The sequence below is a fragment of the Microtus pennsylvanicus genome, chromosome X, assembly GCF_037038515.1.
Source record: "Microtus pennsylvanicus isolate mMicPen1 chromosome X, mMicPen1.hap1, whole genome shotgun sequence".
NCBI classification, from domain to species: domain Eukaryota; kingdom Metazoa; phylum Chordata; class Mammalia; order Rodentia; family Cricetidae; genus Microtus; species Microtus pennsylvanicus.
Window position 1 is genome coordinate 107,849,319 of NC_134601.1, and position 144,179 is coordinate 107,993,497.

The 144,179-nt window shown below is 37.1% G+C and overlaps 1 protein-coding gene and 1 pseudogene across 2 annotated transcripts; one reads left to right on the top strand and one right to left on the bottom strand.

Annotated features, from left to right (window-relative positions):
* Positions 1-961: 961 nt before the first annotated feature.
* Prrg1 (proline rich and Gla domain 1) lies at positions 962-121,470 on the top strand. 2 transcript variants are annotated; one of them, XM_075957862.1, is made up of 4 exons: positions 962-1,124; positions 50,419-50,469; positions 80,812-80,972; positions 117,864-121,470. In XM_075957862.1, exons 2-4 carry the CDS (start codon positions 50,460-50,462, stop codon positions 118,347-118,349), a joined length of 657 nt encoding a protein of 218 aa, XP_075813977.1. In that variant the 5' UTR covers positions 962-1,124; positions 50,419-50,459; the 3' UTR covers positions 118,350-121,470. The 2 variants fall into 2 exon arrangements, with proteins under 2 accessions (XP_075813977.1, XP_075813978.1); XM_075957863.1 differs by lacking the exon at positions 962-1,124 and adding an exon at positions 1,139-1,318.
* LOC142841266 (proteasome subunit beta type-3 pseudogene) lies at positions 6,610-7,236 on the bottom strand (annotated as a pseudogene).
* Positions 121,471-144,179: the final 22,709 nt, after the last annotated feature.

Consider the following 144,179-nt stretch of genomic DNA (forward strand, 5'->3'; position numbering starts at 1 on the left):
TTTTTGGGTTCACTGAGGTGTGTTTATTTTAATAGCTGATCTGAAAGCATGTGAAATGCCATGCCACAGCTGACCAGAGTCTAAACAGAAAAGCTCAGAACTTAAAACTAAGCATGCATGCAGCATAGAATAATAATCACTTTAGGCTCCTTTAATTGCTAACAATCAGAAAGCTTTTAATCTTAGATGGAAGTCTACACAACAGAATGGTCTTGCATCCCATATCTAAGAGTGGCTCTTAGAAGCCTAGTGTTCAAATTATAAAACAAACACCTAAAACATTTTAAAAATAGGCCTTATTAGACAAATTGTGTTCTCATTTCCTGAGGCATTTGAATGGATTTTAACAATGTAAATTATTCAGAGCACGGTGAGACAGCCAGGGCCACAAAGCAAGACTTTGTCTCAAATACATACATACATACATGCATGCATGCATGCATACATAATATTAAAGATAATGCAGATTGTTGGCCTCAAGAAGTAACTCAAGTTTGTTGGTTCAGAAGTAGCTCAAGTTTTTGACCCCAGGGAAACGGCCATACCCTGAACTGTAACAATATCTAAAGTCTGGTTGGCTAGTCACTAGTTCCGGACATATCTTCTTAGGAGGCATGCAGATGAGAAATTTGCATTCCACTATCTTGAAGAGGGCCGAGGAAAATGTGGAATGAGAATTAACAAAGAAAAAGAAGTAATAGCGTGGTGAGATTGACAATGCGGTTTTGAGAAAGAGACCCGCTGCTCTGACAACTGGTCCTGCTCCAAGCAATGTTTGCTCGCGGGTAGATACAGGAACACACGGAGGGGCCAATGGCAGTTTTTCTGTGCTGGTTATGGGCACTTAGAGTGAATGTCTCCAGCTCAAACGCCTACAGCGCAGGGTTGTAAGAAGCTACCCAAGCACCACTCTTCCCTTTCCCGCCCTGCCTGGCCCCGCCCCTTGCTTCCCACCCCTCGTGGCCCCTCCTTTCCTCCCTTTACCGGGTTGGAGCCCTCCCCACCGCTGCCACCGGACGGCGATTAGCAGCTGCTGCTGGCTCCTTACTCCGGTCCTGGCCCTGCGACCAACGGAGCAGCGGCTTGCGGCTCTCCCAGCGCTTAGGAGCGGAGCGGGACTCTTGGTGAGTGCGGCTGCAGTGCGGATCTCTTCCAAGAAAACGTGGCTGCTGCCCGAGAGGGGCCGGGGTGTGGATGGAAGACTTTGACCCGGTTGAGGGAAACTCGTGCAGCTGTGTCGGTAGCGGCGCTGCCCGAGGTTTCTTGGCTCTGGCCGCGTGGGCAGAGGAGTGAACTGTGGCGGGACGCGCGTGGCAAGGTGTGTAGGGAGCGGCTGAATTAGAAGAAGGAAGAAGGGAGTGGACAAGCTGGAAATCCACACTTGGGCTTGGCCAGGCCGGGAGGGGGAGGTTTGCTTGTGGGCCCTGGAGGGTGGCCCAGCTTCAAGTTCAGTCGCCCCAGCTTGGTGCTCCTGAGCGATGTTCCAACTCACTCTCTACCCTTGCTCTGTTTTCTCCGGGTACAGAGTTGCCAGGAATGTTTCCTATCGCTGGGGAGAGGGTTTGGGAGAAGTGGGCAGTCCGGCCTAGGCTGTTGCAATAGAGGGTGTGGCGTTCCTCTGACTTTCCTTTGCTCGGGAATGTGACCCTTTTCTGATGCATTGTGCCTGGACATTTTTAACAAAGGCTATAACTGTTTTGTTGGCAGTGGCGGGTGACAGAGGGTCGCGCGCGCGCGCAAGCACACACACACGCACACACGTGTGTGTGTGCGTGCGTGTGTGTGTGTGTGTGTGTGTGTGTGTGTGTTTGCGCGTCCGTGCTTGAGAAGTCAGTCACGTTGCCGCCCTAGGGGGTGGGGAATCTTGAGGGCTTGGAGTTGGAGGAAAGGAGAGACTTTGGAACTTTCCTGCTGAGGTTTTTTTTTTCTTTTTCACGGTCTGTTGATTTTGAGTAAGAATATCCCCCATAGGAATGTGACTGGATATTGGTGTGTGTGTTCGTGCTCTGACTGCAGCCATTTTGTGTGTGTGTGTGTGTGTGTGTGTGTGTGTGTGTGTGTGTGTCATATACATTTTTAAGAGTTCCATCGGGAGAAAAACAACTAGTGGAATTTGAAAAGAAATAAGTGAATGTGACTGAAGAGGTGGAGTGGCAAAGTTTTGAGCTAGACGAATCCCTTTCAATAGTTACAGTATAAGGCCAGACTTTGAAAAACTTGAGGTTGTACAAATCAGTAACTGAAATTTTTTAGCTAAACTAGTGCTCATTGTTTCAAGGAAGAGTGTATTCTAAGGGTATGGTGCGGCCAGATACATGGCAGTCTGACTTTAGAAACTTTAACAATGATGCTAAGAATATAAAACATTAGGAAAAGTATTCTGACATTCGATAAAGGCCTGTATGCTTTCGTTTTAATTTTTATGAACTTTTATAAAAGACGGAATATGTGGTCCCAAGCGCAGATGTTTATATTTTAACTCTTTCGTTTTAACTTAATACAACATAATAAATCTCCTACTCCACCCCTTTTTCTTGATTGTGAATTCTGTTTTATAAACATTTACTCCCAGATCTGAAATATGTTTAAATAGAATTTCCTCATGTTTTCTTATTATTTTATTTATTCACTTCTTTACTCCACTTATTCAAAGGGCTTTGGTGATAGTATTATCAAACTAGTGAGGGGGGTGCTAGGGATGCCTTTCGCCTTTTCCAAGAGCCCAGTGAACTCCTATTCATGCTTCCAGACTCATTCTTATTAACTTACTGCAAAAATTAGAATGTAATCATGCTTTATCTGTTTGATAGCTCTACCCTTATTTTTCTCTCTTGCTACCCAAATAACAACCTTGCACGTGGGGAGTACCCAATAAACTTATTAGTTGCAAGCTATTAAATGTTACTAGAAAGATAAGTCATCCTGAATGGAGTTCATGGAGTAAGAGAAAAATTTTGAACTTTTATTTGATGTTTAAGCAACGTTTTTTTGAGTGAGAACAAAGATACACTCTCATGTGTTAGTGACAGTTTATCCTCATAAAAGAAGTGTAAAAAAATCTGTAGATAAAAGGATAATGAGTATAAAAATGCATTCTTTAAAAGAGACCTAAGCTAGTGAATAGTCAGTGTGTATACTGGAATGTGTAATTTGTCATTTGCAGAATAAGGTGCTGTTTGAATTTAGGAAATACTAAAAATTAACAGAGCTCACTAGTTATTATTTGTAAAGGATAACACATTAATAAAGAAAGCTGCAACCTACATTATATTGTACTTCTGAGTCTTAAGGTGGTTTGAGCCTTTAGCTAATGAAACTTTTTTGAACTATATTCTTAATCAGCTTGGTCTGACTATGCTATTTTGTCTCTGACAGCTCTCTTAACTACAACAATATTACTGACCTTCCAGTTACCTCTGCTCAGTCTCATCAGTCCTGTCCCCAACGTTCATCTCCTGAATGGATTTACCATTGCTAAGAGGATCCTTAGCAAATATTGACTTTATTAAAGAATGAATTTATTCTATTGTTTAAAACTGACTCAAGATTTGGCAACTTGATTGATCCAGAGTCTATGCCTGAAAAGCAGAGAACCTGTTTTAGTCATTAGTAACCCCTGTTTTTCTTCCCTTACTTAACTTCTCCTCTGTCCACTTAAATGTAAAGTTTTTTTTTTCAATGTAACTTTAAAAATGATCACCCTGCCAAAAACAATGCTTCAAGAGTTTGGTACTTATGAATAAAGTTTGAGATGCAGAAAGGCTGAGTACTCCATGAATTCTACGTATTTTCTGATTCGTGCACACATTTATTGAAGAAAGTGATACCAAGCCATTTTGATTATTTTACACTTTTCTCCTTTGGATTTTTCTCATTCAGATTTCCTCCTTGTGTTTCTGGTGTTTCCCTGTCTTTAGATAAACAACAGAGTGTGCTTAAAGCTAGGGTTGTCATATCACATGAGGGTGGAAAGGACACAAGCAAGGAAAGATACTTGTATTTAATAGCCAAAGAAACTTTCCTTTTTTAGTTGGGGATGGTTATGTCAGGTGCAGAGGATTGACTTAATTATATTCTTCAGTTGGTGAAATATTATTATTCTTAGGATTAGAACGGCATTGCAGGTATTTGGAATAAAGGTTTCTTAATTTGGCTTATGCATTGGACTCTGCCTTTAGGAAGCACTTTCACCTAACATGCTTATATTAATTCCTTTCCTTCGTATAAACCCATCAAATTAGAAATTGAGGGTGTAGAGGGGCTGGAGAGATGGCTCAGTGGATAAAAGCAGTGGCTGCTCTTCCAGAGGTCCTGAGTTCAATTCCCAGCAACCACATGGTGGCTTACAACCATTTATAGTGTCCTCTTTTGATGAGCAGTCATACTTGCAGGTAGAAAACTGTATACATAGTAAATATAATCTTTAAAACAAGAATTTGGGATGTAGAAGCAAAAACAAAACAAAACAAAAAAAATCACCCTGGGAATATTTTGAGGTCCACTCTGTTTATGAAGTACTTTGAGTGGTAGAAGTAAGTATGTAGAGACAGTGAAAATAAACTTCTTTGTGTGTGTGTGTGTGTGTGTGTGTGTGTGTGTATGTGTGTGTAAATTGTTGGCAAAAGAAGTTGAGACAAAAATTGCAGCTTGAAGATTTTAAAGGTTCAGTACAATGGGAACACCAAAGAGAGTTGAAAAGCCTGTTAGAGAACAGGTGTGACTGAAGGTGTAATGCTTGAAGATATTAATGGAGCAGGGAACAGAAGACAGTGGGGTTAGGGACACAGAGAAGAGAAAAGAATGAATTAAAACGTAAGTCTAAAGGCAGAAAGGGTGAAACTGATGGTATTCTCTTTGCATGTTTTATTAAGTGATGAATACTATTTCTCAGTGAATCTATTTAAGATTCTTATTTAGTATCCAGCTAGAATTTGTAGGTGTATCTTAGTAGAAAACTCAAGGAATAAGTCACATCATTGTAAGTGTAGAGGTTATTAATTTTTTAATCAAGAAGTACTATTTTTAGAGAAGTTTTATGTTAACAGGGAAATTAGTAGGAAATAGAGTTCTCATATGCCTCCCGTATTTCCTGCACCATAGGATAAACTGTACCATAGTGGTACCATTGTTTCAACTGATAAACTTGATACTGACACATCATTATCACCTAAGATGTATTGATTACATAGACCCTTCTCTTTGGGTTAAACATTTCTATAGGTTTGGACAAAAGTGTAATGATTGCATTCCCGTTTGTCATATCACACAGATAGTTTGACTGACCTACAAATCTTCTTTGCTTCATCTGTGTAGCAGGCTTTCTTGGACTGCCAGCCCCCAAATCATGACACAGACACTTAGTACTAATTATGAATGCTTGGCTTTAGCTTAGGCTTGTTTCTAGCTAGCTTTTTTTCCTTTAACTTAGATTAACCCATTTCTATTAATCTATGTGCTTTCCCGAGTCTCATTTACCTCATCTACATACTTTCCATCTTGCTTTCCTGATTTCTCCATGTCTAGCTAGCCCTGCTTGTTGGCTGCCCCCTAATTGGCAGTTTTCTAGTGGGCTGACTGGCTCCCCTTTTCTCTCTGCCCACCAGCCACACCATTCCTCCTCTGCCAAGCTATTGGCCATTCAGCTTTTTATTAGACCAGTCAGGTGCCTTAGGCAGGCAAGGTGAAATAGCTACACACCTTTACATAATTAAACAAATGCAGCACATCTTTACATAGTTAAACAAATCTCTCCCACAACACATATGTTTATCACTTACTCTCTCTAACCTCTAGTAATTATTGATCCTTCTACTACTTCCATATTTTCAACTTGTGCAAAACACTGTCTACTTGGGATCATACATTATGTGGGTTCCCCCATTCTTTTCATTTAGTAATGCACATTTCAACTTCCCGCATGTCTTCCCATGGTTTGATAACTTATTTCTCTTAGGTGCTGGGTAATAACACCTCACCTGGCTATGTCACAGTTTATCTATTTACCTCCTGAAATCTTTGTTACTTCTAAGTTTTAGCAATAGTAAATAAAGCTAGTGTAAATATCAATATTCTATAAACTTTTGCCTCTTCCCACACCATAACTTCACAACTCCTTTGAGTAAATACCAAGGAATGTGAGTGCTATATTCTATGTTAAGAATAAGTTTGGTTTTGCTAGAAACTGACAACATACACAGTGACTGTACTATATTTTCAGTGCACTGGTAGCAAACGAGAGGTCCATTCTGCATCAACAGCATTAACAGTAGTGTCAGTGTTCTCTATTTTGGTTATTTTACTATATGTATAGTGCTATTCCATTGTTGCTTTAAATTGAGCTTCCCTAAAAACATGTAATGCTGAGCATCTTTTTATATGTTTATTTTCCATCTATGTTTCTTCTTTTACTGAGGGACTGAAGGGTTGTCTCTATAGATCCTTTAGATTTTTTTGTTTTGTTTTTCGTGACAGGGTTTCTCTGTAGCTTTGGAGCCTATTCTGGAACTAGTTTTTTTTTTTTTTTTTTTTTTTAAGAAAAGCAATTTTATTAAGAAGAAAAATAACAAAAGGAAACCGGAACCAGAGTGCAGGGTTAGTCCATCCGGGCCTTCAGTGTCCTGGTGCTGATCTTGTCCTTTTCAATGTGTGGACAATGACATCCATGCCTGAGACAGCATCCCGGTCCACAGCATTCAGCGTGGCTTGGGAAATGGTCTCAAACAGGTGTTCTGGATACATGTTGGACTCCCAGAGAGACTTGCACATCCCACACATTTGTTTGGAGCAGGTACCACTGACCACAAAGTCGTCAGTTACCATGGGGCAGCCAATGAGGTCTAGAGAGCAAATGAAGGGCTTAAAGGTCTTCTGGTCCAACCCGGCAATGACAGGCTCTGTGTAGTAGAGACCAAACCGTTTCTCATACAAGAGATTGGCCACCATGCTCATGAGGGTGTAGGGCTTGATCTGCCGACCTTCCTTCAGCTCATACAGGTTCACCCGGAACTTGAGGCGCTGGGCAACTGTCTGGACTTCGGTGGCCAGCCCAGCCAAGCCTATGTACAGTCTGTCATCCATGGGAAAGATCTTCTGGAAGTCTGTTGTCACCATTTGGGCCTGGATCCCGAAACGCCTGTCCACAGCGATGGCCACACAGTTCTTTCCCTTCATGGCCATGACGGCCCCTCCGTTATAGGACATAATAGACATGATTGCGCTTTAGTAAGACTCCGATCGCCACTGTTATTCCAGTAACTGGAACTAGCTTTTGTAGACCAGGTTGGCCTCGAACTCACAGAGATCCGCCTCCCTCTGCCTCCTGAATACTGGGATTAAAGATGTGCTCCCCTACCTCCCACTCCTTTAGCCATTTTTAAATCAAGTACTTCTATATTTGGCCTGATAATCTTTTATCTAATAATTTGCAAGTATATTTTCTTTTTATTTTTCCTGACAGTGTCTTTTGTAGAGCATAAGGTTCATGTTTTAATGAAGCCCAGTTTACTAATTGTTCCTTTTATAGATCATCATCATACCTGAAGTCATCTAGGTTACCTTTTGCTATCTTCTAGGAGTTTTAACGTTTTATATTTTATACATAACACGGTGGCCCATTTTAAGTTAGCAATGCATTTAAAAATTAATTGCTCTGTGTGTGAAGTCTGCATATAGCCTTTTTTATATATTCCTCAATTTGACCCCAGGGCTTCATGTATGTTAGGCAAACACTCTTAAGAACTGAACTACATATATCAACTCTATATTTATTTTATTTGAGACAGGATCTCATTGTAAAAACCTGAGTGTCCTGGAACATTTTTGCAGACTAAGCTGGCCTCAAACTCACAGAGATCTGCCTGCCTTTGCCTCCTGATTTCTGAAACTTAAGAGGTCTAACCACATGCATATCCTGGATTTCTATATTAATTTTTGATTTTGCATGCTGATATCCATTTCTGTCAGCATTAAATGAAAGACTTATGTTTTCTTTTTTCCTTTTTCAAAGACAAGTTAGCTGCATTAATATGTATCCCTTTATGGGAACTTATTCTATTACATTGACTAATCTATTATTTTGTAAATATCACATTTTTTTATTACTTTAGTCTTATAGTAAGTCTTTGTGGGGGGTTAATTTTATTTTACTGAAATTTCATACAATATATTCTGGTCATGGTTTCCCTTTCCCCATCTCCTTCCATTTGATGATATTTAGAATCACCATGTAAACAATCTCTGGGCCCATGTGTGACGTATTGCCCTGATTAAGTTAACTGACATAGGAACAATCAACATAAATGTGGGTCATACCATTTCATGGCCTGTGGTCCTTGACTGAATAAATAAAAAGAAAGTGAGCTGAGCACAGGAATTCATCACTGTCTTTTCTTTCTGCTGTGGACACAATTTGAACAGCTGTTTCCCGCTGTTGCCCATTGTTCCTTCCTGCTATGCTGAATAATATCCCCTGGAATTGTAATAAGAAATAAATTCTTCCTTAAGTTGCTCTTGTCAGGTATTTTGTTACAGCAATGAGACAAGTAATTAATACAGTCTTGAAATTGATAGTAATGTTCCACTGCCTTTATTTTATAGTATTGAATTGGCTATTCCATAACTTTTGCCTTTCAATATAAATTTCAGAACCAATTTTTATAGGCATAAAATAAGTTGTTTAATGTTTCTTTGGAGAAAAGGGATACCTTGAAACTATTGGGTCTCTGTATCCTTGATTCAAGAAGTACTTTAATTTTGTTGGTCCTTTTATTTATTTCATCAGGGTTTTCATAATAGACATCTTATATCAATGTTATTAGATTGTTAACTAATTAATATCAAACGTAAGCCAAGATAAATTGTGATGAGTTTTAAGTTTCAATTTGTAATTGTTCATTGCTGATAATATAGAAAGAACATTGAATTTTGTTTCTTAACCTTATATCATGAAATCTAGCTGTACTAATTCTAGGAACTGTTTTGTCAATTCTTTGATATTTTCTCCTGTGACACCCATGTTATATGCAAACAAAAGCAGTTTTGGTTCTTGGTTCTAACAGTATTTAACAGTTATTTCCTTTCCTTCAGTAAATCTACTTGGTAGAATTTCCAGTATGATATAAAAAGGAGTGGTAAAAGGAGACATATTTGCCTTGTTTCTGAATTAGAGGGAGTGCTTCCTGTTTCAAACCATTAAATATGATGTTATTAGTAATTTTTAAGGAACAGATTGTTTTTGTGAAGTTACGGAATTCCCCTTCTGCACTGATTAATCTTGACTTTTAACTTGATTGGATTGAAAGATGTCCAGAAGATAAAACACATTTCTGGGTGTGACCTTGGGGAAATTTCAGAGAGAAGTAATTGAGGAAATTAAAACTCACCTCAAATATGAGGAACATCAGCATAAACAAGACTCAGATGGAATAAATTAAAAGGAGAGAGTTGTTAGAACAAGCACATATTCTCTATTTACTGGCTCATATGCATTGAAGGGCTTTCTTCTACTGTGCCTTCCTGCCATGATATTTCATCTCATTACAGATCCAGAAATATGAACATAGCCAATTCCCAACTGAAATTTCTGAAAATGTGAGCTTTGACTTTATTCCTTCAGGTATTTGTCACAGTGATGGAAAAGAAAACATCTAGCACAAAAACTAAGTGCCAGAGAGGTGAAATTGTTGCTGTGATGGCTGACATGACTGTTGTTAAGATGGTTTTAGAACATGTGTGTCGTAAAAATTTGGGGAGAAATAGAAATGAGGGTTAAGAAAAGCCCCAGAATTTTATAACCAGAGCCAAATGGGTGATTTGGCTAGAACCTTAACTCAGAATACTCACAGAGATGTGGACAGGAAAAATAGATGGAAATGAGGATTCCATTGGTAATTGGACTAGAGATTATTCATGTTTCATATGTGTCAAATAATTTTTCTACATTTTGCTTCTGCCTTAAGACTTCATGAGAGGTTAAATTTGAAAGTGATAGACTAATTAGCCTGGTAGAAGGTATTTCTACACAGTGAATGAAGCCCACATTCATTGTGCAATGTGGGCTTTCCTTGCTGCTTTTAGAGAGATTTATGTTGAGAACTGAAAACAATGTTAAGAAAAAATAATTGAAAGCTTGAAGTTTTCGCAAAAGTTTCAGCGTGTAGCTTTCATAAAACTGTAGCCAAGAACTGTTAAAGAGACTATGCTTAATAAAAACAAGTCAACTAGGGGTCAGAGAGATGGCTCAGTGCTGATTTTTCTGAAGTCACATATCCAGCTCTAAGAAAGAAGAAATAAGGGGATTGCTTAGGCTTCCACTCTTCAACAGGAAAACAGCCTCAGTTCAAGAAGAGACCCCTGCCTTAAAAGAAAAGTGTAGAGAGTTATAGAGGAGAACACCAGTTACCTTCTGACTAGCACACATACAAGGACAATCAAACATGCAAACACATATGCAGACACAGTCAGACAGACTCCCCTAACACATAAACAAACAATTCTAAAAACAAGCCAACTGCTTGGAACAAGACAATAGGAAACATGTTTTAAGTGTGTCTCAGGCACTTCCCTCCTCACTTATCATAGGGTCAAGGGTATAAAGAACTAACAGATTTTAAAGACTTTAAGAAGAGACCACTGGTTACTTTTCTTATTTGAGGCTGCAGAGATGGATTAGCAGTTAAGAGCACTTACTGCTCTTGAAAACAACCTGAGTTCAGTTCATTAAATAGAGGACATGGTGTTGAGAATATCAGATATCTAGTCACAGTTTGAAAAAAACAAATGAAATTTGTTTTCTCTATTCCTTTAATTTGTTGTGATATTTGTTTTCATTTTTAAATTTTTCCTTATTTTCCCCCAGCATAATATTCCTATTGATTATTTGAGGATTTCATACAATACACAACATCACACTGGCTCCCTATTCCTTCCAGGTTCACACTCTCATCTTTGTGCCCTACTTCCAAAAGCAAAAAATACACAAAGTCCAATTTGTGTTGTCCATATATTCATTGGAACATGCTCAGTCACCCAGTAGCTAGCCCCAAGTTATCAATTAAAGATAATTGAGTCCTTCCCTACCCCCTCCCCGCAAACCATCAACTGTGGTAAACCACACTTCAGCTTCTTTATTTATTATATAATTTTTAATTGATTCTTTGAGAATTTCATATCAGGCATCCCAGTCTCACCCATCTCCCAGTTCTTCTGTATCCACCCTTCTCCCTTGCAGCATCCTCCACCCCCAGGAAAACATAAAAAGAAATAATAAAAATAAAAATAGGAATATTAATTGAAAAACAAAAACAAATAATAAAAAAACCCCCACTTGCTATTCTATTTTTCCCACTTCTCTGTCACCTCTTCATTCATCTTAGTAATGTTGGGAGCTGCTGTGTATTGTGCAGCATACTCTTTTGACCAAACAACTTTACTTGCAAATTATGTAGTGTGTTGTTGATCAGGTTCAAGGCCTCTGGCTTCTGCTACACCATCAATGCTGGCCCCTCACCGAAATTCCTCTGGGATATTTTGCTGACAAACCACCATATTGATTTCCAAAGTGGCTGTACATGTTTGTCCTCCCACTAGCATGGAAGAGTTTTCCCTTGTCCCACATTCTTCGCAGCATAAGTTGTCATCGGTGGTTTTGATCTTAGCCATTGTGACAGGTGGAAGGTGGAATCTCAGAGTCATTTTGATGTGCATTTACCAGATGGTTAAGGATGATGTACATTTTTAAGTGTTTCTCAGCCATTTGAGGTTCTTCTTTTGAGAGTTTTCCGGTTAGGTCTGTACCCCATTTTTAAATTGGATTAGTTGATATTTTGATGTCTAGTTTCTTGAGTTCTTTATATATTCTTGTAATCAGCCCTCTGTCAGATGTGGGGTTGATGAAGATCTTTTCCCATTCTGTAGTCTGTGTTTTGTCCTAGTGACAATGCCTTTTGTCTTACAGAAGCTTTTTAGTTTCAGGATGTCCCATTTATTAATTGTTGATCTCAGTATCTGTGCTACTGGTGTTATATACAGGAAGTAGTTTCCTAAGCCAATCCATTCAAGACTACTTTCCAATTTTTCTTCTATCAGGTTCAGTCTAACTGGATTTACATTGAAGTCTTCCATCCACTTGTACTTGAATTTTGTGCAGGGTGATAGATATGGATTGATTTCTGTTCTTCTACATGCTGACATCAGTTATGGTAACACCATTTGTTGAAGATTCTTTCTTTTCTCCATTGTATAGTTTTGGCTTTTTGTCAAAGCTCTAATGTCCATAGGTGTGTGGATTTCTGTCTGGTCTTAGGTTTGATTCCATTGAACAATGCATCTATTTTATATGCCAATACCTAATGCTGTTTTAATTACTGTCATTCTGTAATAGAGCTTGATATCAGGCATGGTGATACCTCTGGCAGTTCTTTTATTGTACAGGATTGTGTAAGCTATCCTGGGTTTTTTGTTTTCCTATATGAAGTTGAATATTTTTCTTTCAAGATCTGCAAAGATTTGTACTGTAATTTTGATGGGTATTGCATGGAATCTGTAGATTGATTTTGGTAAAATGGCTTTTTTACTATGTTACTCCTACTGATCCATGAGCATGAGCATAGATCTTTCAATCTTCTGATATCTTTTCCTATTTTTTTCTTCAAATACTCGAAATTCTTGTCATACAGGTCACTTGCATGATTAGAGATACACCAAAATATCTTATATTGTTGTGGCTATTATCAAGGGTGTTGCTTCTCTGATTTCTTTTCTGCACATTTCTCAATCGCCTATGAGAGGGCTACTGGTTTTTGAAAATTAATCTTGTATCCAGCCATTTCACTAAAGGTGCTTTTCAGCTGTAGGAGTTCCCTGGTGTAATTTTTGGGGTCGCTTTTCTATATTAACATGTCATCTGTTAGTTTGGATCAGGGTTTGTCTGTCTTGCTGGGTTTCTCCAAGAACCAACTCTGTTTCATTGATTCTTTGCATTGTTTTGTTTGTTTCTATTTTATTGATTTCAGTACTCAGTTTGATTATTTCCTGTCTTCTATTGCACTTGAGTATATTTTCTTCTTTTTGTTCTAGAGCTTTCAGGTGTGATGTTAAGTCGCTAGTGTGAAAGTTTTCCAACTTTTTTATGTAGGCATTTAGTGCTTTCATTGTGTTCTATTAGTTTGGGTATGATGCATGGTCATTTTCATTGAAATCTAGGAAATTTTTATTGAAGTCTTTACGCTTTTATTTTTCTTTTTTAAATTTATTATGATTTATTTTAACTTCATGTGCATTGATGTAAAGTTGTCAGAGCCCCTGGAACAGGAGTTACAAACAGTTGTGAGCTGCCATGTGGGTGTTGGGAATTGAACCTGGGTCCTCTGGAAGAGCAGTCAGTGCTCTTAACTGGTGAGCCATCTCTCCAGCCCTTTATTTCTTTCTTGACCTAGTGGAAATTCAGTTGCAAGTTGTTCAGTTTCCATGAGTTTGTGGGCTTTTTGTTGTTTGTGTTGTTGTTGAACTCCATGATCATCTATGATGATCTCATAAGATACAGGCTGTTATTTCAATTTTTTTGTATGTCTTAATATTTGCTTTGTGATCAAGTTTGTGTTCCATGAGATGCTGAGAAGAAGGTATATTATTTGCTGTTTGGATGAAACATTCTGTAGATGTCTATTTGGTCCATTTGAGTCATAACATCTGTTAGTTCCATTCGTCTCTTTAGGTTCTGTTTGGGCAACCCGATCATTGGTAAGAGTGTGATGTTGAAGTCCTCCACTATTAATGTGTGGGGTTTGACATATTGATTCAAGCTTTAGTAATGTTTCTTTTACAAATGTGAGTGCCCTTCTATTTGCTGCATAGAGGTTCAGAATTGAGACATCATCTTGGTGGATTTTTCTTTTGATGAATATGAAATGTTCTTTTTCATCTTTTTTTTTAATTAATTTTGGTCTAACATCTATTTTCTCTGATGTTAGTATAGCTACACCAGTTTGATTCTTTGGTCCATTAGATTGAAAAATGGTTTTCTAACCATTTGCTCTGAGTTGATGTGTGTCTTTGATGTCAAGGTATGTTTTCTTGTATGCAGCAGATGGATGGATCCATTTTTTTTTATCCATTTCTGTTAGCTTGGGTTTTTTTTTTTTAATTGACGAATTGAGTCCATTGATATTGAGAAATAATGGCTGGTGATTGTAAATTTTCATTATTTTGTTGTTGTTGTTTTTGATGGTGGTAGTGGTGGTAGTGGTGTAAATGTATGTAGTTTCCTTTTGGTGTGAGATTATCTATTGCCTGTGTTTTTGTTGGTGTAGCTAACTTCCCTGGGTTGGAATCCTTTTAGTAGCTTTGGTATAGCTGGGTTTATGGATAGATAATGATTAAATTTGACTTTATCATGGAATATCTTGTTTTGTTCCCCTATGGTGATTGAAAGTTTTGCTGGTATAGCCTGACTGGCGTCTGTTGTCTCTTAATGTCTGTAGCATATTTGGCTTTTAGGGTCTCCAGTGAGATAGTAAGTATAATTCCAATAGGTCTACCTTTATATGTTACTTTCTCATTTTGCTTTGCAGCTTTTAATATGCTTTCTTTGTTCTGTATGTTTAATGTTTGATTATTATGTGCCAAGGGGACATTTTTCTATTGGTGTTCTGTAATTTTATTTGGTGTTCTATAATCTTGTACCTTTATAGGCATGTCCTTCTTAAACCTTGGGAAAATTATCTCCTGTAATTTTGTTGAATATATTTTCTGGGCCTTTGAGTTGGGATTCTTCTTCTATTCCTGTTATTCTTTTATTTGGTCTTTTCATAGTGTCACAGATTTCCTTGATGTTTTATTTTCAAGAATTTTTAGATGTAACATTTTCTTTGACTGATGAATCTATTCCTCTATCATATCTTCAGTTCCTGAAATTCTCTCTTCTATCTCTTGTATTCTGTTGTTGATGCTTGGATCTGTAGTTCCTGTTTGCTTACCCAGGTTTTCTATTTCCAAAATTTCTTTAGTTTGTGTTTTCTTTATTACTTCTATTTCCATTTTCAGGTATTGAACAAACAGCTTTATATTTTTTTGTCAACTGTTTGTTTTTTTCTTGGTTTTCTTGACATTCTTTAAGAGATTTATTGATTTCCTTCAATTTTTTGGCTGTCTTTTCTTCCATTTCTTTATTTTTTTTTAATTTCCTTTTAGGGACATCCATCATCTTCACAATGTTATTTTAATGACTTTTTCTTGTGGTTCAACTGTGGTGGAATGTTCAGGTCTTGCTGTCATAGGGTAGCTTGGTTCTGGTGGTGACATACTGCTCTTTTTGTTTTTGATTGTGTTCTTACAGTGCCATTTAGGCATTTTGGTTTGGGGTGATTATAGGTCTAGGTGTTGATTCCTGTGTTTGTCTTTGTTGAATGAGTATTTTGTTCCTTGGTTTCTGTTTCCTCTCAGATCTTCTGACCAGATTCTGGTGACTGATGAGTCTTCAGGTCCAGTAGGGGTTCTCTGCTGGGGTTTTGGGGGCCTCATGTCCCTTGATCTGTAAACTGTAAATGAACCATCCCAATTAAATTTTTGTTTTGTTTTGTTTTTGTTTTGTTTTTCTAAGAGCTGCTTGGCATGGTGGTGCACACCTTTAATCCCAGTACTTGGGAGGCAGAGGCAGATGGTTTTCTGTGAGTTCCAGTCTAGTCTGGTCTACAAAGCAAGTTCCCAGATAGGCAGGGCTGTTAGAGAAACCTTTTCTCAAAAAAACTGCAGACACACACAGACACAGACACAGACACAGACACACACACACACACACACACACACACACACAGAGAGAGAGAGAGAGAGAGAGAGAGAGAGAGAGAGAGAGAGAGAGAGGGAGAGAGAGAGAGAGAGAGAGACACCGTGGTTGTGGCATCTCTTCACAGCAATAAAAATTCTGATACAATACTATAGTCTCTTAAACTTTCAATGATGTTTTATGCCAACAGAAAACTCACACACATTATGTGGATTTTCATTTTCATTGCCAATTTCTTTTCTAGGTGGACAATAGCTAAAGGCTGTTTTATTTTGAATTATCTTTACTGTTACTTTCAGTTCTTAATAGAGGGCCTGCCCGGAACAACACTGTATAGTTAACTTTTACCAATTATCCTAGGACTCACCGAGGATTTTCTCTCTTGTGGTATAATTGTTTTTTTAAATTTATTTAATTATTAAAGATTTCTGTCTCTTCCCAGCCACCGCCTCCCATTTCCCTCCCCCTCCCCCAATAAGTCCCCCCCCCTCAGCCCGAAAAGCAATCAGGGTTCCCTGTCCTGTGGGAAGTCCAAGGAGCCCCCACCTCCATCCAGGTCTAGTAAGTTGAGCATCCAAACTGCTTAGGATCCCACAAAACCAGTGCGTGCAGTAGGATCTGAAACCCATTGCCATTGTTCTTGAGTTCTCAGTAGTCCTCATTGTCCGCTATGTTCAGAGAGTCCGGTTTCTGGAAAAGCCTGGGATAATTGTTGAACTTTAACTGATATTGTTTTTTTTTTTATCCTGTTAAATTACTACAAAGACATGTGGTTTTGCTTCTCTTCTTAAAATTTATCATATTGTGTGGTTGAGATGTATTCGTTTAAAGCAGTGTATGAATTTACTTCCCAAAAGCTTTAATTAAATCAGCTATCTCTGTATAATCTTGGCCATGGAGTCTTGAGTAGTCCCCTTTTGCATCTAGTCTGTTACATTGAATTTTGTAAGGGCACTACATTATTCTGGTTTCAAAAGCTGTTTAACATATCTCTATGTACACTACTATTGAAAGCTACGAATTATATTGATGGTCAAAAGTTAATTCACTTTTAGATTTCTTTTTTTAATTTTTATTGATTTTTATTGAGCTCTACATTTTTCTCTGCTCCTGTCCCTGCCTTTCCTCTCCCCCCTGCAGTCCTTCCCCAAGGTCCCCATGTTCCCAATGTTGAGGTCTTTGATTCATTTGGACTTGAGTTTTGTGCATGGTGATAGATATGAGTCTATTTTCATTCTTCTCCATGTTGATATCCAGTTATGCCAGCACCATTTGTTAAATATGCTTATTTCCATTTGATAATTTTTGCTTCTTTGTCAAAAATTAGGTGTTTAAAGGTGTGTGGATTAATATTCGGGTCTTCTACTTGGTTCCGTTGGTTCTCCTGTCTGTTCTTATGCCAATAGCAGGCTCTTTTCAGTACTGTTGCTCTGTAGTAGAGTTGAAAGCAAGGTATTTTTATCCTAGTGTTATCTCTAGGAAATAAGAAGATTCACAAAAATTATTTTCTAAATTTTACATTTAAAAATGTTTCTGTAATGGTTTGCATGTAAACAACTCCCGTAGGTTCATGTGTTTCAATATTTGGTCCCAAGTTGATGGAAATGTTTGGGAAGGATTAGGAGATGTTGCCTTGTTGGATGAAGTTTGTCAATAGGGGTGGTCTTTAATGTTTCAGTACTCCCCAGTCATTCCCAGTGTGCTCCTCTTTCTCTTCTTCCTGATGGTGGATCAGGATCTGAGCTCTTAGCTGATGCTCTAGTGCCATACCTGCCTGCCCACTGCCATATTATCTGCCATAATGGTAATGGACTCCTATCCCTCTAGAAATGTCAGCCCAGAATAAGCCTTTTCTTCTTTAAGTTGCCTTGGTCACGGTGTTTTTATTACAACAGAAAATGCAATCCACTGTTAATATTGCATTATGTTCTTTTAAAACATAGTCATTTGAGACTTTAAATTTTCTTCTAAGCACTATTAATTGCACGTTAAGATTCTGATGTAGTTTCATTACCATATAATTTCAAATTCTCATCTCATTTCTATTTTCTCTCAGAGAGAGAGACAGAGAAAGAGAGATGGAGATAATTACTACTACTTTTGAAATAGGTCCTATCTACAGTCTGGTCTATATAAATGAGATTCAGTGTTTAATCAGAGATATCAGTAGTTAGAGATTAAGGTTTTATCCTTTTATCTTTTGAATAACCATGGTTCTTTGAATCCCCTTTCTTTGTTTTTCTAAGGCCAGACTGCTGAGTCTTTTCTTTTGTGCTTGCTTCTGCTATGCTTATTTTGTCTGTTACAATTCCCATGTTAAAAGACATACCATCTCCCTTCCACCAAGCAAGTGTACACCATAAACCTGTGTCAACCTACTTCTCAGCACATACTGGTGAATTCACTATGGCAGTTCTAGCCTCAGTTTGCAGTTATTTTATTACACATCTGTTCTCTAGGAACTTAATCTAGGGTTCTATAGAGATCTTGGTAGACAAAATATTGCAGACTCTCCCTGACTCTTATTCCTTCTAGTCCCATACTTTTCAGTATTTTCCAACATGATTTTTATGATTCTGTGCACCCGAAAAATGAGAAGTTTGCCCCATGTGCCCTTGCTGCTTTCGTCATATGCACTATGCATGTGATGGTGAAAAGCCAAGGTTAAGAGCTCCATGAGTCTTCCATCCCTTCTAGAAATGATGAGTTCTATCTCAGATTCTGTATTCCTCTGTCCTCTACCTTAAGTTCATTTATATTTTTATTATATTTGGGTTATTTGGCTTTATAATTCCTTCTTGTTTGTATGTGGGGGTCCTATATATGTGGGTATCCTGAAGGGATTCACAAAGGAAAGATTTGAGGCCCATTTCCCCCTTAGGACGGAAAGGCAAACTAAACCAAAGGAAACACTTACCTCTGTTTTACTGAGTCATCTTTTTAAGTGTTCAAGCTTTTTGTTTTCATATAACAATGGGTGGAGTGTGACAGCTTTTTAGTGGTAAAAATAACCCTTTGGCGGCTAGGAGAACCCTATAGAATCCCACCTCTCTAAAATATAGTGGATTTGAAAATACTTTTCAGGCTCTGAAGATTTCTTTTTAAAATTAAAAGAAAACTGTTTACAGCTGTTTTGAGCCAAATGCTTGCTTTTTAGAAATTGTGTCTATTATAAGGCCTACTGAGTAATTGGTTATTCAGTGAACTTGCTGTAATAAATTGCTCATCATTAGTAAATTAGTTAAGGGTAAACATTATAGAAAAATATTTTTAAGTTTTCTTGTAGTCATGTATCTAAACAGACATGTTTAAAGCCATGTTAAGTAAACATTAGCCTCTCATGATGTGCTTATATATTGCTATGTAAATGAGCTGTTTTGGGAAAATTCCTGTAATGATGTTTTTGTACTTCTGCCTAACTCATTTATTGGAAGACTTTAGGGAATAGTAAGCTAGGTAATTAAATAAAGTTCATTTGGTAGTTTCTGCCTCATAGACTAAGGGCAAAGTAAGTGAGATTATTTACAGGAATACCTTAAAGATGCTTATAGAAATTAGGAGACTTGAGAAAATTATCACAGACTTAAAAGTGTAAAATAACAAACAAGGAAAGGCTTTTATTTATGAGTTGGTGGTTAACATATTCATTAAAATTTCTTAAGTTTCCACTTGAATTTGGGCTCATTACCTATCTCATTAATACACGTGTAAGAGATTATGAATTCTTGATATTCTGGTAAAATCAAGTCCTTAGTGTAGGTACTCTTTGGTATTGCATGGGAATGATGTCAAATTCCCCTGTTGACCTTTCATTAAAGTTAAGCATTTAACATTGCCTTGTTAGGGTGATTGTTTTAAGGGGATGCAAGTATAAGACTGTTTTCTGGTAGTCACTCAAGTATTTAGCCTCATAAATCAGTAAGTACCTTCAGTTCTTTGCCCTCAGTCTGCACTTAGTGACATAGGTGGACTGGGTAATTCTGAAAATATTTGGCCATTTCTTGGTTCCTTAAGTAATCATCTGGCAGTTGTCTCTTGTGATCCATAGCTACATATCAGCTTATAAGCAGCTTCCTTTTTCCTCAGGTATCATGAGTTGAAATCAAGCATTCTAAGCTACCCTCAGGCATTAATTGCATCAGTGAGCACTAAAAATGTGAAAAATAATATAATACTAGAATAACAAAGCATGTAAGGCTAAAGAATGTTTATAAGGAACATTCATGTATGTTGCCAATGGTATACTCAGTCCCCCATATGATTAAAAAAGATTCTTTTGTAAGTTAATGGAGTGTTTTGATTCTTCTGAGGATCCACTTGCATATCTGTTGATTCTCTATAAAAAAAACCCATTAATTACTATCATTTGCCTTACTCTCACAGCTTTATGATAGATGAATATCTCAATTAAAGTAGAAGTAAGAACCTATGCTTCAAGAGACTTGATTCCTATTTCAATATTTGTGTTTAGATAGAGAGAAAGTCTGTTCTAGAATTAACAATATAACATGTTAGGACCTCATTTTATGATGAAGTTTAGCAAATGTTTGGCCAAAGAGAAAATTCTCAAATTTTTTAGTAGAAATATTGGTATTTGTGAGAAGCATTTCCTAAGACTGACTTTTCTTGGTAGTAAATGTTGTAGCTAGACATTTTAGAGGCAGTTTCCAAGGAAGTGAACAGATGGTGAGGTAACTTTCTAAAGTTCTTGGATCCAGTTAGTCTCTAAAGACTCTGAACTTTGAAGCTGTGAATTACACAATAGTCTGATTTGGTCTCCTGGGATCTTTGCCAGAGATCATAATTGCATTGAGAATTTTTAATGATCATAAATGACATCATGATACTTTTCTCTTTATTCTGGAAGTGAGGTGATTACTACATGGAAAGGAATAAAATAGATTTTAGTCAGAAGGCTTGGAATATCAGACTTCAGGTCAGATGCAACAGCATGTCTGATACACTTATGTAGTCACTGAGTTTTGTCTGGTTGGTTTGGTGAAGTAACCTTGACTATGTCCATTAGCATATCCAGAACATGGAGCAAGTTTCATATTCGTTTTAGTAATAATTGAGCCCTGGTACAATAGTTGGCTGTGGTAAATTCTTTTTATTTTTTTTCATAAAGATAAGAAATTACCTTTTATTACAATATTCTAGGCTTCCAATCTTTTTTTAGCATGGGAATAGAGGTGGGAGTATTGGGCAGAAGACAGAATAATGTGTTCTTTCCCTTTTGCTCCTGGCAAATAAGTTTTTGTTTTTATAATCTTTTCGAGATGTAGATAATGTTCTTGTTCTTTTCATTGTCCTTTTGTAGAATATAAGATATGTTTGTTGTATCTTTAATGTGTATCTGTCTTTCTCATGCAAGTAGAGAGCTTAATCATTATTAATTTGTTCATTATTTTTGCAGTCACCTCTTTTGAAAACAGGAAATGCAATCAATAGAGCCTTAAGTAGGTATGTAACTATTTCATAGAGTAGGTTTGGAAATGCATAGTTCAGACTGAATATCTTCAAGGATGTACTTTTCTATTGTTCTAGTCTGCCAATCATAGCATAAGGCTTTCTCATTGCTGTAATTGTTCAAATGACTCTATTCCATGCAAGAAGAAAGGGAGCAAATAGAAGGAGGGTGTGCCAGAATAATATTATCTTAGAGAGAAGACTTTTTAAACATCACTTTTGGTCAAAATTGGGTTACATGAAACTCTGAAAAAAATTCCAGCCTTTATACTATAGAAAGGAAAGGGGAAAAGGAATTGTAAAGACCATGTGTTGAGCTGGCCTAAAGAAACAAGTGCAATGATTGCTCCTTACTACTTAAAATTCCATGACACATGTACAGTCAATTATGTTACACATATATTTTTAGAAGTAAACATACCATGTTAAATTTCAAGCACAACATCTTTTTATTATTCCTTGAAATTCTTTCCATTTATTATTTTGTTTTTATTATACAGAGATATGCAAAGCCATCCTCAGGCAAGTATATAATATACTTAGAGCATACCTCCGTACTTTATTACCATCCTTTTGACCCCTTATACCTACATTAGGCCCCATTCTCTAAGTTTCATTTTTATGCTCATGTCATTAATATACATATGATTTTATGTATCTGTAATCCATAAATAAAGGAAAATATGATATTTGTCTTTTTGAGACTGACTCAGTTGACTTAATATAATTATCTCTAGTTGTGTTTCTGTTAATTCTCTTTCAAATAGTATAACTTTTTTCTTCTTTATGGCTAAAAAATTCCATTGTGTGTATAAACTATAGTTTTAAGTCCAGTCCTCTGTTGTTGGTTACCTAACTTAGTTTCATGACTTAGTAGTTGGGGTGAATAGTGCTACAATAAACATTGATATGCAAGTGTCCCCATGATTTGTTGAATTAGGGTCTTTTTGAATAAATACTGAAAAACAGTACAAGTGAGTCATATTGTAAGTCTATTTTTAGTTTGTGAGGAACTTTTCATACATTTTTTTCTATACAGCTGAGCTGGTTTACCTTCCTTCAAACACTAACGTTTGTTATTATTTTTTTTTCTTGTTGGCTACTATTTGAACAGGAGTGGCATCTCAGTGTGGTTTTTATTACAGACATATGCTTTTTGATAGAGATGCCAAAAACATATTTTGGAAAAGACAGCTTATTCAATAAATGGTACTGGCAAACAGATTGTCCACATGTAGAATAATAAAAGTAGAATCCCTGTCTTACATTCTGTATGAAAACCATTTCCAAATGGATTGAAGACCTTAATGGAAGATGAGAACTCTTAAACTGATAGAGGAAAAATAGTTCAGTGTATTAGCATAGACAAGCAATTCTGAATGGAACTCTAGTCATTTATGAAATAGTGCCAATGATTGACATAAATGCGATTTAACAAAATTTTTAAAACTCCTTCATAGCAAGGAAATCAGTTAATTTATCAAGTGAAAAGACAGCCTACATAGAGAGAAAATTTTGCTAGATACATATCTGATGTAGGATTAATACATAGACTATATGGCTGAGAGGTTAAGAGCACTGGCTGTTCTTCCAGCATGGTTCTAAGTTTAGTTCCCAGCAACCTCATGGTGGCTTATAACCATCTGCAATGAGATCTCATGCCCTTTTCTGGCGTACAAGTACACATGCAGGCAGAACACTGTATGCATGAAAATAAAATCTTAAAAAAAACGCAAAAACTATCCAAGAAATTTAATATCCCAGTCAATAAATATGTTATTTAAATGAGAAGACAGTTCTCAAAAGATGAAGCATGAATGGCCAATAGACATATGAAATATACTCACCATCACTAGCCATCAGAGACATGTATTTATTTTAAAAGTGTTATCTGACTCGTGGCTTCAAATTAGAGTTACTTTGACCATTTCCAAGAAGGAAGAATATCATAAGAAATAAAAATATCGCCGGGCAGTGGTGGCGCACACCTTTAATCCCAGCACTCTGGAGGCAGAGGCAGGCGGATCTCTGGGAGTTCGAGGCCAGCCTGGTCTACAAGAGCTAGTTCCAGGACAGGCACCAAAGCTACAGAGAAACCCTGTCTCGAAAAACCAAAAAAAAAAAAGAAAGAAAGAAAGAAAGAAAGAAAGAAAGAAAGAAAGAAAGAAAGAAAAATATCAATAGTAGGAGGTAATATGCTTCCAAGAGCTTGGCCTCAGTGATACGCAAATTTTATAAGTATGTAAATGATCAATTCCATAAGAGTGACAGAAGTATGGAAAACATTAATCTGTAAGATTAAATCTGTAAATGTTAAAATAATCTGTGCTTCCTAGAATTCTAAATGCCCTGTTTTTTTTTTTTTTTGTTGTTGTTTTCTTTGTTTGTTTTTGTTTGTTTTGGTCTTGTGCAGTTTAGTCTGGCCTTAAACAGGTAGATTTTTTAATTAATTAATATATTATTTTTTTTAAATAAACGTTTTTCTTATTTTACATGCCAATCCCAGTTCTACTTCCTCCCCACCTCCTGTGAGTTTTTGAACAGTGAGGTTTTTAACTTACTGTGTATCTAGATTCTCCTGAATCGACTCTGTTGTCTTCTCTTCCTGGAGAGGAGCTGCAATAACAGGCATGTTCACATGTTTGGGTCATCCTAACAATCAAACTCAGATTTTTGTGCATACTAGGCAAATGCCTTTCCAGCTGAGTCATTATAGCAGTCTTACCTTTCCCCTGGTTATAAAACATGGTGACATGGTGATATTGTTTATAGTGAGTTTGTTTAATAGATGCACCCAACAGAATCTCTGGTTATCATTGTTTTTTTTTTTTTTTTAATCTGGTTGGAGTGAGGCTTTGGCCAGCTGGAAACCCTTGTTTTTTTTTAGTTTTTCTTTTTATTCTATACTTTTTTTTTTAGATTGTCTACTTAAGGACCTCCTTCCTGTAATTTTACATGTATTCTTTATACATTCTCCAGATACTTGTCAATTTTTTATATGTAATTGTTCTTTCTTCATATACAAAGCATTTGTTCACCCATAAATTCCTGTGTCCTTGCTACATTAATAGGAATATGCCATGTTGATATTGATACCTAATACACTAATTCCCTCAGAGTCTATGTGGTACCCTCTAAGGCTTTTGAAGGAATAAAGCTTTTAGGAATGTTTCCATATTTTTTATTTTCATAAAATTGTGTCCAGTTTGTTAATAGATTGTTTTTGCCCCTTGAGGAACATATTGAGGAAGAAAACATTGAACAAGATCCCATCTGTTAGGTTATTTCAGTGTTCAGGGTGATAATGGCCTTAGAAGATGTTATATCATTTTTAAGGTGGCCTTTTGAGCTGTGAAACTGAGAGCTTTGAACTCTGTGACCAAAAATCTCAGTTCTCCCCATTGAATGATATAGTCACTCAGTATGTTATAAAACTTGGGGATCAAAGCCTGTGGCCCAAGTCAGGTTTGATCATTTGTCTTCAACGAAAGGAGCTAACATAATAGTGGAAAACAGAAAAGGGAGATTTATTTAATGTGTTAACATTGAGAAGAGGAGAAAAAAGACCCAGTGAACTGGTTCAGAAGTAAGGATCCTGAAAGAAGATTGAAGTTTAAATAGAGGCCTAAGAACACTTGTATCTAAGTAATCCCCACCAACGTTTGGTTCTACACACCAGTGACCAGCATTGTTTAGGCTTCAATTTCATGTGTAAAGTGATCTCAGACATTAGAACTATTTGAAATCACTTTCCTAGAGAGAAGTTACCACTCTGGTACATTATCCTTCTAGCAACATAAGATTCCATTTCTTTGGGGTCCATTATTTCAATAATCTTAAAATTAAATTGAGAAACACAAAATATCTTCATTTCTTCCAGAACTATTAGAAGCCATGCTTTGTTTTTCTGGGAAGATGTAAAAACTAGGTGATGTAGGGAAATAAAAGTTTTTCATAGATTTATTCATTTTTTTGTTTTAATCACAGTTGCATACATTTATATAATGAATTTAGACACTTTCACCCCTCCACTCTTTTCTCTCTTTGTTTTAAGAATCTTTATTAAGAAGAAATTTCTCTTCTACATTCATGCCATCTTTTTTTGTCTTTCACACTGAGTTTAATAGGAGTGACTTACTCTGAGTGGTAGGAGGTTATTGAGGGCAAATTATCTGAGGCCATGCCACCAAAGAATAAAAAGATCATATATGCAAAAGATTCTAAGAGAGTAATTCTAAAGTTCATGTCTTTCGAAGATTTTTGTTTCTGAGAAGAAAATATCCTTGAATGCTTCGAAAATTTTTAACAGAATGTGCATATCAATGAAAACAGAAAACTGTCTTGTTTTATGTAAAATGGATCATGAGAGAAAATTTTATCTAGTCTATATGTGCATGTTCAATGAGTGAACAAATATTGTAAACTACAGGTTATTGTGAGCCACCGTATGGTTGCTGGGAACTGAGCTTCAATCTTCTGGATGAGCAGCCAATGCTCTTAACCACTGATCCATTCTCCAACATCCTTAGCAATTAGAGAAATGAAAATCAACACAACTCTGAGATTCCATCTTATACCTGTAAGAATGACCAAGATAAAAAACACTGATGACAGCTTATGCTGGAGAGGATGTGGGGTAAAAGGAACACTCCTCCATTGCTGGTGGGAGTGCAAACTGGTATAGCCCTTTGGATATTAGTATGGTGTTTCCTCAGAAAGTTAGGAAACAACCTACCTCAAGACCCAGCAATACCACTTTTGGGTATATATCCAAAGGATCTTTAGTTGTACCACAAGGACATGTGCTCAACTATATTCATAGCAGCATTGTTTGTCATAACCAGAACCTGGAAACAGCCTAAATGCTCCTTGACAGAAAACTGGATAAGGAAAATGTGGTACATTTACACAATGGAGTACTACACAGCAGAAAAAAACAATGACATCTTGAAATTTGCAGGCCAATGGATAGGTGTAGAAAACATCATATTGAATGAGGTAACCCAGACCCAGAATGACAAATATCATATGTACTCATTAAAAGTAGCTTTTAGACATAAAGCAAAGAAAGCCAGTCTACAATTTACAATCCCAAAGAACCTAGACAACTATGAGGACCCTAAGAGAGACATACATTGACCTAATGTATATGAGGAGTAGAAAAAGACAAGATCTTCTGAGTAAATTTAGAACATGGGGACTATGGGACAGGGTAGAAGGGGAATGTAAAGGAAGGGAGTGGAGTGGAGAAAAATATATAGCTCAATAAAAACAAAAAAATTGTAGACTAATGAGGTGCCATTTTTTTAACTTACTGAATCAGAGTTGAAAAACAAATACTCACATATGTTAAGTAGGTACTGTTTTAAGAAAGAATTTTGTTCTTGCTTATTTGTTTGAGACATAGTCTAGCTTTATAGCCCTCACTGGATTGGTATTCACTATGTGGCCTATCTAGACTCATCTTGAACTTGGAGCAGTCCTCCTGTTCCATGCTTCAAGTGCTAGGATGAAAGGTATGTTCAACCATGCCTGACAAAAAGTTCTTTCTTTTAAATATAAAAGATCATGGTACCCCAAATTAGAAAGGCCAGTATAGTAGAAAATTTTGCACTTGCCATTTTATTTCAAATATATTCTTTTAAGGGTTTATCTTCACTAATTTGCTGTGATTCCTTCTTCTGTTACTAATACCCTTACTGCCAATTGAGGCAACCATTCTGTAATGTAACATTCTTATCATACTGGTGGTAAAATGAAATTCATCACATCCTTCTGGATGGCAAGTTATCAAATAATGATTCATCCCCAAAACTTAATATTATAAAATAATAAGAAGTGTGTATGAAAATATAGAAGAGGGTGCTTTTTTCTTGTTTATAATGATATGAAACCATCCTAAGTGAACAAGCATTGAGGACTGCTTAAATAAATAACTGTGTGTACGTGGTTATAAAGCAGATAAAAATGTGTGCATTTTACAGGTTGATGCTCTTAAAGGCTGTAAATCAGTTTGCTGAACAGAAAAATTTTCAGACATACCTCAGAAGAGTCTATATTTCGTCTAGTGCTAACACATATAGCTTTGTTTTAGGGTTGATGTGAAAAAATAAAAGTAAAGAAAAATGGAAAATAAAAGTAAAATTTACATATATGAAAATGTCGTTAGAAAACCAATTATTTTATATGAAACTAGAAGAAAATTAAATAAGAAGCAAAACAACAAAAAAAGACAACCAATTAGGAGATATATTGCCCATATTTCATTGTTTACTGTTGATAAGGAAAGCAATAGTTTGTCAAGGGAATAAAAAAGATTAGTGGAATTTATAGTTAAAGTAAAGTAAGGAAGCAGACATTTGGTTTATTTAGACTGCTGAAGAGATTTGGTGTCTGAGCTCTCAGCTCCTAAGCATTTTCTGTGCCAGCTGTTGCTAAATGATAGATAGTATAGCAGAGGCCAAGTCATGCCCTCATCTCTTAAGTAGTTTGTGGTCTGAGGGAAATACTGTGCACAGAGAGTTTGCTAATAAGAATGAGTACATTTGATTTGAATCCTATTGAAACTCCTAGGGCAGAGATAATGTTCTGCTGGCTAATCGACATGCTTGTCTAAGGAGGAAGGGAATTGGACTGCTCTTAACAGGGACTTTCACAATCAATTAAATTTTAAAAAAGAACTAACATTTAAATAATGGCACATAAGTATGAACAAAGTCTTTGAATTGGAAAGTTATTCGGCATTTGTAGAGGACAGGGTTGAATCAATTGTAATTTTCTTATAATAGTCTTGGAAAAGCATCTCTGGCTCCATCTTTGAAAGTCTTGGATTAGGACCTGTGTTTCAGATTTGCAAAAATGGCCTTTTGAACAGCAGCATCTACTATAGACTAGAATCTTTTTTTTCATGCAAAACAATTATAATTTTTCCATTGTTAGCTTAACGTTTTAATAAAGATAGCATTTGAGTGTGAACCCGACCTGGGACACAGTAGTAGTTCTAATCATGGAGTGGTTGTATGATCAAGCCAACACTTGGTTGTCTAATTTGTGAACCAGTAATATGATGTATCATTCTGGGTCCATATAACTCTAATGCTATGCAAAAGCTGTTGTCAGGACAGGATAGACTCTAAAGAAAGGCACCCATCCTTCTTTTAACCCACTCGGTACCCATCTTTACTTGAAAAGTTCGTATGTAAAACAGGAATTAAGAAGTTTAGAACTTGAAGCTAGTCTCCAAAGGAAAGACAAAAACGTTACCAGTTTCCAGCTGCCAAAGTAACAGACTTGTGGACAAAGAGCTCTTACAAAGACTGCGTGCGTAGGACTCCTCTATTCCCCAAAACATCGTATCTTTTGAAATGAAGAACCATTAAAGATCTATTTTCTTCAACCTGGGAAGGAGATTTCTCATAATTCTCCCCTCCACAAAGAACTGTTTTTTAGTTACTTTTCTGTTGCTGTGAGAGACAGTTTATCCAAAAGAACATAAGAAAAAACATTTCATTGGTGACTTGCTTGCAGATTCTGAGGGTGCGTCCATAACCATGACAGGAATGAGCCCTAAGATGGATTTGGTGGTGTTGGTGGTGTCAGGGGGTATTCGGTGAATTTCTAGTTCCATTTTCCCAATGATGCCACATTGAGTAAATGTCTTTTTTTCTGCTTTCCACTGAAAAATTTAGGCATTCTAGCCTTTACCCCATGTGTGGATTTCTATAAATTGTAAATTAGTTATAGCCACAGTGGGAATGATATTAAACCTCCTCTTTGGCCAAATTGTACTTTAATTCATTTTCCTTTACCAATTTTTGCTTCCCAATTCCTTTGGAATATAGAAAATCTGAGGCAAGTAAATTTATGAGCTCAAATGTTTAGAACAAAAGAGTTACATACTCCCTGAGAGCTGGGATTATATGCATGTTCTGCCCTGTTGAGCATGTTGCATCTACAGAACTTTTGTTGTCATTTGTTTGTTTGTTTGTCTTTGAGACAGAGTCTCATGATATAGTTTGGGCAGGCCTTGAACTCAGAAATCTGTGTGCCTCTGCTTCTGGAGTGCTGGGATTAAAGGCATGTACCACCATGCCTGACTTTACAGGGATATTAATACATAGCTGAAGTGAAATAGTATAATGGTGTTAATGTTAATTTTGCTGAGACAGCAAAAAAAGACATTTTCAAATCAAATCTGCTTTGCATCTATTTCTTACTTCAATTCCAAAGAAAAGAAAAGTGTGCATCTAAAAGAAATAAAGGCTTAACAGAAATATTTTCACTCACCTGAAAGTGGAATACCAGTGATAAAAATCCAGGAAAAAAGGACCAAGACTTTAGTACATCATCTACAGATGGAACACTCCAACACAAGGTGTAGAGGTTTCTTTTTATCTGCAACTTTGTGATAACAGATATTCTGATTTGTTTTACTTGTTGGCTTCAACTTGGGGAATCAACTTGGCAAGCTTTCCACAATCTCCTGCTGTTGATTAGTAAATCTTAGGGACCCAAGGCTGCCCTCAAATGAACCATAAACTTTGCCCTTAATTTAGCATTGAATGGCTTTCTGAAGTCTCTTGGCCCCTGTGCTTGCTTATCCGCATTTCTGTCAGGACTGCTTGCTTCCCTTTTTGGAGAAGGGCCAGCAGAATGAGTCAGATCTTTCAGGTTTTGTTTATAGAATGGCCATCAGACATTGGTCTACATCAGGTTGGTCTGAAGTGTTGCCCTTGTCCTGGTTACTCCATTGCTCCATTGACTGCAGTTTCTTTTGTATGTCTAGGCAGTTTTAGGAAGCCATTTGTGTAGGCTAATTTATAAATACATAAATGTAGTATATTTTCTGTGCTGTATTGCTGTTGGCCTACTTCTAAAATTAAATCTATGAAATTTATTATTATAAATTTTTATTTTTATTATAAAATCTGCTTATGTGAATATTGAAGACTTTTCATTGCTTTTCTTTTAAGGACAGCAGAGTAAGTTTTTCCTTTAGTCTCAATTTGTAAGTGATAAAGCTTCTGTGCAATGAGTTCATTTTTATGTTGGTAATACAATGGTTCATGCAACTAATTATTATGTTCATTTGCACTATCTACTACTATATTTTATCAATGTTACAGAAATTTTCATCCAGTATTTTATACAAACTTGAATATTTTGTATTTTGTATTCTTATTTTTCTGTATCATATTTTCCTCAAATGCTTTATATTTATAAACTTTATATTCTATTATATCATTTCACCTACATCTTTAAATTTTCAGAAAACCAGGTGCACATAAAGTGAATTTCATACTGAAATACTAAGTTTTGTGTACAGTGTTTCCTTTTGTATTTGGTGATAGTCTATGGTACCAAATTGGGTGAGATCAAAAGTATATAATTGGATTTATAGTTTGAGAGTTATAGCAACAACTAATCATGTGTATAAAATAACTTCTACAGTGAACACTTGAAGTGTGTGCATGAAATTACTTCATGAGTCTGCCTTTTCAAGCTTCCCTGAGTTTCAGTACATTTAGCTAGGAAACCTTTCTATAAAATAGCAATCAGTGTCCTATAAATATTTCACAGCTGACTATGAAACAGAACACACTGACCTGGTAGGAGTTGCCTCATTTGGTGTCAATTACCTTGTACTTAAAATCTATGATCTAACTCTGCCACTGTCATATTATGTTCATTACTCATTAGTCCTAAAATTGGTGCAGTGAATTTACCAATATATAAAGAGCTAGTAGTCTTCTGTTTAATTATCCCAGAACCGTATATGTGCTTGCTTCAAAGATAGCTGGATCCATACCTGGTGGTCTCATTTATTCATCCCAAGGAAGTAGCGAAAAGAGAGAATTAACATTGTTACTTTAAAATACTGATACTACTACTACTACTATTTCAATGTCTCAGCATAGTTCCAATATGGTCTCATTCCTTGCTGGCCTAGAATTATGTAGACCAGACCAGCCTGGAACTCATAGAGATCTGCCTGCTTCTGCCTCACAAATACTGTGATTAAAGGTGTGCACCACTATGCCTAATCTGCTACATATTTATTTATTTGTTTGTTTGTTTGTTTATTGTAGAGGAGGTTCTTTAAAACATTAATTATCATTTTATATGTATGAGTGTTTTGCCTGTACATGTCTTTGTACCTGGTGTTCAAGGAGACTGTAAGAGTGTGTCAGATCCCCTAGAAGTAGAGTTACAGACAGTAGTAAGTCATGTGGATACTGGAAATTGAATCTAGATCCTTTTTTTTATTATTGAGAAAAAAAATTTCTGCCTCCTCCCAGCCTCCCACTCCTCCTCCCCTCCCCCCACTCCTCTCCCCGTCCTCCAACTCCTCTCCCCCTCCCCCCACTCCTCTCCCCCTCCCTCTCCAGTCCAACGAGCAGTCAGGTTTCCCTGCCCTGTGAAAAGTCCAAAGTCCTCCCCCCTCCATCCTGGTCTAGGAAGGTGAACATCCAAACTGGCTAGGCTCCCACAAAGCCAGAACATGAAGTAGGATCAAAACCCAGTGCCATTGTCCTTGGCTTCTCAGCAGCCCCCATTGTCCGCCATATTCAGAGAGTCCGGTTTTATCCCCTTCTTTTTCAGTCACAGTCCAGCTGGCCTTGGTGAGCTCCCAATAGATCAGCCCCACTGTCTCCGTGGGTGGGTGCACCCCTCTTGGTCCTGACTTCCTTGCTCATCTTCTCCCTCCTTTTGTTCCTCATTGGGACTTTGGGAGTTGCCAGTGCTGATAACTGCTGAGCCATCTCTCCAGCTTCCTGCTACATTTTGTTAACAGCAAACAATAGATCAGTCTCTAATGGCAGCTGTTTGAAATGATTAGATTTAGCCAACTTTATTTTCAGATAGAAAAATATTTAGGACATGGTTAAACTATTGTATGTGGATATATACTATAGCCATTAACAGTTGTTAAATTTTAATTTTATAGGAAAGTTCTTAAAGTGAGTGTTTCTAAAAAGGAGATCACAAAATAAAATATCATATAAGCCCAGCTTATTAAAATATATTAGTATATTTCAAGTATAGTGATAAACATGAGTCTATAACATCGAACAACACATTTGTGATTCTTGCCTCCATTAAACAATATAAGACTTTATGATAGTACATCTCCCCTTAGGGATGGTGATTCTTATTTAAATATGATTAAGCTTATTTTCTAGTTGGTAGAATTTTCTTTGACCTTCAATTTATAATTCTTCTGCTTTTTCTTTCCTGAGACTTTATAACTTCCCAGTTCAATTAGATTGAAAATAGTTTAAAAACAAAAGATAATTCAAACCTAGCATTACGCATCATCGTTAGATTCTCTTTGTCTTTGTGGTTAGTGTCACAATAATGATTTAATCTTCAAGGAATCCATCATGGATTTCTTTGGGCTGCTTTTGCAGGACAAGTTATTAGTTTGCAGAAGAAATAGCACTTCTTCAGTGTTTGTAAAAGTTGGTTTTATAAACAATCCTACTCTTGGTGCTTTATGGGTTGTAATTCTTATTGTTTGTGGGATATTATTAGTTTTTAGGAAGTAAATCTTTGATAAGAAAAAACTTTACACTATCCAATATATTTGAGGTGCTAGAGCCTGTGCATGTTAGGGGAACACTCTACAGTGAGCTATAGTTTCAACCCTCAAAATATTATTTTTTTTGTATGTGCTGAATTACTAACCCAACAGAAACAATTATTGAAGGAATTATAAATATTCTTTATTTAAGAATTTCATCATTCAGAGTAATCATTCTCTGAAGATATATTGATTTTTTTTTAAAGTTTTATGTGTGTGAGTGAGTAACTGTACATGTATACATATGAATGTGCATCATGTGCATGCCTGGTTACCACAGAAGCCAGATCTCACGGAACTGGAATTTTAGGTAACTATGAGCGATCTAATATGGGTGCTAGGAACCTGGCAGGAGACCAAATGCTCTTAACTGCTGAGCCATCTTGGCAGCTCCATATTTATTCTTGGGAATTGAGGTTAATGTTTTAATTTTGTATGTCTGGAAATTGAAGTTTGGTTCTCTCAATAACTTTAATGTAATATCCTTATGTGTTTTCATTACAGTTGCTTAATTTGTTAGATAGTGATATAATAGAAATATATAACATAGAAAGTACTCTTTCCTTTTAAGGCAGCAAATTTGTTTCATATGCTATCTACAGTGATTATTCAATATTCAATGTCTGTTGTGGTGACATACTTTCACAGTAGGATAATGCCAGAATGTTAATTGTGACAATCTATTTCTTCTGGTTTAATTGCTTTTGTTGCGCTCTTGTTATATATGATCTGTTTTGTAAGACCATATTTAAAACATACACTTTTTTTCAAAAAAAATTCAGGTTTAAAATTCTGTGCTGTAATGCGCCTGAAACGAAAGCCACATTATTTATTCTTTTACTTTTTCACTCACATGTGGTATCCATTAGGCATTGATTTTGTCCAGTAATATTAACTTTATTTTACCGATTTTTCTGCTATCGAAATAGTCTTATTAAAATTTAATAAGTAAACTAAAATAAGCAGCTAATGTCATAGTACATTCTGGTAACTCATAAAAGAAGGAAAAAATAAGAAGAAAAGTAAAACCTAATGTTAGCTTGAGAGGATAAAGAAAGGTTAATATATTCTTGCAGACAAATTCCATAATATCTATAAAGGATGATTTTTTTTTTGTTCCTCGAGAGTTGTATACCCTTTGCTGGTAATATACATTTCTGTTTATGAAAAATTGAATGTTTTATCCTAAGAGTACTGAATCACTCTGAATTACACACTACTATAAAACAGGACTAAAGACCATCTGTAACCTCTTTTTTTTTTTTTCAGAAAAGACTTTCTGGACTTTGACTATGTTAGACATGTTGACCTATTTTCTGATTGTGGTTTGCTTCCCGTCCACTTTTAGTTCAAGATCTTAACTTGCATGCTTTTTTTTCATAATATCCCCCAGTTCCCTTGTTCTTGCTTTATAGGTTCCTTTACTTTACTGCTTCACTTGTTTTCATTCTCAATCTTCATAATTTTGAAGAAATAGCTATTTATGTTCCCACTTTTCCTTTAAAAATTTTTATTTCTGTGCACATGGTATTTGTGTGTGAGCACATGTGCATATGGAGTTCAGAGGATAGTTTTGTAAAATTGGTTCTCTTCTCTTTTTCCATGGGTTCTGAGGATTGGCCAGGCTTCAGTGGTAAGCACATTTACCCATTAAGCTATCTCACAAGCCCTCTTTTTTCTTAATGACTGTTCTACTCCTTAATCCTTTGTTTTCATAATACCATGTAGAATGTGTATAAATTATGAGTCTTTGCTTATTTTAAAAGTATACGTACCAGTCTGGATTCATGTCTCAATTTTGTAACTCCAGAATTTGAGAGTTTGAAATAGAATGACCAGGAGTAAAAGGGTAATCCTGGTTACATAGCATGTTTGGGACAGCCTAGCTTAATGAGACTGTGTCTCAAAAAACAATGAAACAAGGCTAGTGAAATGTTGAGGGCTAAAGTTATTTGCCATGCAGGCTCAGTGACCCCACTTTGTTCATTGGGATCTTTATAAAGTGGAAGTTGAGCTCTGCCTCTACAGTGTTGTTCCTCTGTCCTCTAAACATGTGCCAGGCACAGATGGCCACAAATACATGCCATGTTGGCATGAGCATGTTTATTCATATAGAAATAATAAATAAACCTAAAACACTAACAAAAAAGTATATACATCAGTGGATATGATATGTAACAAGTAGTGCACAAAAGATCTCCAAAAGATCCAGTTAACACACAAGAATGTTGTTCAAATTTCTCATTTATTAAGAAAAGCACAATGTAATACTACTTCCTTCTATCAGATTACTGAAAAAAAGTCTTCAAGAATTTAGAACAACTGAAAGCCTAATGTACAACCACATAAGAAAATGGTTTCATACAAATGAGTAAAAGGTAAATGTTTATGTTCATGATTTTATGCTTTTCTGTTTGTGTTACCAGTCAGCTAGCTGTGATTTTTATGCAGAACTAGATAAAATTTGAGTAGATGAAGAGACACTTTTTTGTTGTTTGCAGTAGTGGACCCTTAAGTTCTAGTGCTGTGTCTGGACTAGCAGACCCAGAAGTGTACATTCACAGCCTGAGAGTCAGAGACTTATTCTTACATGTTTTAGAAATAAGAAACATACAGTTAAGTACCAGTCACCCTAGCACTCTGCAGATGTTCTACCCCTTGACTTCCAGCTATAGTGAGTTTCAGCATAACTCAGTATCTGCTAGTTAGTCCTAAGCTCTTGAATGGGTGCTGGGATCATCAGCCCCTACAGTGGCTCTTGAGTCTAGAGTTTGAGAAGCCTTAACCCTTGTAGTAACTAGTGTTATAGCTGTTAGGCCTACTATGTTGACTTTTGACTCTTGATAATAGCTAATTTTACAGCTCTCAGGCTTAGAGTGTTAGTATGCTTGGTCTAAAGGCTTAGAGTTCCCATGGAATACTTACAATGACCAAGAATAAGTTTCTGTCTTTATAGACTTTAGCCTTATCCTCTTCTTTCTCTGGAACTCTACATCTGTCCCCTGGGGACCATTGCTGTTGCTTTCTACTGCTGCTTCCATTGTATACTCATCAGGTTATGAGTGTTGAGTGTTGCCTGTCCTTCCAATGACAATGTTTAAAAGTAGACAAGGACAAAACCCTAAAGAGAAACCTCTTAATGGTCCAAACATTACTACACTAGGGGGAAGCAACCTCCCTCACATTCCTTCTCCCCGAGAGCTGCTGCTCCTTTGTTTCCCTTCAGAAAAGAACATGCATCCCAGGAGTATCAACTAAACATGACATAACAAGATGTAGTAAGACCAGGTACCAACTCTTGCATCAATGTTGGATAAGGCAACCTCATAGGAGGAAAAGGGTCTCAACTAGAGGCAAAAGACTCAAGTACACCACTGTTAGGAATCCCACAGGAACAGTAAGCCTCACAACCATAACATTCAGAAGACCTACTGCAGACCCATGCAGGTTCCATGAGCCCTGCTTAGTTGTTTCTATGGGCTGTGTTGTTGTGTTGTACTTGACCCCTCTAGCTCCTACAATCCTTCCTCCCCCTCTTGGTGGGAGTGGGGGACGAAGGGTGGAGTGGAAGATCTGGGTGGAGTAGAGGGAGGAGTGATTGTAGTCCAATATATTGTATGAGAGAATAAATAAAAAGAAAGGGGCCTTGCAAATTCACGTTTACTTTTTTATTTTATAAATATTAGATTTATTTATTTTGTTTTATGTGTCTGAATGTTTTGCCTTGCATGTGTGTGTACTACATGCATTCCTGGTACCAAGACTAGTAAGGAAGAGGGCCTCAGATCACCTTGAAGTCGAGTTACAGATGGTTGTAAGCCACCATGTAGGTGCTGGGAAATGAACCTGGGCCCTCTGCAAGAACAATCTACACTCGTAACCACAGAACAGCCATACTATTGCCATTTATAATTATTCAAAGAAAACATTAAAAGTATTACTGTAAATAGACTTAGTATGGTAGTATGAATGTAATTGACCCCTGTAAGCCTATATGGAGTGGCACTATTAGGAGATGTGTCTTTGTTGGAATAGGTGCTACTGTGTTGGGGAAAGTGTGTCACTGTGCTGTTGGGCTTTGATGTCTGTTTTGTTCAAGCTTCGCTCAGTGTGACACTCAGACCACTTCCTATTGCCTCAAGCCACTTCTGCAAGCTACTTCTCCAACACTATGTCTGCCTGCATGCCACCATATTGCACCATGATAATAATGGACTAAACCTTTAAAAATGTAAGCCACCCCAATTAAATGTTTTTCCTTTATAAAAGTTAACATGGACATGGTGTCTCTTCACAGCAGTAGAAATCCTAAGGCAGTTAGAAAAAACTCACCATAGAACTAACATTTGTAATACATGTAAAAATAGTTAATAGTATTTAGCGGTGTTTAACAGTGCTTAACTCCTGCACTAGGGTCCCACAAAGAGTTGGGTCTCTCTCACCTATATGATATGTATGCTACATCTAAAACTATTACATAAAAGAATGATATGTGCTGCATTATCTATGTTATGGTGTACAATAAATTATACTTAGCAGCTTCAGTTAGCAAACATGTTTTTCTGAGAATCAGCAGTTCAGGAGTAGTATAACTGTGTGGTTTTAGTATAGTATATTACTTTCATATGACTATCAAGATATTGGCCAGACTGTAGATATTTGAAGGCTTGAAAGGATTTGAGAATCTGCCTTAAAGTTTGTAAACTCACATACTTACTGAGGCAAGCTTCAGTAAAAGCTCTTGGTATTAACCAAAGCTAAAGCCCACATTTATACACAGAGAGGTGACATTTTATATCCAATCTTACAATGGCATTACACAAAGATAAAATCCATCATGACTTGAAAGTATTTTAACTTGAAAATTCATTTCACACATCACAGTTCACCCACATAGCACGCCATCAAGTCTTGGCAGTTTTGCTTGGCTGGCTGGTATCTATGGCTCACTGACACTGCCTAAGAAAAAAAATAGAGGCTCAGATTGTATATTACTAGCCTGGTAACATATAATAATATAATCAAGACTGAAAGTTCTTATGCATTTTCTCTTGAGTGTATATCATTTTCATACAATTATGAAGTTCAAAACTAGTAAATTGATCCATTGTAAGTCCAGAACCATGTGTATAAAATGTTTTGCATATGTATTTATGTAGTGAAAATACTTTTGTTTTAGATTTTGATTTTTGTGATTAGATTATTGACTGGTCTAGTTTAGCCTTTTTGTACCCAACTTTATTGAGGTATAATTGTCATGTAAATTGGTACCATGCTTATTATTTGAAGATAAAATTGGAAACATTTTGCATGTATATATCTACCTATGAAATTTTCATAATTAAGCTATTACACTCCTCTACCTGCCTTAAAAGGAGCTTCCTTCTGTTTCCTTGTAACTTCTTTACTTGTTCATATTTTTGGTAACTTCTTTAATTGTTCATTTTTTGGAGACATAAACTTCTAATGTAGCCCATTACTGGACTTGAAATGGTTTTGTTTCTTCAGCTTTCTTAGTGTTCAGATTAATGGCATGCACTACCTTACCTGACCTTATTATCTGTGAGTAAATTACCCCCTCCATATATATGATTTTGTGCATATATCATATTTCTCTCTATATAGAGAGTATCTTAAAGATCAACACTTATATCACAGATTGCTCTATCGAAATTTTTGTTTCACCTGTAAAGTTCCTCTAAATTCTAACATATTTATGGTGTCATTGATATAATTGACCAGTGTTATATTTTTTTTATTATTTATTTTTTATTTTTTTAAGATTTTTTCTTATTTTTCTGTCATATATGATATATATTACATTACTGCAGTTTCTCTTCCTTCCACTCCTCCCAGCCCAGTCCTCCCCCCACTACCTCAGCCCTATCCCAGTTCCACTTCTCCTCAGTTTTCCTTAAAAAACAGACCTCTCAGAGATATCAAATGAACATTGTGTATTTTTTATCCTACTGGGTTACCTTGAACCATGTTATAATTAGAATTCTGTCAATTCACATACTATTACAATCTTGAGAAAGTCATTTAACCATTATATGCCCAAATTCCTTGTCTATAAAATGGGAATAATGTTAGTACTATGTTTAAGTCATAAAATTACACAAATAAACTGCATTTAATGATCTGGTACAGTATGTCGTCTTATCTGCTTCTATTTTCATGGGCTTTTATGCTGAAGTTTTCTTTTCAATTTCTCCTGATAGTACTAAAACTACAGTTTACAGGGCCTTGCATTTAAATGTACCAGAACATACCTACCAGAATTGACCTCTTCCTTTTTACTCTTACTTTAATACCATTCTACTATTAGCATGTTGCTGAAAAGGAAGAGAGGAATATTAGGGAGATAGGCCTTTGGGTCATTCCACATGCTTGAAGATATCAGAAATAAGATGCTTTAGAAGAAATCTAAGACCTTACAAATCAAGATGTCAAAATATGGATTTCATATCTACATCAAAATTTTCTATTGTCAATTACCTGGTACTGGTTTATAAACTTTAGAGATGTAGTCTATGTAAGCTGAGAAGTCAAAGATGAAGACACCATTAATTTCAGTGTCTCTGAAGACTCAATTCTCTTGAGATGACACCGTGCTACATGTTCATATGGTGGACGGGGCTAGTGATACCTTCATGTTTCTTTTCTAAGGATCTTAATCCTGTTCATGAGGATAGAGATAGACTAGAACATCATATGATTTTATGAAAATACCAATATTCAAACCATACCGTAGCACAAGTTAAGCAGTAGTACATATGAATCAGTAGTGCAAATGAACACATTGCAGAATACATGTTCCAAGGTGACAATAAAATATTCTGCAAAAGAAGCTACAACCAAAAGTTTATATATACTTTGATACCATTTATGTAAGGAACATAAACACTTAAAAATCATTTACAATAAAAAGGGACCAGGCCAGTGGTTATGAGTACCTGAAAGTACTTTCCTCATACCTACTCCAAGAGGTGCCCTTGCTACTACAAAAAACAGTGCTGTCATCACTCCCCGAGTGTCTCAAGTGCCCTGTCACTTTTATTTTGGGGGGGGGGACTTAAGGTTCAATGTATCTTTCCTCCATAATTGTTTTTCTTTAATATCTACCACTACTTCCCATAATTTAAAGTATTATATATTTTACTTATTTAAATAAATGTATAGAAATAATTTTGGGCCATAAGGAATTGAGAAGAACCAAATTTACTTGTATAGTAGAGAAATATTTGGATTTAAACCTGTAGTAGTATTTCAGATTGTGGTAAAATAGCTTTTTAGGTGTTTTGAGATATTTAAATTTGTGAAATTGAAGAGATAGGACAAGATTGAATATTAACATTTGTATTTTGTTGGATGTAAGTGTTAGTTGAAGTATTACTGTGACTAAAGTAACTTTCTCTTAGGAAATATAGTTGATATCATTAAGTGATTCATGGGCATCTAGACTGTTTGATATAGTATACAACGATTTCTTCTTATTCACTAATATGTTTCTAGTTGATTTAGTTAGATGGTTATGTCATTATTTTTAATATTTTATCATACACTTGAAACTTAGGAACCATTGTAATGTAAAATTATCTCTCACTTAAAAGATATTGGAGAATTTTTAACTTGTTATTGATGTTTCTGTATCTTTATGTTCTAATAATACTTACATTGAGTAACCTTATACTTCTTTGGACTTGTTTTTGAATGTTCTGAATTAACCAGAGCTTAGCAAATAACAGCCTAGTGCCTAATTCTGTATAGTTAGGAGCTAGGATTTTAAATGATTAAAGAATATTTAAAAATTTATGACACTTGACAGTTATTCAAAATTCAAGTTTTAATGTCCTTGCATTATAAAATGCAAACTTTTTGAATTTTTATTTATCTGTCTGTATGTGGGTGTTGGGGAGGATACATACTGAAGCACATATGTGAATGTCAGAGGACAACTTGCAGGGATAAGTTCTCTTCTTTAACTATATGGGTCCCAGGGAGTGTGGACTTGAGTTTTCAGGCTCGGTGACAAGTTTCCTAACCCACTGAACATTTTCACTGGCCCCATTAAACTATAACTACATACAAATCACTTCTGTGCCTGCATTGTGGCTATAACAGAAGAATTATTCATTAACTGAGACCTTTGAAATGTAAATATTTACTCTTGGATGTGCTATAGAAAAAGTCTACTGACCACTGGCATATGGTGTATACCAACTGCTAAGCTGTAAGGCAACTAGTGAAAAAAAAGTACCAGATCAGAAGTGGGTCTGGCATGATGGTATACTTCTGTAATTCTAGTACTTGGAAAGTTGAGGCAAGAGGATCATGAGTTCTATATCAACCTTGGCTTTATAGTAAGACCCTGTCTCAAACGAACAAACAAACATAAAAATAGCAACAATAAAAGTAACAGTGTTGTAATAAGGGGCTATGGGGCTGCGTCCCCAGCACCCCATCCGCCTGCTAGCTTATGCCCCAAAATAACAACACACAAACTGTATTCATTTAAACACTGCTTGGCCCATTAGCTCTAGCCCTTACTGGCCAATTCTATCACCTGGACTAGCCCATTTCTCATAATGTGTTGCACCGAGGTGCGCTTACCGGGAAGATTCTAGCCTACGTCCATCCTGGGTGTCCATCCTGGGTCGGAGCTTCATCGCGTGTGCCCCTGAGAGCTGAGCTATGGTGTCTCTCTGAGGTGTCTGCCCCCGAGAGGAGAGCTGTCGAGTCTGAGCTCACTTCCTCTTCCTCCCAGCATTCTGTTCTGTTTACTCCTCCCACCTATGTTTTAACTTATGAGGGCCAAGCAGTTTCTTTATTGCTTAACCAATGAAATCAACAGATTGATATATGACACTCCCACATCATAACAGAAATGCTTATCTTACACAAGTACTATTTTAATAGTTCTGTTCTTCCCTCCATAATTGTTTTTCTTTAGTATCTACCACTATTTCTCATAATTTAAAGTATTATATATTTTACTTATTTAAATAATCTGTCATAGAAATAATTTTGTTTTCCCCTCTAGGTTGTAACTTTCATAAGGTTATGAAAGATTTTTGTCTGTATTGTGTACTGTTTTACTCCCAGGGACCTAGGCCTGTTAAAAGACACAGGATATATATCTGAATAGACTGTTGCATTGAAAAGGCAACTGTGCTGATTTTGCTGCACATTACTCTACCCTAATCTGAGGGAAAATGGAAAACAAGAGAAAGTACTCTTTGTTTAATTGCCTAACTTAGCTAGTATTGTGCTACAGATTCTACAGGGCATCTCAAAATTCAGCAGTATTTGATAAGATTTTGGTTCTTCTTTCTAGTGAGTAATTGCATACATTTATATATATGAATTATTTACTATGTATTAAATATAAAGTATCTATAGTGTTATGGTATTCTAATGTTATAGTTTATGATTTTTTAAAGTTAATAATACATAGTTTCACTAAAGACATAGCATTCACTTATGTATATACCTGAATCTCAATCTTTTATATCAGTTATTGCTTTTATGCATTATAAACAATAAAGCTGGTGAAATGAATAGGAAGCAGCTAAGGTTAGTTAGTGGAATTTACAAGAATTTATTAAGCTCGCTGGGAGTAGGTTGTTTAATGGATGCAAAGAAATTGCTTAATGGTTTTCTCTGCAGTTAGAATAGATATCCCAATGCTGTACTAACTCAACTCATAAAGTGTTGTATAATTTGATCACTTATTTTTATCTTTAACCTTCTCTCATTTACCATGCTAAATCTGTAATAGACTTTGAGATTTTTCTTTAATTAAGTTCCTTTATTTACGCCTTAAAATATAATGAACAGAAAAAAGCAAATAAATGTAATGAACACACACACACATTTCCATAAAGTCTAAGCTTTACTCCTCAGTGAACATATCTGTTTTATTTACCACTAACTCTCTAATGTTCAGGAAAATTGCTGACTTATGATATTAAGTAAACATTTGGTTTTCGCTTTTGAGACAGAATCTCATGCAATCCAGGTTGGTCTTGATTTGCTATGTAAACAAGGATGACCCTGACCATCTGATTCTTTTGCCTGCACAGGCTAGTGCTGAAATTATAGGTATACAACACCATGACAAATTTTCCATGGAACTGGGAATCACACCCAGGGCCATGTCATGTTGGCAGGCACTCTACCAGTTAAGCAACAGCTCTAGCCTTAAAGTAAATAGCTTTTTAATGATTAAATATTTGACTGAAAGAATACCAGATTTGGTGTCAGAAATTCTATGTCAAGATCTTGAAATGTATTCTAAATCTTGATCTATATGTTAGTTCACGCTAGTGTTACATAAGTCAGCTTTCCTTCTGTGTGATGAAAACAGAAGACAATCACCAAATGGGGATGGATTTGTTTCGGTTTTAGTAGTATCAGTCCATGGCCACTTGGTTCTCTTGTTTCTCTCCCTTTTGGAAAGCCAGTTCATTACAGCAGAAGGATGTGATGAAAGAATACTGCACTCTTATGGCTACCAGGATGCAGAAAATAATAAAGGGAATAGGAACAAAATATGTTCTTTTGGAACATGCCTCCAGGGACCTATTTCTTTCCATATGGTTCCATGTCCTAAAGTTTTTGTAACCTTTTAGTAGTGCCATTAGCTGCCGATGAAGCCTTTAACACATGGCCTTTGTGGTTCGTTTCCAGATCCAGACCATCACAAGTGTCTTTGTGAAGACTAACAATTATAATATTAGCATTTTAATACAAATGTGTTGAGATATTAACCAAATCCTGAAATGTTCTTACCGACCAGCTATGTGAACGTGAGGAATCTGATTGCTTCAAAATTTATCAATAGGTATTACTGTTTCTACCTCTTAGGATTCTTTTGGGCCCTAATAAGATGACCCAAGAGTAGTTGCCTTGTAACAGTGAACATACATGCAACAAATACCAGTTGAATATTTATTATTTGAAGTATGTGGTAGCAAAAAGAATATGGAAATGAAGCTTCCAGAGGCCTAATAGAATAAACATTTCCAGGTGTTGTGGTACATGTCACACCACTAGGGGTGCAGGAGGATCTGTGTGGGTTCCAGGCTAACCAAGGCTATGCTGTATGACCCTGTGTCAAGACAAAGCAGACAGGACAAGACATAGCTCTTATAGAAGAGCCTTCTGACAGCTGAAGGAGTCTAAAGCTTTAGGAGATACAATAAAAAGGAAAGGGTCCCCAGGGTCTACCTCATCTCTACAGTGCCTTATAATGCCTTTTAGCTTTTAAACCTTAAAATTAGAAAGGCCTTGAAATGTGGCAAAGAAACTAAACATTAGGACTGGCAAAGCTATAAGCATGGTGGCCAGAGGTTATTGTATATATTGTGTATCAACATGCAGGGAAGGGCTGAGAAGCAGCTTCTCTAACTTGATATCCTTGTGGCTGAAAAGTAAAGGCACTGTGGATCCCCGCAAATTAAAATGTAGCCTGCAGTATTTTGAAGCTAAAAGCTAATTGTAATTGAATCTCACGGGATTTTTAGAGGAATAACTACAAAGAATAGGAAGCTGGGGAAAAGAAGGCAAGTATTTGTAGAAACGAAAAAGGACGTGCCTAAAGAATTGCCATCTCAAGGTTTAATAGTATAGCTGTAGCAGAATCTTTAAAATTAAAGTTTAGTTTTCAAAATTCTGCTAATAAAATAAATATTACACTACCTTTCTGTCTTAAGTTGTAATTATTAATTTTTAATGCTTTGAACCAGATTGACCAACTGAGAAGAAAATTAGAAAAACCATATGGAACCAAGCCATTTGGGTGGGAGGTACCAAAACTTTGTTAACCCTTCATGATTTTACTTACTGATTCCAAGAACTACTATAGCTGTTTTCATTTAAACTTTCCTTAAGGCCCATAAAGTTAGAGATGCTATGGATAATACCAGTATGTTGAAAGGCTTAAAAGGTTAAATGAATTGCCTAAGATCAGATAGTAATTGGCAAGCTAGGCCTAAATTCCAAAGTCTGTACTGTGTTTTTACTTTTTGTTAGAACTTTTATCAAATTCACTTATTTTTCTCTTTTGTAACTTAGAACAGTTGGTTGAGGATCAGTGCACAGACATTTCATTTCATATACAATTCTTAACACATATACCAAAAATCTGAAGAGCCATGCATTGTGTTTCAATTTATTTTAGTTGTAGATATACAAATGTATTAATGTTATTTATATATTCATATATATATTACATTCATATACTAATTATATGAATGTAATATATGATATTCATTTTACTTTATATATTTGGGTATTTTGCCTGCATGTATATATTTGTACCACATGCATTTATGGTTCCTATGAAAGTTAAAAAGAGGCCTTCAGATCCCTTGGGACTGAAGTCCCTGTGTAAATGTTGAGAATTCAATCCAGGTACTCTGCAAGAACAAGTGTTCTTTTTTTGTTGTTGTTTGTTTTTCGAGACAGGGTTTCTCTGTGGCTTTGGAGCCTGTCCTGGAACTAGCTCTGTAGACCAGGCTGGCCTCGAACTCCCAGAGATCCACCTGCCTCTGCCTCCCGAGTGCTGGGATTAAAGGCGTGCGCCACCATCGCCCAGCAAGAACAAGTGCTCTTAACTACTAAGCCAACTCTCCACCTTTTGTGTCTATTTTAAATAGTTTTTACATTAATGTTCTGGTTTCAAATTTGTCCACAAATTTTTCTTAAAGAAGATCTCACATAACTGGCATGCATATAATCTTTTCTATCTGTTGATGCATAGTTTTATATCACAGACAACATATCATCAAGTTTTTTTTTTCTTCTATAACATTATCAAAATTGTTAGGAAAACTGACCACCATAACCAGAATAGAGGACATAAAGTTCTGACAGAGCAAGAACTTGTGAGTGTTTTTGTTTGTTTGTTTGTTTGTTTTTAAGTGGTTCTATTAAAAACATGAGACTAGAAGTAATGCAAAATAATCTAGACACAAATACATGATTAGACTCTGAATTGCTGTTTAGCATGTTTTGTGTTGAAGTCAACCCAGCCTGTTTACATTTTGCTTTCCTTTCCTTTTTTGTTTCCACTTTTTTTTTGTCTGATTATTTATTTTGAGAAACATACTCTTCTATAAGAACATGTTGACTATCCTGCTACAATTAATCCCTTGATTAATGTACAATGAATAGGTAAAGTTATCAATTTTGAGCATATCCTTTCATTTAGATGTTTGCAGAATATTTACCGATGCTACCTTGGCAGGAGTGACTTTGTCTTGACAGCCTTGCAGGGGGACCCTTAGGCTCTTCCTTGGCCCTTCCAAGCTGACCTTTCTCTTGGTCATCATGTGGATGGGAAGGCCACCTGTGCAGCTGGAGAACTATATGGAACTAGATTAGAGTCATATCCATGACCCTTAGTTTTCTTACCACATTGGCCAGATACCCCAGCCTTTGGCAAAAGTGGCCCTGAAGTTATTTAAAATGTCATGCTTTCCTTTAGTCATTACTTTATGCATGTACCTATCAAGAAATATATCATAACATTATGCTCTATATAGTTTAAAAACTATAATAAAAATTCAAAGATTGAAAAGTAAGCAGAAAATATAAAATAGTTATATATGATAGTTAAATATATATAACTATCTTATGCTTACTTTTCATATATATGGAACATAATTATATATGTGTTATATATATATATATATGTACATATAAAGCTAAAATTAGAGAAAATATGAGATAAGCTATGTAGACTACACTGACCTCAAACTCAGAAAGATCTACCTGCCTCTGCCTCCTGAGTGCTGGGATTAAAGGTGTACACTGCCAATAATGGTTGATATATTAGTTTTCAGGAAGCTAGGATCTAGTTATAGAGCAGTGGTTCTCAACCTTCCTAATGCTGTGACCCTTTACTATAGTTCTTCGTGTTGTGGTGACCCCCAGACATATAATTATTTTTATTGTTACTTCATAACTGTAATTATGCAACTTTTATTAATTGTAATATAAGTTTGCCAAAGGGGTTGCAACCCACAGGTTACAGCCGTTGTTATAGAGCTTAGTTAGTGCTATGCTAGGTAAATAAATGGAAAAGTTGGAAGTGCTACTTAGTTTAAGATAGGGACCTGACTGAGAAACAAGATTGAGGAGAACTCATTCTTAGAGAAGTATAAACCTTCTCTAAAGGTTTCCCACAACACAGACACACAAACATACACTACATACACTTATGTGTGCGTACGTGCACACACACACACACACACACACACACACACACACACACACACACACACACCTCAGAATAAAGGAGACTAGAGAAGCAAGGATCCAAGTTAAGGAGACACACTGAATGTTGGTAGCAGAAGCAGCAGTAAGAGACAAGATGAAATAGAAAACTTAGTTTGGGGTGATGTGTATAGTAGGCCATTTAGCCTGTATCTTTAAGGAAATCATTTTGCTTAAAATAAGATTCTGATCTTCAGATCGGTAACTATCCTAATTGTTATCGGAGAACTCTATCCAGTAACTGATGGAATCAGGTTCAGAGATCCACGGAGAGTCACTGGGCTGAGCTCAGAAAGTCTTGCTGAAGAAAGGGATGAGGGATTATATGAACCTGGGGGTCATGACATGGGAACCCAAAGATAGATGACCAAAGCTCATGGGAATTTGTGGTCTCTAAATCAACAGTTAGGGAGTCTCCATGGGACCAACCTAGGCACCCTGCCTGTGTGTGACAGTTGTATAGCTTGGTTTCTTTGTAAGACTCCTTGCAATAGAATCAGGACCTGTCTCTGGCACTTAGCTGACTTTCCCATGCTGGATTACCTTTCCCAGCCTTGATGCAAGAAAAGGGGTTTGACCCTGCCTCCATTTTATAGGCCATGACATTGTTCAAGCCAGTGGGAGGCTTGCTTCTTTTTGAATGACAACAGAGGAGGAGTAAGTCAGGAGGGGAATCTGGAGAAGAGGAGGGAAGGGAAAGTGTGGTTGATATGTAAAATAAAAGAAAAAATATTATTTAAAAAAGATTCTGAGCCAGGAAGTAGTGGCTCATACCTTTAATCCCAGCACTCGGGGATGTAGGGACAGGCAGATCTCTGTGAGTTCGAGGACAACCTGGTCTACAAGAGCTAGCTCCAGGATAGGCTTCAAAGCTACAGAGAAGTCCTGTCTCGAAAAACCAAAATAAATAAATAAATATTCTGATCTTTAGAGTTTTGCCCCTAGATGTCTAGGTGAAGTAGTTATTGACTAGGGTAAAATTAACCTTTGTTTCCTTGGTTTCATCTTTTCCAAGGAGAAGGCAATCCCAGATCCAGATGACATTTTTGACCTCTGGAGAGGCAGCTGCTGTTTGAAAATCCTAGCCCATGCCTCACAGTCCTTTCCTTTGTGGTTCTCACTAACAACAGAAATAGGCTTAATTCTTTCTAAAGAGATTAATTAAATATTAAAGAAGAACAAGCAAGAAATTAAAAAAAAATGAAATCAAGAAGTCCTGCCAGATTTCTTTAGCATCTTTGATATCACTGTCTCTGCAGTCAAATTATCTTCACCCCTTAATTCTCCTTTCCTCATAGATGCCACTGATTTCCTCTTAAATTCAAAATTGAGTCATACTACCACCATTCCACTTAACTCTTGCAAGTCATTATTTGTACATAAATAGATTACCCTTTGCTGTATTGCCCTTTTCCTAATGCCTTCCCAGAATAAGTTCACTTGAAAGGTGACTGCGACTTCAAATTCTTGGTTTCTGATAACAGCATATACTGATGACTTCAAGGAGAAATACCAGTGAGACTAGAGTAGTTCTGTACCCTAATTTAGCTTGGAGAGTTAACCTATATATTAACAAGGGTTTTTCATAAAAATATAACTTAAATTTTATTGGCATATACTAATTATATAATAGTGGTTTATTATGATATTTTCATATATGTATATAATAATTTTGATCATATTTATCCTCCATTACTCTATTTTGTTTCCCTCCCATTTTTCCAACCCCCTTGTCCTTCCCAACTATTCATTACTTATTTATTCACTCATTAATTGATTTATTTCTTGCTCTGTTTTTGTTTGTTTGGTGTTTCTGTGAGGAGCTCATAAGAGCTGACCTTTCCCTGTCTAAGATTATTTTGAGGAACTCAGCTGATTTCAAAAGAAGATCAAACAATAAATGTTCTAAAGAATCCAATCCTGAGAAATGTTGTTCATAATAAAATACTAAATAAGTTGATATTGTTTTGCTACATTTTCTTTACCTGTTTTTAAAATTTTTATAATTTTATCTTATTGCATGAACGTGTGTGTGTATCATGTGCTTGTGAAAGTCAGAAGAGGGAGCCTGATCTCCAGAAACTAGAGTTGAGGATAGTTGTTAACTACTGTGTAGCTTCTGAGTACTGAACGTGGGTTCTGAGTACTGAACGCAGGTCCTCTGTTAGAGCAACAAAGTGCTTTGAAACATTATGCTATCTCCCCAGTCCATCATTATCATTTTTAAGTATCTGAAATGTTTGGTGACAAGGAAACTTGTATAGGCTTATGCCAGCATTTTCTAGATTTAACAAAGAACATTTGCTTTTGAAGCACATAACTTTAACATCCTACAGGGTACACAGAGTGTGTTTTTTAAAAAAATTAAAATAGAAAGTGGTTTATCTGATGCCATACAACTAGTTATCAAGTTTCAGTTTGGTATTTATTCTTGATTTCCCCTACTGAACTTCTAGTAAGTTTCTTAATGGATTTATAGATCATATCTTTTCACTACACACACCCACAGTCACCGACACACACCTAAACTCAACTGCTTAGCTACACATCAAGAGCTTGACAAGTGACTGGTAAATAGTAGCTTCATGCTTTATACCTGTAAGAAATTGATGCATTAATTATATACATTGGCTTCTACATATGTTGTGTTCATGCTTTTTCCATTTATAAAACAGAATTTTTGTTTTTTGTATAACTTCCATTGCCGTTGCAATTTATGGATTTCCTTTTGGTTCTCTTATGTTTTTGTTTTCAGGAATCCATGGTCCTTGATTCATGATGCTTATTGGAAATAATTGTGGGCTGATTTGCCTCAAGGATAATTTGATTAGGGGCACTGCCGTTTGACACCATTCAGAAAAATGTTATAGGATAAAGGGAATTGTACTTGTCATAGAATGCCAATGAAGGGAAAGAAGAGACAGGCAAGCTAATAATGTGCTAGCCCGGTTATTAACATCAAGTCTTTGGCATTTTTGCCTGTCATCTTTTGTTGATAAGGCTGTCCTCCAAAAAGATAAGCGTGTGGCCAATTTAATGAGTTTTATTTGGCAAGGGCAAAAACTAATACCAGAAAAAGAAGGTCATAGTTAAGTTGGTATAGACAGCCCATGCTTTCCAAAATTGTACTTCTGTCCTCTGAGGTTAGGTATCTGTGATCCATAAAACAGTTTTGTCAGCGAGCGAGATTAGAGTGCATTGAAATGAAATGCTCACACTTACTACATCAGCTATAACGGAGCTTATCTGATATAGTGACTCAGCCTTTGTGAATCTGACTGCGTATGTGCTCTGTTTTGTACAGAGAATCATCATCCAGGACCTGCCAGAAGCCACAAGAAAAAAATGGGGAGGGGTAAGTTTCTCTTCCCTTTTGAAATGATTTTCATTCGTAATAGTAATCTAGCATTCCAGGGAAATTGAGACTAGAAATATGTTTGTAGGTACTTAAGTTGTATTTTTTCTTGGTGATAGAAAATTTGGTCTGATTGAACACTATGAATAAAAAGACCAACATACTATGTGTTACTCACTGGTTCTTTTATTTTTTTTTCTGATATTTGGTTTTCTTTTTTTTTTAAGATTTATTTATTTATTATGTATACAACATTCTGCCTCTGCCCGCATGCCAGAGGAGGGCACCAGATGTCAGTACAGATGGTTGTGAGCCACCATGTGGTTGCTGGGAATTGAACTCAGGACCTCTGGAAGAGCAGCCAGTGCTCTTAACCTCTGAGCCATCTCTCCAGCCCGATATTTGGTTTTCTTGTTGCTAGTGGTGGTGGTGTGTGTATGTGTTTGTGCACGTGCACATGTATATACATCTCCCAGGACAGAGAGGAATAGTTCAAGTTTGATATTATATAAATGTTCCAAATTCCAACTTCTTTATAACTCTTTCCAACGTTACCCACAAGCCTTGATGCTATGAGTTTTGCTAATAGTAACAGAAATTGACTCACTCAGTAATTAAAAACTTTTAATTTACTTGCTGCTCATTCAAGGACCTGGTTTTGTTCCCTGTACCAACACTCACAACTGACTATAACTCTGGTTTCAGGTGTTCCAATACCCTGTTGCTTCTGTGGGCATTTATGTGCACATTGAACACAAACTAATTCAGGCACATGTATATACACATACATAAAAATAAATTACTAAATATTTTTATTTTTTTTTCTTGAGACAGGGTTTCTCTGTAGCTTTGGAACCTGTCATGGAACTAGCTCTTATAGACCAGGCTGACCTTGAACTCACAGAGATCTGCCTGCCTCTGCTTCTCCAGTGCTGGGATTAAAGACGTGAGCAAGCCCAGCTATATTTTTAATTTTTTTCTAAAAAAATTAGCACAAATAAAAAAGCTTTTTTTATGTAGCAGTGTTTTTTGTTTCTTTTAAAATGTAAATGTAAACAATAAAAACCATTACATGAATTTTTTGTGCTTGTTTTTGCTTTTACATGAAGTTATTATAGACAGACAATAGAGAAATTTAGGGTCATTTAATTTCTAATATGGACTATGCGTATTAATGACTTTATAACAATTCTAGTACATTCATATCATTAAAGCAACATGCTAAGCTGGGTGGCGGTGGCACAATCCTTTAATCCCAGCACATGGGAGGCAGAGGCAGTCAGGCAGACAGATCTCCGAATTTGAGGCCAACCTAGTCTACAAAATCAATTCCAGGACAGCCAGGGAAACTCTGTCTTGAATCCCCCTCCAAAAAAAAGCAACATGCTATAAAGGGTGTTAAGGAAAGATGCTTTATAAAGTACTATACTAAGATACATATAAACCCAGAGATTAAAAACCTGAAATCAAGTTCCATAGCCATTACTTTAGTTAAACCTCAAAGTTTTCCGATATGGGATTTTTTTCATCTCTGAGGTAGAATTAATGCATCCTGCATTTCCAGCCTCAAGAAGATGTGGTTAGCATACTGTGATAATATGTGCAAGTATATAAAACTGTAAAGTCTAATAACATAGCACAGTGGTATCAACTTATTGCAATGTTTATTGAATAAATATATCTTTATTGGTACTTTTAACAGTCAAACTGAAATTATTGGATCAGATGCTTTTGAAAGCAACAGATATTAGAGTGTGGTTGTGCAATTTATCTAGAGTTCTGCCTTAAGTTGCTTGCCCCATCATAATTTGTGTCTATATGCAACCGCCACATCACAGATCACTCATAGGAATTCTTTCTGCACCTTGTTGCTTCTGCGTGCTCCAGAGCTTCCTTTGGAAGCTGTTTTGTTTTAGACATACCGGTTCTTTCTAAACCTTTAGATACCAATCTCCAACCATTTACATTTTTTTTAAAATAAGTAAACATTGTAAATAAATACATTAAGACATATTCCTAGAATTAATCCATGTTTGTAGTATCCTAAATTCTGCTGTCAGTGGAAGCTTCCAGAGTATTTCATATTGCTTAGTCCTCACCCAAACTACCAGGCTACAAGCAGGTTTAGAGAATGCCCTAGCTGTTTTCTTCCATTGTCACCATATGAAAAAGAGCTACACTGTCAAGGAACCTATTATTTCTTGTTTCTTCTTTTACTTTCAAACTGATCATCAGTCACTAACAAAGAGATTGTTAGGGGCCTCCTTTAAAAGATGCTGGAACAAATAGTGATTCAGTGCCCAGGCACTTAATAGAACAGGACTTAGTAATGCAGTCTGCAAAGATGGGCATATTTCCAACCTGGAGACTGAAAAAAGGAAGTGCATCACATAATGTTGTTTTTACAAATGCAGGAAGCTTGTGATAGCTGTTTTTTGACTTCTGGTAGCTACCACTTTGAAAACATTTATGTAAATATAAACGAGACACCATCCTTTATTCTTTAAACTTTGCTGTAGTTTACTTGATTGTATTATATTTGCTTGATTAATTGCTGATTCTTTTAGTGGAAAGAAGAGAATGTTACGATGTGTGCTTATGTTTTTCTTTTTTGGGTGTTGTATATTGAAATTTTTACTGCATTTGATAAACATTCGCACAAACAAAACTCAGTATGTCACACAAAAGGACACAATTGCAAAGATGGCATCATACTTATGTGAGAAATTTACATTGAAGTTAATTTATTTTGCTATTCTTTAATAAGGACAAATAAATATTTTACAAATATATGAATCTTTTATTAATGAACATGAAAGTTCACAAACTTTAAATCTTTAAAAGGAGGAACAGGCACTATGTGTAGTTCAGTTGCTAGAGTGCTAACCTAGCATGTACAAATCCTTGGATTTATTTGTTCCCTGGCATTACATGAGCAGTTGCTACATGTCCATATTCCTAGTACTTGGGAAAAGAAGGCTATGAACCAGGTATTCAGGATTAACCTTGAACATATAGCACGTATGAAGCCAGTCTGTACTTCATGAGACAGCAACACAATAAAATGGGAGAGCAGGTAAAGAAAAGGCATGCATATTTAATTTTTTATTTGACTATAATCAGTATTTACAGTGTTTATTTGTGTAGTACTGAAATTGCTTTTATTCTTTATGATGTCTTTAATTGAGACTTACTATTTACTATTCAAGAATTTGTAGTTATTTTTATATTAATAAATATTTACAGTACTTTGTAACTCACAGATGTTTCCTCTGACATTCCTCTTTATTTATCTTGTGCTATAAGAAAAAACTCATGTTATAAAATAAGGATAACCGTTTCCATTAATATATTATCTGTAAACTGAAACTGATTTAGAAAATATCATATATAATGAATAGCCTATAAACAGTTTATATATTAGAGAGCCAAGATGCAAAACTAGGTCTTATGTTATCATAAGTTTTCATTTCTTCTGATAAACTCTGAATATCCTTTATTATTAATTATTAGTAATATGTGAAGTTGATTACATATAAGCCCTCTGTTGCTGAGAAAATTATTGATTAATTATTTTTTCAGATCTATAGTGATGCTTTAATATCATGAAGAAATAGACAGATAGTCAAAGTGAAATAGCTAAGTGTCCTAATATTTTTGGTGACAGCAAAATCACACAGGTGTTTCAGATAGCAAAGCATCACAAATATAAAGATACTATAATCAACAATGGCCTGAGCTTGCAGTAATTCACAGACCAGCAGCACAGCTTATCAAAGATCACAGCAGACATCAAGACATTTCACTATGTAAACTTTGCTCTAAACATTCCACAAGGGAAGGGCCATAAAAGAAAAGACTCAGTCAGCACTATTTACCTATCCTATGTGAAAGTGATCCTTTTGACTAAAGACCTTTTACTCTTGTGTCTTTTCTTGAAACAGACTATAATGTGTCATATAATCTAAAATTTTATGACATGAAATGATGAGATGCTAGTTCAAAAAATGTATGATTATATGTAAACTTCTGGTAGAAAATTAGCATTTTTACAAAGAAGAGAATGGGAAGACTACTTTTTCAAGTGAAACTTAAAGTTTTATTTTTATGATTCTTCCCCTAAGCAATTTGTACATTTCTAACAAAATTTTAGAAAACACAATCCTCTTAATAATGTCTTTATCCATAAAACAAATTGATTTTTTACTGTGATTTTTATGACAATCTGCATTCTATTTTTTAGATACATCTATTGATATGATATTTTTTCTGTGCTAGAACTCATTGCATCTATAAGTGCTTTTGCAGTAATTTGTTGTATCTATTTGTTACTCATGGCTGATTTCCGTGTTTTCACCTTAAGAACAGAGGTGCTCTCCTACTAGGGCAGCACAATAGAGCCAATCCTGTTAGCACAGGTGTGGGGGAGCCATCCTCATTACCAATCTGCTTTATGGCAGCATGGATGGGGTAGAGTTGACCACACCTCCCTACCCTGTTTCCATGAGGGCAGTTCATGACCCATTCTAGCTGCAGCCCTCAGAGCAGCCAGCCCTGCACCTTGCCCGAGCAGCACAATAGAGCCAATCCTGCTGGTGCAGGTGTGGTTGAGTCAGCTCCAAAATTGTGAGCATGGCAGAGCTGTCCCCATTACCCACCTGTCTTGTAGAAGCATGGCCGGGAGAGAGATAACCCCCATACCCATCAATGACTGAGACTGATAGGAGAGGTGGCCCTGTGGTTATAAATGTGGGAGAGCTGTTCCTAACCACCACCTGCTACAGCACTCTGGAGAGCAGGCCTTTACTCCTCATCAGGGCAGCACAATAGAGCCAACCTTGTCAGTGGAGGTGTGGGTGAACCAGCCCCAAAGTAGTGAATAAGAGAGAGCTATCTCCATTACTCATCTATCTTGAGGTGGCATGAATGGGAGAGGAGTTGCTACACCCATCAACACCTGTGTCAGATGGCAGAGCTGGCCCTCTGGTCATAGGAGAAGGAGAGCTGTCCCTGACCCCCACCAGTTATACTAAGGAGAGCAGGCCCTTCACCTTGCCTTAGCAACACAATGGCACCAATTCTGTTGGCACAAGTGTGGGTGAACCGGTCCCGAAGTAGTGAGCAAGGGAGAGCTGCCTCCATCACTCCTTTGCCCTGTGGCAACATGGGCAGCAGAGAGTAGCCCTCCTTGCCACACCTATCAAAGCCTGAGGCAGGCTTGAGAACTGGCCCTTAGGTCACAAAGCTCAGGAAAGCTGTCCCTGCCCCCTACCAGCTGCAACACATGGGAAAGCAGGCCCTGCACCTCACCTGCATGACACAATAGAGGCAACCTTGTTGGCTGAGGTGTGGGTGAGCCAGCCTGGAAGTTTTAAGTGTTGGGAAAGTTGTCTCCACTACTCATTTGTTATATGGCGTGTGTGAGGGATGAGAGATGACCCTTTATTGCCTGCAAAAGACAAGCGAGCTGACCCTCTCCCTTACCAATTGCAGCACTCAGGGAATGGCCCCTGCCTCTCACCTAGGCTGCACAACAGAGTGCCTAGTGGTTGGAGGTGAGGGTGACCTAGCTCCAATGTGAGGAGCAGAGAACTGCCCTCATTACTCACCTGACTTGTATCATGGGCCAAAGAGAGAAGTCCCTCCCCCACCCCATGCCTATCAATCCCTGAGATAGGTAGAGGAGCTGACCCTAAGGCCATAAGAGCAAGAGGGCTGTCCCTTCCGCAAACCAGCTGCCTGAATACCTTGCCTGAGCAACATAATAGATCTGGTGTGGAAGAGCCAACCCTGAGGGCTTGAAAGCACTAGAACTGGGCCCACCCCTCACTTATTGTTACAAGATTTGAAATAACCAAGGCAATTTGGAGAGCTCACCATGGGAGTAAGAACACAGGAAAACTGTCTGGCAGACAACCCTACCCTGCCTAAGCCCAGATCCAGGGTTTTGAATTGGCCAACCCCAACATCCACCCAATATATCTTCTGCTAGAGCACATGAAAGGACCCGACTCACATGCCCAAAGCTACAGGATCTCCACAACACAGGGCAACAACAGGATATCCAGGAAGAGTCCTAATGAGGGCCCAGCATCAATAGTGAAGTAGAAACTAGAGGCCTCAAACCAAACACTGCATGACTTTGCAGTGAACACTTGCAAGTAATGATATATGGACAAAGGGGTTTATGGCATGACTCACTGTGTCTCACTGCAGCTTTCATGATGAAATTTTAAGTTTTTTATTTCCTTTTTAAAATTTTTCTCCTTTTTTGTAAATTTTGCTTTATTTGGGGGTATGTGTAGGAGTGGAGGGTAGATGCCGAAGGGACTGGAAAATAGGATCAAGTTACATAGTATAAAAGACAAACAGAATAAATAAAAAGAAAAAAAGAACAGAGATATCGAGGAGGCTCCTCATGTTGTTTCAATAATAGTAAGACACAGATGCCCTTGCCCATCCTTTACATAAAAAGGACGTATGGCCAAGTAGCATTAAACACATTGAATTTTTGCTTTTCTTTATAAAATCTAACTTACATGGAAAGCAAGCAGGTATTATTTGGGAAGACAATGAGAAAAAAATGTGAAGGTAGTTTAACTTTTTCTCTTCCTTTTCCAGTATTGAGATTTTGAAACTCATTTAAATGCTGAGGCAAGAAGCAGAGTTCTAAGCTTAGAAGAGTGTTTTAGATCTATAAAATCTGAATGTGAAAAGTCACTTTCTATCTTCATGTTGCATACGTAATGGTAAGATGCCCTTGCTGTTCTGCTATGATTGAATATAGAGTAGTTCTGTCAATTCTTAGGGCCAAGCATGTTGGCACAAACCTATAAACCAGGCACTCAGAAGATGAAGAGAGAACTGTTCAGATGTCAAGGTCATCTGAAGAGCTGAAGGCCAGATTGTCAAAGTAAACAACAAAAACAAACAGAAATCCTCCCATGATGATAATGTGATTAAAAACTCGTGAAAAAGATTTTAAAAAGAAAACTTTATAAAAATCTCTAAGGATTTTAATTAAAAGAAGAAATGATTTGGAAAATGAGCCTCAGAATTCAGCACAAATTCAGAGCTCATAGGCTCTTTGTGACCTCTGTTGTCATTTAAGACTTATTATTCCCAACTTTAGAAGGAAGAGTTAGATAAAAATGAAACACACAAAACAGTTAATGAATTCTGTCCCCCTTTTGATTGTGAGCTTTTAATGGTTGAGTCATGTCTCCTGCCAGTATTTTGATCTCTTGAGGGATATAGTGTAAAATTCTTAAACTCAGAAAAAATACGTAAAGCAACAACAACAAAAGCAATCACTGGTTGTCCTGCATAGACTAAGACTCTGTCCTCATACTAAGTCTTGATAAGCTGGGAACATGGATGAGTTCTTTGGGGGAAAGGACAAACATATGCAGTAAGCCAAGAATTATGCAGCATGAAAGTATGAGGAAAGATGAATACAATCCATCTCAATTCTTTGCAATTCTAATCTTCAACTTTGGCATAAAGCTCCATATTTTCAAACAAGGAATGAGTCTTCAAATTGACAAGTTGTAAAATCTCATAGCATATGGCCTAATTTTATTTAAAAGCTCTGTGTAGTTCAAGTAGTGGCATTTATTTAATGGCAATTAATTATTTCATTTTCTTTCCTTTATTAGCTCTTAGACCATCTTATTATGGTGACATTTGTGCTGCTGCAGTTTAAATGATGTCACTAGTTTATTGTAAGCACTTATCGTCTTAATTTTATAACAGTAATACAAATCTGCTTGGGACTGACAGCTACCATTATTTATTCCTGGCAAATGTTTTCCATTAGAAAAAATGGGCTATTTAATGGAATGCTACTTCTTCAAACCAACTAAAGAGAGCTTTTTTCATTGATATAGTCTTTTTTGCCTTTTGTATAGATTTGAGAATATAACACTTGGTGTATAAGGTGGGGTTTTAGTTTTTTATTATTTAAATTTGTTTTTAGACAATTTTGCACTTGTACAAAATGCGTAGTGATCATTCTAACTTTTCACCTCCTTGACACCTCTGTTAACTCCCATCCTCCCTACAAATCTCTCTCTCATGCTTTTATCTATTCATTTTGCTTTGTGACGCTTTTAGGGTTTCTACTGCTATGACAAGACACCATGACCATGACAACTCTTATAAAGGGAAACATTTAATTGTGGTGACATGATTACAGTTCATATTTTCAGTTCATTGTCATCAAAGTGGGAAGCAAGTCAGCATGCAGGCAGACATGGTCCTGGAACTGAGAGTCCTTGACATCTTTATCTAAATGCAACAGAATGTGAACTGAGACACTAGGTGTGACTTGAGCGTACAGGAGACCTCAAAGCCCACTTTCACAGTGAAACACTTCCTCCAACAAGGCATACCTACTCCAACAAAACCAAACATCCTAACAGTGCTACTCCCTTTGAGGGGGGATCATTTTCTTTCAAACTATTAACCAGGGCATCTGTCTGAACAGGGGGTTGGAGGTAATGGCTGGAGCTTGGAGGATTCAGCAATAGGTATACAGCTAAAGATGGTACTTTCATTTCCTAGAACTTGTCAAACCAATAGTTCAGAGGTAAAGTGAAGGGCCTCATGGTTCTTCCTCCGTTTACCTCCACGGACTCTTTATAGCACTGATCTTTTGAGTACCTAGGTCAAGTACTTGTAGTTGTTACAAGTTACTGATTGCAGTGGTTGTGTCAAGTTCAGAGAATATTTCACAGCTCTGTATCATATTCTGGTTTTTACATACTTTCTAATTCCCTCTGGCATAGTATTTTCTTAGCCTTAGAAGGTGTTGTATAATACTGAGCCCACAGCCATTGTTCATTCTCTACATTTTGGGCAAGACATGAGGCTCTGCATTCACCACCTTTTATTATCAGAGAAGGCTGCTCTGATTAAGGCTAGGAGTAGCTTTTGTCTGTGGGTATAAGCATTTCTATTTGTCAAGATATGTGTTTTTAAAGGTTTCTTAATCTCAAAATTAATTAAACTTTTAAAATTGAATCAAAAGTGACATAAGTTTGGCCATTTTAAAGTATGTAGGTTGGCCAACAATTTCCAAACCACTTTCATCAGTCACAAAGAAGACCTCATACCCAGTAATCTGTAACTTTATATTTCTTCTACCTTGAAACCCCTGGAAGTTTCTATTCTGCATTCTATCTCTACAGATTCAATTTGTCTAGACACTGCATATAAGTGGAATCGTGTGGTATGTTACTTGAGTTTCCTAATGATTTATACAATAGAGCAGTCATTCTCAACTTATATCATGATTCCCTTAGGCTCAAAATCCTTTTTACAGGGGTCACATGTCAGATATCCTACATATCAGATATTTATATTACGATTAATAACTAACAAAATTACAGTTATGAAGTAGCAATAAAAATAATTTTAGACTAGGGATTCACCACAGCATGAACTGTATTAAAATGCCACAGCATTAGGAAGATAGAGAACCACTGCTATAGAATATTGTTTTGTAGATTCATTTGATATCTGTCTACTTTTTTTGGTGAGGTATTTGTTTAGGTCTTTGGTACATTTCTTAATCCATCTGATTGCTATTTTATTTTTGAGTTTTAACAGTTGTTTATCCATTTAATGAAATTATTTTTTTTCTTTTGGAAATTTTAACTCAAGGTCTGAGTATGTAGCCGATTTAACCTTGAACTTGTAGTCCTCCTGCTTTTGCTTTGTGTAACAGTCTTTTATCACATATAATTTATAAAAATTTTTTACCCTGCCTGTGGTTTGTCTTCCATCCTCATGATATGATTATGTTTCTTATGAGTCAAAGAGAAAGCATCAGATGGTTCTAGAGACTGAGGCATGTTCTAACCCTATAATCAAATATCTGTGATTTTGGTTTAGTCACTTAGCCTGTACTTTTCCATTTTCTTAGTCAGTTAAATAAAAGGATTGAAATGGATCAGTGGTTTCTATTACACTCAGTGAAGCATTTAGTTTTCTAAAGGAGCCCCTGAGGGAAGGGAGAAAAAGAAGAGCTTTAGACAGAATAACCCCAGTTTGGATTTTTTTCTGTCTTTTTTTCTTTCTATAGCTTTGATGTGAAGAGGATTTTTTTGGCTAGTTAACTTTAGCATGCCACCAGTTGATTAAATAAATCTCAAAAAGTGCTCTTCACATTTGAGATCCTGTGATTCATAAGCCTTAATTTACACTCATTGAAGTTGTTTCAGTATGCAAAGAGGGAAAAATGCATCCACAATTCCATTATCAATTTGGTTTTAATGATCATTAGGTTGTTTATTAATAAATATTTGTAGTATCCTTTTGCTAATAATGGCTTATAAGACATAGGCCTCCTCACTATATACTAACCAGATCACAACTAAGGTCTTAAACCATATTTTGCTACACATAGACTTTTAAAGTAAAAAGGCATATAGCTAGACTTGAGAGGTGGCTTAGCAGTTAAGAGCACCAGTTCATCTTCCAAAGGACCTGGGTTTGATTCTCAGAATCTGTGTAGTTACTCATAAGCAGTAATTCTATTACCAGGGGATCTGGCATCCTCTTCTGGCATCTTTGGCCACCACACATATATGTAGCAAGAATGCCTGTACACATATAATAAAAATTAATCTTTTGACATATACTTTTTTATGTTCTACTCTGTACACCCCTAAAATCTCATTTTTTAACCCTTTTAGATAGCATCACAATGTGTTAGATAAAAAATTCTTCTAAGACATATGATAGAATTCTAGCAATGGTATTCCTACAAACCCTCTAGCTAGTTGAAAGTGATAACCTAGATTCAAGACAGCAGCTACACACAGGGCCTTGTAAGCTTAATACGGACCAGCCTTCTTAAGAATACTGTGGTAAAATAACCAGGCTAGCTAAGGATAAAACAATCTAATTTTATTTATTATAAGGGAAAAACTCATGAAACAGGAAAAGAGAAATCCAAGCATAGCAATGTCTCAAGGGAAAAGGCTCAGAGAGAGAGCACACATGGAGGTGCACACCATTTTACCTGGGACTCAGCGAAGCCACACCTTAACTAAGACCCACCTCTTAAGGATTATTGATTAATTAGGCTTTCCATATCATATCCCCATTTTGTCTAAACAAGAGCAATCCAAACCCATACAAAATTATGTACAATAGGAACAAGATATCAAGTATAAAATTACAAACAATATGAATAATGTTAAACAGACAGGAAGTACAATCAAGCACAGATTCTCTGTGTATTTTCCATCTTTGTGCAGCTTTGTTTTAACCTCTATTTCTTTTATTTTTACTTTTCCTTTTTGAGACAGGTTCTCTGTATATCTTTGTCCTGGAATACCTCTGTAGACCAGGCTGTCCTTGAACTCTCAGAGATCCATCTGTCTCTGCTTCCCAGGCATTGGGATTAAAGGTGTGTTCTACCACACCTTGAAGTCACAGAGGTCAATCTATCTCTGCCCCTTGAAGTCTCAGAGGTCAATCTACCTCTGCCTCCCAAGTGTTGGGATTAAAGGTGTGTACCACCACACCCAACTACTGTCTTTCTTTCTTTAAGAACTTTAGCTTTTTTTTCAAGCCTGCACATATTTTTAAACACACTGTAAACCATTTAGAGTTTTTTTTTTTTTTTTTTTGCCATGGTTCATTGTCTTCCCATAACCTTTTATTTTATCGGTAGTGAAAGGCACTATAATCTCTGCTGGGTCTATACCTGATAATTGACAAAGTCTCAATTTACCTTTTATAATTAATTCAGAGACTTTTTCCAAGTGTTTAGTTCTTTACTTGGTTTATGTGGTAAACCATCCATTCTAAGATAATATTTTCCCTCTGCGTTAATATACCTGTAGGAGAAATTCTGGAAGGCAATATGACTAGGATACAATTAAGATTTGGATTCATCCTATCCACATGTGCCTCCTGTAATTTCTCCTCAACAATTGTCAATTCCTTTTCTGCTTCAGCTGTTAATTCTCTGGGACTATTCAAGTCTCTATCACCATCTAAGGTTTTGTTTAAATGAATCATTCAGTTGGGTGTTATCCCAACAGCCAGTTGTAGACTGGGAATGTTTCCTAATAATGTTTGAAAGTTATTAAGAGTCTGCAACTGGTCTCTCCTAATTTGTGCTTTTTGTGTCCTAATTTTCTGTATACCTATTCTGTATCCTAGGTAATTAACAAAATCTTCCCTTTGAATCTTTTCAGGAGCAATTTGTAATCCCCATTTAGGCAAACTTTTCTTTACTTCTTTAAACATCCTTTCTAAATTATCTACATTTGAATCAGATAACAAAATGTCATCCATGTAATGATAGATTATAGACTTAGGAAATTGCTTACGAAATATTTCCAATGGCTGACTTACAAAATATTAGCACAATGTGGGACTGTTGAGCATCCCCTGTGGGAGGATAGGCCATTGGTATCTTCTAGTAGTCTGAGAATTATTATAAGTAGGCATGGTGAAGGCAAATTTTTCTCTATCCTTTTCTTGTAACGGTGTAGTGAAGAAACAATCCTTTAAATCAATAACTATGAGAGGCCATCCATTTGGTAACAAGACAAGGCAGAGGAATTCCAGATTGTAGCAGGTCCTTTTTTAAAGCTTGCTGCTTTTCTTTAGCTAGAGGCCACTGTTTAACCCATATTGGTTTTTCAGTTAACTATTTTTAAGGCAGGACCATTAGTACCTCTGAACTTTTATCAATTGCTTTATGTTCTTGTACAACCTGAATCACTGGTGACCATCATCTATGATATCTTTTAATATTTTCCCCAGAAACATAAGTTTTAAGGGCTACAGGAATGTTAATCTGGGTAGTTCATTGCTGCAATAGGTCACAATCCCAGAAATTTACTTCAGTCTTGCTTTCTGTCCTTCTGGCCCTAGGCATTCAACACATAACATGTTTTGTTTTACCTGAGATAGGGTTCCAATTTCTAGGACCTGAACATCTACCTCTTGAAGAGGCCGATTCAGATGCCAAGATTCTGGAGTAATGATACATACATCCACACCATGTCTAATAAGCCTTCAATAAAAAAATGCCATTTGTACACACTTTTAGCTTTGGTCTTTGGTCATTTATAGAAGTCTGACAGAATATATGTTTCCTATGTCCTGCTGGAGTTTTTCACTCATCCTCCACATTTATTCCATCATTCAGACCAGTATTGCTTTTTACATTAGGCAATGGATTTCTTTAATTTTCCTGGTAAGACACGTTCTCCACAGTAAATGGGAATGACTGACCTGCAAGAGGCCCCCCACGGCATTTCCCAATGGTATTGGGTGCCTTGACTGTCTTTCGCTGACCTACATTCATTGGTCCAATGTTGGCCTTTGCCACACCTCCAACATATACCTGAAGGTTGAGTCCTCCTATTCTTGCTATTCCCAGAGGAGACATTATTTGAATAATGTATATAATCCTTGTCTATAATCCCTTCTCAGATGTCCTATTCTACCACAATTAAAATATTAGAAATTTCTTCTCCAACCCAAGCTTCAGTACCATAATCAAATGTCTTGACATTCATTGTATGCAAGACCCATACATCCATGGGTGCTGAGCTGATCTTTCAAGGCCCAAAAATTCTTTTGCATTCTAATTTGACATTCTTATAAACCAAGGATTTAATTATTATATGTCTAGTTTCTGGGTCAGTTACCCCTATATGTACAGTCTTCGTGAATCTTTGTAAAAAGTCACTAAAAGGTTCTCACTGACCCTGTTTGACCCTAAGATAAGATAAACCTGTATTTCCTGGTTCCTGATTTCTGTCCCGAGCATTTAAAGCTGCTGTGCTACATAGCGCCAAGGTGTGTTCGTCATAATGAGCTTGACCCTGAGGATCAGAGTAAAATCCCTCACCTAAAATTTGTTCTAGGGAAATCTCAAGTCCTTTCACTTTTTTCCCATATTGCTCTAAAATTTTTACTTCTTCCTTAAACTACCACCTCTAAAGCAACTGTCGTCCACTTTTCATGACTGCTGAAATTAACTGATTCCAGTCTTGTGGCATTGCTTTGTTACTGGAAGCCCATGTTTTGACTATTTTCCTAATAAAATTTGAATGTAGTCCATAAGCTAAAATTGCTTGTTTAATTTCCTTTATATTAATCATATGTACAGGCTCCCATGCATATTCTTTGATAACCTCAGGGTATTTTGTGCCAGATGCTTTTTCTGATGCTATCACCAGAAAGGCAGTCAGAACTCTGGGTAAGCTTTCCTGGAGGTTTTTACGTACTGTTGAGGCTAAATATTGTCTTTGTACCTTTTGTCCCAGGTCATCAAATTTGATAAACTCCTCAATCTTTTCAAATCTGTTCACCATTGCCTTTTATAAAGTCTAAAACTCCTGTCCAGTATTCAGTTCTAATGCCTTCATTGAGGATTCCAAGTTGTGAAATCTGTCCAGTAGAGAAAATGTCTAATCCTTGGACATAAGTTTTATAGCCTATATGTTACCTTCCTGGAGAGACATTCTACCAGTCAGTCTATCATAACCCTTCGAGAGAGTCCAATTAATATATTCCATAGTACAAATTCTCTGACAATGTCTCAACATTATCCTTCTGCATAGTAGCGAATTTGTCTTTTAAAAGAGTGGTATCAGTCTGTAAGTACTTTATCATTTCTAAGAGTGCCTCATTCTTGGCCCTATTATCAAATCCTGTTTTTAAAGAAAGAATATAGTGCATGAAACTAATCCCTAGAATCAGATACAGTGGTATAGGAGAGAAATCATATATGTCTTGCTAAACCTCATGCATGGTATAAGAAAAAAAGCCTATTGAAACCCTGTACAGTCAAATTTTCCATCATTTTGCCTTTTTAAATTATAAATTTTTAATTTATATTAAATTATGAATCTTACCTGTGGTTGATTTTGAACTTGAGTAGGTGTGATAACCGTTATCTGCCAGTAGGTGTTGCAGTGCACTTGGAGCCACGTGGCTTAACTGAACCTGATTTTAGAGTTAATTTCTAAAAGATTTGCTCAGATTAAAAACAGTTATTTAATATAAATCACAGACTGTGTGCTCTGCAGATGTCCCTGACTGGTCAGTGGTCACCCAAGCAGTACAATCTGAATTAGACTGACCTAAAGTTGAACCCATTCTGTGTGGTGGCAGCTGCAGGGTGCAGCAGGTGGGTCCTGGAAGGGGATGCGGAGCTGGTCATGCTCAGGGGCCCTAGGGAAAGCCTGTTTCCCATCTGAATTTCGGTGGTGTGCGATTGGGGGAGTAGAGGCTACTGTTCTTGCACCATCAGTCACTCACACACTCCTGCATGCTACCTGTATCTGCACATAGGGGGATGTCCTCCTGGCACCCCCACACCAAATGCTGGGATTTCGATATCCAACACATTGGGTGCCACCTGTGGAAATAACCAGGCTAACTAAGGATAAAACAATTATATTGTATGTATTATAAGGGAAAATCTCACGAAACGGGAAATGAGAAATCCAAGCACAGCAATGTCCCATGGGAAAAGGCACAGAGAGAGTACACATGGAGATACACACTTTTTTACCTGGATCCCAGTGAAGCCACACCTTAACTAAGACCCACCTCTTAAATATTATTGGTTAACAAGGATTTCCCCATCAAATACTATGTGCAAGCTGAACTTCTATGCTCTCATTTCTATAGAAAATTAACATTTAAAAACTAATTTCACAACTGACATCATCCCTGAAATCATATTCTCAAAAAAATAAATAAATAAAAAGAACACATTCGTTACTTGTTGTGGGAGCTCCTTCTGCTCCTTCAGTCAATAGCCACTGAGATACCAGCCCGTTGGGGTGTGGTCTCTCTCCCTTTAAAAAAGCAGCCACTTCCCTCTGCTCTCTCTCTGGCTTCCGGCTCCGCTTCCAGCGACTAGGCTACTTTCCTGATTGTGCAGAGGGCTGTTGTCTTGGACAGTGATCTGTAAGTATTTCCCTTTAAATAAATAACCATTCTATTAATCATAATTCCAAACTGCTGTGGGATTGTTTGTGACTTATGCCTTCAGTTACTGAAACTTAACTTCCCTGATTTGTTTGGGCTCTATTTGTAGGCTAGAGAGAAGTGTAGCTGAATATTTTTGTCATAGCTATGATATGTGACATTTTGATTAAATGTATAAGGTGTCTTACTAGGACAATTATACACACTTAGAGTCTATACTGCAGCTGTCAAATAGAATACATATTATACTGTCTATGAGATGGATTGCAATGACTATTGCTTAAATCTCTGTGTTAAGAACTGTAGCTCACATTTATTGAGTTATACGGCTGCCTTTTGCTCACTTAAGTAAAGATAAAAAGTTCTTCCATTTAGGACAGAAAAAACTATCAGTACAGACAAAACCCATAAATACAAAAGGAAGTTTTTTTTTTTTTTATCATAGTGTGTATAAGCACTAAGACTACTTTTATACCTTGTTGATATAATTGATACATTAGTTACAAGAGAAATAGTCATAATAGCATAGTCTTGTTTTGATGACTCCACTCCATTGTGTATTTAATTATGCCAAATTAGACCATTGAATTATTACATTTGATTTCTTTATACAAACCATTCTCCCTAGTATAGAAATATCTTGTGTTAGCAATTTCTCTGTATTTGTATTTCATTTTTTCTTTATGCAGCATAAAATTAATTAGACAAGAGACATCTGAATATCTGATCTAAAATTTAGCTTTTGTGAAAACCGTATTGAAGTAGTTTGTGTCAATGTCAATGAACCATGTTTATTTACATTTAAAGAATATTGACCTTATAGATATCCATTGCTTCATTTGCCTTCTCTGTTACACAAATATATTCCTGGCATGTTCTCCAGACTTATTCCAGGAAATTTGCATGTTATCTGGAATTTTATTGTATGCCTTCTACATAATAATTTTTGAAGTCTTGGGTGGTCATCATATCCAGTATATCCTTAGGAACCAGGTTTGGGACATTAAAACTTTTTATAACAATTATTTTTCTCTCTAGTATTTTTAAACTTTCTGAGCCTATGAACTCTGGTCTATAACTTCAAGTTTGTTTTTAAATCTGTGAATTCTTGAATAAGTTTATGACAACATGATTGGTTATAAGAAATTTTTAATTATAAGTAATATAAGTCATGTAAGTAAACATCTGTCGTTTCCATAAACAGGTCATTGATTTAAAATAATATTGAAAAATATTGTTTTCCTACAATTATAAGTTAAACACCACTGCTGGCTGCTTTATAGATTCAAAACAAATGTAAACACAAACATAGATAGGGGTGATACTTGTTGATTATTCTTCTGTGTACATGTTTTCTTTGGGGGATGGTGAAGCCTAGGCTGAAAAATAGTATGTAGATATCCTCAAAGAATTGGATATGATGTAGTATCCCAATCTTTCAATGTCTTTCCTGCTGTGAGCCATACGGCATTATACAGTAAAAGTACAGCTGACAGATCACTGAACAAACTCATTGGTGTGTAATCCAGCAAGTGAGGAACTGTTTGCAGAGCTTCAGAAATACTTGTCTTTTGTATAGTCACTGTCAACCCTGTAGAAATCATGTGAAGCCATGACTCTTCTCCCTTTATAACAGGATTCATCATGAAATATTTCAGCAGTGTATAAATCATTCATTGAGATAACTTCTTCCTATATGGGCAACTGTATGACCTACATCATGGGGCCTTGGTGTGAAAGCATTCACTCAGGAAAACCTTTGTTCTCATAGTCAAATCTATTTATATCTTGTCTTCCACAATTATCCTTATTGTCTAGACTTATTGACAAGAAAGGAGCCCTGAGCAGGTGGCACTGGACAGGAGAGACAGTAGGTCTGCTCTTGCTTATAAACAGGTCTAAGTGGCCCTGAATTCTCTAACACCAGACTCAAGAAGGTGTAATTTACTGGCCTTTGCTCTACCCTAATGAGCTATTAATACTCTGCACTTATCTTCCCTTTTCATTTGACACAAGTTCTTAGTCTAGGCAATTAACTATACCTTTACCCCTAAAATATACAGGAAAAAAAGCTTGGGTCGCTAAATCAGCCCCAGAGAAAGAAATATCTTCTCACCTGGGTGCCAGCAGATATAGCACCCTGATGCTTAGCCTGGGGGCCATGATCCATCGTAATTTTCCCCATACTTGCTGGGAAGCTTCACGGCCATGCTTCTTCTGAGACATAAGGCACCTGCCTTGTCAGTCTTTTATTCATCTTATTAGCCTTAAGAAATGCACACTTGGTAGCATTGTTAACTATGTCTGTGAGGGTATATTAACTGGAAACTTTGTGGAATGGAAAGAACAATGAGGAACATCAAAAGAGGAACATTGAAAGGGGAAAAATCAAGAGAGCATTAGAGAGAACATAGGAAGAATAAATGGGACATGATAAAAAGGTTTATGTCAGTTAATTTGTTTCATATTAGGATTTTGCCTGCTATAGTGGTCCTTTTGAATTGGAAATGTTTAGGGGGTCTACCTTGAGACTCTCCAGTGGTGGACCTCTCTACTGTCACGCTTTACGAAATCATAACCAACACTTTCACTTCAATAAATAAGAAAACTGTGATTAGTTAAGAAACAGACATTAGAATCACGCAGTCAGTTTAGTACCAAAGCAGGAAGAGGAATGCATGTCTTTCTTTTTTATTATTACATTATTAATACTAGGAATCAAACTTTCCACTTCCTCCCCCACCTCTCACTTCCTTCCCGCTCCCCCACTCATCCTTCCCCCCTCCCCCTCCAATACTGTGGGAAGTCCAAGGCCCTCCCCCCTCCATCCAGGCTTAGGAAGGTATGCATCAAAATAGACTAGGATCCCAAAAAGCCAGTACATGCCTGACAAATCCTAGTGCTATTATCATTGGCTTCTCAGTCTGCCCAATTGTCAGCCACATTCAGAGAGTCCGGTTTGATAACGTGCTCATTCAGTCCCAGTCCAGCTGGCCTTGGAGAGCTCCCATTAAATCAGTCCCACTGTCTCCGTGAGTGGACGGGACCCTCGCGATCCTGACTTCCTTGCTCATGTTCTCCCTCCTTCTGCTCTTAATCTGGGCCTTGGAAGCTCAGTCCAGTCCTCCGATGTGGGTCTCTGTCTCTATCTCCATCTGTTACCGGATAAAGGTTCTATACCATCTTACACCTGTCAGAATGGCTAAAATCAAAAACACCAATGATAACCTATGCTGGAGAGGATGTGGAGTAAGGGGAACACTCATCCTTTGCTGGTGGGAATGCAAACTTGTACAACCACTTTGGAGATCAGTGTTATGGTTTCTCGGGAAGTTGAGAATCAACCTACCTCAGGATCCAGGAATACCACTGTTGGGAATATACCCAAGAGATGCCCAATCATACTACAAAACCATTTGTTCAACTATGTTATAGCATTTGTTCAACTATTATAGCAGCATTATTTGTAATATCTAGAACCTGGAAACAACTTAGATGCCCCTCAATGGAAGAATTGATAAAGAAAATGTGGCACATCTACACATTAGAGTACTACTCAGTGGTAAAAAACAATGACATCATGAATTTTGCGTGCAAATGGATGGAAGTAGAAAACACTAGCCTGAGTGAGATAATGCGGACCCAAAAATATGAATATGGTATATACTCACTCATTAGTGGATTCTAGCCATAAACAAAGAACTTTGAGCCTATGGTTCACGATCCTAGAGAACCTAAGTAATAAGGTGAACCCGAACAAAAACATACATAGATCCTTCTGGAAATTGGATGCAGACAAGATTTCCAGGCAAAAGTTGGGAGTATGGTGTTAGGGGAAGGGGAGGGGGGAGAGAGAAGGGAGAAGGGGAGGATTGGGGAGAGCTTCGGGGAGTGGGATGGTTGAGATGGAGGAATGACAGATATGGGAGCAGGGAAGAAGGTATCTTAATTAAGGGAGGCATTGTGGGGTTGGCAAGAGGCTTGACTCTAGAGTGGGTCCCAGATGTCCACAGGGATGTCCCCAGCTAGGACCCTGGGCAGTGGAGGAGAGGGTGCCTTGTCCCGTAGTCAGACTGATTAACTATCTTGAGGCATGCATATCTTACCTACAATTGCAGAACCTTTCTACCATAGCACTGTTCTCATTCCTTGCTTTCACTTGCCTTAAAATGTTGGTTAAGATGGAGTTCTTAAATTCTAACCATGCCATCACTAAATGCATCTCTCATGTGACAATCAGAAAACTTCAATAAGCAGATACCTTTGCATGTTGTGCAGTCTTCCATGAGAAATTCACAACTAAATAAGACATTAGAGATTTATTTGAGAAAAAATAATTAACTTTTTAAATATTTTGTGAACTGTTTATAGATTTGGTTTCTGGTATACCAACATTTACATGTTATGTAGGAACAGATTTTTCATTTGAATGGCTGGTATAGATTGAGGATTGCTTGAAAACCTGGCCTGAAAGTAAAGCTCAGTAGTAGAGAGCTTTCCTAGCATGTAGTATAGAACCAAGTTTAAGGCCCAGTGGTACAACAAAAATGTTTAAAAAGTGAATTAAAATTTCAAAAACAGTACTTTTAAGCTGGGTTCAGAGCTCAGAGGCAGGGCACTGTCCTACCATGCACAAAACCCTGCACTTAATTTTTTGTGCCAACAGTTCTAAATTAGATAGTATAAATATACTGTCTTTATAAACACTATCCTGAACATGATATGGATCTTTTTATTGGTCACTCATACTCACCATGCAAAAAATAGTGATGGCTACTTCTTTGGGACATGACAGTGTGAGAGAAGTTAGATGCTTCTCTATGTAACCCCTGAAGGGCTTTCTTTTATTCTTCTTTTCCCCTGCATTCAGATTAATTGATTTTGCCTTCTTTTTCCTATCATCATATTGATCTATTTCAGTTTACTTCTTCCTGCTGTACTTTTCAGTGTTAATGTCCAATGCATCTTTCAAGTCTCATAGTCTGCCTTGAGGTTATGGGTAGAATAAAGGGACTCTTTATTTGTCTAAAGGAATGGGGCTTCACTGTAAGATAAGCACAAAATATAGCACAGTTGTGTATGACCTCTCATATTTAACTTCTTGAGATTAGATTTATTTGACAACTACTAAATAAATGAAATATTACTATTAATGCCCTCTATTAGTACATAAAATATTTGAATACACACGTGAATTACTCATCTAAATTCAATGAAACATAATTAATCCAAAATTATTTTTCTTGTAACTATGCATGATTTTCAAAACCTATATAACTGCTGCATATTTTTTCCTTTTATAGCAGCTACTTTGTGTGGCCTGTTGTTAAAATTCCAAAGATGAGGCTATCAACAAACAGCTAAAAAAATTAAATTGAAAATAAGCACATACTTATTTTAAAGGATATTTCTTCATGACTTTGTTACAAACACATAGCATTTATAAAACTAGTCCTCAATTACATTCAGAATAATTTCTGAAACTTTTTATCCTGATTATGTCACCACAAATATTTATGACTCATCACAGCATATGGTAGCATGCGTGCGACAATGGATTTTTGAATGGAAATAAGACAGACTTATTGTGAGTCAACCCTATCTGTTTATTCCATATTTTCACAGTAAATTTTATTATCAGTTGAGTAAATGTTGTTTTATTTACATGAAATAACTGTTATAAGTCATATTACTACTTACTGCCCATCTAGTTTTTGCTAAGCCTTGAACTTTGCAAAACTTTATCTATGCATACTATCTCATTAATAGTTGTGAGATTGATAATATAATTCCAAATTTACTAAAGAACCAATGGTTAGGATTTTGCTTTTTTTCAAACAGAGTTGCAGTTTTTCAACAAACAGGATTGTTTGCTTAGATACTTTGTCTTATTCTCTACCTTGTTCAACAGTTAACAACTTTGAGATATTATTTAAGTCATATTTGTTATCCAAACAACTATAAGCTTCCCATAATGAAAAAAATGAATTATTTTTCTCTTTCCATTTCAACAGTAGCCCCATTAAGTCTAGATTACACATTAGGTATATAGGAGAAGACCTTCTGCTTTTCAATAGTTCATTTTTAGAAAGTTCCCTTTCTCTGTTAATCTGTATTTTCCTGTTGACAATGTAGGTAAGAGTCTTACAGGAAAGCATATCATTTGATACAGATGTGGAGGCACATGCCTGTAATGTGGGCACTTGGGGGGTTGAGCCCGGAAGAGCCTAGCCTGAGCTATATCAAACAAGTCCATTTTTTCTTTTAAATAAAATATGATAGCAGAAAGAAAAGTAACAGAGCATGCAAACCAATCTTTCTGGTACTCAGAATAATTCCAGTGTCACTAAAAGAGCAGTACAATTTCTGAATCATAGGTTGTTCCCCTTGAATGATAGTAATTTATAGTGATGCTAGGATGACACCATTCTACTTAAAATTTTATGTCCTATGCTTACGTATAGCACAGTAGTAATGATCCTTACCTTTCAATTTCCATACCCCTGACTAGTGCCTGTTTTGTAGTACTGTAATGAAATGATTGAGGTATAATAACTTTATAAAGAAAATTGGTTTTGTTAATTCACAGTTTAAAACTTCTATTAGCTGAGTCACTTCATGGTGAACTGCTCTAATAGAAACAGAAATCATATTTTCAAATTGGAAGCTATAAAGGGATAATGGGTTTCCACAAGCCCTTCTGAGGATACTCTACCAGAGACCTAAGGATTTCTTGCTTTTCTTCACCACTTGAAGGACTACCACCTCCTTCTATCCTACTGAGACCCAAGCCTTCAACACATAAATCTTTGGACAGACAAGCAGCACACAAACCATAATGCCTAGCTTATTCTCCAGGCAAGGCTGTGAACTAAAGTAGCTGAGGAAATTCTGGGTGAAAATACTCTATAACTGAGTGATAGGATTGGAATATACAGCTAACTAAACTTCATTCTTCTGCTGCTGGTTACAACTCTTATCAAAGCCACAATAATGAGGTGGGAGAGGTAGTTCAACAGTTATGTGAACCTGCTACTATTCCAGAAACCTGGAGATTCCCAGTTCCTATGTGAAGAGGCTTGAGTGTAACTCAAGGAACAGCAAGACACTTTAGAGTTTGACAAGAAGTAGTATCCTGGTTCCCAAAGTGTGTGGCAAAGGACACTGCTTCATGTGCTGTAGTATACTCTGAGGTTGTGTAGGGTGTTTTATGATTTTTATTGAGTTCAGTGATTTGTGAAGGAAAGCAGTAGTACCTGACATGTTTCAGACACCACACATGCCACCACTAGAGATGCTTTTAAGTTTTATTAGATTATTTGACATTCCTCTTCTTTGCAAAGCTGTATTTTCAGCTGGTGGCAAGATTATAGAGAAGTTGAGTTGGGTCCTACAGACACACAGCTTTGGTGTGATTGCTTGTTTTTTAAGGTTGTTGCTTGTTTTCAAAATATGCATATTATTTTTTAAATAGATAATATATATTGCCAAGAAATAAATACCTTAAAGGTCTGTAGACCAAATTACTTAATAAACTACATCATCTGATACTTCTTTTGACATGTAAGTGCTGTTAAAAAACTGACACAAACTGATAAACGTTTTGGAGCCTCTAAACAAGAGGCTCTAAAGCACAGGTTCTCAACCTGGGATTCAAACAATCTTGTCACAGAGGTTGCATATCAGATATTTATGTTTCAATTCATAATAGTAGTACAATTACAGTTATGAAGTAGCAACAAAATAATTTTATGATTAGGGTCATCTCAACATGAGGTTTGCAGTATTTGGAAGGTTGAAAACTACTGCACTAGAGGTAATCAGATCATTCTTCCAAACAAGAAAATGCATCCTCTCAGGAATGAATGAAGAGAAACATTCAATAAACTTGGAAGAGTGATTTTCTTTGGCTAAAAACCAGAAAGACATATGGAAGAAATTTGAGTGCAGATGTGTTATATAGCATGTAGACATTAAAATTGAGGAACATTATAATTAGAATCATGGTATATAACCTATGCATTTATTTTTATTTGATCTCCAATTTCTCCCATTCTTCCTACCATTTTATCTTCATTTACTGCATCAGGTTCTATTCTGAGTTATTTAGTAGATGTTACAAGAGACAAATATTAGATGAAAATAGTAATAATGCATGGGTCTTAAAATCCCTTAAGGATTAAACAGTGTCATGCCAAAACTTTTAAGTATCATTGCTTTTTCTAATCAAAATGAAATACTTAGATTCCATAGTAAATCTGTCTAATAAGTTATAGTGGAGTAAGACCTTAGAAGATGTTACATTGCAGTAGTAGTTCACCAGACAGAGGAAGTATCAGGTGAAAAAAAATGTGGAGAACAAAAAGAACCAATTTGTAGAAAGATGATATTTTGGAATTTCTTTGTTGTTTTGTCTCATTGTTTTTGAGACAGGGTCTCACCATATAGCTTTGACTGCCCTGAACTCACAGAGATCCTCCTGCTTCTGCCTTTGGAGTGCTGGGATCAAAAGTGTACTCTATTAACCATGCTGATGAGATTTAGGTTGATTGGTAAAAGTTCCCTGGCAGAATTCTGGGGCCTTTATGTATACTATCATATCATCTACAAAGCAAAATGATGATTTCTTCCTTTCCAATTTGTATGTGGTTGATCTCCTTTTGTTATCTTATTGCTCTAGCTAGAACTTTGAGTACTATATTGAATAGATATGTAGCTAGTGGACAGCCTTGTCTTGTTCCTGATTTAAATGGAATTGCTTTTAGTTCTCCATTTGATGTTGCCTGTTGGTTTGCTGTATATTGCCTGTAATATGTTTAGGTATGTCCCTTTTGTAACCCTTATCTCTCCAACATTTTTATTATGAAGGAGTGCTGAATTTTTGTTAAAAAATTTCAACATCTAATGAAAAGGTCATGTGTTTTTTTTCTTTCAATATTTTTATATAGTGGATTACATTAACAGATCTTTGCATGTTGAACTGTAACTACATCTCTAGGATAAAACCTACTTGTTCGTGGCAAATGATATTTTTTATTGTTCTTATTATTATATTTTTTCTCTTTGCTCCTCTCCCTTCCTCCCCTATCCTTTTTTACCCTCTTCCACAATCCCCACTCTCCCAATTTACTCAGTAGATCTTGTTTTTTTCTACTTCTCATATAGATTAGATCCATTTATGTCTCTCTTAGGGGCCTCATTGTTGTTTAGGTTCTCTGGGATTGTGATTTGTAGGCTGATTTTTTTTCTTTGCTTTACGTTTAAAAGCCACATATGAGTGAGTACATATGATAATTGTCTTTCTGTGTCTGGGTTATCTCACTCAATATGATGTTTTCTAGATCCATCCATTTGCCTGCAAATTTCAAGATGTCATAACTTTAGTTTTCCACTGTGTTAAGTACTCCATTGTGTAAATGTACCAATTTTCTTTATCCATTCTTCTGCTGAGGGGCTTTTAGGTTCTTTCCAGGTTGTGGCTATGACAAATAATGCTGCTATGAACATCTTTGAGCACATGTCCTTGTGGCATGATTGAGCATCCTTTGGGTATATACCCAAAAGTGATATTGCTGAGTCTTGAGGTAGGTTGTTTCCTAATTTTCTGATAAAGCATCATACTGATTTTCAAAGCACGTGTACCAGTTTGTACTCCCACCATCAATGCAGGAGTGTTACTCTACATCCTCTCAAGCATAAGTTGTCATCAGTGTTTTTGATCTTGGTCATTCTTACAGGTGTAAGCTGAAATCTCGGTGTTGTTTTGATTTTCATTTCTCTCATGGGTAAGGATGTTAAGCATTTCCTTAAGTGTCTTGTAGCCATTTTAAATTCTTCTGTTGAGAGTTCTGTGTTTAGGTCTGTACCCCATTTTTAATTGGATATGTGTTCTTTTGATGACCAGTTTCTTAAGTTCTTTGTATATTTTGGAGATCAGCCCTTGGTCTGATATAGGTGGTGAACATCTTTTCTTATTCTTTAGGCAGCTGTTTTGTCTTTTTGACCATGTTCTTTGCTTTACAGAATCTTTTCACTTTTAGGAGGTTCCATTTATTAATTGTTGCTCCCAATGTCTGTGCTGTTGGTGTTATATTTAGGAAGTGGTCTCCTGTGCCAATGCATTAAAGTGAACTTCCTACTTTTCTTCTATCAGGTTTAGTGTGGTTGGTTTTATGTTGAAGTCTTTGATCAGTTTGGACTTGTGTTTTACGCATAATGATAAATATGGATCTATTTTCAATTTTGTACATGTTGATATCCAGTTATGCCAGCACCATTTGTTGAATATGCTTTCTTTTTTTCATTTTATATTTTTGCTTCTTTGATTTTTCTGATGTGTTTTTGAATGTGATTTTCCTGTATTTTTGAGTATATTTGCATTAATGTCCATGAGGGAAATTGGTCTGTAATTTTGTGGGGTTTTTTTTTTTTTTTGAGTCTTTGTGTGGTTTGGGTATGAGAGTAACTGTGACCTCATGAAAAGTATTTGACAATGTTCCTTTTATCCTATTTTGCGAAATAACTTGATGAATATTGATATTGGCTCTTCTTTGAATGTCTGGTATAACTCTATTCTAAAATTGTCTGGTCCTGGGCTTACTTTTGATGACTGCTGCTTCTATTTCTTAGGGTTTATGGGTCTATTTAAATTATTAATCTCATCCTGATTTAACTTTTGTAAGTGTAATCTGTTAAGAAATTTGTCCATTTCTTTTATATATTTTAGTTTGGGGAATTCTTTTGATTCTTTGGATTTCCTCAATTTTTCTTATGTACCCTTTTTCATTTCTGACTTTCTCAATTTTAGTATTCTCTCTCTTCAAGTCCCTCCAACCTCATTGCCAGACCCAAGGACATGCCCTGTCCTGCCCTGCCCTTAGGGACTCTTGCTACTCAAGTGGAGACCACACTAGTCAGAAGAATATGTGCAGGCTATACTAGTCAGAAGAACAGTGACCCCTACTGCACCAAAGGTCAAGTTAACCTCCAGAAGGCAAACTCCCAACTTGGACAGAAGTTGGAGGGGCAGATGGAGGAATGGGTCTTGGGGAACAAAATCTGGTGAGTGTGACAGTTCAGCTGGCAGGCGTATCACTCACATGTTCTTCTGACTGGTGTGGCCTGCACCTGAGCAATGGAAGTCTAGCAGCATTTCAGGTAAGGCCCAGGAGTGGAGTAGGCTATCTTGATTTATTTTTAAACTGAAGATTGATCACCGAGCCTTACATATACTTAGCATTAACACCATGCTATATCTTTAGCTTCTAAGTTTGAATTTTAAATTCCTAATTCAAGTCTATCCAGTCAGGAAAAATCCTGAGGTAAGCCTTGTTGCCTCAATATTGTGCAGTGTTTGACCTGTACAGGTTCAAGCCAGACAGGGTCCCAGCATTGAGAACAGAAAATGTACACTCCCTAACCAAGAAGACACCTAAATTTTACATTGCTTGCAAAAGAAAAATTAGTTTCCTCCAATGGAGTTTCACTACACTTACGAGTAGGTTCCATGTGCAGCAGTAGACAGTCAACTCAAATGAACTCAATGGTATTTTAGTAAATGTTCTGTCTCATTGCTTTGTTTGGGCATTTATTGTCTTACTGATCTTTTGCTTGCATATTATAGTTTCCAATTTTATATTTTATGGTGTTGGCTGGTGTGGATGTGTTTCTTGTGCTTTTTTTTTTGTTTCGCAAGTTGGTTTTTGTTGTTTACTTATTTATCTTTTTCAAGACAAGGTTTCTCTGTGTAACAGTCCTAGTTGTCCTGGAACTAGCTCTCGTAGATCAGGCTGACCTGAACTCACAGAGATCTGTCTACCTCTGCCTTCTGGGTGCTGGAATTAAAGGCATGCACCACAACTGCCCTACTCACCTATTTGTTTTCTAAAGAGAAAGAAAGAAAACATGAAGTTTGGCATCTAGGGAGGATCTGGGAGGCTTTGAGGAATGGGAAACTGTATTATATAATATATTAATATTTAATATATATTAATATATATATTAAAGAAGAAAGGAACTACATAAAGAGATAATGTAACTTCATCCTGTAAGTTATAGCTGCCATATTCTACTCTATTAAAAATAAAAATAAAAAATAATTTTTTATGTGTGTGTGTGCACATACATGGTCCATGGAGAATAGATGTAAAGTTTCTAACCTTCCACTGTGGATTTCAGGAATCAGAATCAGGTTTATAGGCTTGCTGGCAAGCACCTGATTAACTGTCTCATAAGCTCCCCATTCTTTTATCATTTTGCAGAGTCCATTAGATTTCCAAACCACTTTTTAAAATACTGTCAAATGTCCTTTTTTTTATTTTTTATTCCCTGATATATGGCAGATACAACTTATCTATAATACTATTTTTTACTACTGGTCAAACTTTTACTTCACATAATATCTTCCATTTAAGTAGATTTGGCAAGGAGATAAGTTTTCTTGCTAACATCTAGAGTTCTTAGGATTATGTTACCTTGCTTCTTGGTAGAAGAAATACATAAGAGATGTTTATGTGGAATGCTTCTGGTAATTTGATTAGTCTGGAATTAGAAGTTTGTGTCCTGATATATCACCTTTCAGTTAGCTTGCTTTCTACTTTTAGGAGTGAGCTACTTTCCGTAACACTTATTTCCCATTTAGCTAGCATATGAGAAGATAATTTCCTCTTCATGGTATTTTGCTTTTTTCTTGTTGAAAATTCAAAATTTCTTATTGTGTATTATTTGATTTATGCTCAGGAAATGTGATATAAAAGCTGGTGATATTTTAAAATGAATTAACGTATGTATTGTGTTCGAAATATGGATGATGAAAATTGGATCAAATTCTTATTCTTACTGAGAACTATATTCAGCACAGAACACTAGATTATTAGAGAGGGTGGGTGTGGGTCCAGAAAATCATATCCCCTTACATAAGAAACAGATGAAGAAGGGAAAAAAGATTGTCTTGGAAAAAAGAAGTCTTGATATAAATATGACCTGGGGCTAAAATGTTAGCATTTTGTGAAATATGTCTTGGAAAGAATTCCATAGTCAAACCAAAACCAGACACACTCGTTTTTAAGATAATTGCAATGTATATATTAAATATATTTCAATATATACAAGTCACACAATAAAATATGTCTAAATCTGATTTTAAAAAAGTTTTCCATAAACACTCAGAACCATCTTCTGAGGAACTGATCTTAGGGTATTGGTTCTTAAACTGTGGTAATAGGAGGACTGCCTGGGAATTCATTACAAATACAACTTTTAAAAATGTGTTGTGATCAGGAGTAAAGGTAGGGAGAGGGAGAAAGGGAGGGGAGAGTAGGTAAGTTTGTTTAGCGTAAAGTGATGTGATTTTAAAATTACCATGTTTGCTTCAATGAAATCAATTATCCTGAAAATGATGACACGTTTCGTCAATAGAACTGCACCTGTTGAAGATTATTTTATGACTAAGTTCAGGTTTGGAAACCTTTTCGTCTGGCCATGTAACTATACTTTGAAGATTGCGTTTTATGAAATTCAAATACAGATTAAGCTTTGTTAATTAAAATTTATCATCTGAATTGAAATGAATCATGTATATAAAATATAAACCAAATCATGATGGCCTCGAGCAGAAAAGAAGAAAATGGAACTTAATAAAAAGGATGCTGCATCTGTGTTTGCATGTGTTTACATTTGCACACATGCTAACAGTTGTTCATGAAAAATAATTTTCTTTAAATATGTTGAAATGAGATTAAATATGTTGAAGTACAGCTATACTATATTTAGAATGAAATTATTACTACTGCTTTTTGAACTGAGATGTAGATAAATTTATCTTTTATATTTCATTTTTTCCAGAAAGTCCTATAGAGTATATTATTTATCTTTTACAAGCTTCGAAGATCTGTAATGATACTCTCACCATGTTAAGTCTTTTCTTTAAGTAACGGTTCTCTAGGTTTATATTATTAGGTCAATTGGATTTGTATTTATTTTTAGGTAGGCAGAAACTGACCTTTGGTTTGCTTGTAGTATGCCTTGGAGTATCCACTTACAGTAATGAATATAAGTAACGCTATCATTATTGCTATTTTTAAACACCCATGGTGCTCAAGAATCTGCTTAAGTCTGAATATAACATGGGTCATTATGTTACTGTTCTTGCCCAGAGCCATGTGTACTAAAAGCATATATTCCCATTATGAAGAAGCTATCAAATGCTTTCATTTGAAGTTAAACATTTTTTCACTCCTGGTTTACTGAAAGATGTTTAGAATATTGTCTGTGTTTTCTGAGGACAAACAGTTTTCTTCTTGTATATCAGTTTCCCACATGAGTTTCTTACTGTTGTTTTATGCTTATTATTATATCTCTTTTTAGTTTTCCTCACGGGAGAAAAGGCCAACTCAGTATTAAAACGCTACCCAAGAGCCAATGGGCTTTTTGAAGAAATAAGACAAGGCAACATTGAGCGTGAGTGCAAAGAAGAAGTCTGCACATACGAAGAAGCCAGAGAGGCTTTTGAAAATCATGAAAAAACTGTAAGTATACTGGTAACTTAAAACATGTTCACAGAATTGCTTACATTTTGATGTATTTTTGAACTCTACATTTCTGAAGTACATGCACTGCTTTCAACTAAAAGTTGATTTACTGAAGAAATCTCCATGTAACATCTAATGAATAATGTTCTGTATAGGAGAGAACTAGTTTACTCCCGTCTTTGTTGTTCTGTGTTTGAGGGCCATGTTTCCACAGTGCTCCACTTGCTAGCAATTATTATAGTGGCAAGGCATCAAGTTCACCCAAGGCTTTGATCCAAAAGTAGATGTTCTCATTACGTTTTTATATCTAAGAGAGAGAGGGGATGGAGAAAAGTATGGGACACTGTTAGTGTTTTGATATTTTATTTATCCTGGACTGGAGGTATATAGCTCAGTGATAGGATGCTTCCCTTGCATACTTGAGACTCCTGGTTTCAACTATTGTACCAGAGAAAATTTGTTTTAGTTCTGTATACTTTTAGACTCTTCTTCTACATTTAACAAGACTACTTTACCTCACTTTACTCTGACAGCAAGCTATTCAGAGAACAGGGTTGGGAAAGCAAAAATAAGGATGTAAATTGTTAAGGTCTGCTCTACAGTTGGGAATTATAAAACCAGAGTTAGGTGTTTTGTAAAGATCCATGCCTGTGCATCAAGAAAATAATACCATGTGCTAAATAAGTGTCATACAATGTGCTATAAGGACATCAAATAAGCTGCAGTAACAGTGAGTACATACATGTTTCAAAGAAGGAGGGTTTGATGTTTTGTTTAGTGAAGGAGGCTCTAGAGATGAAAGAAAAAAGGGTCTTGGAAATTTCGAGATTCTAGTGCCCAACACAAAAGCAAAATATGTTCATAAATTAACAAACTATGTTCTTCATCAGTTTTACTGGCTTTACTTGTAGTTGTTGTTATATATATAGTGAATTATGAGTATGATTTTTGATGACTGTCCAGTTTTCCAATCCCCATTCAACAAACAGGCCCTCCTCACTATATTCATTTTAGTTATTCTTATTTATATATTTCCTTTAGTTATATTTACTTATCCTGATTTCCATATGTACTTCATCTATTTCTAAGTTTTCTATTCTATTTATCTTTCTCCTTTCAGAAGATATGTTGTGTGTTCTAATATAAATTAGAAGTAGTTCTACTTTGATATGGTGTTCTACAGTAATTTGTAAATTCTTACCTACCCAAGAGATAATGGGCTACATTTTTCATGTATATTTTAATATTAAATTGTCTAGCATAAGAAAAATCAGTGTTTTTATTGGGATGTTTTTTCAGTTTACACTCTCAAAATAATCTGCTCTTGCCATGGTTAGTAGTACTTGTTGCCTCTTTACAACAAAACTATTTGTTATGGTTTGAATACTAAGTGATCCCACAGGCTCATGTGTTCAAAGTTTAGTTTCATCTACTGGAAGCTTTAGAAGGTATGGCCTCAGTGGAAGAAATAAGCCACTGTGGGTGTGTTTTCGAAGAGTAGCTTCTTTCTGACCCCTCCTGTCTCTCTCTGCTGCCTGACTACCATAACATGAATAACCTCCGCCACATGTTCCTGTTACCATGATATTCTGCGTTGACTCAGACTCAGAACAATATATTCAACCAGCCATGCACGGATAACCTCCTAAGTATAGGATACCATAAGTAATTTAATCACCTTCCTTTAAACTGTTTTTCTCAAGTATTTGTCACAGCGTCAGAATGTATGATTAATGCATCATCACTACCATCTCAAGTATATTTTTATACTTTCCACATAATTAAAATTTTTACATTTATTTTTTCATCAGTTCTTTGAGAATTTTGTACAATGTCGTCATATTCCCTACCTTCTCCAGCTTTACCAAGATCCTCCCCTTCCCTGCCCACTCAACTTTTTTTCCTCTTCATTGATTTATTTTCTAGGAAGAGGGAGGGGCACATGCCAGTAGATCAGAGGACAATTGAACAAGTCAGTACTCTTGTGAGTTCTAAGGCTTGAACTTGGGTCATCAAGCTTAGTAGCGAGTACTTTTATCCACTTAGACATCTCTGACAAATACCTAATTTTTTAAAATAGCAAGATAGAGAATGACACTTTAAATTTTCTTTACTATGCATGATAGTTTATAGCTATAGAAGCAATACTCAGGAGGTAAGGAAGATTGTGAATTATACCTATGCTGTGTAATGAGTTCCATACTAGGCTAGTCTATATTATTAAGAGCCAGCCTGAAAAAAAAAGAACAATATATTATCTTCTCTGCAGTGGCTTCATATCTCCCTTAGTAAAAGCCAAAGAATTCAGAGTCACCTATAAGGTACAACTGTTTCAATCCTCCACTGTCGTTTCCCTGCAGAAGAAATCTTCTCTGCATCTCCTATTACTCTACTCATTGATTTGTTGTGGCTTCCTGCTTCCTTACAGCACTTGCCCTGTCCTTTATTATGCTCATTTCCCGAGCTAGTGCAGGACTATTTTATCACAATCCTCTACACTGGGGCTTCAACTCTTGTGCTCTTCCCTTCCAAATGTATCTGTCTGTGTTTGATGATTGCAGTCATGTCATTGTGCAGCTTCACTTTCTCAATAAGGAAATATTCTATCTTCTGTGATTCCTCCCACACCATTTATCACCATCTGACACTGATTTGTTGTATTTATTAGCTGTCTGCTTTCTACCCAATACTGTTATCCCTGTGACAGCACTATTTCTCATTTGTTTGGTTCCTAGCTACAACCTTATGGCACATAATAGGGGCTATATAAAAATTTGATAGAGGAAAGAAGTAATGAATTTTATTCATGAGTTAGATGAGAGATGTAGACATTAAAATGGATTTTTTTTACTATATTGATTTGTTGCCTTTTCTATGGCTTCAAAGTCTGTCATCCAAATTTGCTTTTATGATTAAAACTATAGTATTTATAATAGGGTGTGTTAGAAAGCATTTAAGTCAAAGTCGCGCTGCCTTCCTTTACCTGCTTCATTGTAACTGTTTCAGAATCATGTTTGTTACATGCTAATAAGATGTTAGAGAGAGAAAAAGATTAGCTTTTGAGATTTGTTTTCTCCTAAATGTCTTATCTTTTTATATATTAAGGTTTCTTACTTGAAACAGAGTTTATAACATCTTCAATATCCTAAAATGTAAACTACATGAATTTAATAGATAGCATTCAGTGGAATATTTATTTGTAACACTTTACCTAATTTAGTGCACAAGTCTAACAATGGATTTGGAGAAAAGACATTATGTTTAGTAGTCCTCACTTTCAGCATGTACGTGAGTCAGACTAATTCAGATTTTACCTGCTAAGTAACTACTGTGGAACAGATACAGAAAATTTTAAAATATTGTATTATGGTTGAGGTCTATCAGAAGTAACTGACTTTCACATGAAAGTTTGTATAAACATTTAGTCCATCTTTTTCGAGGCAGAGTGGTATTGTGAGTCTAATCCAGAGACTTTCACATGCTAGGCAAGCAGTTTACCACTAACTTACATTCCAGCCTGAAATTCACAGCTCCATGTGTCTGTGGTGCTAAGGATTAAATCTAGTAGCTTCATGCTTGTCAGGTGCTCTACTAAGCTATATCCCATTTATATCTTAAATTCGTAGACTTTTTTTGTCATCTATACTTCAATAAAATGGAAGTCGAAAAGGGTTTCTGCATGTCATTCTCAAACCTTAGAGAATCAGATCCATCTTATTTGGTGTCTCAACTCTGCCATCTACTGACTGTATTGATTTCAAATAAACGTTTCACCTTTATATATTTTAATTTTACAAATATCTTTGGTGTGAAATTATACACTCTATACTGCCTAAAACAGACAAAGCCTTCAGTAAATATATTTCATTCAAGTTTTAGATGCTGTATTATAGCTATTTTATTTAGGATTCATATTTCTGCCAGGTAATTTTTCCTTTCTTTTTCTAAAATAATATATATGTGTATACACACATATTTGTGTGTGTGCTTGTGTGTGTGTGTGTATGTATGTAAAGCTAAGATGACAAATTTTGTAAAGTCACATCTCATCACCTTGTTTGTTTTCTGTCACTGTGCTGCAGGCTAGCTGGAGCTTCTGGCCACCATTCTCTTCAGTCTCCCAGATCACAATAGGAATACTGGCATACAGATGTGTACCATCACATTTGACTTTTTATGTGGGAAGTATCTTAGGGTTGAGTTTGGTCTACAGGCTTCTGCTAATGCGTATACCCATTGAATCATCACTCCAGCCTCTACTGGGTTTTGGGGACATAAAGAATCTCTATGTGCTGAACATTTTAATATTGAGTGACTATGAATAAAATTGTAGTAATTATTTCAGAACTTTTCTTCACAAATTTCAGCCTTTCTTTGCTTGACTCTAAGATAGTTGTCCTCACACTTCAAAGAATACAAGAATAGTCTATATGTTTATCAAACTTGTACAGTCCTATCTTGTCCTTAGTTCTATGATCTTTTCTTTCCTATGCATGGAGCTGAGGATTGAGTCAAGGGTCTTGCACAAGATAGGCAATGCTTATACATATCCAGTCTTGAAAATAAGCCAGAACTCTTTGAAGAAATGACTTATTTTAAGGCTGGCACTTATTGTAGTATCAGAAAATAAGGATGTGCCAAAAGAGAAAAACAAAAGTAGAAGAAAGAAGAAAAACATGATAAGTGGACATAGCAGTTAGCTTTAAGGAGCCCCTAGTGCCTAAACGTAAGCACTTGAAGATACAGGATCAATACTATAGTACTGGATTATAACCCAAAGCATAAATTAAATAAAGACTCTCAGAATCTGCTCCCAATGACATGCTTCCTTCAGCAAGACTGTACCATCTCCCAAAACAATGCCACACAATGGGGTCCAAGTGTTCAAGTACATGAGCCTCTGGGAGACATTTCTCATTTCCAACAAAGAAATTCAGATTTGAATTCTGACATTTCTTATTTCAAAGCACATCAAACCAAAAACTTCAATGTCATGTTTTTATTCCCAGGTCCATTCCCAGTCCACTCTTCATAAGCAACATACCACATAGATGACACTCTCAAAGCATAAGGAAGTATTTCTGGAAGAAAAAGAAACCTAATAAAACCAATTCAAAAGGAATATAGAAATTGATATCTTAGACACTTAATAAATGTGATGGTAAAATCACTTTTAGGAGAGTTATTTTTAAATTATGTAAATTATGAGCTTTTATTATAAATCTAAAGTATTGTTTAAAGTAGAAAAAAATGATGAAAAAGCACTTCTATCTAGTTATTGAACATCCTTAAAGCTACAGAAATTACTTTTTTTTTTACTCTAAAAGATTATATTATAAAAATCCAAGCTGGGCATGATGGTGAAAACATTTAATCTCAGCACTCAGGAGGCAGAGGCAGGCAGATTTCTGTGAGTTCAAGGACAACGTGGTCTACATACCAAGTTTCAGGACAGGCAGAGCTACATAGTAATACCCATTCTCAAAAATACAAACATACAAACAATTTTGTACTGATAAGTAAAATGCGATTAACAAATAAAAGTTAAATTTCTCCATAACCATAGATTTTTAGTAATAAAAATAGTAGTATTAAATACTTGACTGTAATATTAAATACTTAGCATATGTGATTGTGGGCATGGAATCCAGGGCCTTGGACATACTAGCCACGTTGTCTACCACAAACTATCTTTGCCCCCATCCATATGTATTAGTTTTTATGTTTCAACTATTCCGTTCTATTTTAAGGGATTTTATTTTTAAATATTAAACTTGCCACAAATTATATTCAGAATACAGTTCATCATCTTAAAGAGAGCTTAGCATCTCAGACCATTAACAGTGCTTTTGCAATCACTTACAACTTTTCCATCTGTATTCTGCCATCTACTGTGCTGCTTATTTACATTATCATAGAAATTCTGTGCTCAATGTAATTTGATCATTGATTGCTCTACCAATATCAACCCTGGGGAGAAAAGACAGCAGTTGGCTGAATTAACACATTCTGTGTCACTGATGAAGAAAACAGGCAAATTTGATCGTTGATCTGAAAATTAGTTTATCACTTACTTATTGCTGAGAGGACATCATTTTTAGAAGTGAAAAATATATCTAATTAGCAATATAAATCATAACTCAGTTAGGGTCTATTACTTTTTTATATCTGTATTGATGCCTTCTCTCTTATTCCTGATATTGGTAATTTGTATTTACTACCTTTTCCCTAATCATGCTGTCCAAAGAACAAATGCTAAAATGCATAAAAAACCGGAAAGATTGCTGATGCAGCACAGTTGGTAGTGAGCTTGCCTAGCATAAAGAAAGCCCTAGTTCAGTTTCCAGCATCTCATAAGCCAGGCATGATGGAATATGTCCATGATCCTCCATTTTCTCCTTTTGGTGCCTCAGACTTGCCTCAGACAAGCCAGGAACCCACATTCTTAGGTTACCCAATAACCCAAAAATGGGTTTGCCATGATGTTCTTGTCAGTGCTGACACCACACTGCCCTCTGTGCACCCTGAGTGCAACAGAACTACCATCCTGACTGTGAGGCTGCCATCACCAGCTACATCCAGTTGCAGCTCTACGTTTCCTATGTTTACTTCTCCATGGCCTAGTTTTGTGACCATGGAGATCTGGATCAGAAGAACTTCACTGGCTTCTTCTTCGTGTGATTAGTCCACACTCCCAGAGATGTTCCTGACACTTTAGAATGAGGGTGGAAACCGCATCTGCTTTCTTTAAAAGCCATGATGATTGGGTTAATTGCCTCACATTCATGGAATGTGCCTTCCACCTGGAGAAAACAATCAGTGAGAGCTTCCTCAATGGCTTTTAACAAAGGTGTTGCCCATCTTTTGCAACCACTGTCTGCATCCTCATTTCAGGATCATCCAGGAGATGTTTGTCTTTCTGTCCAACCTGCACCAGCTAGGAAAGATGACATGATCGAGTATTTTCAGTGAGCTGTACCTGGAAGACAGAAGTTCAAAGAATTGAGCTGTGATTGTCCCTGAGTCCCCAGACTAAGCAGGCATATTGCCCTTAGAGCAAGTTCTCTAGTTTGACAGCTGTTTTCTATAAAGTTATTTTATTCTCACCAAAATAAGTGTCAACTTGACTCATTTATGAAAAATTCTCACCATTAATGAATGAGGTCAGATTCTCTTATCAGATGTCTAAGTCTCCGCATTCTCACGCCCCCATTTTTGTATAGCCCATATTTTTATTTTTTAATTTTAAGTTATTTTTAAAAATATATTTTTCTCATTTTACATGCCAAATCCAGTTTCCACTCCCTCACTTCCTCCTGCTCCCTCCACTTTGCCCCCCTCCCACTCCCCACTCCATCCTCCATCCACACTTCAGAGAGGGTAAGGCTTCCCATGGAGAGTCAACAAAGTCTCGCACATTGCTCTGAGGAAGAACCAAGCCCCTTTCCCACTATATCTAGGCTGAGATATAGGTTTGCAAAAAAGGCAGTACAAGCACTAGGGATAAATCCTGGTGCCACTGCCAGTGGCCCTTCAGTCTGCCCCAGCCATGCAAACTGTCAACCACATTCAGAAGGACTAGTTTGGTCCTATACTGGTTCCCTTGTTGTCAGGCTGGAGTTAGTAGGCTTCCATTAGCTTAGGCAAGCTGGTTCAATGGGTATTCCCATCATGGTTCTCTTTATATGCTTCCATCAGGTGCTGGATGTAGGTTCTATGATGACATTTAAGATATTCATCAATCTGACTTCAGCCCAAGGCAAGTTCAGGCACCCTCTCTACTATTGCTTAGGGTCTTATCTGGGGTCATCCTTGTGAATTCCTTGGAATTTCTCCAGATTTCTTGCTTGCCCCATAGTGGCTCCTTCAGTCAAGATATCTCTTTCTTTTTTTCTCTGTCTCTGTCCCTGCCCCATCTCGACCATCCCATTCCCTCTAGTTCTCCTTCTCCTCTACTTCTCCCCTCCTCCTCCCCTTCTACCTTCCTTCCCCCCCAACCCCCATGCTTCCAGTTTTCTCAGGAAATCTTGTCTATTTTTCCTTCCCATGGGGAATCTATGTATGTTTCTCTTAGCGTTTTCTTTGTTACTTAGCTTCTCTGGGGACATGGACTCCTTATCCTTTGCTTTACAGCTAGTATTTAATACCTATGAATGGGTACATACAATGCACATCTTTCTGGGTCTGGGTTACCTCACTCAGGAGGGGTTTTTTCCTAGTTCCATCCATTTGCATGCAAATTTTAAGATGTCTTTTTTTTACTGCTGAGTAATACTCCCATTTTGTAAATGTACCACATTTTCTTTACCCATTCTTGAGTTGAGGGGCATCTAGGTTGTTTTCAGGTTCTGGATATTACAAATAATGCTGCTATGAACATAGTTGAGCAAACGTCCTTGCAGTATGGTTGAGCATCCTTTGGGTATATTCCCATTGTATGTGCATGAGCATTTGTCTGCACATATGTCGTGCTAATAGACAGTACTTCTCATATTAAAATAGCTCCATTCTTACCTTGTTTGCTTATCTTCTTGCCAATCATTCTCACAGATACAACCTGAAGTATTCTTTACCAATTTTGTAGCCTTGCCTCTAGCCAGTCCAGTTGATAGCCATCAGTCATTGTGTTCAGTCCAGGTGAAAAAATAGTATGGCTTGAACTACTGTGCTAACTGGGGGGTTGTAGAATAATAGGCATATTCCAAATGGGACAAGTCACAACATGATTTGTCCATGAATTGATAGTAATGAATGGAAGATGGTACAATTACATTAACTTTGTGATGATGCTATCATTAACTTGGAGATGCTTGCAGTGGGCACACCCAGGCCAGAGGAACGAAGAAAGTATGTTATACTATATAAAATGTGTTAATTTTTTTGTACATGAAAGTAGGAATGTCATGGTAGAGTTGGAAACAATAAGCATGCACTCTCTTCCCATAGGAGTCCAGGTGGATTGTCAGGTTTTTAAATAGACACTTGAGAAACATCATTCTATATGCAGTTCTGATGTCATTTACCTAGACAAGCTTGGTAGAACAAAAACAGAACATTGCAAGTACAGTCATAGCACCTGATTATTTAGAGATGGCACCAAGAAGAGCTCCTGTTCTCACCTTGACTGTTACCTTATTCTAGATATTGCACTTGTATTCACTCTCAATATATATGCATTGTTTTGATTTTAATATAATCATTGGATGTGTAGAGAAGAATTTACATTATATCTGTCTCTTAGCCATGTGTATAAAAACCTATTTCCTACTGCAAAGTTTTTTTATTTGAATAGATAAATATTTTTAATATCCTTTTATTACCTGTATCCTGGCATACTTTATTCTCTACTTAGCCAGGTGACATCAGTATGTAAATTCTAAGATAGACTGTGTGGAAAAAATGATCAAACCATGTAAGGCAAAAATGACAGAATATTAATTCAAAGTTACAGTGGTAGCTTGAGGTTATTTTTGCCCCAGCTAACTAACTGGTTTAAATATTAGATAAACTGTGAGCATGTTTAGATACTCAGTAGCTTAGACATTTTATGGCTATACTTTTTTAGTTTTTTAATAAATTAATAGTCAAGGTGGGACCAACAGCTCTTCTGGATGCCTCTAAATGTGCAGGTACCCTGAATGTACTTACAATATTCTGTTTTCTTTGAGTGAGTTTATCCAGGTACATGACACCAGTACCATTTACAGAATGATGTTTCTCAAATGTCCACTTTAAAACCTGACAATCTACCTGGACTCCTAGGAGGCTAAGAAAATGGACTTCATGGTTTTGTATGTTTGAATGCTTTGTCTGTAGTCGGTAGAACTGTTGAGAAGGAAAAGGAAGTATGGCCTTGTTGAGAAGGGATAGGAAGTGTGACCTTGTTGGAGCAGATGTGTCACTCAAGGTAGGCTTTGAAGTTTTAAATGCCCATGCTACTCCCAGTTAGCTTGCTCCCCCTCCTCCCAACCTGCCTCATGATTGTGCCATGATATGTAAGTTCTAAGCTACTGTTCCAAAGCCATACCTGCTTGCCTTGTGCCATACTCTCTACTATAATGCTCATGGACTCACCCTCTGAAATTGTAAGCCCCAATAAACCCCTTTTCTGTAAGTTGATTATATTATCTTAGCAGAAGAATACAAATGTAGGTAAGACAATAAGTATGGTGAGCCTTTTAAAAATAATTGATTAAATTCATTCTTTAACATTTTCATGCATATTCCAATTAAGCAATTGATTACTATCACCCTAGTGATCTTATGTCCCTCCCATTCATTTTACCTATCCCTTCTGCGAAGTCCATTTCCCACATTCGTGTCATTTCTTCAGATTTGTATACAAAGTGTTAAATAGCATTAAGACATTTTAACAAAGTTTGTTTTCAGTGTGTGGGTGTACCCCTCGCAGTCCTGAGTTCCTTGCCTAGAAACCAAATATGAGTGAGTACATCCCATGTTCCTCTTTTGGGGTCTGGCTTACCTCACTCAGGATAGTGTTTTCTATTTCCATCCATTTGTACGCAAAATTCAAGAAGTCCTTGTTTTTTACTGCTGAGTAATACTCTAATATGCAAGGGGTACAACCACACACTGAGACAATGGGGATGTTCTATCGAGAATTCACCAAGGCCAGCTGGCCTGGGTCTGAAAAAGCATGGGATAAAACCAGACTTGCTGAACATAGCAGACAATGAGGACTACTGAGAACTCAAGAACAATGGCAGTGGGTTTTTGATCCTACTGCACGTACTGGCTTTGGGGGAGCCTAGGCAGTTTGGATGCTCACCTTACTAAACCTAGATGGAGGTGGGCGGTCCTTGGACTTCCCACAGGTCATGGAACCCTGATTGCTCTTCTAGCTGATGAGGGAGAGGGATTTGATGGGGGAGGGGAGGGAAATGGGAGGCGGTGGCGGGGAGGAGGCAGAAATCCTTAATAAATAAATAAATTAAAAATAAAATAAAATAAAAAAACAAAGTTTGTTTTTATGACTTACCTCACCCCACATCCTCTGCCACTCTGCTACAGTTGGTTCCCTTGTAGCTTCATGTTAGTCTGGTTTCCTCTTTCACGTTCTATGCATCCTTTTGCCTACACTCATCTTTCCTCATTTGCCATTATTATTCTCTAGGTCTTCTTTTTGTTTGTTTCCTCTTTTTGTTCTGGGGGATTTTTGTTTGGTTGGTTTTCGTTTTTGTTCATCTGTTTTTTTTTGTTTTTTTTTTTTTTGCTTTACCCACACTTAGACCTACTTATATGTATACATGTACACATTATAGGGTTAACATTCACAGATGAGGTACAGCATGCATGTTTTGTTTTGTTTTTCTTTATTTCTGAGTTTGTCTCATTGTTGCGGGAGGTCCTCCCACTCCTCCAGCCTATAGCCGCTGAGATACCAGCCCATTGGGGCGTGGTCTCTCTCCCTTTAAAAAAGCGGCCACTTCCCTCTCCTCTCTCTCTTCACTTCCTGCTCCGCCGGCGACTAGACTCCCTTCCTGGTTGCGTAGAGGGCTGTTGTCAGGGACGGCATCTGTAAGTTTTTTCCCGTTTAAATAAATACCAACCTATTAATCATAATTCCAAACTGGTGTGGCATTGTTTGTGACTTACACCTTCAGTTGGCGCCCAACGTTTGGTGTTAGGACCTCTCCTTCCCCCGCTCGGCTGCCGGCTGCGAGTTCGGCTTGGCACGAGCCTCCCTTCCTCAGCCGCTGCCTGTGCCTTCCGACAGCGGCGGCAGCCTTGTTTGGGGCGGCCTTGTGGCCTGTGTCTTGTGTGTGGAGCCAGCAGCTTAATACTTCCAGTCCCCACGCACCCTATTGTCCTCCTCCCCACGTGGATTTAAACTCCACAAGCCTGAGGCCTGCATAGTCTCTGCCTGCGTGGTTTGCTCTTTTCTGAGTCGTTTTTAAATCTCCCTTGCAAGCACAGCTCTTAAGTGGTGCGAACCAGAGCACACGGTTGCTGAAAGCTGCAACCCTTCAGGGTGACTCTGTCACGTGGAGGCATAAGCGGCTTCCAGGTTGCTCTTCTCTACCCCTGGATTCTGGGTTTCTGGTTCTGTCTCTGGAATTGATGTAATTACATTTACTTTGTTGAGAAACATGCATTTTCCAGTTTTTAACGTCTACTAAGGCACTGAAACAGGACCCTGTTTTCATCGCGACTCAGCAACAGCGCCACCTGCTGGATAATAGGTAATATGGCAGTTTTCGTTTCTAATGCACATTTTACTGCTTTGTTTTCACTAATACAATGGATTAGTAAATTTATATCTACTAATACAATGGATTACATCATACAAGGTTTATATGATTATGGGGATACCTTAATTTGCGTGTTACTAGGTTTCAGTTTTCTTTTCTATCATTAAGGAAGAATATGGCACAACTAAGAACGATAGAATATTTATGTACTAATAATGAACAGAAGAATATGGCACTTCTAAGAACGATAGAATATTTACGAACTAATAATGAACAACTAATTGACAGGATTAAAATTATTGAAAATCAGAGGTTATCTGAACAAGTGGATACTATGACAGACAAAATTGATTCCATATCCAAGGGTATTAGAAAGTTACCTGAAAGGGTTCAGGCTCTTGAATTTGACCTTCAGATTTTATCACAAAGTTTTGATAAGGTAAGAGACAGAATGTACCTCCAAGATGGGAATCTACATGATATACAAGAAAAGTTTAAGGAGGACATGTTATATTTGAAGGAAAAAAATTAAAGCTTTGGAATCACAGGTGTAGAATGGGGACCAAAAAATTGATACCTCAGTGAAATCACTGGAAATATATACAGGTCAGGAGATTCAGGATTTAAGAGAGACAATGATAAAAAGGTTTGAAAAGATTGGAGAAATTATTGCAGCTGGTGAACAGAGTAAGGAGGCACAAGGACAGGATACAATGCCTCCACCAGCTATTAGAACTGGCTTACCCAGGGTTCTAGCGACATACCCTATACTTAATTCTGACAAAGCGTCAACTTCTAAAGGCTCAAAGGGAGTCAGAGAAGCTAGATGGACACCAATAGCAATGAATGATCTGAAAGAAATTAAGCAAGCTGTTGTTAATTTTGGCTTGCACAATGCATATGTAAAGGAAATGATAAAGACTTGGGCTTCTAATGCTAGAGCTACCCCCCATGATTTCCATCAGTTAGTGTCTGCAGTTTTAGATAATGGACCTTCCTTGATGTTTGGAATTTATTTCAGAGAAGAATCCAAACATATGGAACAGCAAGGAAGAGCAAAAGGTATTGAGGTTTCCCAAGATCAAATTCTTGGTGCAGGAGAATATGCTGATCCACAGGTCCAAGCTCTTTATGACGATGAAGTACTGTGTCTATGTCACCAAGCAGCTTTAAATGCTTTGAATAGGATACAAGATCCAGCAAAAAGGGTTGAATCATATACCAGAATTAGGCAGGGACAGAGAGAACCCTTTATTGACTTTTTGCAAAGATTGATTAAGGCTCTGGGCATAGGGGTAACAGACCCAGAATCTAGACGAATACTTCTTGAATCTCTAGCTTTTGAGAATGCAAACATAGAATGCAAAAAGATAATTGGGCCTTTAAAGTCTAGATCAGCACCTATGGATGAATGGATTCAGCATATGATGACTGTTGAGAAGTTTAGCTATAATGATGAATCTTGGGTAGGAGAAGTGATTTCCAAAGCAATGAGGAGACATCAAACTGCCAGGTGTTTTAATTGTGGCAAATTAGGACATTTACAAAGGGATTGCAGGCAAAGAATTTCTAGGAATAATATCTCTTCTGGGAATGACAAAAATAGGAGACCTCGGCCTTCAGGTATATGTAGGAGATGCGGTAAAGGCAGGCATTGGTCCAACGAATGTAAGTCAACAACAGATAGACGGGGCAATCCGATATCATCGGGAAACTCCTTGGGGGGCCTCTCGCAGGCCCCCAAGCCAACAGTGGCCCAGTCATTCCCAGTCACAGTGGAGAACGTGCCTCACCAAGAAAATTAAAAGCTCCAATTTCTGCTGTAAAAAGTAATACTGGTCTAAATGATGAATTACGTGTGGAGGATGAGTCAAAAAACCCAGTAGGACAGAGTAAACGTATATTTTGGCAGACTTCTATAAATGATCAAAGACCAAAGCTAAGAGTCTGTATAAATGGCACTTTTATTGAAGGCTTATTAGACACAGGTGCGAATGTAAGTATCATTACCCCAGAATCTTGGCATCCGAATTGGCCTCTTCAAGAGGTAGATGTTCAGTTCCTAGGAATTGGAACCCTATCTCGTGTAAAACAAAGCACAAGATGGGTTGAATGCATAGGGCCCGAAGGGCAAATAGGAAGACTAAGGCCATATATAGCCAATATTGCCATAAATTTATGGGGCCATGACCTGCTACAGCAATGGAGTACCCAGATTAACATTCCTGTATTTCCAGGAATTCATAACTCTGGGAAGGATATGATGAGGTATTATGGAAAAATGTCACCAGCCATTCAGGCTATACAAGAACATACAGCAAATACCAAACCTTTAGAGGTACCAACAGCCCTACCTTTAAAATGGCTAACTGAGAAGCCAATATGGATCAAACAGTGGCCTCTAGCTGAAGATAAACTACAGGCATTGGAACAGCTGATGCAGGAGCAAGTAGATGCTCACCACATTGAAGAATCAACCAGCCCTTGGAATTCTCCTGTGTTTGTTGTAAAAAAGAAATCTAGTAAATGGAGAATGGTGACAGATCTAAGAGCTGTCAACAAAGTAATTCAACTTATGGGCCCACTACAATCTGGAAAACCTTTGCCTTCTCTGTTACCAAAAGGATGGCCTCTTATAGTTATTGATTTGAAAGATTGTTTTTTCACTATACCATTACAAGAAAAGGATAGAGAAAAATTTGCCTTCACAGTGCCTACTTATAATAATTCTCAGCCTAATAGGAGATATCAATGGACTGTCCTCCCACAGGGTATACTCAATAGTCCTACATTGTGCCAATATTTTGTAAGTAAGCCATTGGAAGTAATGCATAAACAATTCCCCAAGTCCATAATTTATCATTACATGGATGACATCTTGTTATCTGATTCAAATATAGATACTTTAGAAAGGATGTTTGAAGAAGTAAAGAAAGTCTTGCCTAGGTGTGGATTACAAATTGCCCCTGAAGAGATTCAAAGAGGAAATTCTATTAATTACCTAGGTTACAGAATAGGGTTAGAGAAAATTAAAACGCAAAAGGCACAAATTAGGAGAGACCGGTTAAGGACTCTTGACTTCCAAAGATTGTTAGGAGACATTTCCAGTCTATGACCAGCTGTTGGGATAACACCTGATCTAATAGTTCATTTAAACAAAACCTTACATGGTGATAAAGATTTGAATAGTCCAAGAAAACTGACAGCTGAAGCAGAAAAGGAACTGACAATGATTGAGGAAAAATTACAGGAGGCACATATGGATAGGGTGAACCCAAATCTTAGCTGCCTCCTAGTCATACTGCCTTCCAGAATTTCTCCTACAGGGATTCTAATGCAGAGGGAAGATATTATTTTAGAGTGGATATTTATACCTAATAAACCAAATAAAAAATTAAAAACTTATGTGGAAAAAGTCTCTGAATTAATTATATGAGGTAAGCTGAGACTTCGTCAACTAGCAGGTATAGACCCAGCAGAAATTATAGTGCCTTTTACTACTGAAGAAATAAAAAAGTTATGGGAAGACAATGAACCGTGGCAAAGAGCTTGTGCTAATTTTTTGGGAGAAATTAATAGCAACTATCCCAAAAGTGGTAGACTTAACCTCATAAAAAGAACTTCTTGGATTCTTCCAGAATTGTACATGATGCTACAATAACTGGAGCCCGTACGTTCTATACTGATGCAAATAAATCAGGGAAAGCAGGTTACAAGTCAGATGAATTGAGTAAGGTGGAACAAAGCCCTTATAATTCTGTCCAGAAGGCAGAATTATATGCCATTCTTATGGTGCTAAGGGTTTTTAAAGAACCTCTTAATATACTTACAGATTCACAATATGCAGAAAGAGTTATCTTGCATATTGAAACCGCTGAATTTATACCAGATGACACAGAGTTGACTTCATTGTTTATCCAGGTACAAGACATAATCAGGGACAGGCTTTGTCCGATGTATATAACACATCTGGTCCTATACAGGTCTGCCTGGTCCTCTAGCCCAAGGCAACGCTGAGATTGATCAATTATTTATTGGAAGTGTGTTGCAGGCCTCAGAATTTCATAAGAAGCATCATGTCAATAGTAAAGGCCTAAAGAAAGAATTTTTCATTACTTGGCAACAAGCTAAGGACATTATAAAGAGATGTCCTACTTGTTCTTTCTATAATCAAACACTGTTGCCTGCAGGGAGTATCCCAAAGGGTACTAAGAGAAATGAAATCTGGCAGATGGATGTGTTCCACTTTATGGAATTTGGTAAATTAAAATATGTACACCACACCATAGATATGTATTCATGTTTTCAATGTGCTACTGCCCTGAGCTCAGAAAAGGCTGATTCAGTAATCACACATTTATTGGAAGTTATGGCCATCATGGGTATACCTGCACAAATAAAGACAATAATGGTCCAGCATATGTATCTAAGAAAATGAAATGCTTTTTTGATTATTACAATATAATACACATTACAGGTATACCAAATAATCCTACAGGTCAGGCAGTTATAGAAAGATCAAATCATATTATAAAGGACATGCTGAACAAACAGAAAGGGACCGAAAATACCCCCAGAAATAGATTACATAATGATTTATTAACCTTGAATTTTCTTAACGCTAATGAGAAAGGAACTACAGCAACAGAAAGACATTGTATAATGGAAAAGGCTGCTGAACTAAATCAACCGATTTATGTCAAAGATGTGCTGACCTCTCAATGGAAGCCTGGAGATGTGCTACATTGGGGAAGTGGTTTTGCTCTTGTTTCCACAGGAGAAGAAAAATTGTGGACACCATCAAAATTAATAAAGTTTCGATTTGAAGAGGAGAAACCTCTTGGAAAGGAGAAATGACAACTCATCCACAATGATGATATTCATACATGTGGTAAGAAAAACATATAGAATTGGGGCAGGGTTCTGTTCTTATCTCCACAGGAAAACACTCATCTTTGAAAAATTCAAGGGACCCTGGATGTTTGGATACTGACAGATGCAAAAATACCTGCCCAATAGGAAATATCAAGAAAACTGAATGGGTTGTGTAAGTAATATTAAACCATATTTCTAAATTTATAAAGCTGGTTTTGAAGTTGGACTCTGGCTCAGTCCCTCTCCAATTCCAAGCCTGATAGTAAGAGAAAAACCCAGAGATTCTGGAGTTTCTGTCTCATGTCAAGAGCCATGATATGGGACAGAAAGAAATATGAGTTTAGAAAACATCTTTGCTTTTCTCCATATCTATCATACTTTTCATTGAACATATCTATCATGTGTTTCAGTGAGTATATACATATATGTCTCTATATATGTCTATATGATTAATGTTTAAGTTTTTCACAATGAACAAAGAGTTTTTCCTGAAGTGACATTTGAAGTTTCCAGGAAGAAGATGGGGCCCCATAACAACAACTCCACCTGGTTGATATGATGTCATGATACTGATAGTGCTACTACAAGACCTGCTTTGGGTACCAGCTGCACAAGACAGTTCCAACTTGGTTAGCTGAAATGGTGCACATCTTATACAACATTTTGGCCAGACCTGCACAAAATACTCAGAGACTATTGGCAATTTTAAAAGACATTGATCTTGAAATTTAACCATCATTTTACTTTCACAGGATCCCCCAGAAAGAACGTCGCCCCCATGACAGCTGGAAGTAATTTTAGAGGACGACGTCCCCTCTCCCAGTAAAGTTTGCCCTTGGGTTTAGCGACATCATTTAGGGGTTGATTATAATTAGTATATGATTGAAGGTTGGGGGAGGAATTTTATAAGCTCAGGGATCAATTAAAAAAATGAGGGATGATGGGATAATAGATTTGTAATTGTGAGTTACTGTTTTTAGACAAATATATTGGTATCAATTCTTGTATATTGAAACAAAGTTAAATTATATTGACTATTGTATGCATGCATGTTTCTACCTCTGTTTAAAACATTTTTTATGTATTGACATATATTGTATTGAAATATATTGTATATATTTACCATTTTGCAGTGTACATTTCTACCTCTGATTAAGATACTTCTATATTGTTTGTGTATTGATATATATTTACCATACTGCAATGTATATTTGTACATTGTTTATATTTGGAGGTCATTGTCCTCATTTGTTTCACAGTTGTTTATTGTCTTAGTCTTTAAGTTAGATAGGTATTGAGAATTATATAGATCAATAGTATTCTAAGTTTGTCATTTATAATTGGACTAATCAAGTTCTTTAGATACATAGAGATTGTATTCAGTATAGATAGAAAATCTTCAACTTCTTCAAAGAGCTGTAGAAAATGGCCTTTAATCTAACTTGGAGTTTTGTGGTAGTGAGACACAATTGCTCCTGGCAACACCACTCTATTCCCGAGAGAATGTTGAGCACCAAAGACACTCCACCTGGAGCCTTTTTTTTGGCAGAACTGGCCTTTGGGCAAAGAAATTCCCATACCTCAACCACTGACACAGATACAGAGCATGCATGAATGGATAAAACAGGACTGTCATATCCTGCCAAGACAGGGTAAGATAGTTTTGAAAAAGATGCTTGCCTTTGAAAATGGTATGTCAATTATGTTAGGCCTTAGCCAAAGTTGGTTGATTCAACGCTGCTAACGTGACTTTGGGTGATTGCCCAGGTAGCTAGTTGTCTATGTGATTTGTTGCATGTTTTGGAAGTTGTTTTACTGAACTTCCTAATTATCCAGGTAACATTATTTTTCTTCTCAGATCTTCGATGGGTTTGAAGACTATATAAATGTAGTTACTTTCTCTCATGACTTGGCCAAGTTATTTATTATACAAGACCTAAGCTAGTTAGAATAGGATATTTGTACTTATTGTATATAATTTCATAGTAGGTTTAGAACTCTCTTATTTAAACAAAAGGGGGAGGTGTTGCTGGAAGTCCTCCTACTCCTCCAGCGTATAGCCGCTGAGATACCAGCCCATTGGGGCGTGGTCTCTCTCCCTTTAAAATAGCGGCCACTTCCCTCTCCTCTCTTTCTTCACTTCCTGCTCCGCCGGCGACTAGACTCCCTTCCTGGTTGTGTAAAGGGCTGTTGTCGGGGACGGCTATCTGTAAGTTTTTTCCCGTTTAAATAAATACCAACCTATTAATCATAATTCCAATCTGGTGTGGCATTGTTTGTGACTTACGCCTTCATCTCACCTTGCTTAATGTACTTTCCAGTCCCATCCATTTTCCTGAACATTTCATGATTTCCTGTATAGAAGAATACCATTTTTATATGTACCACATTTTCATCATTCATCTATTGATGGACATCTTGGTTGATGCAGTGATTTTTGTATTTGTCAGGATTTATGTGTATAGATATTTTGGCTGCACATATCTCCATGTCATATGTGCATGTGGTGCCTGAGGAAGCAAAGAAAGGGTATAGAATACTCAGAAACTAGAGTTAAAGATGTTTGTAAGCTGCTGTAAGGTTGGGTGGTGGGAATTAAATCAGAGTCCTGAAGAAAATCAGTCAGTTCTTTTAACTGCAGAGCCATCCCGCCTGCCATAGTAATCAAGTTTCCAGAAAGTATTCTTTCTCCTTTGCCACTCTTTGTCTAACTTGTTCTTTTTTTAGTTGATTGTTTTGAGAACTTCTGACTTTGATTTGACCTTTCAATGTCATGATCAAATACTGAGCAGAACCATTTCAAGGAGAAAGAATTTGTTTTGCTTTGCATTTTTAATTCATGTTCAGCTATCTACACAGTTCTGGGACTAAGGGAAGCAGAATGTCATAGTGGAAGGGCATAGCAACTATCTGCTTACATTATGGCTGCATGGAGGCCCAAGAGAAAAAGAAATGGGAGCAACCTAAATCTTTCAAAATTATATCACTAGTAACATATTTTCCACAGCTGGGCCTGACCTTTTGCCCCTTCCCAATAATGTCATTATATTTTCAATGAAACCAAGGATAGGGACAGAGCCCTCAGGATCCAACCACTTCTTAGAAGCTGTCAACCAACCTCCAATATGAGACTGGGATTAACATTTCATATTCTTATTTACACACATTCGCCCTCTCTCCCTCCATATGCATTATGCATATGTCAATACATTGCTCTTTTGTACATACTCAGAAAAACAGTCATCTATTTATATTTTTAAATAAAACCAAAGTCACTGTAGGTCCTTCTTGTTCATGGGTTTTAGAGGAGCAGTTTGCTATGGTAATCTTTTATCCACATATTGCTGGATGAGAGGCTCACTTTAGCTACTTGTCTTCAGGAATCTTAGGTATACTTTTTAGTCTCTGCCTCCATTTTTTCCTATGGTAGACAGGATAACAAAAATATTAATCCCTTTTCATTATGGAGATTGTGTATGTAAATCACCTAGTTCGCAGCACACTGTATTTCATGTATTATCCATCACCATGGCAACCAGTGTCATTTTACACTCACTTCTAGGTTTCTTTCAGGTACTTAGGCTTTAGGGAATAGAGTACACATCCAGTATTTTACCACTGGAGGTCTCTCTTGTGTTAAAACTAAAAAAAAAAAAAACACTATACATTTGAAAGGGAAAACCCTTAAACCCTTAGCTGTTGCATTACTTGTCAGGAAGATAAATTGTTGCCTTTGTTCCCGAGTTGAAAAAAAGCAAAAAGTTTCAGTGCTAATCCTGATCTCTTGGATTTAAAGCAGATACAAGTGGATGTTCAGGTTGGGAAGTAAACGAACAAAAGGGACATTAGAGCTACTAATATCATCATAAATGAAACAGATAGTGCACTTTAGCATAGAGGTTTTCAAGTTGTTCTGTACATGTGAGTCACCTAAAGAGTTTTGTAAATATCATCACCTAGGTCCCTATCAGACTGAATGTCTTAGCTTCTGGGGGACAACTTGGTTGGGAGGCTTTAAAAGCTAGTGTTTGCATCATGTGACTCAGAGGATGATCTGTGGCCTAGAATCAAACATTTGGCCTCACAGCTTGGTTGTAATGCCAACTCTAAAACCCCATATTCCTTAATTAGAATCTGCATATTAACAAATTACTTTTGAGAAGTACTCTTTAGCACCCTGATTGTCAAACATGGATATACCTTGAGATAGCTTTAGGATGCTGAAAAATAGCGGTGCTCAAATGACTTACACAGTCAGGGCCTTACTCAACCACTGAACCAAACACTGAAAATGTACTATAATTCAGTAATCATATTAGCAAATTCCCTAGAAAACTATAAAATGTCTGATTTCCATTTATGTTTTTTTTCTTTTTTTTTAATACTTGATGGAGGAAGGTCATTGGCTAATAAAGGAACTGCCTTGGCCCATTTTATTGGTTAGAGCATAGATAGGTGGAGTAAACAGAACAGAACGCTGGGAGGAAGAGGAAGTGAACTCAGACTCGACAGCTCTCCTCTCGGGAGCAGACGCCTCAGCAGAGAAGCCATGCTCCACTCTCCCAGGCAGACGCACATGATGAAGCAAGCCGCCAGGTCAGACATGCTGAATCTTTTCCGGTAAGACCGGAGGTACACAGATTATTAGAGATGGGTTGATCGGGATATCAAAATTAGCCAGTAAAGGCTAGAGCAGAATGGGCCAAGCAGTGATTAAATGAATACAGTTTGTGTGTAATTATTTCGGGCATAAGCTAGCCGAGCAGGCGGCTGAGGTGTTGGGGACGCAGCCCTGCCGCCCATATTACTACAAATACTTTTTTATTTATTTATTTTATTTATTTTTTATTGAGAAAAGAAAGAAAAAAAACAAGTTTCCACCTCCTCCCAGCCTCCCATTTCCCTCCCCCTCCTCCCACCCTTCTCCCCCTCCTCTCCCCCTCCTCCCACTCCTCTCCACCTCCCTCTCCAGTCCAAAGAGCAGTCAGGGTTCTCTGCCCTGTGGTAGGTCCTAGGTCCCCCCCCACTCTGTCCATATCTAGGAAGGTGAACATCCAAACTAGCTAGGCTCCCACAAAGCCAGCATATTGCGTCGGATCAAAACCCCGTGTCATTGTCCTTGGCTTCTCATTCGCCCTCATTGTTCACCATGTTCAGAGAGTGCAGTTTTAACCCATGCTTTTTCAGTCACAGTCCAGCTGGCCTTGGTGAGCTCCACTGTCTCATTGGGTGGGTGCACCCCTCGTGGTCCCGACTTCTTTGCTCATGTTCTCCCTCCTTCTGCTCCTCATTGGGACCTTGGAAGCTCAGTCCAGTGCTCCAGTGTGGGTCTCTGTCTCTATCTCCATCCATCACCAGATGAAGGTTCTATGATGATATGCAAGATATTCGTCAGTATTGCTATAGGCTAAGGTCATTTCAGGTTCCCTATCCTCAGCTGCCCAAGGAACTAACTGGGGACATAGCCTTAGGCTCCTGAGAGCCAATCTAGGTTCAAGTCTCTTGCCAACCCTAAGGTGGCTCCCTTAACTAAGAATTGTGCTTCCGTGCTCCCCTATCCAACCTTCCTTTATCCCAATCCTCCTTTTTTCCCCAAGTTCCCCCCATCCTCCCCTTCTCCCTTTTCTCTCACCATCTCCCCTTACCCCCATCCCACCCCACCCCCAAGATCCCAATTTTCTCCCCGGCAATTTTGTCTACTTCCCATAGCCAAGAGGGTAACTATATGTTTTTCCTTTGGTTCACCTTCTTACTTAGCTTCTTTAGGATCACCAATTGTAGACTCCGTGACCCTTATTTATGGCTAGAAACCAGATATGAGTGAGTACATCCCATATTCATCTTTTTGGGTCTGGGTTACCTCACTCAGGATAGTGTTTTCTATTTCCATCCATTTGCATGCAAAATTCGAGAATTCATTGTTTTTTACCACAGCGTAGTACACTAATGTGTAGATATTCCACACTTTCTTCATTCATTCTTCCATTGAGGGGCATCTAGGTTGTTTCCCAACAGCACAGACATTAAGGGCAACATTGAATAAATGGGACCTACTAAAACTGAGAAGCTTCTGTAAAGCAAAGGACACTGTCACCAAGACAAAAAGGCAACCTACTGACTGGGAGAAGATCTTCACCAACCCTGCAACAGACAATGGTCTGATCTCCAAAATATATAGAGAAATCAGGAAACTAGACTTTAAAATGCTAATTAACCCAATTAAAAATTGGGGCATTGAACTGAACAGAGAATTCTCAGCAGAGGAAGTTCAAATGGCCAAAAGACACTTAAGGTCATGCTCAACCTCCTTAGCGATCAGGGAAATGAAAATCAAAACAACTTTGAGATATCATCTTACATCTGTCAGAATGGCTAAAATCAAAAACACCAATGATAGCCTTTGCTGGATAGGCTGTGGAGGAAGGGATACCCTCATCCATTGCTGGTGGGAATGCAATCTTGTGCAACCACTTTGGAAATCAGTGTTTCGGTTTCTCAGGAAATTCGTGATCAACCTACCCCTGGACCCAGCAATACCACTCCTGGGAATATACCCAAGAGATGCCCCATCATATGACAAGAGCATTTGTTCAACCATGTTCATAGCAGTATTATTTGTAATAGCCAGAACCTGGAAACAACCATTTATGTTTTATATATACATATTGCAAGCACAAAAATGCATATTTTTAATCCTTCTGTTATAAACAGTTTGGCAACTTGTTTGTTTTATCATGAACATGAGATGAAAAAATATGACCTAGAAGCCAACGAAATCCAGCCCATCTGTTCTTGTAAATGTCATCAGAAGAGATTCATAGCCATTTGTTAACATATTGTATGCTACTATGTTCCTACAATAAGCATAAAGTCAATAGGCAAGATGAAGATATTATATCCCACAAAGTCTAGAGCGTTGACTTTATTAATGTGAAATGTTTCCTGATACTGGCTTTAAGATTTACTTTTTATGTGCACTGTATGGGTATTTGACCTGCATGTATATCTGTTCATCATGTGTGTATATGCCAGTGTCTTTGGAGGTCAGAAGAAGATGCCAAATCCCCTGGAACTGTAATTTCAGACAGTTGTTAACTGCCATGTGGGTACTGGAAGCCTAAGCTGAATCCTCTTCAAGAGCAGCAAGTAGTTTTAACTGCCGAGCCATCTTTTTAATCCCTTGCTGATACTCTTTTATAGTAAGTTGTAACAGTATTTAAAGTTACCTGGTGCTGCCAAATAATTCTCATAACTGTTTATCATTCAGATGTGCTCAGATTTATTTGTTTGGTGATTTCTATAGCATAGGTGTTATATGACAGAAAGAAAAGCAATGTATTACATGCTGAATTTCATGTTTCCATCCATTAGAAGTATGGTAGACACCTATATGAGTTACTTTTCCATGGAAATGCCAAAAATTTACCACATTTAATTTTCCTCTTTTAAATTGTTTCTTTTCCTTATTCATTCATTTGGTTATGAGTTCCTATTTCAGCTTGTCATGTCAAGAACTAAGTAGTAGAAGAGTTCAGTGTGAATTTTATAGTGGAGACTTCTCACAACACAGCATATCAGGAAGTGGAACCTGATATAACTTTCAAAGGCTCATTCCTAAAGACTAATGAATCCCAGTTAAGTGCCACTTCCTGAAATGTTCCATCTTTTAAACATAGCATTGGCTGGTATAATAGTTACTTTCTTATCACTGCATCATAACAGGCTTGACAAAAATGGCACATACCTTTCATTCCACCACTCAGGTGTCAGAAGCAGGTGAATCTTTGAGTTCGAGGCCAGCCTGCTCTACAGAGTAAGTTTGCAGTGCAGCCAGAGCAACGTACTGAGACCCTGTGTCAAAAACAAAACAAAGCAATAAGAACAACAACAACAACAACAACAAGATACCTAACAGGAAAAAAAAAAGTTAAGGAAGGGTTTATTTTGTTTCACACATTGATGATAGAGAAAGCATGGTAGTGGAAGCATGAGAAATCTGAACATATTGCCTCCATGGTCAGGAAGCAGAGATATGAATAGTTAATTTGATTATATTCTTTCCTCTTTTTATTCAGTCCTGGACCCCAGCCCATGAGATGATAAACACCCACATTTGGGGGTGGTTCTTTCCATCCCAGTGAAATCTCTCTGGAAGAGACCTTATAGACATACCCAAAGGTTGTGTTTTCTAGGTGATTATAATAATAGTCAAGTTGATAATTGAAATTAACTACCATGGGGCCTAGAAAGTTGGTTTGATGGTTAAGAGCTCTTATTTTTCTTGCATGGGGCCTGGGTTTGGTTCCTAGCACCCATGTGGTGGTTCACAACCTTTACAACTCCAGTTCTAATGGATCCAATGCCCTGTTTGACATTTGTGGGCAGCAGGCATGCATGTGGTACATATATATGCATGCAGGCAAAGAACTTATATACATAATATTAAGTAAATAATCTTTTTAGCTAGTTACAACAACTCTACCCATCGTTAACTTGGTTGCTATACATATCACTTTGAAGTGTAACATTCCACCCCTCTCAAAGACTTATGGCTAGCTTGTTATACAAAATTCCAATTTCAGAAAGTTCCATAGCCTTTTCAGTTTAAATGTTCAAAAGTCTCACTTTGAAGTTTAAGCATAGTTCAAGACAATCTCTGAACCTGGGGAAATATATCCATGGGTGGATATTTTAAAGCAGAGAACAACCCTTGAAGTAACATTATGTGTCTGGCTCTTTCTCCAAGTAAATTTGCATTTAACATGGGTCTCTCTATGTATGTTTGCTTGGTCTAGAACTCAGTGTGTAGACCAGGCTAGCCTTGAACTTACAGAGACCCACCTGCCTCTACCTCCCAAGTGCTTGGATCCAAAGATGTGTCACAATACACCTGGCTAAATTTGTATTTTATAAACTGTCAATTCTGATGGGTGGGGTCGTTCCTTAAGGGTATGTTTTCTATGGTTCCAGTGCTGAGCAGTGAGGTTTCTCTTTAGCTGCCTTCTGTACACACTATATCTGTAATTTGGTTCTAAGTTCATATACCTTGTTCATACTCTGATTTTTTTTCTTTCTTCACCAAAGTACATATTTTTCAGTTCCCTTTCACTGGAAATCTGAATAAGAACAATGAGTAGCAACTATGTCATAGCTTGAATGTTAGATTCTCCTTTGAAATTTCTTCCACTAAATCACTTAGTCCATTACTTTTACATTTAGCCTCACTCAGATTTTCATGACACTGGTCAAGTGCTACTGGACTCTGCCTGAGCGTAATACAAGTAGCCAGAATAGCTTCCCAGTGGCATCCTTGTTCCCCTCTGAAACCTATGTGCTGGGCCTCCCCGGCCTTACTTACTATTATTTTGCTGTATAATTTTATAGACTTCAGATTCATGGTCTATTAATCTCTCCTCATAACATGGTAAGGTTTATCTGTCTAGCCCACAACTGTACACTCTTCCACATTCTTGCCGTAAACTTTTTCCCATAAACGTATCACATGGTCAAATTTATGTCAGCAGTTGGCCTTCCTTTTGGTATCATTTTTATGTCTTAGTTACTACCTTCGTGCTGCTGTCAAATACCTGGCCAAAAAAAAGTGGTTTATTTTAACTTACAATTTGTATGGAGAAGGCATGGTGACCACAGTATTGTATCTGTCACGGCAGGATCATTAGGAAGCTGGTCTTATTGCATAGCCAGGAAACAGGGTAAGATATGTGATGCTGGTGCCCAGCTGACTTCCTTCTTTTGTCCTCAGGGTTAGGGACATCAATTAGGGGTTGATTATAACTGGTATAGGGTTGGGGTTTGCAGTAGAAATTATGTAGGCTCAGGAATCTCTTTGGAAAAATAAAAGTGTGTGTGTGGGGGAATTGGATGGGATAATAGGTAGATTAGTGTGAGCTTACTCACACTAATAATAGTGAGTAATAGAGTGGATAGTCGTAAGTAATTATTTATAGACAGTCTATATTGGTATAGATTCTTGTATACTGATACAAATTCAAATTATATTTGGTACATTGAACATGCTCCTATTTCTGTTTACAATATTTGTACACCTATACAAAGTTAATTTATCATATTGTATCTCTATCTCTGCTTAAACCATTTTGTATATTGATATAATTCTAAGATATATTTATCATATTATACTATACATTTCTACCACTGATCAAGATAGTTATGTTATTTACATTTTGAGGTTGTTGTCCTCATTTGCTGCACAGTTGTTTAAAGATTGTTTAATATTTTTTCCATCAGTTACTAGATATAAAAAAGATTGTTTAATATTTTAATATGAGGCCTTACTCTTTAAAGTATATAAGTATAAAGAATTATAGGTCAATAGTCATCCATGTTTGTCATAGTTAGATTGATCAGGTTCCTTAGATACATAGAGATTTTTTTCTGCATAGATAAGGTAAAAGGTAATCTTCAGCCACTTAAAAGAACTGTAGAATATGACATTTAAATAACTTAAAATTCTGTTGACCTGAGACATGATTGCTCCTGGCAGCACCCATCTATCCCTGAGGGTATGTTGAGCACTGAAGACACTCCCCTGGGAGCTTGTTTTTTTTTTTTTCTTCTTGGCAAAACTGGCCTTTGTGCAGAGAATTGCTAACCACTGACAAAATGCTTGGTGTCCTGACTGGGCAAGCAGGATACAAGAAAAAAGACTGCCAAATCTTGCCAAGACATGGTAAGATGGTTTTGAAAATTTTCCTGCCTCTGAAAACGGTGTCAGTTACTCTAGGTTTAGCCAAAGTTGATTGCTGCAATGTTGCAAATGAGACTTTGGGTGATTGCTCAGGTAGCCAGTTGTCTCTGTTGTTTATTTCACATTTTGCAAGCTGCTTGATTGCACTTCCTGTTTACTCAAATAATATTACTTTCCTTCTCAGGTCTTCAATGGGGTTGAAGACTAGATAGTTGTAGTTACTTTCTTCTCATGACTTAGCCAAGCCATTTCTAATACAAGATTTAGACTCACCAAGATAGGATAGATTATAGAGTATTTTCCTAATTTGCCAAATGTAAATGGACTAAATATTGTAACCATAATTCTTGCTTAATAACTGGTTTTTGTTATATGTAATTTTACTATTTTGAAGTTAAAACGATTCTTTTTAATTAGATAGAAAAAGGGAGGTGAGGTGGGATTTTCCTCTGTATTCTGTGAATAAGTTTTATTGCCATTGGTTAATAAAGAATCTGCTTTCAACCAATGGAGTAAAGTCAGGCAGAAAATCTGAACAGAGATGTAGAGAGAATCTAGGCAGAGTCAGAGAGACACCATACAGCTGCTGAAGGAGACAGATGCCCCAGAACCTTACTAGTAAACCACAAGCTTCATGGTAAAATACAAAATAAGTGGAATGGGTTAATTTAAGTTGTAAGAGTTAGTTAATAAGAAGCCTAAGCTAATAGGACAACCAGTTTATAGTTAATAAAGGCCTCTATGTGTTTCTTTGGGAATGAATGTCTGCGGGACTGGGCAGGACAGAAACTTCTGTCAACATCCTCCAATTTTCATTTCATTTTGTTACCCTAGACAATGGAATAGTGCTTTCTATATTCAAGGTAGGCCTTTCTTTCATTACTGAACCTCCTTGAAAATAGCCTCAGACACACCCAGAAGCATACGTCCTGATGATTCTAAATCTAAAGGTCTAAACCATAACAGTTAAGCAACAAGCATTCAAAGTATTAGCCATTGTGAAATAGTTAAGATTTAACTGTCGCATTATCAAATAGCCATTTTATTCCTTCTTTGTTAAATCAACAGTGATTTTGAGATAGTGACAGTATTCCGGTTTCAAGCAATAAATCACAATCTGTCTATGTCAGGCCTGAGAAGCATGTCCCTTCAAGATACTTGCTTTATTCATTTGTTCTGTTTCTAAGGGGACTATGCATGAAGAAAACATTCTTAACTACTGAGTGATATCTCTAGCCTCGTTACATGTGCTACTTTTTCAAGAAAGGATTGTAGTAAATGCTTCTAAGCCATCCTCAGCAGTTCAAATCAACTGGGAAATTATCCACTTCTCCGCTTTCCCAAATGGGTTCTGAACTAAATAATCAAAGACAGTAAAACATTAACATTTATGTGCCTGGCAGTTGTTCAGTTAAATTTCCTGTCACTCCATCTCCATGGATTCCAACATGATCCCTACATTCACACATATACATAAATATTTTTTAATCTTAAAAAACATGAACAGCTCTTCTCTTTCTTTCCAAATATTTGTAGAGTTGTTAAGGCCTTGCTTGAATCACTGAGATTCTACTCATAAGTGGCAGTGAGGAAATTAAAATAAAAAAGTCACATATTTAAAGAGACTCAGATATACTTTCAAAGAATCCTTAACCTGATGAATTCTCTTCTATAATTTTCCTTCCATAATAGAATGAATGCTTCCCCCATAATCCCTTTCTCTCGTAAATGATTTTCCAATCTCTCTGCTAGCTTTATAATGTATTTACTATTTGGATAATTTTAGCCTGCCTTAAAATTATGAATTTCCCTGGCTGGGGTTATAGTTCAGTGTTATAGTACTTGCCTGATATGTACAAGGCCCTGAAATCAGTCTCTAGAAATGCAAAACAAAACAAACAGAAAAATACAAAGTCCCTTTAGTAATTCTTTCTTCCTCTGAACTCCTGGTCTCAAGGGCAAAATAATTCCATGTTCCAAAGAAATAATTTGCCAGTACCCTTTTATTTAGATCATTGTTACATTAATTGAAAATATTTTATCTGTAAAATATGTTGGCTTACTTTTAATTATACATTAAATATAAAGGAAACATTTAATTTTCCAAGAGATGGCCAAATTGGGTTAGAATACCTTACATGTTAATACAGAGTGCTTCTTAATTTGTTCTGGCTCCAAACCTTCTGGTTGAAATTCCAGCTCAAATTTACAAAATAAAGGTTTATTGTTATGTATCCATTATGGTCCTCCATTTCCTCATGTGCATTATGAATATGATAATAATACCTACAGTATTGGTTGTATGGAATAATACTAGTATGTATAAAATAAAAAAATAAGCTTGTCAAATCTGCTTTTGCCTAAAAACTTCTTTTCTTTTCAAAAATAAAAGTTTGATTGTTTTTCTTTAACATTTCTACATCAAACAAGAATATTAGTGCCTGAATATTTATGCTCCCATCATATCAAAGAAATGAGAAATTGATTAATGCAAGCTGCATATGCTTACTTTTTATCCATGTGTATTTTATATGTATAGATTTTTTCTTATGTATATTTATTGTTTTCATGGAGGCCAGAAGAGGGAATTGAATTTTCTGGAAATGGAGTTACAGATGGTTGTGAGCTTCTGTGTGGATATTGAGAACTGAACCCAGACCTGCTACAATAGTAACAAATGCTCTTAACCACTTGGCTATATCTCCAACTCATTTTAATATACATTGATAATACAGTAACTATTCCAAAGTAATCTGGATCATGTTTTAGAAGAACATTTTCTTGTTTTTATCTAAAGTGACAGATAATTTCTCAAATCATTTGCATATTTGTATTCATTGATAAGATAAAACAGAAATAGGATGTGATATTGTAAGGGACTAGGAAGTTGGTAAATTTTGTATGAAGATACAAAAAAACTTACTCTGAATAGATTGAAATGCTTTTAAATGATATATACCAAAATATTGATAATGCTTAAGTCTTTGTGATAAAATTGCAAGTGATTTGTTTCTTTTAGCAGTTTATGCACTAGTGACACTTTATATAATTCTAATCTGTATTCTAAATGTCATTTTATATAATGAAAATTAGCGATTGTAAAATTGACCATTGTACAAAATGTATACAGTATTAAAAGCATAGGGTGTTTGTTTCTTTAAAAAAGAATCTGTGAGAATGTAGCTTGTCTGGCATGTGTGAGGGCTCTGAGAGCCAGCCCTAGCACCAAAACCCCAAACTTCATATACACATTTCATGAGCATTCACTTATGATTTATAATATTAATATGAGTGAAGTAAGAATCAGTTGATGATATTAGGATTTTTTACCATCCTAAAATAAAATAAATACCTTATCTAGATCATCTGAATATCTGGGGGCTTACCTTTGTTTTCTTTTCTCTTCTTTCCTTCTTTCCTTTCTTCCTTCCTTCCTTCCTTCCTTCCTTCCTTCCTTCCTTCCTTCCTTCCTTCCTTCCTTCCATCCTTCTTTCCTTTTTTCAAAGAGAGAGAAAGGGTCTATATATGTTACCCTATCTGTCCTGGAAGTCACTATGTAAACCAGGCTGGCCTTAAATTTGCAGAAAATTTCCTCTCTCTGTCTCCAGAGTGCTGGGACTAAAGGTATATATCACCATGCCCAGCTGGCATACTTTTTCTAATCTTCTTTCTTTAAACCTTGTGGAGTCCCTCCTCATTTTCTGCTATTATTTTTTATTTATTTTTGTTGTATGTGTCTTAACTCTCTTGCCTGTGTGTCTGTCTGAGAACTACAGTATGCACTACAGAAGGAGGCCAGTAAAAGGTGTTGGGATCTCCTGGAATTGGAGGTATAGATTACTGTGAGCTGTCATGGGTTGCTGGGAACAGAATTCAAGTCCTCTGGAAGAGCATCAATGCTCTTAACTGCTGAAACTTGTGTTTGTAGTTTGAATGTATTTGGCCCCCAATACCACAGGAAGTTCATAGGAAGTGACACTTTTGGTAGGTGTGGCCTTGTTGAAGGAACTGTGTCACTGTGGGGGTAGGTTTTGAGGTCTCATTTGCTTAAGCTTCACTCATGCGACAGCCACCTTCATGTTGCCTACAAGATGTAAGACTCTCAGCTGCTTCTCTAGCCCCATTTCTGCCTGTCTACTTCCATACTTCCCTACCATGATGATAATGGACTAAACTTCTGAAAGCATAAGCAAGACATCTCATTTAAACATTATCATTTAGAAGAGTTGCCATGAATATGGTGTCTCTTCATAGCAATAAAAACCTGGAGAGTCCCTTCTAATTTTATATTATTTATTTATTATTCATTTTCATTATATGTGTCTTAACTGTCTTACCTCTATGTATATCTGGGAACAACTTGTGTAAAGTACTCAAGGAGGCCGGAAGAAGGTGATAAATCTCCTGGAATTGGAGTTATGGATTACTGTGAGCTGCTATGGGTTGCTAGGAACTAAATTCAAGTCCTCAGGAAAGGCATCAAGTGCTCTAAACTCCTGAGCCTTGTTTCCAGCTTTCTGAATTTTTTAAAATATTTTTATTGATTCTTAAGAAATTTCACTTCACGTAGCCTGATCACACTCATTTTCCAGTCTTTTCATGTCCACACCCACTCTCTTGTGACATATCCCCCAAAATAAAAAGTAAAATTTAAAAAAGTAAAACAAGTCCAATTTGTGTTATCCATACACTCACTGGAGTGTGGTTAAACTCTCAGTGGCCTGCCACTTCAATAGACTGAGTCATTATCCTCTCGTACCCCTGCCAGAAGCTATCAATTGTGGAAAGCCAACCTCAGCATCCTCATTACACTTCCTAACAGTTCTCTTCAATGGCTTCCTATTTAGGATGTTACCCTCCTTTGGGTAAGGGTTTGTAACAGAAGCCTTCCAGGTCCATCCCTCTCAACTGTGCTTCTGCAATCATCTATATCACTCCAAAAGTGCTCTTTACAGCCAGTGGGAGCATGGGTCATGGGCTTCCACATGTTTTCTGATGACAGCACAGACCCCAGCTGCAGTAGGACCATGAACATAGACATGGCCCTCAGAGACAACAATATCAATTTGGCCTCAGGTGACAGTAGAGGTCACCCAGATTAGTATGGCCCCTGGATGTAGTAGGACCCACAGATGTCAGCATAGCGTCAGGCTACAGTACAGACCACAAACAATGTATGGCCTTTAGTGGTAACACAGGCCTAGAGCATCAACACAGACCCCAGCCACAGTAGGACATCAGGTGCAGGCATGGCCCTTGGCAGCAGCATGTATCTGGATGTCACCAGGACCTCAGATGGCAGTGCAGGCCTCTCACATATGACAACTAGTGGCAACACCAGCCTCATGATTTAAAAAAAACTGTCTTAGATTCATGTATTTTATTTTATGTGTATGAATGTTTTCCCCTTATGCATGTGTGCACTCCATGTATATGCCTGATGCCCTCAGAGTTCAGAAGAAAGTACAGGTACTCTGAAACTGGAGTCAGGGTTGGTTTTAAACCACCATATGAATACCAGTAACCAAGCCCACATCCTCTGTAAGATCAACAAATACTCCTAAACACTGAACTGTCTTTCCACTCTCTCCCTTCTGATTTTTAAGAGTGCAATTATGAATATTTACACATTTTACAAATATATCATATTTTCATAATGCATTCAAGTTAGTCTTAGGAACACAAATGTTTGCAATAACCTCGCACCTTAGAGAAGTTATTATTTTGAATCATTATTATGTACACAAGTACTTTTTTATTGACTTTTATTGAGCTCTATATTTTTCTCTGCTCCCCTCCTCTTCAACCCTCCCCCAAGATCCCCATGCTCCCAATTTGACTCAAGAGATCTTGTCTTTTTCTACATCCCATGTAGATTAGATCTATGTATGTCTCCCATAGTGTCCTCATTGTTGTTTAACTTCTCTGGGATTGTGATTTGTGGGCTGGTTTTCTTTGCTTTATGTTTAAAAACCACTTACGAGTGAGTACATGTGATACTTGTCTTTCTGTGTATGGGTTACCTCAGTCAAAATGATGTTTTCTAGCTCCATCCATTTTCCTGCAAATATCAAGATGTCATTTCTGTTTCTGCTATGTAGTACTCCATTGTGTAAATGTACCACATTTTCCTTATCCATTCTTCAGTCGAGAGGCATTTAGGTTGTTTCCAGGTTCTGGCTATGACAAACAATGCTGCTATGAACATAGTTGAGCACATGTCCTTGTGGAACGATTGAGCATACTTTATCTATATCTGTCACCATGCACAAAACTCAAGTCCAAGTGGATCAAAGACCTCAACATAAAGCCAGCCACACTGAACCTTAAAGAAGAGAAAGTGAGAAGTATACTTGAACACACTGGCACAAGAGACCACTTCCTAAATGTAATTCCAGCAGCACAGACACTGAGAGAAACAATAAATAGGACCTCCTGAAACTGAAAAGCTTCTGTAAAGCAAAGGACATAATCAACAAGACAAAATGTTTACAAGTACTTTAAAAGCTATATTGATATAAAATTAACCATCCTGTTTTAGAGCCCAGAAACTTTTTTTGGAACATTTGTTATTTTATGTAAATGCAATAAACCCATGGTATACCTGAGTTTGAAATCCCAGATATGTGTAGCATACTGAACATGTCAGAACAAAAAAAAAAAAAACCTTACAGTTTGGATATGAAGTATCTCTCAGAAGGTTCATATGTTGAACACTTAATCCTCAGCTGATAGAGCCAATCATAAAGACATGATTAGGGGATAGTGAGATGACTCAATGTATAAAGGCACTTGCTGCCCAGAATTCATTTGCTGACCTGAATTCAATCCCCGGGACTCACATAGGAGAGAACTGACTTCTGAAAATTATCCTCTGATTTCACATGTTTGTTGTAGCATGTACACACACACACACACACACACACACACACACACACACACACACCAGATAAAATTGTTTTAAGAAGTGACTGGATCATCAAGGGTCTGACCTAATCAATGGAATAATCTGTTGGTAAGTTCATATTATTGGAAAATGGTGAAACTTTTAGGAGGTAGAACTCCATAGGAAGAAGTAGGTCTCTTGGGTGGGCATATTCTTGGGAGCTATAATTTGTGCTCAATCCATATTTGCTACTCAGTGCCATAAAGTGAGAAACTCTCTAGTGCTATGCCTGTCATTATGATAACCTGCCACATCAGCACAGGTCCAGAAACAATGGAGTCAGTGACAGTGAACTGAAGGCTCTCAAAACAAAAGCAAAAAGATTCCTTCCTCCTTTTAAATGCTTTTTCTTTTAGTTTCTTCTCAATGACAACAGTAAAGTGACTAACACAAAAAATGCACACAAAAGGAAGGAAATAAAGACAAGGGAGGGAATTAATAACATTAAAAGGTGGCCCCTGTATCAAGTGATAGTGTGAAGCAAAAGCTTAACTAGACATAAAAATCAATTATAAGCATGACTATTGAAAATTTATGTACAAAAAAACTCAATTAGATGTGTTGTATGTGCTATCTCACTTAATGTTTAGACAACTTATATTATCCCACTTTGCAGGCAAGTAAATTGAGACTCAATAAAAAATTAATTATAATTACAAAAAGTTTCCTTTATATCTTTTTTGTTTGATTTATTTTGTTTTGTATTTTGAGACAGGGTTTCTCTTTGTAACAGCCCTGGCTATCTTGGAACTTTGTAGACCAGGCTGGCCTTGAACTCGAGATCCATCTGCCTCTGCCTCCCAAGTGTTGGGATTAAAGGCTGGTGCCAACCACCAAACATATTCCTTTGTATCTTCTAAAATATCCCAACAAACATTAAATGCTTCAAATACTAGAAAATTTTTTTTCATTTGGAGTTTAAAGTCTAGGTTCCAGAGTACAGTAACACAATTTCTAGACTACCTTAATGCCTTTTGTGGATATATACATATATATATATTCACAGTTAGCATCTGTGTATAAAGCATTGCATTTGGTAAGGGAGATGAGGAGGAATGTCCATTATGTTTCCCAAACAGAAGCATTAGGAAACAAGGTGTTTTGTCTGCTGAATGCTTGGGTACTAAAAGCCTACAATAGCCTTAGCCATCACATATTATTAATCATGATGGGGCTTGTGTAATGAGAATCACAGAATTGGACATGGAGAGTGACAGGTCATAATCACATGTGTGTACGTCCTTACATTTATATGCATATCTATATTGCAAATACTCCCCCCAACGCTTGGCTTGTTATTATCTGAAAAAGAGAAAAACTCAGTTCTTAATTGTCTTTTACTTTGTATATGTATATTCTGCGGTCTGTGTACATATTCTTTGTTTATAGGTGTGCTAGGGTTTGAACTCAAGTCCTCATCCTTGCACAAGCACTTTATTTACTGAACCCTCTCCCTACTCTTTAAATTTTCACTCTAAAACACCACAGCTATTCCCTGACTCTCTTCCAATTGTATGACTATTTTTAAAATGCTATAGCTAAAAATGTAAATAACTCTTAAATTTATTAAAGAGATTTGTGTTATGGCTCTTTTAGACAGCATCCAGAGTAAATATGATGATGTATATATAGATAATTCCTGACCAATGATGGTTTTGCTTAAAATTTTTTCAAGCTTTACAGTGCTGAGAAAGTGATAACGCATTCAGTAGATACTGTATTTAAGCTTTTGAATTTTGAGATTTTCCTTGTCAGTTCATAACTCTTTGCAGATGGTTTTCAGCTCGAAGGAGCAGCAGGTCTTCATTACCTTTGTCAGCCATGCAACCATAAAAGACCTGAAACTTCGGTGTACTGATCTTTAAGCTATGATGCTTGGTAGTCAAGTTTATTAAATGCAGTAAATGAATGAGGTTTTCAACTGATAATCAATTTCTTTGGGACTAGCTCCATTCTAATGAGGGACTTCTATATTTGTTGTTTGCTGGCATGGAAAATAAGGCTATGCCACTTGAAGCAACACATCTGATTCTAGGTTTTTGTCATTATCAGAATAAATATTTGTTCATATTTACCATCTTATGACCATACTGATTTTTTCCTATTATTTTGTTTTGTATTTTCAGAAAGAATTTTGGAGCACCTACACAAAAGCACAACAAGGAGAGACCAATAGAGGAAGTGACTGGTTTCAATTTTATCTTACTTTCCCATTAATCTTTGGCCTCTTCATTATTCTCCTTGTCATCTTTTTAATCTGGAGATGTTTTCTAAGAAACAAAACTCGGAGACAGACAGTAACTGAAAGTCACATTCCTTTCCCTCAACATCTTAACATTATTACACCACCTCCTCCATCAGATGAAGTCTTTGATAACAGTGGATTGTCTCCAGGCTTTTTGGAATACGTTGTTGGGCGCTCCGATTCTGTCTCTACTCGCCTTTCCAACTGTGATCCCCCACCAACCTATGAGGAAGCCACTGGCCAGGTGAACTTGAGAAGGAGTGAAACAGAACCTCATTTAGACCCACCACCAGAATATGAGGACATAGTAAACTCCAGCTCAGCTAGTGCCATTGCTATGGTGCCTGTGGTCACCACCATCAAATGAAGCTGCAAACATCTTTTTACTCAAATCATTTCTAAAATACTAATGGAAGAACTTTCTAGCACTTTACCACTACATAAATGTGCGTTGACTTATTTTATTGGATTCTTACAGCATACCACTTTACATTAACTGGTTGATTTATCTTTTAGTTTTGTTTCTTATTATAAAAGCATTATCTATGTTCATTTTTACAAGAAGAAACATGAAGGAAAGACATGCCAGTGAAGATCTGTAAGTGCTGTGATACCATATGCATGTCTTTACAAATGCACAAATATGTATATGTATGTATTGCACACACACACACACACATATATAGCCACATATGCATCATCCAGTTTGTGGATAACTCTTGTAAAATTAACTGATTTCCATTACACCACCCGTAAAGACAGCATTACTTACCAAAATTGAAAAGGCAAGTGGAACCAACAGTTTATGTGATAGTCAGCAACTTGCAATGTTTTCTAACCATTATAGATGTTGGTTAAACTCCCAATTCTTTCTTGAAAGGAAAAAATATGTACATTGATTCATTCTCATTTTAGAGACATCTCACAGAGGGAGAGGGAGACAGAGATTATAGTATATAACAAGGAAATCATTGATCATTATTGGCATTTAGCTCATATTGTACCAGGATGTTTCTTCTTGGCTGATTACCACACACTATCCCATTAAAATTTGCTACCATCTTTGAATGCTTCATGCCATTCATATTATTATCTTGTTTGCAAGAATTTCTAGGTAATGAAATAATGTATGTGTTAAAACAGGGAGTAGATACTGACCACTCCTTTGCTCATCGTATGATGGGATAATATTTTTCTTTTACACTAATTTTTATTTTCTCATTTCTACAATAAACTCTTCATCAACTTGAAAGATTAGCTAGAACCAATTTTTGAATTATATTCTTAATGTTTTATACAGGCTGAAATCTTATTCTCAAAATTATTAGTATACAATTTTCCATTCAATTATAAGCTGTGATATTTGTGTTGATATTCTGTTGTTAAAATATGATTACACAGTATCTGCTATAGTAGATGCACACTAAATCTAGTTTCGTCCCACATAGATCTCATTATTGTTGCTGTTTATTTTATATTCTATTAATTTTTTTTTAGATGCAGTAGTTTTATATCTTTCCCTTGGAGTCGGGGGAGCAGGTTGTGAATGAACTGCCAAAATAAACTATTTCAGAAGAATTTTAGAAAAGGTCAAGTGACATGATGTATGTACGAGTAATTTGTAAAATGTGAAGAACTATTCAAATGTAAGACTATAACATTAGTATTGCACTCCAGGGGGACATTTCTTCCTGTTTCCCTAGAACTGACTAGAACTTTCACATAATGACAAATAGAGCAGTCTGCTCCATAAATAACTAATATTTTCCTCTGAATGTACAGGGTATTATTACCTTCTGATATAATCTGGACTATATAAAAGCTGTGCCAATTTAAGTACATTTGCCAATGCAGCATAAGATGAAGAAATGCTGGAAATTATACCAAAGTACATAAATTAGTTAATAGGTCTGATAGATGAAAAAATATGGTCTCACCACAAAAATATTGCTTTGAATTTTTCTGACTATATGATCTTTACATTCTAATTAAGTCTGTAGTTATAGATGTTTGATTCAGTGTGCAAGATGATTTATAGGTTGTTTATAATTGAAAATTGAGACTATTTTTGTGGGGATTTGTGTTTGTGTTTGTGCAACACTAATATTAGGCTTTAGATGAGACCAGTAATTTTCAAATGTGGTCACAGACCCTTAGAGTTCCTGACAGCCTTCCAGGGGATCGGTTCAACCAAAATATTTTCATACTATCTGAAAACATTATTTATTTCTTTACTCTAAGTCTCTCAAAACAGAATTGAAAATGGAAAAAATTAGTCTTTCCACACATGTTTTTAAAAAAGAAAATATAGCTATTTTTCATAAAAATTATACACCTGTATTGGCATATATATTTTTTTTAATTTTTAGATGAGCTAGGGTTTTAATTTTTCAGTTCATTTCTAACATGCTAAGTATTGATAGATATAAATCTCAAAAAACAAAAGTTCTTTAGAATCTAGATTTCCCAAAAAATGTAAAGGGGGATCCAGAAGCCAAAATTTTAAATTAGACAAAAACACAAGACATATGGTCATTAAGTTAGGTTTTTGTTCTTGTAACATGATTTTACATTTTGAAGTCTGAATATTAGATTTAACATTTCCCACACTGAAGTATAAGAATGAGTGATGGTTCTTGGAACAAAAACCAAATGTTTAGACAGCTATTTAGATTATTGATCAGAAAAAAACACTACTTCATATTAAATAATAGTTGAACTAACCATAAATTTCATGGTAACTTTTCCATGATAATGATAGAATAAACAAAATACTTTCTTCAAGAAATTTGATTTTACATTTTTTGTTGTGTTTGAGTACACTTTAGGTTTCATACTTTTAAAATCCCCTTTGCTAGACCTTCTGGTTTTATAAATTGAGTTTCTTAACATTTATTATAATTAAGGGGCTTATCTGGAATAATGTATATTTTTATGCTTTGCCTTTCCTACTTGATTGATACTGCATTTGCCTTGATCATTTTTAATAAAGATTTATTTTTGCAGAATATACTTAATATCTTTCTAAACAGTGAGTAAATGGAATTAAATGGTTTATATTAAATAAAAGGATCTGCTCCTGGTTCCTCAAGTAGAAAGATTTTCAAACCTCAACCTGCAGTGCTTGTGTCTGGAATCCTTGAACTGGCAATTTAGGCTTGCTGCTCTAAATATCCCAGTAAATTCTATATGTTTTAAATAAACAAAATGATTGCTTCTTTTCATATTGACCAATTAAAATGGAGATGTTATATTTGTTGATTGCTAATGATAACTTCTTCAGGACTGATGATCTGATCCAGTAACTACAGAGTTAGTTTTAACTCAGTTCTATGTAAATAGCATGTATTTTATTACAATACTTCACATTTTCAAATGTTTGGTTTACATTAAATTATGGTATTTAACTTTTTATGTTTATACTAGATCCAATTTTCTTATGTTTCTGTGTTTTTAGTATGCTAAATAAAGCCATTTTTAACCCAGGAGATTATTTTTCTATCATTTATTTATCATGTGATTAACTGGTAAAAAGCACTGCATACGCTATTATAAATTACACTTTTAATTAGGTCATATTATTGTATTTTCATATGAATTTGCAAAATATCAATACACAGAAATCAGAAATAATCCAGTGAAAAAACCAGAGCATCAAAATCTTTCTAAATGACCGAAAGAAATGGAAACAAGTGCTTCATGTAAATAAAATCCCTGCTATTGTATACTTCGTCAGTTCATGAGAATAGGAATGGATGTCTTCAGATACAAAAAGGCTGCCTTTTTCCTACTTAACCTGCTTTTGACATTTGCCATGTGAAAAAATAGCACATTATTAAAGTGTTGTGAACACATGACATTTCCCCAAGTGTAACTAACTTAAGATAGCAAAAACTGATACCAATAGCATTATGGAAGCATTGTATATATCATTTGATTTTTCTGCTATCAAATTTTAAGTTATATTTGGGGTGAAATTTTAATTATAAATCCCAAGTGTATATTTATTTCTGGAAAAAAATCTTTCAGCTTGATTATGGCAACCATGAATCATGTTTTCATACCCCAGAAGACTTCCTCGTATTAACAGCACTAGGATCTTCCTGCACACATTGGTCACTTGAGCACATCTTAAGACCCCTTCTTAGACTTGCATCTGCAGTTTTGGTTTTGGGATAGTTACCTTGTGAATTTTGTTTCTGACAGTCTTTGCTACTCACCCTTCCTCCTTTTGCTTCTCAGTCTCAACAATTTCAAAATAGTTATCTTTTTTTAACCTCCCATAGAATTGTTTTTGCCAGCTTCTTTACTAATCTATCCTGACACTATCCACCAGTTTTACTCTTACACACACATATATATACAATTTTAACTTGTTTTTTCTGTTTTATAATAGTGTACATACTATCATTTGTTTTACTTTAAAAATATATGTTGATGTGCCAGCATAACTGCTCTAGCCTTTTGGGTACCATAGTACTACACAGCTTCACTTTAGGACTTATGATATCAGCAGAATTTAGCACATTTTACTAAAGAGAGGTACTGATATACTACTTTTGTTTACCCCAACAATTTTGGAAATAAATCTTGGTTCCTTTTTCCCCAGAACTGAAGTCCAAACCCAGGAACCCTGAGCTAAATCCCCAACCCCTAAAGCTAGGTTCTTAAGGGGGAGTTGTTTTTTTTAAAACAGTAACACTACTTATACATCTATCATAAAGTTATATTTTTTTCTGAGCCCTTTTACATCACTAATGCTGTTTTGAGGCAAGAGTTGTGTTTAATCAATTTAATTTCTCCAAATTCTTGAAATGTTTAAAAGCAAAGCCTGTTTAAAAGCCTCCCTTTTTATGTTATCAATTCATCAAACTCACCAGTTTTCCAGCTGATGTTCTTTTTTTTAATTGTGCATTTTTATTGAAAAAAAATTTCCGCCTCCCCCCAGCCTCCCATTTCCCTCCCCCTCCTCCCACTCTTCTCCCCGTTCCCCCACTCCTCTTCCCTTCCCCCCACTCCTCTCCCCCTCCCTCTCCAGTCCGAAGAGCAGCCAGGGTTCCCTGCCCCATGGAAAGTCCAAGGTCCTCCCCGCTCCATCCAGGTCTAGGAAGGTGAGCATCCAAACTAGCTAGGCTCCCACAAAGCCAGAACATGAAGTAGGATCAAAACCCAGTGCCATTGTCCTTGGCTTCTCATCAGCCCTCATTGTTCGCCATGTTCAGAGAGTCCGTTTTTATCCCATGCTTTTCAACAGTGGGGCTGATCTATTGGGAGCTTACCAAGGCCAGCTGGAATGGGACTGAAAAAGCATGGGATAAAACCAGCTGATGTTCTTAATGTTTATATTTAGCTGTAATTATTATGGTTTATTGATTGATTATTTTGTGCTGGGTATGGAACCGTGGACTTTATGTATGCTCTACTACTAAGTTAGACATGACAAACAAACTTCTACAAATGTTAAGACAAAAGAGTAAACAGCTGTTAGGGAAAACGTCTTAGATTGCAGAGCAAATGAAACACAAAAGTTTGTGCAGAAGATGTAGCACACAAAACAGCCCTGTCTCCATTGGTCCTAGTCTGGGTGAACAGCACAAAACCACATCAAGGATCAAGGGATGGAGCTGGGAGAACAGTTTCAGCATTGCCCCCAGAACAACTGGATTATATACAGTTAAATAATGCCTTCCTTATACATCATTCCACCCAATATTTCTGGGTTCTAAAATGTTTCTTATTAGCCAGTGTGTTGCCTAATCTTGGCTATCAACTTGACTACATCTGAAATCAACTAAAACTAAAAAGCAGCTGGCACAGCTGTGAAGAACTTTTCTTGATAGATCATTTGAGGTCAGAAGACCTACCCTAATCCTTAGCTACACCTTTTATTGACAGCCTACATAGAACATACAAGGACATAGAAGAAGGAAGATTTTTTGACTGCTTACTGTCTTACTGGCAACTTTATCTATCCTGCTGCTGAGACATTAATTTGCTGGTATTAGAACTACATCTTCAGGATTCCAACACAGACTGAAGACTAACTATGATGTCCAGCCTCATGAACAGAAAGACTACTGGATTCTTGGCCTTTCTGTCAGGAGACAGCTGTTGTTGGACTAGCCAGACCACATCCCTCTAGACTCTCTAGTAAACCCCCCTTATATATTCATTCTATCAACACTGCTCTTCTAGAGAACTCTAGCTAACCTACACAACGGATTCAACTGGAACTTATTTGTAATTGAAGATGGCCTTGAATTCCTGCCACTATCTCTCAAATCCTGGAACTTAGAGGCTTATACAGCTGTGCCCATTTTTTCAACACTGTTATACTGACTGAATGAATTGAAACAAATGATTGGATGTGTCTGTTGCATGAGTACGTGAACAGAAGATTCCCCTTTAGAAATCCTAATAACTCTGTATAAGTTTTAATTACATAATACTGACCTGAGTGTTTGCACACTTAAATTAGCATCTGAAAAAGTATGCATGTCAGACGAGTGACAGTGTAAGAGTCAGGCTCAGCACTTAAACTTTCAGAAGTTTTCTGGTTGGGCTAGGTACAGATAATATTACACAAGCTGTTTAAAACAGTTTAACAACAACTTATTCCAGTAAATGTACTTAGAGCAATGAAGACATTTAAATGCAGAAGGCATATTGTATGTGTGCTAAAAATCAAGCCTAGAAGATATAAAGTCATAGAGGGACAATTCCAGTGCTAAGGGTATTTATTTTCCTCATATGTTTGAATATTTAGAATGTTCTGACAAACAAGGAGATGTCTTAGAATCAAACAACCACTAAATTTAATTCGTACTCTGGGCCTGAATTTAGGGTCACAGCCTAGGCGATCTGTCTAGGATTTGATTATTTCAATTTTATTTTGAGGAGCCTGGACTCATGTCTCTTCTGATTCTGTCTGTTCCTATGCCAAAAAGCATCTACAGGCCCTTTTGATTTTTGTCCATTTAACAATATTCGCTGCTTAACTAAAATATCATTCATATTTACTTAATGCTGTTTGCAAAATTATGATATATTTTTAGAGATAATTAACAAATGGAACTCAATGTATTCATTATAGAATAATTCATGTCATCCATATTACTGAATTTATGTCAGAAAAGAAGGAAGATAAGTGAAAAGACCATTACGAATGTTTCATCATAATCCAATAGTATATGTGTACAAAATAAATTTTCAGAAATTATTTTCTTAATTTTCTTTATGTAGAAGTTACATGGCCCTTGAACTTTCACATATTGTTCTTTATTGTGCCAAGTCAGATTTCTGCCTTCTCACATTGAGATTTGATGACATTCTTTTCTTTTTTTCTTTTCTTTTTTTTTTTTTTTTTGCAAATCACAAGAAACACATGGATCTTCAGTAACCAAGGAGACAACATCATTCTGTGATTCCTGCAGTTGTATGTGCAGAGAACTATAGGTGTTCCTTCTAAGGTTTTCTGTAATCATTACTGAAATATTTTTCTCTTTATTGATGCCACAGTTCCTAAACTGAAGCAATGAACAGTTTGTTTGTTTGAATATTACATTCCAGAATGATTCTCTTATATCTTACATACATCATTCCTATCACTTTCTTGGTTTCCACTTCCCCCTCCCACCAGGCACAAAACAACTCTCTCCAAAGAAATGTTTTTTCATCTAGGAATCTCAGGGGTTTTCACTGCATGCATAGAAAATCTTGATGATTCTTCTGTAAAATGTAAAATGTTAGAAAATGTGGGCACTGTCTCTTTACAATTCTACTTTTTTATGTTATTTGTAGTTTTTTTTTTCTGTGAAACCTTGGAAATTTAACTATGTTACAATTGATTTGTAATTCAGAGATGTATTAACCATTAATGGGCTATTCTGCCAGACCGCTATGTCTTTTTATGTTAATCAAATAAACTTTATATTGGCATAAAAACAAACAGGAGGACCAACCGAACTGAATTGAAGACCCAGATATCAACCCACACACCTACGAACACCTGATTTTTGACAAAGAAGTAAAAAATGCAAAATAGAAAAAAGATATCATGTTCAACAAATGGTCCTGGCATAACAGGATATCAACATGTAGAAAAATGAACATAAATCCATAACTACTGCCATGCACAAAACTCAAATTCAAATGGATCAAAGACCTCAACATAAAACAAACCACATTGGACCTCATAGAAGAGAAAATGGGAAGTACACTTGAACACATTGGCACAGGAGACTACATCCTAAATATAACCCCAGCAGTAGCGCAGACACTGAGAGAAACAATTAGTAAATGGGATCTCCTGAAACTGAGAAGCTTCTATAAAGCAAAAGACACAGTCAAAAAGACAAAACAGCAGCCTACAGAATGGGAAAAGATCTTCACCAACCCCATATCAGACAGAGGGCTAATCTCCAAAATATACAAAGAACTCAAGTCTTTTTGGTCATCAAAAGAACAAATAATCCAATAAAACATGGGGTACACATCTAAACAGAGAACTCTCAACAGATGAATCTAAAATGGCTGAAAGACACTTAAGGAAATGCTCAATATCCTTAGCCATCAGAGAAATGCAAATCAAAACAACTCTGAGATTCCTTCTTACACCTGTCATAATTAACAAGATCAGAAACACTGATGTCAACTTATGCTGGAGAGGATGTGGGGTAGAGGGAACACTCCTGCATTGCTTGTTGGAGTCCAAAATGGTACAGCCACTTTGAAAATTAGTATCGTGATTTTAAGAAATTTAGAAAACAACCTACCTCAAGACCCAGCAATATCACTTTTGGGTGTATACCCAAAGGACGCTCAATCTTGTCACAAGGACATGTGCTCAACTATGTTCATAGCAGCATTGTTTGCCATAGCCAGAACCTGGAAACAACCTAAATGCCCCTCTAGTGAAGAATGAATGGAGATGATGATTCCATTTACACAATGGAATACTACACCGTGGAAAAAAAATAATGCCATCTTGAAATTTGCAGGCAAAGGAATGAATCTAGAAAACATCATATTGAGTGAGGTAACCCAGACCCAGAAAGACAAATATATTTACTCGCTCATAAGTGGCTTTTAGACCTAAAACAAAGTAAAACTGGCCTACAATTCACAATCCCAGAGAACCTAGACAATGAGGGGGACCCTAAGAGAGACATACACGGATCTACTCTACATGGGAAGTAGAAAAAGGCAAGATCTGAGCAAATTGGGAGAGTGAGGATTATGGGACAGGGTAGAATATAAGGGGGGAAGAAGGGAGGTGAGCAAAGAAAACTATATAACTAAAAATATTTAAATAAATAAAAGCTATATAAAAATAAATAGGCACTGTGGAGGCAAAAAAAGTCAAATAAAATTTAGTCTGATTCAGTAAATGAGTTGACAGTTTTATAGGCCTGAACACAGCAAATTCATATTTCTTTTATAAAAGATCTTTTGGTTGAGTCTCTGTGGATTTCATATCATGCATCCTGATCCCATTCATCTCCCCAGTTGTTCAAATCTGCCCTTGCAATCTCTCCCAAACAAAACAAAGTTCAAAAGAAAAACGAAACAACCAAACTAACATAAAACAACAACAAAAAAGTCCTGGTGTGAAAGCTGTAGTGTAACAGAGCGAGTCGCAAAGTATATCCTTTAGTCTATACATCTTGTAAGTGTTCATGGCAATAAGATGTTGGTCTGGTTCTACGCCTCTGGCTTCTGCTGCATTATTGATACTGGACCCTCACTGTGTAGTAATAGGAGCGGCGGGGCTGCGTCCCCAACACCCCAGCCGCCTGCCCTGCTAGCTTTACCCGAAATAATTACACAGACACTGTATTCTTTTAATCACTGCTTGGCCCTTAGCTCTAGCCCTTACTGGCTAATTCTGATATCCCAATCAACCCATCTCTAACAATCTGTGAGCACTGGTCTTACCGGGAAGATTCTAGGTCGGAGCTTCATCACGTGTGTCTGCCCGGGAGCGGGGCATGGCGTCTCTCTCTGAGGCGTCTGCTCCCGAGAGGAGAGCTGTCGAGTCTGACCTCAGTTCCTCTTCCTCCTGGCATTCTGTTCTGTTTACTCCACCTACCTATGTCCTAACCAATAATAAGGGCCAAGGCAGTTCCTTTATTAGCCAATGACCTTCCTCCATCATTTCCCCTTTTTCGGTTAAAAAAAAAAGGCTTTAACTTTAACATAGCAAAATTACATATAACGAAACAGTTATCAAGTAAAAGTTACAATAATCTTTATCATAAATAAGGAAAACTATAACTATAACTATTTTTAACTCCATCAAAGACTCCAAAAAGATACAATACTACCTAAGCAAACAAGAAAAAAGCAACTTTTAAAACTCTAGAAATGACGGAGACATCTCGCTGCCTGGACAGTCACCTAAAGTTCTTTTGTACCGTTGGGGCATTCATCTTCAGCCTTCAGGCCCATAGTATCCAGCAGACATTTTCTTCAAGCAGGAAATTCCAAAGACAGTTCAGTCACTTTCTGATGTGTCCTGCAGACTGTCTCGCAGACTCTTTCATGAGTCAGGAACCCCGAAAAGATCATCTCACCTTAGGCAAGTTCAGTAGTCCTCTCTCTGTGGGTTCTCTGTGTCCAGTTTATGCAATAGTCCAGGCAAGAGCAGTTTCTTGCCCAAATGGCTATCAAACTCCATAAGGTACCTCTTCGATGCCCATCTTCCTCTTGAAGTAGATTGGTGCTGCCAGGAGCAGAGTGTCTCATTGTCATGAAAAGTCCTCAGTTATTAAAAGATTAAATGTCCTATTCTGTAATCTTTGAAAAATATGAAGAATGCCTATATAAAATATATCTACACACATCTAGAAAATATTAACTAACATGACTACAAACTTGGCTATTATTTATGATTATCCATCAACAACCTATATTTCCTAATTATACATTACATTTTAATGATGAACTACACAATCACAATACCTTAATCAAAATCAGAAACACTTATACATATAACAAAATTGACCTTAAATCTCTATAAATAAAGCAAAATCTATACTAATGCAAATTATTAATATCTATATCATATCCCCCTTTAAATGTAAAAGAACATTTATAAACATTTTTTTGGGAATATGGGTGCAGTTATTTCTCTCCAACTGCTTCCTGCTGAATGGGGGCGTCGTTAATTAGGTCTTTCATGGTATAACCTGTGTGCCAGGGTCATCTCAGTTGGCAGTTGAGTGAAGTAATTTTTTGAGGGTGTTCACAGGAACTTTTCAGGAGGTCGTGGTCTATCATACCAAATCGGGATAGAAGAAATCCAAAGGGTCTTGTCCTCTGTGAAAACAAAAGAAGACCCTTTCCAAAGCATCATATCCTTAGACCCAAATTCCGAAGTCAAGATACCTTTAGAACATATGTGTAGGTTCAGCTTAGCCGCCCATATAATGAAATGTCTCTCTGTACTTAGCTCCTTCACAGTCAAAAATTTTAAAGAAAACACAATGTACATAATCCAGACTCTCTGTGAATTTTCCATTTTTACGTAGCTTATTTTTCTTTATTTCTTTTAATCTCTTAACTATCTGTACTCTGTCTCTTTAAAGACTTTACCTTTTTTTTTAAAACCATTAACTTTATTCTCTATATTCTTTTTCTTCTCTCTCTCCCAAGCCTACGTACGTTCATCCAACAGTGTGACTCATTTAGTGGTCTGAATCTGTTCTATTGTGAATCTACAATTTTTTACCATCCAGGAGCACTTTTGATTTGTGCCTTTAAATCACTAGGAGCTTAAGAATCTAAGCTGTGACATTCCTAGGTTAACTTTTTGCTTTTTGAGCGTATATCTTTGACCTGGAGACCAGGCTGTCTTTGAACTCTCAGAGATCCGCCTGTCTCTGCCTCCCAAGCATTGGGATTAAAGGTGTTTGCTACTACACCTTGAACTCACAGAGATCTGTTTGTCTCTGCCTTCTAGGCACTGGGATTAAAGGCGTGTGCTAACACACCTTGAAGTCACAGAGGTTTACTTTAAGAATTTTAACTTTTAGTCTGCATATATTTTAACACTGTAAATCATTTAAAATTTTTCTTTGTCTTTGAATCTCTCTTTACTATATATCTCTCTTTTTCTGACCACAAGAGCCTTTAATTTACCAACAATATCAGTAGGACTAAAGCCGTGGCTTTGACGGCTGGATCCAGTCCATTCCTTAGCTTTCCAGCCTCACGGCGGATACACAGGCTGCAGCCATGTTTATAGCCACACCTCTATGGCGTTTCAAGGTCCCTGCCAGCCAGCAAGCTACAACAGACAACACTCAAATCCTCTCTCGGTAGCCGGCCCTCCTGCCTGAAACAGTCAGAGTTTGCCCTGGCAGGATGGCCCAAAAAGCCAGCTTTTTTAAATGGCGCAGCTTTTTTTTCCTGCTACGGCTGAAAACCGAAAAGCATGTGTTCAGCTTTTCGTCAACACCGTTTAAGTGTTTCGTGGCAGGACCTCTTAATGAGCTGCAGGCTTTGCAGCTAAAGCTGAGTCAGGAAGCCTCTGTTAGATGAGGTGCTTGCTTGCCTCTAGCAAGCAAAGTAGACCAGAGAAATTGTCACAATCAAGAAAACATGCTTTACTCTTTCCCAAGCTTTCTCAGGCTTTCAGTGGGTTCAGTTAGCCACACGTCTGGGCGTCATTTGTAGTAATAGGAGCGGTGGGGCTGCGTCCCCAACACCCCAGCCGCCTGCCCTGCTAGCTTTACCCGAAATAATTACACAGACACTGTATTCTTTTAATCACTGCTTGGCCCTTAGCTCTAGCCCTTACTGGCTAATTCTGATATCCCAATCAACCCATCTCTAACAATCTGTGAGCACCGGTCTTACCGGGAAGATTCTAGGTCGGAGCTTCATCACGTGTGTCTGCCTGGGAGCGGGGCATGGCGTCTCTCTCTGAGGCGTCTGCTCCCGAGAGGAGAGCTGTCGAGTCTGACCTCAGTTCCTCTTCCTCCTGGCATTCTGTTCTGTTTACTCCACCTACCTATGTCCTAACCAATAATATGGGCCAAGGCAGTTCCTTTATTAGCCAATGACCTTCCTCCATCATCACTGGAACTTCTTTTGGGTATTCTATTGTTGTGTTGTGTCATGGAGATTCTGAAGCTCTGGATCTGCAGAGCTGGTCCCTTCATAGGCTCCAGCAGTTTACAGATGAGGTAGATGCTCAGGTGGCCCAACTCATAGCCCTGGTTCTGGGCCCAAGGAATAGATAACTGGGTTGGTCAGTCTATAGGCTTTATCCTCATTGACACAACCAGCACAAGCTCTCCAGCATTGCCCTGGCTAGCCACTCACTGCAGCAGGCAATAAGGAGCAGAGCGAGTTCTGCTGTCATGCTCTTGAGGCTCACTCAGCTGTACCCATACCATCAGGGCCAGTTGTAGTATTTTGCACAGGCAAGATACAGGACTCACTCTCCTGAATGCTGCAGTTGGTGAGGGGCAGTGCCTCCTGCTTTCATGCCTCTGAGGTCAGGTCTTATGCCTGCCACAGGTGGCAAAGGGGGAACATCTTTCATTGACCTGCATCACTACATGGCAGACGAAGAGAAGGCAAGGTCAGCTCTCCTGCTCTCACACCTTCAGGGATGGATCACCACATCAAGAATGTCAGTGTTGCCCAAGTGAAGTGCAGGGCCCACTCTTCCAAGTGCTGCACCCGGAGAGAGTCAGGGCCAGCTCTGCCACCCACAACCGATGGTGAGGGAAAAAGGATGGGAGAGGTCATCTCCCCCTTACTCCACCAAACAGCAGATGAGGAGGGGGGCCACATCTCCCATGCAGATTCACAAGGGACCAGATCACCTGCACCATGATCAACAAAGTCAGATCTGCTGTGTTGCCCAGGTGAGATGCAGGACCTGCTCTCCCAAGTGGAGCAGCCAGTGAGGTATAGGGTCAGCTCTCCCACTGTATTGACCCTGAGACCAGATTTTGTACCTGTAGTCAGTGGTGAGGGGTCAGGGGGAAGGCATCTCTCCCTTGCCTATGACACCATGTGGCAGACTAATTCTCCCACTCTCATGCCTTCAGGGCCAGTTCACTCACACCCCCACTAACCAGGTCAGCTCTTCTATGCTGCCCAGGCAAGATGCAGGGCCTGCTCTTCTGAGTGCTGCATTTGATGGGGTATAGGACCAGTTCTCCCTAGTGAAGCAGACACTAGGGGCAGAGTCAATTCTGTGCAGCCCTATCCTTACTGTCTTTAGTGGTTATAGGAGCCACAGACCTCAATACAGACTGAGGCTACAGCAGGGCTATGGACCTAGATATGGCCCTGGGCAGCAACCCAGACTCAAAAGACACCAGAACCCCAAGGTGACAGCACAGGCTGCTCAGATCTGTATACCTCTGGTAGGGGCATGGCCCTTGGGCACTAACATGGCCCTAGGTGCTCACCCAGAATCCAGTCATCCATGTGGCCCTTGGTGGCACTATGGACCACAGATATAAACATAAACCGTGAGTACAGCTGGACCATGGATTCAGATATGGTCCATGTCAGCAGCTCAGGCAATATGTCACCATGGCTCCAGCTGGCAATGCAGGTCATTCAAATCAGCTTGGACCCAGCAGCTGCATGGCCCTGGAAACCAACATGGCCTTTGGTAATGGCCCAGATCCCTGGCATCCACACGGCCCTTGGTGGCAAAAGGAACCTCACATCCTGGCCATTGCTGGGTCACAGACAAGTCCCTGGCCACAGCTTAACTCCTACAATACCATGACCCTGGTTGGCTGAGAACGTTACTCAGGTCTGTCTGGCCCCAGTAGTAGTTGCTGGCCCTTGGACAGCAACCTGGCCACAGGTAGAGACCCAGATCCTGGTCATTCATGTGACCTCTGGTGGCAACACAGACCCAGGCTGCAAAAGGACCATAGACCCTGATATGTTCTTTTGCAGCAGCCCAGGCCTGGATGTCACTGTCGCCATAACTGATATCACAGGTTCCCAAGATTAGCCTGGCCCCACTGGCAGCATGGCACTTGGGCACCAACATGTCCCCAGGTGGCAGCCCAACTTTTGGCATCTGCTCAGCCTTCCGTGATAACAGGAACCACTGACATCAATGCAGACCCCGGTTATAGTAGGTTCATGGTAAATTGATATTTCTAACATAGTTCAACTGTGAATTCTTAGTCTACTTATTCTTAAACTGACACGTGAAGCAAAAGTTAAACCTGCCAGGGTTTAAGGCAGATTATTACAGAAGAGACTGCTTTTCTTTACCTTCTGAACCAGTTACATAAAGTACTTTACTTTTTATTAAAGAATACATGGTATGGTCTCCTCGTGGTTACACACGAGAGAGAGAGAGAGAGAGAGAGAGAGAGAGAGAGAGAGAGAGAGAGAGAGAGAGAGAGAAAGAGAGAGAGAGAGAGAGAGATATTTCAAGTCCCTCTCCTGCATTTAAATTCATTTAAAAATAGAATCTATTTTAGATCGTATTAGAAGACTTTAAGAATGATTGAGTTGATTGAGTAGTTTCCAGCATACAAAATTCTTGTGAATTTCCCAGGACACTGCAATAATAACCTGGCAGGAAATTATTTTGTTAATATCTCATGTTTTACTCTGTAAGAGAAGGTTTACACCCCAGATAGAGCAGGTTTTGTGGGGTACTTTAACCAAAATAAAGTACGGACAAAGTACTCCAGCACTGTGGCCTACACGGCTTTGGACTTGATTTGACTAGGACGGTTAGGTAATGAAGAAAGGACAGACACACTGATAAACATACAGAATATTTGAGATCTGGTCAGCCATGCACTCTGATGGATATGTACAAGCAGCACCCAAACTCAGCATATATGTGTATGTGTATTATATATATTGTATAAATAATACACACATATAGGTTATTGTATGCAGCTGAACTAAGAGACGGGTTAACTAATATACACAGTAGGTCTCTGTAGGGAGCAGTCTCAGGCTGCAGTCAACCAGGAGGAGATAGCTGTTGTTGATAATTTCTGCACACACTGTCAACATCCTTACTCCCTCTAGGAGAAGTCCTTGCCATTCCCCTGGGGCTTCATCCGGGGAAGACCTTGCTATTCTCATGGGTTTGAGGCATTTGGGTTCTTGACATGGCCAGACTTGTGTCATAAATAAAGGAATATACTTAGCCCCCACACTCCACACCCTCTTTTCTCAACCAGGAATACTAGAGCTTTTACCACCTCTTTCCTTACAGACCACCAAGAAGGAAAAGAAAAGAGAAGTAAGATGTAGAATTTTCCAACAGGCAAAAACTTTAATGATGTTAGCTAACAATGGAAAATCACAAAAATAACCCCATATTTTATCTATGATCTATAAAGCTCTAGGCTTATGTATGTGTTAATGAAAAGTAACAATGAGGTTCTGTAACAAGAGAAAAATAGGGTGGCTTTTGTTTGATTAATGTTAATTTTTGTTTTATTTTGTTTTTGAGATAAAATCTCACTATGTAGTCCAAGCTACACAAAACTCTATGTATTTTAGGATAGCTTTGAACTAGCAATTCTCCTGCTCTAGCCTCTTAAATACTATAATTATGAGTCATTTTACATGTCCAACTCAGAGTAACTTTAAAGCACTATTTTTTCATCAAATTATCTTTAAGTGCTATAAACATGACTATGATTTATTTAGAAGTGTACACTCATTCATTTACCCCACAAAGCACACACCACAATGAGATACCTTCTGAAGTTTCAATAAATTTCTTACTTTAGACAAATATTTTGACCAAAATATTTTCATCAATCCAAATGTTTTGGTCACACCATAGACTTACAGAAGTTCTTGCAAACTTTCTGTGGCTGGGTAATCAGCTCAGTCAGAAAGACTGTCCACTGATTTTTAAACAAATCTAGAATGTGTTTAGCTTGTGACAGAAGTTTTCAATTTCTGTGTTTACAAAGTTTCAAAACAGGTTGAAGATGACAGTAATGAGGGAAGTGGTATTCTCCCAATGCCATTCAAAGTTCCTAAATCTTTCCACAATGTAGTTGCTTGGTATAGGGTTTCTTCCTCTTCCAACACAGCATATACATTGCACAGAGATTTCCTGGCTATACAGTTAATCCTCTCCCCTTTCCATTAGGAAGAAATTATGTTATGCTCCCACAATATTAAGAGTGTGAAAATAATATATTTAAATCATGTGATGAAGAGACATAATAATATTAATATTCTGCCACCTTATTTTTTGCTGCCATGATGATTTATTCTACTAAATAAGGTGTAATTTATTCTTTTTGCACCATTTTTGGTGGTGGGTGAAAAACCCTGTGGTCCATGGATTTTTACAAAGCTGACTATCTTGAAGCAAATTAAAGAATTAATTCATTCCAGAAAATCTATTTCTGTTGAGAGGCTCACATTTCTAATCAATCAATAGAAGAGCATGTCTGCAAATCATTATGCAAATCCAGTCCTGTGGCAACATCATGGCTCAGTCTTTAAAATTCAAGCATCCTGGATTCGTTTTTCTCTACTATTATATTTGAATATTCATTTATATTTCATTCTGTCATATTTTTTAAACTGGTGGAATTAGAGTGTATAAATCAGTCAATTTGACTTCAAACCAAAGTCTATCCTTTAGATAGCCGAGTTCTTCTTTTATTCATAGGTTTGGAATTGAGAGAAACACAAGGGCTGTTTTGAGAACAGACTAACTCTGAGTGCTCAAAATAAGGAAAGAAAGTCTTTATACTGATGTTGAAGATACAAGCCTGCAAAACTGTAAGAAATCACATTCTTTACTGTATTGAAGAATCTTGCACACAGAAAGAGACCTTTAAATATATAATTGCTACTGAAACTGAAGTTTCTATACTTAGAGAAACCTGGTACTACTTTGAAATGAAATCTTCTGCCATACATTCAGCAGAATAAATTGAAAATGTCAGCTAACAAATTAATGTTGCTAAAGAAATAAGTAGAAAAATTTATCCAACAAGATTTCACTCCAATTTACCTAATTTAGTAAATATGACAGTCTTAAGTGTTCATATTTATATTGGATATAGATTAAGTATTCTGAGTGTGTTTTGTTTGATTTGGGGTACTGGGGATTGAACCTTGTGCCTGGAACATGCTAGACAAGTGCTCTCTATCACATCTCCACCTCTCTGACTAGTTTTAAAAGTTCCACTAATTAATAGTTTCTATCAATCACCATGTGTCCTAGTGTGCATTCTCTTGTATGATAAACACTCTAACCAAAAATAACTTGGAGAGGAAAGGGTTTATTTGGATTACACTTCCTAGATAACTATCCATACCAAAGGAAGTCAGGACAGGAACTCAAGCAGGAAACTGAAACAAAGAACATAGATGAGTGTTGATTAGTGACTTGCTTAGCTTTCTTTATTATTATTTTTTATTGTTTTATGTGAATGAGTGTTTTGTTTGCATGTGTGTCTGGGCATCATGTATATAGAGGTGGTGGAGACCAGAAGAGGGAGTGGGTTTTCCTAGAACCAGAGGAGTTAAAGATGGTTGTCATCTACCTTGTGTGAGCTGGGAAATGAACCCAGGTCCTCTGGAAGAGCAGCCAATACTCTTAAGCACTACATCACATTAACCTTCTCTAAGAGACTACATGAACATAGGGTGTATGATATGATGAGTTATGATGTGGTGGGTGGTCTGGAGTCCTGTTGTCTGTTCATAATTTGTAAGCACGTGGTGCCTCTAGAACAGAAGTGGAGGAATTGAAGTGGGTCAGGGTTCAAAATCGAAGGAATTCAGGCTCTGTGTTTAATTCACTGAAAGACTACTTGTCTAGCTTATGACTTCCTCATTTCCCCAAGTCAAATTATACAAAGAGACTTTAACAGCTACCTAAGATTTTTATTTTAATAAATATTGAAATGTTAATTCTTTATCCAGACACCAAGAAGGACAGCCTGGAAGGTGGCATGGCAGAGAATCTCTTTCACCAGGTCATCCTGGATCACACCGATAGTGAAAGTGAGCATTTACTTGCTCTCCTTATACTCACAGAGTGACTTACTGTGAACCCTGGAAAGGTCATAGATATTGCCTTTACAATACTTGAATTTCTACTTCTTTCCAAAAGTAAGCATGTGTCAAATAAGCATATACTTCCATTAAGCATATTCCCAAATCCTACATTACATCTTTTTAAGGTTTGAAAAACATGAGTGAAATTTATATATATAATATTGAACATAAAAATCAAATTCTTTCTGAATATTAAGCCAATTATATGTTTGCTTTTAATACTACACAGGTTTTGGGAACGCTAAAGGGAACCATATGATAATCACAGGGGGTTCATGAGATTTGCTCACAGAATCAGAGGCAGGATATTGCTACAGAGGAAATAGGTAGAACTAGAAAGCTGGGAATTTCAATGACTCTTAGTCCAGGAAGCTGAGAATTTGAAAAGACGGTCCAAAAATCAGTCCTGCCTAAGGCTGGCCTGGTAGGATCTTTGTTGTAAGCCAAATTTCAAAGATAGAAGACTCAGGAGCCAGAAACCCACAGACCCATGGCAGTAGAACAAAGTGCTCCCTCTCAGGAAGACTCCAATTTGTGCACAGATGTGAGCTGTATTCTCTGGGTATTCATTTCACCTAAAATCCCAGCCTATTAGAAAGAATTGTTTTTATTTAGAGTAGGTCTTCCTCACCCAGTTTGTCGAGACTCACCACATTAATTTTCCCAGACACATCCACAAGTGTGTTACCAATTTTCTAGAAGTTTCTTCATCCATTCATGTTGACAACCAAAATTGACTACCAAAGAATCACTATATCCCATCCAAGGAAGAAACAAGTATGGCTTGAATAGTAGTGATGACTGAGGAAATGTAGAGGAGGCATTGTCTCAGTGGATTTTTGACAAGTCAGTAATATTTGCTCTTGGGTAATAATAACCTGAAACAAAGGGACTAATCTAGATTCTAGGAATTGAACTTAAACACTTGATTTGATCATACTGGTGTAATTAATGTAAGGGCACAGTAATGGAGGCCTAATGTTGGGATCAAGAGAAAGCCATGCTATGCCAAATTTGATAGCACAGAGAGCATGAAATGTAGTACAGGAGGTCGGAGCAATTAGTTAACCCTATGTACAGAAAACCAGTGAAATTATCAGGCTTCTTGCACAGATGCTACAGAAGTAATGGGTCTGGAAAACTCACCAGAAATAGAACATAGAGAATACAGACAATTCAGTCCAAAGGCAAGGGCATCTGACATTTCCAAGAGTGTTCATATGCTGGAACACCCAGAGAGCTGCTCGTCCCAGCATACTTGAGCAGCAGTGACTGCAACAAGGTCATTTTGAAATCAGTTTGTTACTGTCAGTCTCAAAGCAGCCACTTTTTTTCCTCCTTTGAATATGGAGTTTTATTCTAAGTTTCAGTAATTAGAAATTATTTCACATTATTAAAGTTTCCACAAATAAGTCATACCTGTATCTCCAGATACATTAATTTCTCTTTAAAATCATTCAATATTCTCAATCCACTCCGACTGTATGTACATGAAATTCCATGGAATATAATCCCTAATGAGTGCAACAGAAAATCTGAAGTATTTTCTTACTTTTGTGCCATGTGTGAGTTTCAAAAATGAAACTAATGTTTGCAGAGTGGGAGAGATTGCTCAGTGGTCAAGGACACTGATTGCTATTTCAGAGAATCTACGTTTGATGCCCTGCACCCACATATATGCTAACAATTATCTGTAAAAGATGTTTCAGGGTAAATAACACCCTCTTCTGGCCTCTGTTGGCACTGTATGCACATGGTGCACAGACACACATTCAGGTACAATGCCTTCAAAAAAATCTCAAAAATAAAGTTTTGCCCATAAAATTTGCAAAGATGTATAAATTGTGTTCATCTTAAAGGTAGGAGACTGCTGTAAACTCTTATTAAAATATAAATCTCTTTAGATCTGCTACAACCATCTTTCATATGTTACCATGACTACTTTGACATTTTCTTATTAATTAGAACTATAATACTATTGCTTCAATTTCAACAAAACGCTATTATTTCCTTACACTTCTCAACCGTACTTAATTTCCCCCCTGTATCTCCTTCTCTGCCTGTTTTGTGAGCCTCTGGCTGTATGTTGGAGCATCCCTCTAGAATCACAGGTCCTTTATCTACATAAAAGAAAACAAGAGCACATACCAGCTGGACAAAAAAAATCACATGACTGTATTTGCCAAGAAAGAAGCAAATGAGGAGAATATTCTGACGGTGTTTGAAAGTCTTGAATGAGGCAGGAAGACACAGGAAGGAAACAAAGTGACTGCACTGTCTGGTTTAATTCTCTTGCCATCTGAGAATCAAATTAACAATATTTGCTTAAGGCCTTTCTCCATTCCCAGCGGTGAACCTGTGATTTTCTTAAATCTCACCAGAAATTCCCTTTACGGTAAAAGTGATAGAAATAAAGGCCTTTGAGTTTGTTAGGACCTTTCTTTCTTGCCTCAGGAGAGCTTTAACTTAGGAGTCAGGTGGCAGTAAGCAGACCATCACACAAAGCTTCCACTGATTCAGTCAGTTGGTGGCTCTGGGTTCTTTTGCTCATGATTCAAAGAGTGAAATTCACAGACCACAAAGTGGCAGTTTTAGAAAGAAATTTTATTGCAGTTTCATAGGTGTATGTTTATAAAAAAGAAAGAAGATAGAGCTGCTGTATGGCAAGAGCAATTTCAGAAAAAGGAAAAACATTCATTTTGTAGAACTGATAAATTATTTAAATGGCTACAACTTAGTGGATGATTTTTTTTTTGAACTTTTCGAGACAGGGTTTCTCCGTAGCTTTTGGTTCCGGTCCTGGAACTAGCTCTTATAGACCAGGCTGGCCTCGAACTCACAGAGATCTGCCTGCCTCTGCCTCCCGAGTGCTGGGATTAAAGGCGTGCACCACCACTGCCCGGCTTGTGGATGATTAAACAGAGAATCTGAAAAGCAATGTTTGGAAAGTGGGATGCCAAATAATTGCCTCTCTACAGCTTTTGAAGTCTTATGTGTCTAAAGAAATTGGCATGACCAGAGCCATTTTGGACGTTATACTTAAATTATGTTTCATATTGTTACTCAACAGTTTGGGAAAAACAACAATATGTGTTTTATACATTAAATCAAAATACTAATTTTCCCTATTTTTCAAATCTGCATGTTAGTATATTTTTGTATGCAATAAAAATTGGTGTCATTGTTTTTGTGAACTATGGAAAAATTTCTTCCTAAGTTTAGGCTATCTAACAAAGGTGATATTTAAACATTGGGAAATGTTGCCAGAGAATATTTGAAAATATACTATAATGAATATATAAATATTGGAATCCTTGACAAGATCTCCTGAGTAAATTGGGAGTGGGGGAAAGGGGGTTAAGAGGAGGAGAGAAATGGAAGAAAAAAAGGGGGTGAGAATACGAGGGAATAGGATGGTCGAGTTGGGGGAAGAAGAGAGAAGAAGAACAAGAAAAGAGATATCTTGATAGACGGAGCCATTACAGGGTTAGTGAGAAACCTGGGACTAGGAAAATTCTCAGAATGACTCCACAAGGATGACTCCAGCAAAGACTCTAAGCAATAGTGGAGAGGATGCCTAAACTGGCCTTCGCTTGTAATCTTAATTTTCATCATAGAACCTTCATCCAGTGACTGGTGGAAGCAGATGCAGCAATCCACAGATAAGCACTGGACTGAGCTCCTAGAGTCTGGTCACAGAGAGGAAGGAGGGATAGTATAAGCAAAGAAGTCAAGACCATGATTGAAAAACCAACAGAATCAGCAGACTTGAGCTAGTGGGAGCTTACTGACTTTGGATTGAGAGCAGGGGAAACTGTATAGGACCAAATTAGGCCCTCTGAATATGAGTAACAGCTGTGTGACTTGGGAAGTTTATGGGACTACTGGTAGTGAGATCAGGATTTATCCTTAGTATATGAACAGGCTTTTTGTAGCCCATTACCTATGGAGTGATACCTTGCTCAGCCCAGATACAGGGGAAGGGCCTTGGTCCTGTCTCAAATGTGTCAGACATTGTTGACTCCCCATGAGAAGCCTTACCCTCTCTGAGGAGTGGGTGGGGTGTTGTGGTTGGGGAATGGTGGGAACAGTGGAAGGAGGGGAGAGGGGGGACACTGGGGTATGTAAAATAAAAACAGATTTGTGTGGCAAGCGAGAATTCTACCACTGAACCACCAGAAAGACTAATATGATATGTACTTACTCATAAGTGGCTTTTAGACATACAGCAAAGAAAAACCATCCTACACACCACAACCTAGAGAACCTAGACAACAAAGAGAACCCTAAGAGAGATATACTTGGATCTAAATAGAAAGGAAAAAAGACAAGATCTCTTTTGGGAGATTGAGCATCATGGGAGAGGGGTGAAAGGGACAAGGGAGAAAGGGGAGGGAGCAAAGAAAAGTGTATAACTTATTGCCAAACTCTTTTTATGAGGCTACAATTACCCTGATACCCAAAGCACACAAAGGCATTACTAAGAAAGAGAATTACAGACAAATCTCACTCATGAACATTGATGTAAAAATACTCAATAAAATACTGACAAACCGAATCCAAAAACACATCAGAAAAATCATCCACCATGACCAAGCATGAGCAGTTTCACTTCATTTCTCTTTAATCCTTATCCAAGATTCATTAACATTTACCCAACATTTTAGTTCCTTTCCCTCTTCCCACTCCGTTATTGTCATTAATTAACCATTACCTCATATCTATGTATGGTTTTTATATTGCAAGCCAAATGATTATATCTAGCTAGGCACATTCTATTCATATGTTTTCAGGCTGGCAGCAGACACATGGTTACAAAAGGGAAAGATGTTCCAGCCCTAGTTAGCCTTTGATAGTTTGTTGCTCTTATATTTTTGTAGTCAGCAGAGGGTATGATACCATACGTAGAATAATATTTTCCAGGTATAAGTCCAATTATAAGTCTAAGTTCATTATGATGCCTGAATCATTAATAAACTTCAAAGAGGACTTAATTCCCCTGGAGAAATTTTAGGAAAATTACAACTTATCTGAGGGACTTTGTTCATACTAAACTCAATCATGACTGACAAAAGGAAACTAAAAGTTACCATAAAGGTAAACAGCAAAATCTTGGAGAGCTTGAAGCAATATCCTCCCTAGGAGCTGTGCAGGATCTGCAGAATCCACAGGTTCTTGTTGAGTGGGGGAGGGGGATCTTCAAAGTTCTTGTCATGAGGAGCTTCCTTTGCAAAACTCTGGTAGGGGAGGTTACAGCATGGCTTCCACCACAATACCGAATTGCAAAGGTGTTCAAGTTCCAACATTTCTGAGAGAAACGGGAGAGCCCAGAGGACTTTAGTATCTATAGTCTACCTTGGTGAAGAGTTGCCTTCAGGGGCTTCCCAAGATGAAAATGTTCTTGCTAGGCACTGTCATGAATTAAACTATGAGATGTTAATGACTTGAATTTATATAAGATTGATACTGCCATTATGCTTCATAACTCATATATTCAATCACAGTAGCCAATTTTACCACATAGGTTATTAATACATATGACATCAGGTTGGTGCAAAAAACTGTAATTTTAGAATATGAATTTTTGAACTTTTTTATTGTTTGAGAATCTCAGATATACATAAAATGTGTTTTGACAAAACCCACCTTTTATTTCCTACCTTCCAATTACTGCTCTATCTCTTCCACACTACTCCTTCCCAACTCTCTTTTTAAACACACTGAATTCACTTAGAGCATGAATTCACTTAGGTTGTAGGATCATCTACTAGAGCATGTACAGCTCTAGCCCTCTCAGGAACTACATCCCTGCAAAAGAAAGCTGACTCTCCCCATCTCCCAGAAATCATCAATTGCCAATAATGCCTCGAGTTATTTGACTATGAATTTTTAATCATAATAACCAGAGTCAAATATCGTATCAATCAAAAGAGGGTCCAATAAAATCAACATATTTTTTTCAATGCAAAACAAATTCATTTATTCCTATGGGACAAGAATCCATGCTTTGGAATTTTATGGATCCTTGGAAAGGATTTTTTTTTTTGTATTCTGTTATTTTTCTAGCTGTTTTCTCTGCAAAGGGCTCTGTGTATACTTGAATAAGTGATAGATAGTCATTTGGTAATACTACAGGTAAAATAAGGGAAAGTGTAAAACTTTATTGAATAATTCATTCAAGTTTTTAAAAATTACTTTTATTTGTGTATAGGCATGGGGTAGGTGCATGGGTACTACAGACTCTTGGTGTAGTATATAGGCCAGTGTATAGGCCAGAGGGCAACTTGTGGGAGTAGCTTTTTTCCTTCCACCCTGTGGATCCTGGAATAAGAATTAGAACTCAGGTCATCAGAACACCGGGCGGCGGAACGTGGCCGGAACACCGGGCGGCGGAACGCAACGCGGCCAGGAACACCGGGCGGCGGAACGCGGCCGGAACACCGGGCGGCGGAACACCGGGCGGCGGAACGCGGCCGGAGGACGCCCAGCGCAGCCGGCGGGGACCCACTGGGACCAGAGCGGCAGCAGAGGACACAGGCTGCTGGCGGCGGGAACCGTCCCAGCAGGAGAAGCAGGCTGCAGGGACCGCGCGCGCAACACCAAGAACAGATCGCCCCACTACAATTAAACCAAAGAGGTAGGCCTTCGGTTGGGGAGGTCCCTGGCAAAGGAGGAGCCGGGTCCTATTCCTGAAGACCTTTCTGAGGGGTGAGAGGGATCTTGGCCCCCGGCAGGAACTAGGAAACAGAGCAAGGGCATTTTGTAAGAGGAGCCCCTGGCCAGCAGGGGAACCTGAACCAGTTTTAAAAGACCCCTTAGATAGCATCGATAGGAGGAGATGGGCAGGCGCCAAGGAAAGAATTCACCCAATAATCTGAAAAACAACATGAAAACACCAGAACCCAACGATCTTACAACAGAAGGTCTCCAACACCATAACACAGAAGAAGTGGAAAAAATTGACTTTATGAAAGCTGTAGAGTCCCTTAAACAACATGTGAAAAATGCCCTTATAGAAATGGATGAGAAGTATAACCAAAAATTTGAAGAAATGAGTAAATACGTACATAATACCCTGGGAAACCAAGAAAGAACGATCAAACAGGTAATGGAAACAGTTCAAGAATTGAAAACTGAAATG

Bases quoted from the DNA above. Each gene is read 5' to 3' on its own strand.
- Prrg1 (XM_075957862.1), top strand. The intron at 80,973-117,863 runs GTAAGTATACTG...TTGTATTTTCAG, and splicing joins TTGAAAATCATGAAAAAACT to AAAGAATTTTGGAGCACCTA.